At 40.8% G+C, this 121896-nt stretch overlaps 5 protein-coding genes and 1 non-coding gene across 17 annotated transcripts in view; 4 read left to right on the forward strand and 2 right to left on the reverse strand.

The window, feature by feature from the left end:
* tbc1d1 (TBC1 (tre-2/USP6, BUB2, cdc16) domain family, member 1) overlaps positions 1–1718 on the forward strand; it is a 58073-nt gene extending 56355 nt beyond the window's left edge. For all 6 annotated transcript variants that reach the window (XM_028593659.1, XM_028593667.1, XM_028593670.1 and 3 more), the window contains one exon: positions 1–1718. This exon is cut by the window's left edge and continues 124 nt beyond it. In XM_028593659.1, coding sequence (XP_028449460.1) covers positions 1–77 — 77 coding nt within the window. In that variant the 3' untranslated portion in view covers positions 78–1718.
* Positions 1719–22179: 20461 nt separating this feature from the next.
* klf3 (Kruppel like factor 3 (basic)) lies at positions 22180–35960 on the forward strand. Of its 2 annotated transcripts, none has more exons than XM_028600368.1 (6): positions 22180–22554; positions 30115–30175; positions 30706–31234; positions 31756–31882; positions 34161–34327; positions 34431–35960. In XM_028600368.1, the coding sequence occupies exons 2-6, from the start codon at positions 30134–30136 to the stop codon at positions 34610–34612; spliced, it is 1047 nt and encodes a 348-aa protein (XP_028456169.1). In that variant the 5' UTR covers positions 22180–22554; positions 30115–30133; the 3' UTR covers positions 34613–35960. The 2 variants fall into 2 exon arrangements, with proteins under 2 accessions (XP_028456169.1, XP_028456177.1); XM_028600376.1 differs by lacking the exon at positions 22180–22554 and adding an exon at positions 22576–22708.
* Positions 35961–37587: 1627 nt separating this feature from the next.
* trnap-agg (transfer RNA proline (anticodon AGG)) lies at positions 37588–37659 on the reverse strand. The gene has a single exon. It is a non-coding gene; the product is annotated as a tRNA-Pro (tRNA).
* A 656-nt stretch (positions 37660–38315) lies between these two features.
* fam114a1 (family with sequence similarity 114 member A1) lies at positions 38316–60878 on the forward strand. Of its 3 annotated transcripts, none has more exons than XM_028600322.1 (14): positions 38316–38382; positions 39874–40203; positions 41307–41391; positions 41503–41732; positions 42613–42747; positions 42963–43115; positions 43191–43398; positions 44373–44458; positions 45673–45882; positions 46181–46320; positions 46394–46466; positions 47392–47445; positions 47689–47825; positions 60850–60878. In XM_028600322.1, the coding sequence occupies exons 2-13, from the start codon at positions 39880–39882 to the stop codon at positions 47812–47814; spliced, it is 1824 nt and encodes a 607-aa protein (XP_028456123.1). In that variant the 5' UTR covers positions 38316–38382; positions 39874–39879; the 3' UTR covers positions 47815–47825; positions 60850–60878. The 3 variants fall into 3 exon arrangements, with proteins under 3 accessions (XP_028456123.1, XP_028456140.1, XP_028456131.1); XM_028600339.1 differs by having other exon boundaries at positions 43191–43359; XM_028600330.1 differs by lacking the exon at positions 60850–60878 and having other exon boundaries at positions 47689–49967.
* LOC114570119 (uncharacterized) lies at positions 49968–59607 on the reverse strand. 2 transcript variants are annotated; one of them, XM_028600348.1, is made up of 10 exons: positions 59307–59607; positions 58107–58403; positions 56360–56656; positions 54836–54946; positions 54701–54754; positions 54398–54430; positions 54245–54283; positions 54116–54148; positions 53889–53936; positions 49968–50153 (listed from the first exon to the last, which is right to left on the reverse strand). In XM_028600348.1, the coding sequence occupies exons 1-10, from the start codon at positions 59392–59394 to the stop codon at positions 50089–50091; spliced, it is 1065 nt and encodes a 354-aa protein (XP_028456149.1). In that variant the 5' UTR covers positions 59395–59607; the 3' UTR covers positions 49968–50088. The 2 variants fall into 2 exon arrangements, with proteins under 2 accessions (XP_028456149.1, XP_028456156.1); XM_028600355.1 differs by having other exon boundaries at positions 58107–58275; positions 59307–59395.
* klhl5 (kelch-like family member 5) lies at positions 59606–120763 on the forward strand. Of its 3 annotated transcripts, none has more exons than XM_028600309.1 (13): positions 59606–59710; positions 99386–99574; positions 104567–104703; positions 105563–105759; positions 107268–107480; positions 112366–112552; positions 113662–113886; positions 114524–114599; positions 115661–115747; positions 116996–117070; positions 117452–117589; positions 118180–118351; positions 120320–120763. In XM_028600309.1, coding segments are annotated over exons 1-13 (1755 nt in total). In that variant the 5' UTR covers positions 59606–59708; the 3' UTR covers positions 120377–120763. The 3 variants fall into 3 exon arrangements, with proteins under 3 accessions (XP_028456110.1, XP_028456102.1, XP_028456096.1); XM_028600301.1 differs by lacking the exon at positions 59606–59710 and adding an exon at positions 81012–81142; XM_028600295.1 differs by lacking the exon at positions 59606–59710 and adding an exon at positions 93374–94314.
* The last annotated feature ends 1133 nt before the right edge of the window (positions 120764–121896 follow it).

Genomic DNA, 121896 nt, shown 5'->3' on the forward strand with positions numbered 1-121896 from the left:
CACGCCTCCAGGACCTCCTCACCAGCCTCGGCATACACGCCACCCCTGATGGACACGCCCTCCCTTCCACCCTCTGAAAGACACAGTCACAGCGACAGCAAAGATGGAAGACAGAGAGGGGCTGGCGAGCAGGACTATTGACTCCCTTCCCCACTCTTTGGTTCTTCCAGAGGGTTCATAACTGCACATACATTTTTCCAAATGGTAAGGTCACCTAGACGAGGAATCGTTTGTGGAAGGCCCAGGAAGAGAAGGTCGAGTGAGACGTTAAGATGACTCCCTACCTCGACTTTTTTCCTTTTCCGGCTCCAGAATGTTTTAATAAGAAGAGAAAATCCTAAGGTAGTTGGACCTAAAACAGAGAGGAGAAGAATGGAAATGTAACAAAAATGAGGATTAAAAAAAATAAAAAAGAAAGAAAAACAAAGGACGGCACCTTGAGTATTATCCCAAAAAGCAAGACTGCCCACTTCCTGCTCTTTAACAAATATAAAAAGAAAATGTGATTTGAACAACAATCCCCAAAGGTAGCACTGTCCCACTGGGCCCCTAATGTAAAAACAAAACAGTTACATTTGCCCCTGTTGTTGTTGTTGTTGTTGTTGTTGTTGTTGTATGTTTGTGTCTTTGAATGTCTGTGAGTGTCTTCACTCATGTGTTTTATGCTCTTGTGTTGGATGCAACAAGTCTAAAATAGCCAAAAATGTCATCAATATGAAACAAGTTTGAACAAAGAATCAGATCCTGAAACAACATGTTATGGATCACACTTACACATAACAAGTAAGTAATACAAAGATGAAATGTTTCCAAAGAAAAAATAGAAGTGCAAGAAGAAAGTGAGATGAAGGGACGGGTGTGTTTTTCTATTATATAAGCTAAATGATGTCAGACAGATCTTAGCTGGTGGTGCTCATATTCAGATGTCAAAGGGGAACTATTTTTGATATCTCCTCACTATTTCTAGGCTTCCATAGTTTTGTTTCCTGATCCTGTACACTTTAAACTTTAGTTGCTGTACCTCACAGGAAGAGTAACACAATAAATCCAGTCCATTTCACATCCTGTTTTTTCCCCTTTGAATACACGTCGATCCGTCTGTGTAGAAAGGGAAATGGATGCAGTTTAAGCAGAAAACTAGCTGTTGGGTGACCTCTAGCTCACCCAGTAAGAGCGTGCGCCCCGTGTAGGCTGAGGTCTTTGCAGCGGCTCGGGTTCGAATCCAACCTGCAGCCCTTTGCTGAGTATCCTCTCCTGTCTCTCTCCCACCTTTCCTGTCTATCCACTGTCACTCTGAAATAAAAGGGGGGGAAGCCCCCCAAAAATACTTTAAATAAAAGAAAACTTTAGCATTGCTTTTCTAGTGTGAAGTACAGAATGCTACAGATCAATTGATTTAAAGTACTTCAAAACACACTTCTCTCTGAAACTTCAAACAGGAAACCTCTGCTGTTGAGACAATCTGTCAGCTATGAGTCATGTACTGTATTCAACACTGAATTCCTTCAACCTGAGATGCAGCTTGGTGTGTTTGGATGCGAGTCTCTAAATGTGTGTCTGTGTGCTTGTGCACTTCACTGATGGCAACAAATCTGTTGATTTACACTGTAAAGATATTTTGCTTTTACTCCTGACTCTCCTTGCACATGTGTTTTGTTTTAATTGATTATTAATATTATTGTTATCCTGTACTTTAAAATACATTTCATATCCTTTCAGCACTTCTGTGTTCTGTCACACTGGTGTGTGTGTGTGTGTGTGTGTGTGTGTGTGTGTGTGTGTGTGTGTGTGTGTGTGTGTGTGTGTGTGTGTGTGTGTGTGTGTGTGTGTGTGTGTGTGTGTGTGTGTGTGTGTGTGGGGGCGTCATCACAGCATCATACAGTATGTTGGGCTCCACAACGGCGCTCCCATTCTTGTGTGTGTGTACCTGCATACAGTTTGGACCCATGTGTGTCAGGTTATTAAAGACAGTGTAGATTGAGCCACCACCTGTCTACAACACGCCAGTCACTTTGAATGCCACAGGTTTAATAGAAGGTTATGGGAATATACCATACACAGTATTTAACACACAGACATGTATTTGTTTCCAAAAACTCCTCCTGAAGGTGAGGAAAAGGCATGTTGGGGCAAGTTGGGACTCTGTTTGTATCCATGTATGTGGGTGTGTACACAACAGAAAAAGCAACAACATCAGAACCTCAGCCAAAGAAAATCAAAAAAATACACAATGAAAAAGAATTTGGCAATAAGAGATTTTTTTACTTCCACTGCTAAATGGCCAGGTTTTTCCAGCTGATCGTGTCTTTTGGTTTTGTTATTTGGCATTTCCTCGAAGTCCAGCTCAAAGTAACAGGAATGTGTGTGTTACACACACAGCTCCTCACATTCCTAAACCTCTGAGTGCATCCATTAGTTGACCAGCTGATCAGGGTGGAGCTGCCTATACATCAGCATGTTTCTGTGTGATCACATAATCATAACTAACCAAAGTAACTATGATGAAGGCCATTACATTATATTTTATACAGTTTACAGTGCTGTTAAATGATGGTAAATTAACCAGCTTGTATTTTTTTAAAAAAAACATTAAAGTGGTGACATTTACAAAGACAAAGTTTCCACACAGTTGCTGTAAGAGGTTATCTCTGAACAAGAGCAATGGGGTTAAAGCCCCTCCATTGGCTAATTTCCACCCTCCTTTGTCCCAATTTTATACTCCATACTTATCTTTATAGTTAAGTGTTTTTACAGTTTGTATACAGGCAATCAACATACGTAAAGCTTCGCAGATCAATATTTTTTTTTTTTGGTCTGGGCTCCTAAACTGTGATCTCATAGAGGATCCTAATGGCCTGAGGGTAGAAGCTCTTCCTGAGCCTCTCAATGCTGGCCTGGTGTATCCGGTGCCTTCTTCACAACCTCAATGGAGAGAAAAGGCTGCCAGGGTGGTTGGGATCTTTAATGATTCTCCTAAAGTTTTGTGGTGTAAATATCCTTTAGGCAGGGTAGGGCACCGCCCTAAGTTCAGCTGAAGAAACCACTCTTTGCAGGGCCTTGCAGTCCTGTTCGGTGCTGTTTCCGTACCGGGCAGTGAGGTTCCCCATTAGGACATTCTCGATGATGCAGGATTAGAAATTCCTCAGTATTTGAGGGGATACCTGGAATTTCCTAAGACGTCGTGAGTTGAAACCGTCTCTGCCTTGCTTCTCTCCCCAGTCAGTACAGTACAGACCCTCGGTGATGTGGACACCAAGGTACTTAAAGCTGTCCTCCCTCTTCACGAAGACCTGTTGATATTAAGAGGGGTGTAGTTCCTTCCCTGCTATCATATCTTTAGACCTGCTGACATTAATGAATAGGTTACTGTCCTGGCACCAGCAGGTCAGGTACTTCTTTCAGGTAGGCCTTTTCATTGTTGTCTGTGATCTGGCCCTCCACAGTTGTCATCAGCAAACTTGATTATGGTGTTAGAGTCGGTAGCGGCTACACAGTCGTGTGTGTACAGGGAGTACAGCTGCGGACTCAAAACAGAGCCCTGGGGTGCTCCGGTGTTAAGGGTGGAAGAGGTGTGTCTGTGGAATGATTTAACTGTAGTTTTGGGTACAGTTGATTCTGTTGTTTTACAAATTAAATCCACCATAGTTAATCCATTGATGTCATCGGTGACATCAACGGTGATACCCTGGAATGTGCTCCAGGCTGCATCATGTAGTGCAAACTGTATGGCGGCCTCTGATTGGCCTGACAATTTTCTGACCTCAAGTCACTTGGGGCATGCGTCGTTGTACAGTATGCATTGCATTGTGGGACAAAAGTGTCCATTTAACAGCATATTCAAAAACCAAGTGTTGCACATACGCTGTCTGCATATCTACTGTCACAATCAAATAAAGGCAAAAGTAATACAACATTTATGTTAGCTACTGACTCCCTGACAGCTCCAGAAATGTTTTACCATTTGACCTGCCCTGCTCTGCCCCATGGATGAGAGCTAAATGAAAGACTTTCCCTACAGGGATCAACAAAAGAAGTACATTGTTATTAACCATAAACCATAATTCAAGCTGTCAGTGAACTCTTGCACAGATCACTCTGCTTTAAAGACAACTAAAGTCTTGATCCAAACAAAACACTCCTGCTGAATGGAGATTTCCATGAAGCAGCAACAAAGGGAGTCAAGTTCTTTACATAACACCCAAAAGCCCAACACTACCTCTAATGAGAATAAACTGCATGACTGCTTAATACATGGCTACACCCTGCAGATCACGACCATCACCAGCTTCATGGAGGCTTGATGCAGCTAATCTGTGATGATCTCTTAGACGCTTATGTGGATTTCTTTTTTAAACTACATAACCCTCTTTGATCGAGCAGCCCTGCCCATCTCGTGTGTGCCTTTGTTAAAGACTCTGAACACCCACACGGGTGATTTAAGTTATTGTGGCTGATTAGACTCTGCTCTTGTTGAAGTAGGGTCGGAGCTTAGAAGGGTATTTATTAGGTCACACATATTTTTTTACCAATAAAAATAATGGTGTCATTTTCCCGCCCTAACAGGGGCAACAAAGCTAACAAGGTTAAGGGAGATGTCAATCAACCAGTCTATATGTGTGTGTGTGTGTGTGTGTGTGTGTGTGTGTGTGTGTGTGTGTGTGTGTGTGTGTGTGTGTGTGTGTGTGTGTGTGTGTGTGCATGTCTGCACCTGCTGTATTCAGAGCTCCTACTGTACAGGTTGAAAAGGGCACAAACATCTTGTCTATTCAGGAGCAATGGCTTCTTGCATGACTGGTTAAAACTCAGCATCTGTGGAAAGATTTTCTTAATTCTCTGGTTGAGTGAACCAAGAGGGAACAGGATCACCCGTAGTCTAGGGTGTACATGTGTAAACAGAGCGTATGTGTACAGTACAGTGTGTGGGTGTTTATGTGTCTCTCTCTGCCAGGCCAAGCAGACTGCCATGGTTAGGCCGCTGCCTGGAGTTTTGTTTTATTTGACTTGGCATCAGTTTACCCTTCAACACTTCACCTCAGGCCTGCCCTGCACCGAGCTGTACCACATGCTTGTAACCTAACCATGATCCAACACACAGTCAGACTGAGAGATGGAATAAATAAGTAATTTGAGGGCAGTATATGTGTGTGATATATCAGAGGTTATCGTGCACCATTGCACCGGGGACACTACAGCGAGCATAAACCTAGTTTTGTAAAGTGGAGGGGGAAAAAAACAAGATGGCTGCAGCTGATTTCTGTTGAAGTACTATTTTCAAATTGTGATGGGAACAACAGCAGCACTCATCCACAGACCTACTGATGCTACACCATCACAGCTCCGGCTTTTCTCAAATCACTCCCTACCTACCCACTTCCACTCCAATTGCGCATTCACGTGGAAGGGCCCCCATATTAATTAAGTGCCATCCAACCCTCCAACAGCAATCTACAGCGATGCTGACTTACTGACCCTGTGGGTTCGTCATGGAAAATAGACTAACTAAGACATTTAATATTGTAATACAGACATCATCAACTTAAAGCAACACTAACTTTTCCCGCTTCGGTCCCCCTACAGGTTGGAAGCAGAATTTTCCATTTCATAACATTGCCCAGTTCATTCGTACTACAGATCCGCTACCCGATCTGGCAAACTTGCATAATGTAATGTAATGGACAATTCCGCTTCCAACCTGTAGGGGGACCGAAGCAGGAAAAGTTACCGAGTGTTGCTTTAAAGCTTTAGTGCGTAACTTTTTTTACATTAATGAACGTCTGTCACAAGATAATTACCTCTTCTGAAGAGTCCGTCGTGTTTTTTTAATCCTCCGTGTCCTCCTTGGTTACTAGCAACTGTATGGAGGAGGGGTGGGGGCGGCGTGCGATTACAGAAGGCTTGTGTCATGTGGATGCAACAACAGTGGTGTTGTCATTACTTAGAATTCCTCATGGGGGCGACAGAAACTACGCACTATAGGTTCCATTGTATTTAGAATCACACCCTTCTCTAGTCTAGAAAACAGTGTTACAAAACCCAAGCAGCTTATAAACACAAAATAAAAAAAAGAAATGCCACCAAAGAAGCTTGGGAGTAAGTTTTATTTTTCTCCAGAGGCAAAAGTTGCCGCTTCCGAAAGATGCAGATATGAAATCATGGTTACGAAAAGTTACAACAGTTCCTGTTTCCGTTAGAGAGAGGGAAGTTCTCCCCGAAGCTTGCCCGCTTACCCTTTACCTTAATGAAGGGAGCTATGCTGCTAGCAGGATGTCTCTATCAGCTCACCTTTACACACCAATAAAAAAACTATTTGATGTGGTGTATATAAAGTAATTCAGGTGGGTGTAGTAATGAATGATGCTGTGTTTAAAGACACGTAAAAGCCTATTAAGCACTAAGAAGTAAGTGCACTGGTTAGTACAAAAGGTCGAACAGTGTCAGTAACAGCTCATAACTTACTTACATTACTGCTGCAGTAAATCTTGATGAGCAGCTACTTTACCTGAAGCACCTGGATAATTCAGAGTGATGGAGGCCATAAAGTAATGTCAGCTCCTGATTATACTGTACCTGCCCTTTTCACTGTACTTTCATTCTGACATCAGTCTTAGCTGTTGATTGTTTAAAATAAGAATGAATAAATGTATGTTTTGAGAACAGTAGTGATTGTACAGCAAAATGAAGAAAGATTTTTTTTAGGGTGTACTCAACCTATGGTTGGGCTTACCAATCTTGGGGAAAACCTTTACTGTACAGGTACTGCATTTCATATTAGAAACACTAGTAAACGGTAGAAGCTGCAGTCTACATTAAGTGTCTTTTGTATCTTTTTTATCCGTTGTATTGTTTTACAAGAACCAAACAAATCCACAAATGAAATAAGAAATGCTGAAAACAAGTAAAAGCCTGGAATTTAAAGTATCTGCAATGTTGTTATTAGCATTATAACTAAACTATTTCTGTTTGATGGACGATGTTAGAAACCTCCACCACCACAAACACCCATATATCAATATTTTCACTCAAGCAGTACAAAATCGTATTTGTTTTAACTGACACATTTTTAAATACTTAAAAATTGCGCAGCCCACCTAGACACCAGGCTAATATACGCTTGACATATGAAATACTTATTTTTTAAGCTTTGAATTTTTATCCTTTGTATTTCTTATTTTACACTCAAATTCTAATTAATATTCTGTATTGCACACCATTGTTCTTACTGTCAGTGTGTCACTGTGCATTTCATTGCATATGAGCCTGTGGCGAATGAAACCTTTGATTCTCAAACTCCTTTACTTTACATTTTTCCTTTGTTTTGTTACAGTAAGCATGCACAAGCCTCTCCTGTCACATTGGTTTTCCAGAAAAAAACACTTAAATTGTTTCCTTTTAAAGATCCAATCAGTTTCACACAAATTCTGTTCAAGATTTCAATTTTTTTGACCGACACACTCTGTGTGGGGTGTGTCAGTCAGCTACATTAGCTACTAGCTACTGATTGTAAAGAGAAACAACAGATATTTTTCAAAGAAATGTCCAAGTCTTGACAAGGAAATTGCACATATTTCCCATTGTTTCAACATACCAAGCAGACATTGCAGCTCCCCATGTCTAAACTGCTAGTTAAGTTGCCAAAGGATGTGTTCAGTGGTTGATAACACTAACTGTATTCTGACTAAATTTAACTTACAGTGTGTGCATGCATGCATGCAAGCGTGTGTGTGTGCGTGTGTGTGTGTGTGTGTGTGTGTGTGTGTGTGTGTGTGTGTGTGTGTGTGTGTGTGTGTGTGTGTGTATGTGTGTGCATTTGTATGACGTATGTGTTATTTGTTTGACACATCACAATTTATGGAAATTAAGGAAAACACTCCCTTCTGTTTCTTTCTCCTTCTTCTTATATGATCAACAGAAACAGCACTCCTGTCAATTCCTCATTTGGTGTTTGAAACCATAAAAAGTGACAAACTGCTGTGAAAATAAACACAGTTAAGCATTTTGTAAACATAAGAACAAAGGGTTTTTCTATTGATTTTCCCATTTGTTATTTGTCCTCCATGTCATGTTGGTTTGAAGTAAAACAGTCAGTGAGTGTTTAAAATGGTAAACAGTGTCATAAATCAAATATGTGACGATACAAGTTTGTTTGAGGTTACAGTAGGCAGCTGGCATTTTAAAAGAATGATTTATGACTGCTGATATCTGAGCTGAATAAGACAAATTCAAAGGTCAATAAAATATGATCATCTGTATTGGGCCAAACCCTCAATAATACAATACAGGTTAGTTATTATTGCCAATACATGATAGCATAGGAAATGCATCAAACGGCTGTTACTTTGATCACCATAGAAGATTGACTGTGAATCGCCACTAATCAACTGTATACCTGGACACGTGTTTGGGCAGCGGTTATGAAAAATTTGAAAGGTAAAAATGTAGTTTGACCAAATCATGACCAATTTGTTATTCCTAAGCTAGATCCGTTTCCTTCTGGCTGTCTTCTTAGGCAAATTATTCTGTGAGTTGATACTGTGTGTTTTGTTTTATGTTTTAGGTACATTGTTTGAAACACTGCATTGCTGCTATCTTGGCCAGGGCTCCCTTGAAAAGGAGATTTTGTCATCTCAATGGGACTTACCTGGTTAAATAAAGGTAATAAGCCTTTATTTAACCACGTAAGTAATACCAATATAATAATAATGTAATCACAAGCTCCACGTACATTAGTGTGTAATGGAACTAAATATATAGTTTAAATAAAAGATAGTATATAAATAAAGTACTGTACCCAAAAGGTACCCAGTATTTACCAAAAAGAATAATAAACAGAGGATGATTTATTCTCCTTTCCTCTAAAATGGCCCATAGTCATTCTTTAGTTTCCACATAGTCTTTTTATTACATTTAAGAATCAGTAGTAACCGGTAAGTATTCGGATCTAATTAAATAACAACAACAACAACAACAAACAATTACACTGTACATTTGCAGGCCGTATTTTAAAATGTCACCATATTTCCCAATCTAACTTGGTAAAGGTATGAAGTGGCGTAAAATTAAAATAGCCTACTCAAGTAAAGTACAAGTACCTCATTTAGTGAGTAGTAATTTAGGACATATGAGCACAGTGAGCTGCAGAGCCTCTAGCAGTGACCTCAGAGTGAAAGAGGCCCAGATTATGAAAGAGGCAGATTGTAGTCGTCCTGCTGAGTCACAAACTGCTAACATGGACCAGCAGGCTGAGCAAAGACAAGACGTCCTCACTGGAAAACTGGGAAGGATGATATTACAGGATTTGTGTGTGTGTGTGTGTGTGTGCAAGGGTGTTTCTGTTTGTTGTAGAAGGTCAGGCGCCGCAGTTTGGGTGTGACCACCGCTGTCCTGTCAGCACATCGAGTGTCCACAAAACCCCTCCCTTTACCCCCTGCTCTCTCTCTCATTCTTCCTCCCCTCTCTCACCCTCTTTCTTCCTCCCTTCCTCAGAGCGAGGGTGTAACCAAGACTCTACTTGTCAGTTACTCTGATCTGTAAAAGGAGAGGGGGGTCTTTGTATGTGTGTGTGTGTGTGTGTGTGTGTGTGTGTGTGTGTGTGTGTGTGTGTGTGTGTGTGTGTGTGTGTGTGTGTGTGTGTGTGTGTGTGTGTGTGTGTGTGTGTGTGTGTGTGTGTGTGTGTGTGTGTGTGTGTGTTGGGTGGGGGCCCTATGATTCGTCTCCCCACCCTGCAGGGAGTTGCTGCTTCCTCTCCAGGGTTCAGAAATAACCAACAGAAAGCTTTATTGTTCAAGAAAACCTGCCTGCTGTATCTGCCTGGTGCTCACACACACACACACACACACACACACACACACACACAAATGACACACACACAAATGACACACATTGATCCAGAGACACACAAGACACACACTGGCTATCTTTGCGCCCAAAGTCTCTTTCACTGTGTTGCCCCACCCTTCTTGTACAAGAATCAGTAATTGTGTAGTGGAAGGAATTGTCTGTTATAAAGCCGGGCATTATTCCATCTCAGCCCTGAATAACTCGGTGACTTTCCGCAGGCCTGCTCTGTCTGCTGCTATTACTGCAGGCGAATTTAATAGGATGTTATGTATGAGTTTGGTGCAAGCTTTATTTATAGTTTTCATAAGAATGTATTTGTCTTTAGGAAGATGCAGGTAAATATTAACATGAACACACTTAATTTGCTTTGCTTTCCATGGTTCCATAGTTTGCAGAATTCACCCACAGTTGACCCCGAATTTAAAAATTAATTTATTTAAGCTGCATTTGAGCTGGGTTTTCAGTGTTCTTAACACCGTCATCTTTAGCTTCCACCTGCTTTTAGTGGTGCACGTCACTGAATTTAAGGCTCAGTGATTGGATGTCTCTTTCCGAAATTGTATCTTGGAAGTTGTAGTTATTGTCTACCTTTGACTTTGTATCAAAGAACCAAGATATTTTCTAACACAGTTTAATCTTTTGCACTGATGATTTGAGAGTTTCAAGCTGATCATAGTTGTAGAAGTGCTCCAACCGTGAGTCATGTAACATTGTCTATGGGAAAAAATAAATGGGACTTACAGTACAGGCCAAAAGTTTGGACACACCTTCTCATTCAATGTGTTTCTTTATTTTCATGACTATTTACATTGTAGATTCTCACTGAAGGCATCAAAACTATGAATGAACACATATGGAATTATGTACTTAACAAAAAAGTGTGAAATAACTGAAAACATGTCTTATATTTTAGATTATTCAAAGTAGCCACCCTTTGCTTTTTTTGATAACTCTGCAAACCCTTGGTGTTCTCTCAATGAGCTTCATGAGGTAGTCACCTGAAATAGTTTTCACTTCACAGGTGTGACTTGTCAGGGTTAATTAGTGGAATTTTTTCCCTTATTAATAAAAAAGCAAAGGGTGGCTACTTTGAAGAATCTAAAATATAAGACATGTTTTCAGTTATTTCACACTTTTTTGTTAAGTACATAATTCCATATGTGTTCATTCATAGTTTTGATGCCTTCAGTGAGAATCTACAATGTAAATAGTCATGAAAATAAAAAGGAAACGCATTGAATGAGAAAGTGTGTCCAAACTTTTGGCCTGTACTGTATATATCTTTTATGCATACATGTAAAAATACATATTTCAGAGTTAGTACTTTAGAGTGGAAAATCTCCAATTAAACTAACGTCACCAATGCTATTTATCTAACCTAAGTCATTTAGTCTGAGATTATTATCATGAAGTTTTGTAATTTGAGGTTGTTATTTTTGTGAAATGTAATATAAAATCTTCCAAGTTCACATCATTGTTAAAGCATTATGATCAAGTTTCAGGTCAGATATTTTGACTATATTTTATATTACCTGTCCTATGTTCACTCTAAACAAGTCATTAGGAAGCTGCTGCTAGTTTTGTTGGTTATCTCTCCACACACAGAGGGGTCCTTGGAGAGATAGTCTCTTCACTCAGGGAACCAAGGTTACCGAGTGTTGTGTTACCGCTAACCAAACTAGCTACACAACAGTTACTTACAGCTGGCAGTTTTTTAGGTGGAAATATTTGAGTTAGACTGGACTGGTTGCACCTGTAGAGTCTGCTAACCTGTCCTGCTCTGTCTGGGAATGCAGTAAAATGAACAATATGCACTCAGACAACCTCTGAGCAGTCACAGATCGATCTCCTTCACCTTCTGCAAATATTCTTTTAAGTTAACTTGGCATAAATGGCCAGATGCCCAGGAGTCGTTGAGTTAATTTCTCTTCCAAAGAAGACTTTATTTTCTAATTGCAGATCATATTCCTCAAGGAGGTAGTTATCACATCTGTTGGCAAGATGTCTCACTTTAAACAGATTTGTGTTCAGTTTGGTGTTGGTGCTAGCTTTGGATCAAAGACCAATTTATTGAAGATGTTTTAGTGTTGATCTGGGATTTCTTCAATTACATGACTGTTTTTTCAGTCTCCATAACCAACAGAAATGAATATTTATAGTAAATAAAAATTCTGAAGGTAAATTCTGTGCACACACACACACACACACACACACACACACACACACACACACACACACACACACACACACAACCTGTTCTCCCTGATTCTCCCAGGACATCTGTGCTGGGAGAATGTGGAAGGCAGAGGAATTTCGAAGGAATTCCAGTGTTTGTTCTTACAGTGTTATGTGTGCGGTTACGCCATACTGCCTGTGGTGGATATAGAGACAAAGATTTGATTGTTCCCCAGGGAGCCAGACATTAATATGCTATAACATAGCTCAGAGTCAGAGTCACCTGTCTTTATTACACAAACACACACAGTATTCATTTAACGTGACTTTGGAACATAGAGATTGTTTTGAAGGCAGATCATAATCTCCCTCACATATATTTTATAGCCATTTTTATGGTAGCCAGAGTTCTGCCTAGCTATAGCTCAGCTCTCAGATATTTGGAAATCATCCAGAGATCATATTCTTCCATTCTCCAAAATTAATTATCTCTATTTACAGTATCACTCAATCTGTTAAATAGCATTTTTGACAGGATCAAGTGAAACACACAAGCTTGCAGTGTTTTGCTTCTGGCTTGAGCTTCTCCTTGTTTTCCTGCCTTTCATGTCCACCAGCAGCTGGCATCGATACAGACCTGTTGCGTTTATGATTCATCATAATTATCCTTATCAGACTGCAACTGAAAATTAATAAAACACGTAGAGACTGTTAAAGCACAAAGAGAAAGGTGTGTTTCCCGTGTGCAGTTTATAATTTTTTTTGTCATTGTGCAGTAGAAGATTATACATGATTTTCGAAGAATCTGAAGAAAAGTGATACTATGTTGTCCCTTTTTGTCATTCTGTCAAGGTTGCAATGGCAGTAACTCTTCAAAAACAAATACACTAGCTTTAACATGTGTGAGAGCCTGTGTTCATAACAATAAGCATTAAATGGTCTGCTATAGTGTGTTCCATTTCCCTTGGAACTCGGAAGCAAGTTCGAGAGAAGAGAGAAGGAACGAGGTCAAACCAGAGTTGAATGCGTTTCATTTACAAGTTGGATTTTTCATCGTGGGGTGAGCTCTGGGTCAGCCATTGTTAGTAATACCAGTTGATAACAATGCATTATGCTGTTTTTTTGTGCATACAAACAGTGTAACAACATGTCCACAGATAAAAGTTGGACAGGACTGAAGTGCTCATAACTATATTTTACTATAGCTTTCACAACTGTTGTTGATTTTGAGCTCAGGGTACTGCGAGGTTGTCTGAGTTCCGAGCTCAGAAATCTGAGGTCATGGGGCGTTTACTGACTTTGACCTCGGAAAATCCAACTTCCAAGTACAAATGGAACGCAAGTGGTGGACTGAAGTACAAATCAGTCCACCACTTTGGTCCAGACTGAAATATCTCTTATAACTTTTGGATGCGCTGTCACGAAATTTAACACAGACATTTGTGGTCCCCTGAGGATCCTAATGACTTTTGTGATCCCCGGACTCTACCTCTAGCGCCATCACGAGACATATAAAATAGTTTGTCAGAAATAAAAGAAGTAAAACTTGAAAAACAATGCAGGCCTTTCAGTTAGGTATGCACCGGATCCAGATTTTTGGGGTTCGGCCGAATACCGAATCCACTGGTTAAGATTCTGCCAAATCCGAAACCGAATACCGAATCCTACTCCCATCCTCCGTCCTTTAACACAGTAAACACATTAATTAAGTAAACAATGTCCACAGTCTCTAAAATAGTTAAATGTAACAACTTAATGTTGAATTCACACACTCTTTTCACATCGTAGGAAAGCACATCGCTATCGTCAGATGAGTGACAATTTAGTTTGAGACAAAAACATGTAGCTCGAAAGTACTGCCAAACAACAATTTTTCTGCTCATGAGTTCCATTTTCACTTTCTCACAGCCTACTGCATCGAATGAAAATTCAAATTGCAACTTGCAAATTCTAAGGTTTGGCAGAAACCGATTCCCGTCAAAAAGCCTAATATTTGGCCCCTCTCCCCCAACCCCCATCACTTGCGCCACCTGTTGCGATTGGCTGGAATAGTGTTTTGTGGCTCTTGCGCTACCTTTCTGTTTGTTTTCCATTTACACAGCCAGGGCTGTGTAAGAATCCCAGTTTTTTTTTTCAGTGCAGAGCTAGGTGACCGTGGGGAGATATTCTCTAAATTTGACAAAAAAGTGAAGCTTGGATACCAGCCCAACTTAGCCCCTGCCCACAACAGCGCTTGGGTTGAATTTGTTTACAACAAAGATGGCTGCCATCGCGTCTGTTATAGAAGATATCGACAGCGCATTAATTTTAAAAGAGGAACAGAGAACCTCTGTCTTTGCTCTGTCGAAGCCTGCCTTTGACTTGCAGCTTCTGTGACGTCTGTCTCCATTGCTCTGATTGGTTGTAGGTCTATTCACTTGAGTGCAGAGGCATTTTCTTTCCTGGTTCGGTTGAAACACGCCCCATAATCACAGCCCAATGGAGCAGTATCATACTCAGATTCTGACGTCAGGCTACAAAAAGTGTATTGGATTAACATCGCTTATTATACCTAAATTTAAACAATTTTTTTTGTATAAATTTGTTTATTGGAACACATCACATCAACTGACATAAATCTTGTACGTTTACATGTGTGACCATTATTTAAATTCAAACAATTAAACAGGAAAAAGATATTGTGTGTAAAATGTAATGTTTTTGATCAAACATCTGAGTAAAAGTCACACAACAAAATTTGCTTTCCTTTTGTACAGCGAACAACTAAAATTACACCAAAAGTGCTCCAACATAATGAACTTATATTAATTGAAATAAAGTTGGAATAAATTAACTGAGACCCATAATAAAATAGCTCCAAAAATCTCACACCTGGGATCTGTTGTGTGTATAATAGACACTGCCGCTTGTTATTTTACTTCTGAAATAATTAAAACTCAGTTCAGATGCAGCTTCTGCACTGACATGGAACATGATTAAGTGTCCACAAACAATCAAACAAAAAGGAGGTGTGCCTGTGGCGCCTGGAGGCCTCGCTGCATTTGGTCTGTTTGTAACCGTAGATCAGGGGAAAACCTTATGTTTCCCATCATGCCCTGAGAGTTAGTAAGTGGACGGCACTTTGTTTTGAGAGATTATTGTTGCCCATGTAGGGGAGATGCCACAGCTAGTTGGGAGCCAGACAATTTTAACCAACATGCAGTGTGTGGTGATCACCAGTGATTGACTCTGTGCAGACATTGTTCATCTCAAACAAGTATATTGACAACATTTGTATGATATTTAAAGATCTAGCAAATGATTGGTTTCCAGAACAGGGGAATAAATAAATGCACAAAATTAGAAGAGTTTTGCTGGTGAGCAGAATTTATTGCAATTGAATTGAATGCCTTTATTGTCATTGCATTTAAGTAAAATGAAATTGTAGAGCCACTCTAGTAAGGTGCATCATCCTTGTAACACATACATATATATACAACTCATCTCTCAACACATTCATTGCAAAACACACACACACACACACACACACACACACACACACACACACACACACACACACACACAAAGGTTGCAATGCAAAGGTTGTGAATCAAAATCAGAGTGCCAAGATTAAAAGAAAGAAACAAATCTTCCTTATACTGAAATTTTGCATTAGCTTCATCTGATTATTTACGTGTGCAGCAGCAGCTCCTGCAAAGAATGCAAGTATCATCATGTTTCACTATCATTTTTCATTTTACCTGAGAAATGTGGTTCCCGTTAAATCTTACCTGCCATCTGCCTTCCACAGAACTACATTTCCTGATCACCTGGTTTTTTATTGGTTATTGTTGGAGTATGGCCAACATTACCCTATTCTGGTTCTCATTTGACATAGTTGTATATTCAAGGAGTTGAAGGTGTATTGTCAGTGTCTATATTAATTATGACGGCTTATTTTATTTACAGTCCTTATTTTCTGTTGGTTTATGCTCAGTCAGAACCTACAGTTATGACTACAGTTATGAATGAGGGCAGAGGTTGCCTCTCTGTACAGAATCTCTGAACAACAGCTCAGTCGTTGTCTGGCGTTTGTGTCATTTTGTTTCACAAAATGAATTTTGTTTTAGGCTACATGTAAGCTACAGGAGTCTACACCAACAGCCACATTTTACACAAAAATATCCATTCTGGTAAAACAGCAGCAATAGACTTGTTTTCTTTTGTCATAATTTAAATTTTCTGAAAATAAAGTCAAATCTGTTATGTTCTTTTTATGGCAGCAACTATATACAAGAAAGCAGCAGATATTTAAAAAGCTGGAATTATATTATATTAGGCATTTGTTCCTGATTAAATGACTTAAACATTTAATCGGTTATAAAAATTGTTGCTCAATGGTCAACTATTATTTGATCTCTAGTTATTTTATGACGAGTCCTTAATGACATGTCAAATGAGTTGCAGATAACCCACTCTCCCTGTGCTCCCTTCAAGACCTGTAATGGTAAGACTTCATGTCTTACTACTGAAACGTTTAGTTTCTAGGGTACAGCTAATTACCAAAACAAAACGTTCCTCTCATCATTATGAATTTTGTCTGTATAGGTTTTGAAGTAAATTACATCTGAAATTGACACTCTTAACTTAATAGTAATAGAATCATTACAACAATAAGGTTTATTGCCAAGTAAGAAACACTTACCTTTGTGGTTGGTGCATACATAAACATATTAAATGGAAATAATAAATGTAAAAGACACGATAACGTAAGCAAATATTGTATAACAATATAACTGTTTAACAATAAGAAAAGAAGGCTGTGTGGTTTACTGCAGGTTGTGCACTAATGTGTAATAGCATTCTGAATGTTTTTTATATCTTCCTCTTGAGCAGTACATCACATATCCTGGAACAGAGGTATGTTTGCTTTTACAGAAAAGAACTGTATCTACATTTTTATCAGAAGACAACATGGTATCAAACATTCCACCTTAAAACAAACACACACAACCTCAAAGCTGAGGACAAAATTGTTTCTCTCTATAGTGCATTTTAATTTCCAAGAGCAGCTCTCCATTATCTGATCACATAACATAGGGTGTTATAAGGACATTTTCTAGGATGTATCATAAAAGCCATTCTTTACACAGTATATGACCTGGGCTCAGGGCAGCAGCTTTTATTAAGGACAATAAGGTCATGTTCTCAGTATATTTTCTAGCAATTTGGGGGGAGTTTAGCAACTAATATTACTGTTATATGGCCTTTGAAAAAATAAATAAAATAAGAACCTCAAGAAGCAACTGCATCATTTTATGTAGAAATAACCAACTATTTTGTTTAATATGATGTAGATGACCAATGGAGGCTTACCAGAATTTCAGCCATAATAATGGACAGCCCAAAATTGTTTGAATCTTATTAATAAAAAATAAAAAATGAAAAGATAATTTAAAAAAAGATGATTTTCGAAAGTTACTGAGATTGGAGGGTGCATTGATGGGGCTTGAAATTCTGGGTGTCTGTTTAGAGGTAGTCCAGACCTTCCTCCACCGATGCGCTGCGGAGGAGGGTCTGGCTAGTCCACACAGCATTCTGGGATAGGAGAAAAACGTGCTCTGGTTTATTGGCATTTCTTAAACCAATCACAATCGTCTTGGGCCAAGCTAAGCGACGTATGGAGCAACAGCGCCTCTCCAAATTAGCCTTGGGAAGGAACTTGTTTTGGTGGACAACAGAAAACTCAGATTGGACAGGTAGTCTAGCTAGCTGTCTGGATTTACCCTTCAGAGATCTGAGAAAAGGTTAATCATTAGTCCCCATCAAAAATTCCACCACAAAGGAAGCCCAAGACAACGGATATCCAGCCTAAATGAGTGAAATCCGACGATGTTAAAAGTTATTTTAATGAACCCTTAATGTCTAAATGCCATCAAATTAACTATAAAGTTTGCATGTGTGAAGTTGTTAGCACTTTACAGCTGATGAACTCTAACCGTTTTGTCTGCTGAGATCAATGTGCTAAAAGGTTAAAGCTTTTACAGATTTAGCTAGCTGGCTCATGCATATGCATACAACGTGTGTGTGTGTGTGTGTGTGTGTGTGTGTGTGTGTGTGTGTGTGTGTGTGTGTGTGTGTGTGTGTGTGTGTGTGTGTGCGCGCGCTTGCAGATACAACGTATGATATACACATGGGTACATATAACCCTGAAATAGTGTGAAAAGCACCATCAGTAACCCCTCATTATGCAAGTATGCAGTAACGCATGACAAGAGGCAAAAAGAAAATGAAAGAAAAGAAGAATGCGGCTGTAACAACTCATCAGCAGCAACAAACAGGCGTGGCAAAAAGCTACTCCAAACCAAGATGTGTCAACAGAAAATGTCCTAATATCTTCAGATAATCTACAGTCCTCACTGTGGACAGTTTCTTTGGAACAGAAAACCTGATATGTATTTACCTACATAGGAATTTGATGTTTTGGTTTTGATCACTGTGATGGAAAGACAAAGATCAAGAAAGAAAGATTAGAAATTGAGCATATGTACCAGCACACACCTGGTATGTGACCTGCGTGATGTAAATTCTTATTCCTGTCAAAGGTTCACAGTGTATTGCGGATCCAGAGAAACCCAGTTACAGTGACTTATCCGACCCGACCAGCCGTCTATCATGCTCCCATCCTGCTCTGAAAGACATTGACATGTCTCATGCTTCACCGACGGAGCTGGCTAAGCCTAAGTGGGTGTGTATTCAGACATGAAAAGCTTATACTTACAACTATAGAAACCAGCCATGAAATAACAGTTGTCATATCATCGCTGCCTTGTTTCAACAGCCAGCTCTGCAGCAGCACCCAGGACTGTCTCACTTCGCTTCACAAAGAGCATAGAGGACACCGCTATAATGAGAGAGTGTGTGTGTGCGTGCTTGCATGCGTGCGTGCGTGCATATATGCTACTAAAGCATCCAAAGCAATATAACAGTAACAGAAAACTAACAAACTGAATATTGTACTGGGCATCTGTGACATAAAAAGCTATTTTGGGATGAATAAGGTTAGAAGAACATTAAGTGATAGTTTAGTTTAGTAAGTAAGTAAGTGATAATGCAAAGTGAATTGAATGAACAAGGTGTACTGCATTGTGTTCTAAATCATACCTACAGCAGGAGTACTATGGCCCGTTGCAAAAGACATAACAGGAATAAGTGTTCACTGGAATTGTGTTTGAATGAAAGATCTTCATGGAGAGTAAGTGAACATGGAGTCGGTATGAAAAAACATGGACAGAGAAGATAGGTGAAGATTTTCAATATCAGGACAACTGAGTTTATCATCACCTTTATACCATGGCCCCTGACCTAGTATGGGCTGTGGGACCAAAGGCTGTGTGTGATATATATAATTATTTTTTTTTATATATATATATATATATATATATATATATATAAAGTTACTTTGTCATATTTAGCCATGGTTACGTCAGTTTCACCAGTGAGAATAACAACTGCATGGACTGATTTTTTAGCATGAGGGTGCAATTAAAGTCTTCATTATATTAAACTTAGCATCTTTTGATATTTATTCTAATGTGGAAACAGTGGCCCAATCCCAAAGTGAGCCCTGAAGACTAAGGACTAAAGACTCACAGACTTAAGTGATCTCAGGTACTAAGTGAGCGAGTGTCTGAGGCCACATGGGCTCAGATAGGTATAAATGGGATTGGGACAGCACTTCACGAGATCACGTTACCTTGGCGACGTTTAATAACAAAGATGTTGCTGACACTTGCCGGTTTGAGAATCTTCATTTTAAGTTTGTTGCTTTCCACACGGCCAAGGCCCAGGAGACGGCTGCCTGATTCCAAACTCTTGTTTTACAAGCTGGACAACAGGTTGGTCTGTTCCGTGGCCGTGTGTCGTGCTGTTGTTTACCTTTGTAATTTCCGGATTTCCATACGGTCTCCGCGGTAAACGTCACAGCGCTTTGAACTGTGGGTGATTCCCTTTGGTAAAGTCTGCATCGATGCAGACTCACGGAAAGGGCTCGGTAAGTGTGTACTCAAACCCTCACGCCCTTTGAAATTCGACATTGGGACAACCCTAAGCCCTTACGAATTTCGCGAGAACGCGCACCAAAGTCCGTGAGTCTGTGAGTCTGTGAGTGCGGACTTTGAGATTGGGCCAATGGCCCAATCCCAACGGACTTTGGACTCACGGACTTTGGTGCGCGTTTTCGCGAAATTCGTAAGGGCTTAGGGTTGTCCCAATGTCGAATTTCAAAGGGTGTGAGGGTTTGAGTACACACTTACCGAGCCCTTTCCGTGAGTCTGCATCGATGCAGACTTCACCAAAGCGAATTACCCACAGTTCAAAGCGTTGTGACGTTTACCGCGGAGACCGTATGGAAATCCGAAAATTACAAAGGTAAACAACTGCATGAAACACGGCCACGGAACAGACCAACCTGTTTTCCAACTTGTAAAACAAGAGCTTGAAATAATGTGGAATCAAGCAGCCGTCTCCTGTGCCTTGGCCGTGTGGAAAGCAACAAACTTAAAATGAAAATTCCCAAACCGACAAGTGTCAGCAACATCTTTTTTATTAAACGTCGCCAAGGTAACATGGGATCTCGTGTGAAGTGCTGTCCCAATCCCATTTTACCTATTTGAGCCCATGTGGCCTCACACACTCACTCACTTAGCACCTGAGATCAATTAAGTCTGTGAGTCTTTAGTCCTTAGTCTTCAGGGCTCACTTTGGGATTGGGCCAATGTTTGCATGCACACTTGCATAGTCTCACTGGAAAAGCCTCAACCATGACTATAAATTGTAGAGTTGAGGTATTGATTCTCAGTGGGTTCACGAGTTGTTGACAGAAACTGTTTGAGGTGTAGAAAAACTAAATTTGAATGCGCACCTGTCGTACCAGAAACTAGTATTACCTGTAGTGATGATTGAAAAATGTTGCACGTGAAATTAAGTAATCTCTGTTTTACGTTGTGCCCTATAATTATCTATCCCTCTGTCGTAAGAGCAGTTCCTTGTGGGAAGAGCTTGCTCATTGTCACGCCCAGCACTTCCTCCTCTTCCTCAGGGTTTTTACTTGTAAACGTGTGTATAGTACACTGGGGGTATTGCTATTTCTGAGTAAAAAAGATGCAAATATGTTTTTTCCATCACTAACAAGTCAATTTCTCAATGCGCCTTTCGGGTCAGGGTGACAGCTTTGTCATACTGAATATTTTAATTAGTGTTAAAAACACAGTATACCTACAATGTTTTATCAATAACAGGTCTCTACAATTGTAAAATATTAGTATTATAATGGCATAATAAGTTTCAAATCGTTGTTCTGTGGTGGAAGGTAACTAAGTACATTCACTCAAGTACTGTACTTAGGTACAATTTTACTTGAATATTTTCATTTTCTGCTACTTAATACAGTACTTCTACTTCACTACAATTCCGAAGCAAATTTTGTACTATACAATATACTATATTGGAATAATATATACTATATTGTATCCCACTACATTATTTTAGTTACTAGAATGTAGGCCTAATTTGCAGATTGAGATGAGTAATCCAAAATATAATAAAAAAAATGAATTGTGATGATGTTGCCTATTATTATAAAGGTTAAAGACAAGTTAAACTGTATTGATCACCGGGAGGAAATTCACACGCACCTGCAATATATAGGCTAAAGTAATTAAATTATAGGTCCACATTCACCTGCAACATTAAAGTGATAAACACATTAATGCATTAATAATTATAATCCAGTAATATAATGTACATTTTTCTGAAATGAGCCATTCTGCATAATGAGTACGCTACATAGCAGAATGATGCTAATACTTTTATACTTTTACTAAAGTAGCCTAACATTTTGACTGCAGGACCGACTTGTAACATAGTATTTTTGCACTGTGGTATTACTATGCTACTTTTAGTTAGGCGAAGTAAAAGATTTGACCATAGCCAACTTGTTCCACCAGTGTTGTCTCTAAACTTGAAAAATTGCAACACACACACACACACACACACACACACACACACACACACACACACACACACACACACACACACACACACACACACACACACACACACACACACACACACACACACACACACACAGAGACGAACTGGACTGCCCCGCCCTGGTCCCGCCCAGGTCCCGCCCAGCGGTCAGACCCCATGGAGAACACAGACAGACCGAGTCATGTGCCAGCAGCAACACTTTCTAAACGACAACCTGAGACACACACACACACACACACACACACACACACACACACACACACCCGAGACAGAGAGAGAGAGTTTCGTAACTTCGGGAACTTTTGTGGAGCCATCGATAAGTGGACTTGTGTTTTTCAGAGCCTGGTGTCAGAGACATAGCGGAGGGCTGATCGTTGCCTGCGTCACTTTTTCAACAGAGTTGCCTAATTGAGTTTCTCACTGAGAGGCAGCCTTTGCCGTCCAGCAAGGCATGTGAAACTATTGTCTCTCTTCCTGGAATAAACTTGTAGCCTACACTCCATCTGAGAAGTAAGTTTGACCTTCCTCTGTTATAGCCTACTGCGGGCAGTTTCATACGGCGACCCCGGCACACTGTTCTATGTGTAGCCTACTGGCCTGTTTTCTATGGGATGTACTACTCTACTGTGGTGAAGCCTGTCATTTGCTGGGTGGTCTTTTAAAGGTTAGATGTGTTGTATTAAAGCAGACTTTATTATGGGAAAAGAAAGAAGTCCATAAATTCAGAGCTGTGGGTCTTTTGTTAATGAGATCAAGCTAATCGTCTTTGTCTGGTTAATTTGCCTCATTAGTTAATTAACCTACTCAAAGTTCGTTTTTAGGACACTTTCTTGATTTTGTGTGTTAAATGTACATTTTCGCATAGGCTATTTCATGTTTTAAAACTGGTGAAAATGAGCGTTATTTAAAAAAATAAAAGTATTGGCATGGCGACTAATGATCTTAACAGTGGCTGATAACTGATGAAACCCGACAGTTTATGGCAGCAGAGAGTCTCTGCTATTTATAGCTTTTAGAGCCTTTTATAGAACGTAGCCTGTTGTGGTTTAACTAGCCTAATAATGAAATTAAACTAGTGGTCAAATACAGACTCTGTCAGTGTTTTCTCTCCATCTGTCCAGTTGGCTCCCCTCTTTTTCAGTGTTATTGACATATAACATCCTGTGACCATAGTGTGATTTTGATCTGTTTAAAAGGGTCTAGATTGAGAGATTTAGTAGGCTACAGATACAAAAAAATAGCAGTGTGATCAGTTAGGGCTCAGTTGATCTGTTTGTAGTTCTTCTTAATAAGATTATTAAGAGAAATAATACAGGTTATGAGAGTCCACAGTGACACATTTATGTGTCTTATTTTGTCCAAAAATCTAAAGATATTTAATTTAAAATAACGCAAAAAAACTCCACAAAAGCAGCTAAATGTAACTTTTGAGAAGCTGGAATCAGCGAGTATTTGCCATTTTTGCTTGATTGAACAACTGAAATAATTCCTTGATTGTCGCAACTGTTGCTGCTTCTCTGTCACTGGATCTATTGATTGATTGATATTTAACTTTGGCTGTAGATCATGTTGACCAGCCATCAGTAAAGACTGAACATGATGCTCAAGCATAAGCAAGCTCTGTGAGAGATGGCCCTCAGTGTTGCTGCGTGGTGTCCGAGCTGAGTGCAGTGTTACACACAGAGGAGCATATGTGGCAGGTGTGTGTGTGTGTGTGTGTGTGTGTGTGTGTGTGCGCGCGTGTGTGCGCGCGCGCATATGTGTGTGTGTGTGTGTGTTTAAACATTCAGTCACACCTGAGCTTCTTTGTCTTACCTCTGGTTTCACTACATCCTTTATAATACACCTCACATCTCTTTCTCTCTCTCTGTTTCTCTGTCTCTGTCTCTCTTTGTTTCCTGTGCTTTGTTTCAAGGCTGAGGCTTGCGTCACACATTCCACTTGGCATATGAAGCCCTTATCCTGTTTAGAGCCGAGAGAGAGAGAGAGAGAGGGAGAGGGAGAGAGGGAGAGAGGGATGTGGATGGTGGAATGAGGGCGACCTCTCTTTCTCTCTCTCTCTCTCTGCCTCTTTGTCTTACTTTACATTCTTCAATCTCTCTGGAAAAGTTTAAAGAAGAAGAAGATGACCTCTCTTTTTTATTCAATTCAAATTTATTTGTTTCTCATTAGAGAAATACACCACCCACCTCTTCACCTTTTTTCCTAAATCAACATGCTTCACATGCTTATCTGGTGGAACAAAATGCGCAAGAGTGCGTACATACATACACACACTGCTCAAAGGGCATGTCCGAGGGAACATTAGGGCTAAACATTAAACCCTTGGATGCTGAAGAGTTGGTAAATTCTGCATTAGAAGTTAAGGGAATAAGGACACCGTGGTCAACAGACAGCCATAAACGTAAAAAGCTGTAACTCGTTACACAACTTCACATGCGTGCCAGCACACACACGCACATACACAGTTATGTAAAAGGGCAGACACACACTTGTGCAGTGTGTCTGTTACTGCTCTTAAACCACTGGATTGAGCCACTGTGTGTGTAGCTCTTTCTTACCCCCTCCCCATGTTTGAGGTTCATTGAAGTTTTGTCATATTTTGGTCAAAACCCACTTCATTTTCTTCCTCGTTTCTGTCTATGCCTTGTTCTTTCCACTTCCATTTTGACATACTTTGGTCAGAGCGGCTGTTTTCATTGCCCTTTCTCTCCTTCTATTCCCCCCTCTCTCCTCTCATTCTTTGGGTAGGGAGGTGCAATGTAGGGGGGGTGTCAGACAGGAAACCGCAGGCCCCCTGCAGCAGCACCCCCCATTTGGCTTCACTCTCCTCTTCCTCCTCCTTCTCTTCTTTACACCCCTCGACCCATCACGCAGTGTGGAAATAATAACAGTCAGACTAAACTCTGAGGGCTTCCGCTTCTCCCTCTCCTTCTCTCTTTCTCTCTGGCAGCCTCTCTCGTCCTCTCTGTCCTCAGTTGTCTGGAAAGCCTCAAAACCTTGCTCTCTTTGACAAGTGCGGCTTGAGGTACGTGTGTGTGTGTGTGTGTGTGTGTGTCTTTGTCAGTGTTTGAGCCTTATGTCAACTCCGGTGTGTCTTTAAATGTGCATTTGCTTGTGTGTGGATGTGTGTGTGATGATGGATCCTGTTTCCTTTCCCCTGCTTACGGCCCCCTCTGACTTCCCCCGAGGTCTGCAGGCCTGCAGCCCCACAGTCTGCTGGAGAGCAGCAGAGAGTGGCTACGTGCCCATGCATGTGTGTAAGTGTGCATGTGTGTGTTTGTGGGGGTAAAAGGATGAGAGGAGTGGGCGGGCCAGCTTAGATGAGGGACTAGGAAGCCAAAATAAGAGGATATGTTACTTCAGTAGGGGCCCTTAAAGTGAGAAGAGTCAAAGTCAGAGCGTATGAGGCGTAATCAGGGGGGTCATGAGTAGGAAGTGAGGTAAGCGGTTGAAATTGAGCAGGGAAGTACAGTAGAGGGTGAAGGTTTAAAAGAAGGAGTAAATTCAAGTAAGTCGAGGGCAGCAGAAGGAGCGTGGAGCAAGAAGAAACTACATCGGAGGTGAGCTCTGAAAAAGGAAAAGTTAAACGCTGCAGTATTCGCTCGTCATCTTGCTGAGTCATGTAATTGGGATCTTAAGTTTAGAAAAATCAGTGCATTCCCCCGAGGGGTGTAATGCAAATAGGTAACTAGGTGTGAGGCAAGCTACAGTATGTACATGAAGTTCTACACTGCAACTGATGGAGTGTGTCAATGCTCAAGTGCGGTGTGAACCAGGCGATTTGTATTCAAAGTGACCGTGTAAGACAGGTGATGGTATAAGACAGCACAGGACTGACATGAGGTGAGACTGACAAGGTAAAAGAGGTGGTGAAGAAGTAGGGAACTGAAGGCTGTAAGTGCGTGTGTGTGTGTCTATTGCAGCGTGTTCTTGGACAAAGCTGTTGTCTGGAGGTTTCTGGTCTCTCTGGTGATCTCATCATCTCCAGCCTGTTGCCATTAGACGTGTGTGTGTGTGTGTGTGTGTGTGTGTGTGTGTGTGTGTGTGTGTGTGTGTGTGTGTGTGTGTGTGTGTGTGTGTGTGTGTGTGTGTGTGTGTGTGTGTGTGTGTGTGTGTGTGTGTGTGTGTGTGTGTGTGTGTGTGTGTGTGTGTGTGTGTGTGTGTGTGTGGATTTAGTCCTTTAGTGATTTAGTGTGTGTATTCTGTTGAGCTAGCAGAAACTTGGGGTGTATGTATGTGTGTGTGTGTGCTTGTGCGTGTGCTCGTGTGTGGTTGAGTCAGTAGTCAGGGACTCCAAGCCACAATATTTTCCCCTTCAGTCATGTTGTTTTATATCATTCATAGAGAGGGAGAGAAAAAAAAGAGTGCGGGTTGGTGTGGTACAGATAAATACACTAGTATAGACATGGGTGATTGCTGAGGAGCGAGTGAAGAAGAGGTGTAGAAGAAGATCTGGAGGGTGGAGAGAGAGAGGGGTGTAGGAAGTGTTTGCTGAGTGGCTTGGGGTTGAGTACACAGTAGCTCTACTGACCCAGAAGGACAATATTTGCAGACCACACTTGACATGCACAAACCCACACCCACATGTAGAACGCACTGGGAGAAAATACTCATCAACAACTCCTAGGTAGGGCTACTTAACCAAAAACTACTACTTTACTGCTACTTTACCAAAAAGTTGCAGCACACCTATGTGTGCCCTGTGTTTTTACATCTGAGGGAGCTACAGTACCTGGAAATGCTCTGATGAAGCAGAGGTGCTTGTTGACCATCAGATCAGTTTGACCCATTACAAAACTCAATCTGTTGGAGGATCAATGCAACTAGGGCTGCAACTAACGATTATTTTAATTGTCAATCAATCTGTAGATAATTTTCTCGATTAATCTATTATTAATTTGGTCTATGAAATGTCCAAAATAATAATAAGGAAATGACCATTACAATTTCTTGTAACGTCTTCAAATGTCTTGTTTTGACAAGACAAAAGAAGACAAAGAAAAGCAGCAAATCATCACAATGGAGACACTTAAACGAGGGAATGTTTGGCATTTTGGCTTGAAAAAGGACTTAAACAATATATCCAAATAGTTGTTGCTATGTCTTTTGTCTCCTGAGGCCTTTTGGTTTGTGGAGGTGTGCTGAGGCAGATGCTGCGCCGCTAAATTAAATTTCTTTCCTGTGATTGTCTAAACTTTATGTGTTTCATTGTATTTATTGTTATGATACACCTCGGGGAAAGTTTGTCTTTTTCACAAGGACGTCTCCCCTCTCACCATCCTGCTGTCACATGTTGATAACCTCTGTTCATTTCCCTGTGTGGTAAACTCTAACCACCTGGCATACACACCTCCACGCAGATTAAAACAAAATAACATGAATTATCTGCTGCTGCTGCTGCTGCTGCTATGTGACCAAGATCTCTGTAACTGTCACCCAATGACAAGCAGATTTAGCCCACTAATCTATAAGTATTTGTGTATCAGACTGCATGATTCAACTTCACCTTCTTGTGAAGCCTGTGAGAGGGATCACCTAGGTGAACAGGAAGAAGAATGGTATGTTCTTGTGTTCTTTAAAGGAATTAAATGTATGCCGAGTGCTGCAAGGGTTTGTTACAGTTTTGTCACAGATGAACTCTCTGAACTGATAAAGCTAGTTTGGGCATTTTCTTGAGCATGTGAACTTATAACTAACATATTTTCTATTATTATGACTGTGTTTTACTCTATTGTCATTCATTATCTGTTTATACTCCAGCATCCAGTTATTGTTGACCACAGGAAAAATTATAGTTGTTAATAAATACATTAATAAACGTACAACTAGCCTACATTACAATGTGTTATCAACTTTTTATTAAATATTTATTATATAATATATTTTCTAAATGCTAATTAGGGGGGCTTAAAGTAAAGTGTTACTTAACATCTTTGGGTTTTTGACGGTGGCTCAGACAAAACAAGTATCTGAAGATATCACCTTGGACTGTGGGATTTTGTGATTGACATTTCTTACTATTTTCTGACATTTATACTTAATTGAAAAATATATATTGACAGGTTAATCAATAATAATGGTTATTAGCAGCCAAACATAAAAATGTTGGGCCTGAAGCTGTGATTGGGCCTGTTTCCTGGTGCTGTCCATCCGTGACAGTGTGTCGCCTTGTTTGCTAATGTGATTAGTTGTGAGTCAGAGATGTGTTTCTTGCAGTATTTTATCAATTCCAGTACTTGCTGCATTGCTGTTTCAGTCGCAGAGAGGAAACATTTAGATATTAAAAAGGATAGACACAATTTTTGGGGCCTTCCACAATGGCCACTGATTTCTCTCTTTTTTGTCTTTTGGACATTTAAAATGTTTTGTGTCTGTAGGGAAAATACCTGTAAACTGTACTTACTGTTCACTGTACATTTACTCTTTTGTCCTTTTCCTGGTTTGTGATCTGTTTGTACTTCATATCGACTCTTATTGTCACCTCATCGTGTGTGAGTCACAACCACAAAAGAACAACTGCTTGACCTCCAGTTGAACTACACTACAATACAAACCCAGATTAGAAAACACACACATGCACACAGGCCCCACCTGCCTGCAGTCTCTTTGTTTTCTGTGGAGCCAGGCAAAGGGTGAGGCTTCAGTTGTCATGTTCACACCCTTCCTGACCCAGCAAGCGAGCATCCTGCTCTGCTATTGGTCTGCTCCGTGTGTGTGTGTGTGTGTGTGTGTGTGTGTGTGTGTGTGTGTGTGTGTGTGTCTGTGTGTGTGTGTGTCTGTGTGTGTGTGTGCGCTAGGTTGTGATGGCCTGTGTTCTTGCCCATTTGTTAATAATTAAAGGTTATCCAGCTTGTCTCCAGACTGTGGACTTTAATCAGGTCACACACACACAGACTCCCTCAGGGTACATTCTTTGACAGTTCATGTTGCCTTAATGCACCGGTGAACACACACACACACACACACACACCTATACAATCACGCTGATAAACACACTTATTTAGGAACAAACAGAGTCATTGCAGCTGCACCTGGCCATTCAAAGCCAAGGTAACAAGAAACACCTTTGAAACCTTACACGCGTTTGATCCAAACTGAAATGTCTAGTCTTTGACACTGGGCAGTTTTTAGCCACATCACACCTGGGATTGTCTCATAAAATGGCCCGCAGTAAAGTTGTCTGTAGCATTGTTTGACTGTCAACTGACGGACAAGTGAGCCAAATAACTTCTGATTTCAATTCTGAAAGTAGAGAGGAAGAGAATATGTGTAAGTTGACAGTGTTCCTATTTAACTACAGACCCTAGTCTAGCCTTTCCCTCTAATTTACACGATTTACGTTTCATGACTTTTCAAAGATGTGGGTGTGTGCTTACCCATTTCACTTTAAAAGTTGTCTAGCAGTTTTGCTGTTTGAGTACTTTATACTTCTTCCAGAGGGAAATATTGTACTCTTTACTGCACTACATGTATTTGACAGCCATACTTTTCATGAGTATTTTACATGAAAAAACATGAGATTATTTAATACATTAATAAAGATTAAACCAGTGCTTTCCAACCTTTTTGGCTTTTGACCCCTTACAAATAGCAGTCTAGTTGAGGCCCCTTAAAGATGTCTACGAGCTGTTGGTTGTTCCACCAAAGAGACACTTCCCCTCTACACTTCTCACATGGTTTCATTTAAACAAACAGGTCAAATATGGCCAATATTTCACAAAAAAAAGCAAAGGACCCCTAGATTGAGAATCACTAGACTCAGTCATAGGGGCTGATTTTCTGATTTTTTTTTTTTTTAAACTTTTAATACTTAACGTTTATTTAGGTGATCATACTTCTGTACTTTTACTTAAGTATAGCTTTAAATGTACTTGTAATAGAGTATTTCTACATTTATGTATTTGTTCTTTTTCTTAAGTAAAGGATCTAGGTACTTCCACCACTGGTTACAGATCATTACTGACTGTCATGCTAAATCATACCGAACATAAAAGTAAATTATATGATTTTAAATGAGTGTGTAAATGTGTGTACTGATGGCTACTGTATGTGTGTTTTATTTTGCAGGAGCCTGGCCTGTGCAGCCATGCTGATATATGACTACCCTCTAAAGACAGACATGGAGACGGTGAGGCGCGTGTGTGTGTTTGTGTGGATGTAGCTTTAAGTGTGTGTGTGTGTTTGTGTGCTCCCATCATGCCCAAACATGTTTTTGATGTCATACAGTAACTCTGATCTACACACACATTTTGCACCTACACACACTCTACCTTACATGTCTAGACAAACTGGTTCCCACATTCCAGCTCTTCCTGGACAAACAGGCTGCTGTACAGTGGACATTTGCGTACAATGGGTACAAACACAGCCAGGCAGCAGGCTAATAAACAAACACACACACACACACACACACACACACACACACACACACACACACACACACACACACACACACACACACACACACACACTGTACTCTGAGACAAACAGTTATCTGCTCTTAAACAGAGCTGGGTTTAAAGTTTTTGGCTGGCTGTGGTTGTTTGTGTGGCAGAAACATGTTTTCCGTGTTATTCAATGCAGAACGGAAATTTGTAACTGCTCTTTTGTCCCCCTTCCCTGCTTCCTTCTTCTGCATCCTCTCTTTCTCTCTCTCAGTCATTCTACTCTTCGTTAGTGAAAACCCCGGAGCAATACGGAGTGATCTTCTCCCATCCCGCCCACCTCTTCCACCCCACGCACATGCATGCCTTCACCCACTCCCACACCCCAAGCAACCCCACACACACACAGCTGGAGCCTGTGGACCTGTCAGTCAGCAAGCGTTCCTCCTCCACTTCTTCTTCCTCCTCCCCTCACTGCTCCTCCGCCTCCTCCCCGGCCTCCTCACGCAGCTCCCCGCCTTCCCCCTACAGTTCGGCTCCCCGCCCCTCCCCCCGCTGCTCCCCCCCACACTCCCAGCTGCGCTCCTCGCCGCCTACTTCCTCACTTTCCTACCCCACCATGGTGGCTCCTATGATCAGCCCAGGATCCGGAGTCATCCAGGGGTCAGGGGTCATGATGTCTCAAGTCATGGTGCCTCTGTCTGTCCTCTACCCCCCGTCTCTGCACCTGCATCAGTCCATTATGGTGAGCCCACCTGTCGCCAATGACGACGACCATCATCGAAGCAGGGAGCACAAGACAGGTAAAGTCTCATCATTGTTTATGTAATCCATTTGGGGGAGGGGGGGGCAACCTAACTATAAATATTATAATAATTATAGCAGTGGGTAAAATGGAATGACATGATGTACCGTGGCAAATAGAACTATAACTAATAATAATAGTATTTTTTTTTTCATTTCCTCTGTTTTTAGAATATAAATTTCAACAAAAGCCATGTTTTATCTGTTCTGTTTTCTGTAATCAGATGGAAGTCACTGAGCTTCACAAGATCACCATCTCTGAATCTCCTATATTCGATTCACACAAAATGACAAACTGCATACATAACTGACAGATAGAGTTTGTTTGCAATGCCCTTCTGTAGTAGCATAAAAACAAACATGCTGTTAGCATGGCTAACTAATTACATCTGAGACACAAATAAGCAATTTGAGAGATTTGAGATTTGAGAGAATGGTCTTGCAGATGTATAAAATGGTAACAGTATGTTTTATGTGAATAAATATTGACCATACTGATCAGCAATTTACATCTACCCAGTTCACTGTGGCGACGCCCCTGACCTGCACAAGTCAGTCAAAACAGAGCCTCGCTCTGAGATCGCTCATGACACGCATAGCAGCCACGAGATGAAATCATCAGTCATCAGGATACCACACGAATACGGGTGAGTGACACAACACACATTTTGAAAGAAGTACCAAAAGTTTCACAAGTTTCATTGTCTGCTGCAGCGCTTCCCCTTTAACTTTATATGGAAGTCATGTTCGGTCTTCAACCGATGTGATCTTTTTAGAAATTCAGGTGCAGTCCCAAGACTAGGACTAGGTATTGTTTACATTGCAAAAAGGATGAATTACATCAGGAAATATCTATGGACTAAGAATATGCCAAGCATTCAGGATACATGAGTGTATGATGGGACCTTTTGAGCACAGAATTTTGTGCAATAATTTAATTTGTGTTCAGTACATTTATTTCTTGTTTCCACATAAGCACTCAGTAATAACTTCTCTCTGCTTTGTGCGCTCTTGTTCGCACAAGACAGAATTTCAAGAGTAGGTCAATTCTAATTGGCTGCTTTGTCTCTAGTCCGTGCTCAAAATGTCCTATTTCGGGCTCAGGACTGAGACACAAATATAAGGCCATACAGTTCCTGTCAACTCTCTGCTGTCCTCTGTTTGAATGCAAAAATGTCCGAAAATACAGTCTCTTGAAGCTCTGTTTCCTCTTTTTGTTGTGGCAGTGGGAATGTAGGCAAGTCAGTTAAGAGAAACTTGGAGATGAGTTTCTAATTTACAGAGATAACACACGACCAGTAACACAACAACTGTCATGAACGACAGGTGAACACACTGTACACTGACTGTACTGTACGTTGGGTGTGTTAGGTTCCTAATTCCACTGTGGCGTCTTTTATTTTCTCATTTCCAGCTCGTCCATCAGCTCCACCTCTTATTGCAGCTCCTTTTCCTTTACTGCCTTCTAGTCAGCCACACAAGTTCTTATCAGCCATCTTGATCTTGTCACCTTCCACATCTCTTCCCCTCCTCCCATCTCTCCTTTCTTTCTCCTCCCCTCCCCTCCGTCCTTCCTCGCTTGGTACTTCCTGTACTTTTTAGCGCTCATTGTCCGGCATCTCCCACTCCTTCTTTCCCTCCTCATTCCTTCCTGTTCTTCCTCTCCTTCCTGTTTCCTCCTCTTCCTCCTCACCTCCCGTCATCATCAGTTTTGGTTCTTGTTCCACTTTGGAAGTGGTTCTTCTACAAAATAACGACTTTTCCTCAAAGAAATATTTGCATGTCTTTTATGCATGTAATAGTTGGAGAATGCTGCCCAGTTAGTTTTGCTTGTTTGTGTGTGTGTGTGTGTGTGTGTGCATGCGCGTGCGTGCGTGCGTGTGTGTGCGTGTGTGAATGGAGTCCTTTACTGTAGTTTTTAGGGCGGTTGCCATCACAGGCTGTTGTTGCCCTCGACGACCGTTAAATAATTGGACCCTTCAGGAAAAAAAATTGGTCTTTATCTGTCATCACCTCTGCTCTCAAACAACACATGAACAATGTACAGTATGTGTACGTAAAATGTAAAAAGTTTGCTCAATGTGTATAATAAGTAATAATTGTGTGTGTGTGTGTGTGTGTGTGTGTGTGTGTGTGTGTGTGTGTGTGTGTGTGTGTGTGTGTGTGTGTGTGTGTGTGTGTGTGTGTCGCGGGGATTTTCTGCACATTCCTTTACGCAGAACTGATCTGTGAGGGATTCATATTTCAACACTCGACACCTGCTCTCAACTGCCACTTACACACACACACACACACACACACACACACACACACACACACACACACACACACACACACACACACACACACACACACACACTTTAATGATAGTGTGGAAAGACAACTTATTTTCTTTTTTGACTGTAAAACACTTGAAAAAGTTGCTTTTCTACTATATTCTCCTCTATTCTTTTGTATTCTATTCTGTTACTGTTTGATGGACTTTAAAGTTGTACTTGTGCACAGAAAAGCTTTCACAAAACAAAAACACACTCACTGGTGCGGGGTATTAGAAACTTCATATTTTGGGCTTGCTGAAGTTGGGTATAAGATGATTTCTTATTTTTAGCTGTATGTTGGCATTTGCATCAAATTCCATGGAATTAATCATTAAATGGTTAAATGAAAACATGCAAGAGTTGACAGGACATAGCAAAGGTATAGTAGACTGGAAAAAAGGCGGGAGGTGTTTTTTAACTTCCTGACTGGTAGTAGTTGTTATTGCATCGGAGAGTCACTGCAACCAAATTAAACTTGCATTACATTACATTTCAACATTATCAAGGAAGTGGCTGTTACATGGCACCGACCCCCTCTCCTGGTCGAATCAGATGAAGACCGATGAAGCAAGGAACTCAAATACTCTACTCTCTGTGTCTCTCTTAGGTGTAACAACCCGTCCGTAATAGTTCATTCGGGCGCAAAGCATCCTCTCCCTGCCGAGTCTCCTGACACGCTGAAAAAGCGGCGAATCCACCGCTGCGACTTCAATGGCTGTAACAAAGTGTACACCAAGAGCTCCCATCTCAAAGCACACCGCAGGACACACACCGGTAAGAGTCTTGATTCACACACAAGCTGTACTTAATACATGTATATCATCATTTTCAAGCCTTTTTCACTGATCGTCTTCTTTTTCTCTCTCCCTATGTGCAGGTGAGAAACCCTACAAGTGCATGTGGGAAGGCTGCACGTGGAAGTTCGCCCGTTCAGATGAGCTGACGAGACACTTCCGCAAGCACACAGGAGTCAAACCGTTCCAGTGCCCTGACTGTGAACGCAGCTTCTCCCGTTCTGACCACCTGGCTTTGCACAAGAAACGCCACCTCCTGGTATGAAACCCTCTGAAACCAGGCACCTTAAAAGAAACTTGGTGGTGGTTTCAACGTTGGACTGTACCACTATGACCTGATAGGGGATTTTAAAGAGTTGGCCTTAAACATTGGACTCCAACAGAGAGTGGGGAAATGTTCCTCAGGGTGCAAGTTTAGACTCTTTCTCCACATTAGCTTGAAAGTGAGCCGGTGTCAACCTACTCATCATCTAACCGTCGCACCATCCTGTTTGCAGATTTATCATCAGCTCATTTTGACATTATGTTGTACTAGACCTCTGATCAGCTGTGGAAGGTCCAGACACTTTAAAAAAAAGAGAGAGATGGCAGTGTCTCAGCTGGCCTGAGAGCAGTGCCCTCTTTTGGCCGAAGAACCAAACTGCATCGACACCAGCTCTGTTATAGCCACATGCAGCATGCTCAAGCTTCTTTTAGCAACTTTTTGTAACATCAGCTCTCATTTCTCGGCATTCATTCAAGTTAAAGTTGTGAACTTAAACAAACACACACACACACGTTATTTGCTAGCTAGGCCAATATAATGTGAAACTTTCCAGAATGTATCATATTACACCTACTGTGCATCGTGTCATACACACTAGCTTTCTTTCATCAGCGCAGCTACCTGAGATATAACGCTAATGCTAATTCCTCCTTGATGGACCACCACCTTATAAAAACACCACACACCTCATCTGCCTCTACAAGCTGCATCATGAAGTGATTAAAAAACAACAACCCGGTAGCTATTGCTAGCTTTTTCTTGTACATACATGCACATGTTTAACGGCACAGACAGCAAGAAAATATGCACTTAATAAAAGCAGACTCGGTCTGGTGTGCTTTTGGTATTTGGGTTGGAAAAAAAAAGTTGGGTCTTTGGGTCTCGTTCATTGTTGGAGTGAAGTGTTTTTTTATGTTTTCATTCAGAAATGTGAAAGTTTCTGCAGGGGCATTATTGTGTTAGTAAGGAAAAGACACCACTCGGTTCGTTTAAGGGTAGAAGCAATGAAATGTCTTATATCATGTTTATGTATCCATATGAACTATTATTTGGTTTGTGATGTGACACAATGGTAGCCTTTTTTTATTGTATGACACGTTTATATGAGAAAAATACAAAGTGTAAAGCAGGGAAAATGACTCTTTAATATTTGTTGTTCAGGAGCAGATGAGTTTTATTTCAGCCAGCCACACAGGATTTGTAATTTTAAAGAAAATAACATTTAATTCAACAGTTTTCATAATAGAAGGTCAAGGTCATAAGATATACAAGCTTCTGGAGAAAAAAAATTATTTTGTTTATAGCATCTTTGTACATGTCTCCAATGTGCACTATATATATATACATAGATATATATATATATATATCTATATATATATATATATATATATATATATTTATATATATATCTATATCTATATCATTCCCACAGCCAAACATGTTCTAATCACATCAGTTTTCTATTCATACATCTGCTGGTCAGTTTGATCAGAAACATTTAACAGGTGTCTTAGTTTGTCATTTTCTAAAGATGTAATGCCAGCAGAAGGTGTGATCGTTCCTTTTATTTACTTGCACACACACACACACACACACACACACAAACACACCCCGAATGTAGCGGCTCAACTGATCTGCATTTTGCAACCTGGATATGTTTTGCGATTTTTTGCTTGTACATGTTTTTGTATTTCTGCAAATATAAGTTGTATATATATATATATATATATATATATATATATATATATATATATATATATATATTGATTATTAGACTGAAAGGGCAATTAAAGGTTTTTATTAAGCATGATTTTGATACTCTCATAATAATGGATATTATACATTTCTATAATGTTCTGTCTATAATAAACCCTATTTCTTTTCAATCTAAATGTTGGCAATTCAAAGGGAAAAATTTAAACTGTGAATATATAACTGTACAGGTCTATCTGCAATTTTGCATTTATTTTTAAGACTATTAAGAATATTCATACCACTCAATAAACCTATTGATAATATTTGCTGGAGTGCTGTGTCTTAAATTTTGTATGTGTGTTTGCTGAAACTGTTAACGTAGGTGTTAGTAGATTAGTTCATCAACAGAAGTTTATTTTAATAATCATGTAGGTGATTTATCAGGCAAAAATGCCAAAGATTTCCTGGTATAGCTTTTCAGATTTGAATACTTCCTTATTTTCTCACTTTCATATCATTATAAGTTAAATGTCTTTGGGCTTTGCACTGACTACTAGTTTATGTAAACTTCAGTTATTTTAACCCTTGACTTTAAAAAAGTTGCTTTGATGTCCTTCGAGGACAAAAGTGTCCCGAGCAAGGCAAAAGAGTTGCGATGCAAATCACCTCTTATTTGAGTCTTTGCCCTATAAGAGCTAATAAAATCTAATAATATAATGTCAATAATATATGGTATTGTGATTAAAGATTCAGATTAGATTCAAGATATTCAACATGATTGATTGGACTGTGTCTTAGTGAGCTCACTTAAACAAAGAGAGAAAAAGACACAAATAGTGAAACCACTCACATAAGCACATACTAAATTGAACTTAGTATAAAACATATAAGGGTAATATCCATAACCATAAAATAACAAAATAATCACAAAATCATTAGACATAGATCAAATAAAATCCAATACATAAAAACACACCATAAATAAAACACCAGCACCAGTAGGGAATTTAACAGCAACATTAAACAAATGTTTGATAAAGTGCTTCAAGTACAATAAAAACATCTGCCCTATTAATTATTTAACCTGCTGACAGGCCTGCAGTATAATGTGTGTTGTTTTAAGGAGGCAGACAGCTTCAGGATATGTGCTGTTCCGGAACCTGGAGGTTCTGATCCATTGTCCTAGAAGTTTACACACTTTACATCTTTTAAAGACACACACACTCCGTTTGTAAAAAAAAAATACCCATGAACATTAGTCTATGTTTCAAGAAAAAAGTGGGCTCGTCCGGGATTTGAACCCGGGACCTCTCGCACCCTAAGCGAGAATCATACCCCTAGACCAACGAGCCGCCGTGAAGAAGCGGCAGAACACAGGCTAATAGAACTTTAACACTACGTGAGACCTGTGTTTTCAGTTGTTTCAATAATTATATACAATAAGACTTATTATTAAGTTCCTGACCCGAAATGCAGTGACACGAAATGCAGTGACACAGATTAAAATAAAATGTTTTTCCTATTAAAATAGAATTATCCAGGCGAAGCGAGATGATTCACGCCTGTCCACATCCCTCTTCGCTTAAAACGTTTCCTAGGATGGCGAAGAAATGTCCCTTCGCAAGCCGTTAGCGTGAACAGCACGTTACCAAAGCAGCAGCAACCAGGATGATTTTCCGTTGTTGTAGTAAATACATTGTCAAATAGGAAACATATTTCATTAAAGGCCCTAAAGACCATTTTCAACCCTGTTTCAGTTTGCGAAACCTAAGACACCGCACGTAACAGCAACAACTGTTATCAAGTGGCTGTTTCTGTGGAGCATTGTCTTAAATTAGCTTGTGTATGCACTGGCTTAGCCTACTTGTAAGTTGAATTGTATGTAGTTGTTAACTATTTGTAAACACATGGTTTCCTGTTGTGGCTGTGAGAAATGGGAGTTCCAAACCTGTAGACATACAATAGTTGGACCTGAGGCAGTGAACTGTCTTGTCTGCTGATACTCTTCGGTGCAGTCATCTACTGGCCTGCCGACGTGGCGGGGCGGAAAAGGAGCCGCTGGTGGCACTATACGGGTGAGCTGCACTGTCACTTTCACAAAAACAGAACTGTCTTTGATCATTATAACTTCCCTTTGCCCAAAAGAACCATAAGAAACGAACGGGCAACAAACCTGGCAAATATGTTTTGTTTTACTGTTGAAAATGTGTTTGTATTACTCGTTAAGAAGACAATAAACATGCGAATAATAGCCTAATTGTCATATTCGCTTTCAAATAGAACAGTGGTCTTTGTTAAGTGTCTGCTTGACATTGTTCTGTATGTTGTCATTGCGTAACAATGAGTTCAAATAGTGTCAAAGAGAAGCAGAACAGGCTTTGACATATCAATGTGAAAGTATTGTTTTGATATAGGCTAAGTCTGAGTAGCTTAATTAGTTATAAGCTATAATTTGATCTCTACAGACTGTCTGTACAGTTGGATAGGACTACATTTAAATTCCTATTACTCCAGATCAAAAGAAAATAGTGTTAGGCTACAGTATACTTATTGTTACTATTTTCCAGGCGGCCTAGTCTTTTTTTTTTTTTAATGGACAAATGTATATTGGTTGTGTGATCCGGTTTATTTACCATCTTGCACATACAGCTTGTGAGAGATAATATTATATTAAATGACATTTTAGTGCCTAGGAAACAAACTTCCCAGTGTTTGAAAACATGGGAATGACAGTAATCATATGAATGCACGTAGAGTAAGTGACCACTAGATGGTAATGTTGAACCACTGCGAAAATCTATGATTTGCTAAATCCATAGCTAAATCACAGTCATTCTTTTGCTAAATGTTTCCATGTTCTACTCCTAATGTTGCAATTATGGTCAATGCTGTTAAAATTACAAGATATGTTTGCATACACGTTGAATTGATTTAATGATCTGCTTGTTTTGAGCATTTGAACTTTGTGCTAATATATGAGGTGTTTTAGGATGTGGTTTAGTGTTTTGCCGTTTGTATGTAAGGATGACATTTGTGTTTAAAAGTCAAGAATTTGGTTAATCAGTCTGGCTCTTTGCAATTGAAATTAGAGCTAATGATTAGACAAGTATTCAATTGGTCAATACACAGAAATATTTTTTGTTAATAAATTAACCATTAAAATCAATTATCAAGAAAAAAAAGTCAAACATTCTCTAGGTTCTGGCTTCTCCAATGTGAGAATCTGCTAGTTTTCTCAGGCACTTGGAGACATGTTGGGCTTAAGGAAATTGTGACAATATTGGCGGGTTAATTTATAGTGAAAATAAGTATCATTTGCGGTACTAATTTAAATTCTGTTGTTAAAATTGATCAAAGCCATCATATAATAATGCAAGGTGCTCTTTAATCATCATTACACCACCAGCACGGACAGAGATTACATATCCAAAATCTAAACATCTTCTACGTATATGTTTTTATATGTAAGCTGTGTTTGGTTGCAGGATACAAAAAAATAATAAAGAATCACAGGTCAGCACTTTGTCAACTAAAACCACCAAAATTAAAGATTTCTTCTCTTTCAGATCACCATGTCCCAGACTGATGCAGACCCCTCTGCTGACATCACTCCTTCACCCACCCAGCCCCCTCACACAGACCCTGGCCTCTGTCAGGATGTCCCAGCAGCCTTTGCACTGCCATCAGGCCCTCTGCAGCCTCCTTTGATCCCTGAGAGTTTCAACCTCCCACAATCCACCACTGAGGAGATGACCACAGAGGACACCACCACCATGACTAGCGCTTCAGCATGTCCGACTGACCAACCAAAGCCTGCCCCTGAGGGTCAGGTGATCATATGTGACCAACCAGTAAGCCTGGAGCCAAACGAAGAGGCTGCAGAGGAGGATTTGGAGGTTTGTCGTGTTAGTTTCTTGACATACAGTGCTACATGTGCAAGTCTGGATTTTTAAGGCCAATACTGATTTCAATGTTTAAGAGTTTAGAAATCTGATGATTATATAATGTTTGATATCATTTTTTGCACATTAACACATAACATAAACAAAAGCAATTTGACAAGGCTCCCTTAAATTAGCTTTTCTTTTTTTTTTAAGTATTGTATCAATACCATGTGTTGAGCAGGATAATTGTTAATAATTATTAATAATAATAATTACATTATTCAAACAAAAATGCTATAAATCTTCTCTGTAATGTTCTTTGGTCAGCACCTGTTTTTTCAAATATGCTCTCTAGATACATTCACTTTTCAGTTGTGGCGATTGGGTGCTTTTCTTTGTCTCATGTGATAGTAAGAGTTAAAGGTCCAATGTGTAGGAATTTCTCCCATCTAGCGTTGAGATCATATTTCTCAATCAACTCTCTCGCACCACGCAGTTCAAAGTACGTATTACAGCTATGGTAGCCTTCACGCTTCAAAAAGCCAGTCTCTTGCTCTTTTTAATATCCTTTTTCTTTTTCTGGACGAAGAAGAAGACTCCTGTTCCTGAAATTTGGATTTTGAATACGTGTGGTCCTCCATGTTTCCTTCTTCAAACTTGCCGGGGCCGGGAAGCGACGATACCCATTAGCAGCATTAGCAGCACCTCTCAGTTTATTATGTGACAGTGAAAACGCAAAAGGCGGAGCAGTATGTTCTGTATGTCCCTTACCAGCTAACGTATTTCAAGATGGTGCATGAATATGGAGCGTCTACCCCAATTCATGCGAATGCAAATGTAGCATTTCAAGCCAAAAGGAATACTTGGAATTGATGGTGGTGGTAAATATGAATGAAAAAGGACAAGTTTGTGAACGGGAAACACAGATTTTGATGATGAACAACTAAACATGTTACACACCGGACCTTTAAGTATCTTTAGATTTTGGACTGTGGATCAAAATAAACAAGATGTCAGCTGGAGCATTGGGGAACTGCGTTTGTCATTTGTCTGTATTTTCTGACAAAAAGGAAGTTTTCTAACTATTTCTGTAATGTATTTGATTGTGTGTACAGCGGTCACTTCAGGAGAAAGAAAAAGGTTGGGGAGGTTGGAGTTCATGGGGAAAATCTCTTCTGAGCAGTGCCACTTCCACAGTGGGTATGTCTGCTGTTGTTATTTCCTCATTCTTCTTTTTTCTAGTTTTTACCACTTTATACACTCTTCCCCCCCCTGATTTCCTAAATCTTTACCTTATGTGTCTGTGTGCAGGTCAGAGCCTGACCTCAGTTAAAACAAAGGCAGGAGAAGCTCTGCGTCTCCACAGGACCTCAGTAGGAGAGGAGGCACAAGAAGACGAGGAGGGAGCAGAGGAGGAGAAGAAAGAGGGAGGAGGTGAAAGTGGAGAGACTGAGCTGTCCAGCTCCGGGGAGCATAGTGTTAGTGCTGCAGCCTCTGGCAGGGGAGTCTTCTCTACGATCACACACGCTGTGCAGAACACAGTGAGTGAACACACACACACACACACACACACACACACACACACACACACACACACACACAAGCTACAAAATCGTGACAGTTGAGATAAGCTCACTGATTTCCAATGCCAACCTGCTTGGTTTAATAAATTGTTAGTTGATGCAGATTGGCGTTGTGACAGTTGTGTTACATACATATCTATGACTTACTTATTCAAATGTTTAGCAAGTAAAAAAATTGACTTACTAAGATATATGCCACCTCTTTTCTTGGCCTTCTTCTGCCCTTATAATGCATGTGGGTTAATCGCTATGCAGCAAGCTACACACGCTTACTGTACAATAAAGGTGGCGTTGGTCTGAAAAGAAATTGTAAAAATATTGGATATTGTAGTGGAGTATTGGATAAAACACATAAAGTCCAAAACTGTTCTTGTTTATTATTATTTATATTTTGATTTACCCTCAGTACCTTTTTATTTCTATCATTCCTAATTACTTTAAAATATAATGGTAAATCTGTGCTTTCATAGTTTGAATGGGTAGCAGAGATAAGATATATGTCGGTTATGTTTTAAAATTTATTTTTCTTTCAATTTTACCGGCAAGAATGGGCCTCCATGGTTTACATGGGGAGTAGATAAAATATGCTCGTTTGCAATGGTACTGTGCCAACAGGGGTTGCTACTACCAACCCAACATACTTACTATGGTTAGTAAAGGTCAGATAGTCAGTCAACATTTTGAGAGCATCTCATAAATATAAGTATGTCATTGTTTCATGAGATAATTTTGCCTCAGTATCTAATCATTTTAACCTAGTAAGTCAAAATGTATCTTTTTTTTTTTATCATTTCCAATTTCTGTTTCTTCCTCTGTTTGTCTCCTGGTGTCTCTCTAGGGTAAGTCAGTGATCAGTGGAGGTTTGGATGCCTTGGAGTTTATTGGAAAGAAGACCATGACTGTTCTTGCTGAGAGTGACCCGGGTTTCAAAAAGACCAAGACCCTGATGCAGAAGACTGTATCACTGAGTCAGGCATGAAGACACATTCTCAAAGCTCACATACAGACACTCACAGAAAACCAATATGTCTCCTCCTATCAGATTAATAATGTAGAACTTGTGTATGTGTGTCTACGTGGATGGAATGATTTGGTGATTTTTATTTCCTTAAAATAAGAGCTCTCAGCTCTGCATCTGTGTTAAATTAAGGTTTCACTGTGATTTTTTTTTTCTTTTTCTTTCTTCAGATGTTAAAGGAAGCCAAAGAGAAAGAGCGGGCCCGTCTGGGCAACCATCCAATCAGTGCACCCACAGCTCACTACGGTATTCTGTTTGACGACTACCAGGGCTTGTCACACCTTGAGGCCCTGGAGATCCTGTCCAATGAGAGTGAGGCCAAGGTAAGGCCCAAGTGTAAGGAATATAGAGTACTATTTTAGTCTTTTTAGAGTCATATACTCTATATATGTTCCTAGGTCCAAGCCTTCCTCTCCTCCCTGGTGGAAGAGGAGCAGGAGGAGGTGAAGAAGGAGCTGATTTTCATTAAGAATATCTTCATCAAGCAAGAGGAAGGCGAGGAAGAGGAAAAAGACAAAGAGAAGGAGGAGGAGGAAGAAGGAGGAGGAGGACAGACGAAGGATAACGGTGATCTTAGTTCCCAATTACACTGTTCTACCTCCCTGTGTGAGTGACCCTAACCAGCCGCCGGACCTGCTGGAGTTATTGGCGGTCCCTGAGCACTGACCCAGGATCAGTTGGCCTTATTTGCATTTCAAGTTTGAACTCTGGCAGAGGGACATAAGTCCTGACATTAGATCAGAGCGTCAGAAACAGAACTGATATTTCACTTTGGTTGAATTTTCCATGTTGGGGCTTTTCATTAGCGCTAATGTATGTAATATTATTGTTACGGACCATTTTCCAAAGAGTATGAAGAGTTTTTTTTTTTATATATTTTCTACATTCCAGGCTGCAGGTCCTTGTCAAATCTAACATATTCAACATACACAAATTAGTTTTGCTATTGGCAAAAGCCTGGAAAATCTTGAAACCTTATGGGAAATGGTGTTGAATTGTTATTCCTGATCTATTGTGGTTGTCTCTGTTTTAAAGAAGAAAATGTTCTGCCAAAGTGAAATTCAGTGTCGAGACAATATGTAAACTTATTCTGTGTGACAGGTGCCCTCTGATCCAGTGTTGGTGTTCAGGGGCCACTGACACATTCACATCACATCACAGATTCAAACCAAAACCAACAAACTATCAGACCTCAATAAATCTGCATGTGTGCATAAAACAAGATTTAGAAGTGCATCAAATCTCTGTTGTGCTGAAGGCAAACAACAATATTATCTTTATGATCACAGCATGGGGGAAATAATTGCCCATGGTGGTACAAATATGCTCTCAATTTACACTTAATGCATTTATGGCTTTAACATAGTGTGTGTGTGTGTGTGTGTGTGTGTGTGTGTGTGTGTGTGTGTGTGTTGTGTTGTGTTGTGTTGTGTTGTGGTGTGTGTGTGTGTGTGTGTGTGTGTGTGTGTGTGTGTGTGTGTGTGTGTGTGTGTGTGTGTGTGTGTGTGTGTGTGTGTGTGTGTGTGTGTGTGTGTGTGTGTGTGTGTGTGTGTGTGTGTGTGTGTGTGTGTGTGTGCCAGCGGCCGATGGCGAGGAGTTTGTGAGCGTTCTCACTGAGCTGCTGTTTGAGCTTCATATTGCTGCAACGCCAGACAAACTCAACAAGGTGAGTCACATGCACACAGCAGTGAAACTCAGAGGTTTAACAGGCTTTAACATTGTCAGTTTCTTCACCAGGTTCAGGTACATCTTCCTAAATTATTCACATTCTCATATATAAAGATTTATTGTTCGCTCTAATCATTTCTCTTCTGCATACTGGCCATGAAGGTAATCCCTTCATAGTGTGGCTATGAATGAATAGTGTGACCAAAATCCATCCTAGTCCTAATTCAGGTGAAGTTAAAATGAGGCTTCAGCAGTTTGAGTTAGACAAATCAGGTGGGTATGTGGAGTTTTATTGTAAACAAACAAAACACATTGTATGTGTCCTTAAGGCCTCACAAATATGTTGAGTACATTTCCTTCCTCATAAATCTTGAAAATGCTTTTTTTATATATTTTAAATTGCTATGCTTTCTTTTGTTTATGTGTATTGACCATTGATATTAAGCATCATATACACAAAAAAATCTAAAACATACACACAATCCTAATGACCACCACAATGAGCTCACAAAATAAAAACAGAAAAAAGTAATGAAAAAGAAGAAGACATTCTTAATTGATTCCCTAGGGGTAATTAAAAAAGTTTACTCTGTTTTACACATTACACACACATTACTCAAGCGCTGCCACAGCGCTGTTGAGATAGGTCTGGCAATGCGAGACTACACACATGCTCAAACAGGACCTCTACACATGCATTAATGGAAAGATGTCAGAGTGAGAGGGATGCTGATGGACAGGCACCCTGACCAGTTGGGGGTAAGGTGCTTTGCTCAAGGCAGTGATGGAGTACTCGAGTCCTGGACTCCGACTCAAGTCGCCATTCTCTGGACTTGTGACTCAATTTGGACTTGCACACTGATGACTTAGACTTAGACTCGAGGATTAATGAAATCAGACTTGATTAAAAAATGTAATTCCAACCTGAACTTGAAATCACTGTAAGAATTTTCCACACGTTTCTCCCCTTATTATTAGATATTTGTTAAACACACACACACACACACACACAGTTATTTTTAATATCCACTCTCTCCTGCTGCAGTCTTAGACTTAATATCAAAGTTATCACATTTGAAGTCCTGCATATTCAAATTCCCATATATAAAACCTACATTAGCATATAATCGTGTATACGCATCTGATTAGCATACATCAGGATGGCGATCTCTCACCATGCAGAGCTGATGGGTGGTAATTATGCATCTCCAGGCTCGGATGAGGGCCCATGATTGGGTGAGCGCGGTGGAACAGCCTGTCACTACGGAGACGGTTGACAGGGAAACGCAGGACCAGCCGGCAGGAGAGGCCTCACCTGGAGAGAAGGAAATGGAGGAGAAGAAGAAAAATGGAGAGCAGGGGGAGGAGGTGAAGGGAGAAGAGGAAGAAAAGGAGAAAGAGAACGACCCCAGATCTGTAGAGGTGAGGTCACGTTAACAATGTTATGACACAAACCAGCAACAGTAGACTTTTCTGTTCTTCTCTTTTAATTTAACCATCCTCTCCACATGCTGTCACAGGCTGCTTTGATGCATTGTGTGTGTGTGTGTGTGTGTGTGTGTGTGTGTGTGTGTGTGTGTGTGTGTGTGTGTGTGTGTGTGTGTGTGTGTGTGTGTGTGTGTGTGTGTGTGTGTGTGTGTGTGTGTGTGTGTGTGTGTGTGTGTGTGTGTGTGTGTGTGTGTGTGTGTGTGTGTGTGTGTGCTCATCTCCCTCTCTCCAGGCTGTGTACCTGTCATCAGTCGGCAGTCTGGCAGAAGTGACCGCTCGCAGTATTGAGCAGCTCCACAAGGTGGCAGAGCTCATCCTCCACGGCCAGGACCTGGAGAAACCAGCGAGAGACCAGGCACACATCCTCGCCAGGTGTGTATAACAATAGATACATTAAGACAAGCAGGTGTGTGTGTGTTTTCTAAAATTTACATTTTTATTCCAGGTTGACATGTGCCATGTGTAAGGAGGTGGAGTGTTTGGTCAAGAAGTTCTCTGATACACTGCTTCTTGTTGGGGTAGGTGAGAGGGAGTGTGTGTGTGTCTGTGTCTTTGTATTTTTTCTTATTGTCAACAATTACTATTAAAAGTCCAAAATCCAACAATGTAATAATCCTTCTCTCAAGACTTTCCGACTTCCCCACCCTGTCTTAGTCCTCATCCCTGTAGCCCGTTGGGTCCTACTGAAGATGTAAAATGGCTCCCAAATAAAAAAGTTTAATTTACTGTAGCTGCACTGCACTGCAGCTTTTAGAAAACGTCACCCAATCAGGAGTAAATAGCGTAAAGGAGTAAAATAATTTGTTGTGGCTAATTTAAGCCACTGATTAATAGTGTATTTACAGATTTACAGTATGTGGGAAAGATAAACAACAGTGCACAAGTTCAGGGTGATGACGCTAATGAAATGCATCCTTTAGAATCCGAGCATCTATCTGCGGTATACTGACAAAGATGCAGGCCTCTTGTGAAGTACGTATACAGTATAAAGGCTGTGTTTTTACACTGTAGAACGCAGTGGTAGTTCAAAAACAAAAAATCTTCCAGTAACTCAGCTGGTGTTGCCAAGTTGTTTTTCACATTTCATCCTGTTACTTGAACACATTGTTGGCTGGTGAAGTAGCGACAGCATACTCTTCCATGGTAATAAGGGAAAATGCCACTCTAAACGAAACAAAACGGTGTGTTTTTGGAATATAATGGAGGTCTAACGTAAGAAGAAGCTACTGTATATCACACTTGTCAGTAGTTTTTCCTGGAATTTGTCAACAATAAGGCAAATTTAAAATATCGCCAGTCTTATCCTTAAATGTTTTCCTTTGTAGTTTTTTATGTGTTCCTACAAAACCATTGATTTTCAATCAGTACACTGAGTATGATGACTGATATCACATCTTTGCTCGCTGCTGCTTCCTGTCTCTCATCTCTCTCTCTCTCTCACAGGGTCAGAGGAAAGCAGAGGAGTTGAATCCGCTGGTAGATAATGTGCTGTTAGAGGTGAGATGCACAGATTTGTATTCAGATGATCTTGAGTAGAGTGTTCAATATATTTAGGATGCTCATGCAAATTATGAAGTCATTACAACCTATCCATTCTATACTATAATCAATTAACAGTAGTAGTTTTTAATTTTCTGCATATACAACCGTTTTTAAAAAGGTTAAATCATTTTATTTCTGTATGGGAAATGATAATGATGATGATGATGTTTATGATGTTCATGGGTCTCCTGTCTGCAGGGCTCTAACTGTACAAACTACATTGAGAATGCATTGCAATTGCTGCTGCCCGTCCTGCAGATCTCCCACATCCAGAGCCAGCACTGTCGATCTACCACAGAACCAGCAGTACAGACACAGCACTAACACACACACACTCACACGCTACATGCTCACCTGCTTGTCTTAATGTATCTATTGTTGTACAGAAAATTATAGAGAATGGATTATTCCAGATTAAATGCTTAAATCTATATTCGACGCCATAGAAACAGGCAGAAGATGTTTTATACATACATAATATAATCTTAACGTTTAAATGACCCACATGCAGGTTGTATGTGTGAATCTTCCACATTGTATCTCTGAATGTTATTTTGACTGAGTTAATGTTTTGCTTTGAGGAACCAAATGTTATTCAGAGATAATTCAAGCTCAGCTGTGACTCATTCTATCTGACAAAACCAAGATGTCTCTGTATCGTCTCCAAAAATTGAACCAAAAATGACGTGACTCTCTATTAATGTATATTAAGCTTTCTTTGCACTCTTAAGGTCCTTTGTTATTTCAATGGAAAGTGCATTAACTAACGCTAGTGACATTTTTTATGTTAAATTATGTGACGTAATACTACCTTTATATTTAATGCTTATCTAGTTTGATTTGACAGAAAAATCAGATTTTCATACTTTGAATTGCAAAATATTCAGTTATACTTCTCCCTTATTGTGTATATTGAAGATATAATGTAGGTGAATCATCTCTAATTATGTTTTGTGCTGCTACATTTAAAAAGTATATTTCAGCATTTTGGGAAATTTGCTTATTCACTTTTGTGCTGAGAGTTATTTGACAATATTGAGACCACTCTCCATCTGATGATCAATATGAACTTACAGCCAGCAGCTTGTTAGCTTTGCTTAGCACACAGACTAGTAACATGTTACATGTTACTAGGTAGTCTGGCTCTGTACAAAGGTAGCAAAATTATCGTCATATATTGATTATAGCCGCTTCAAACGTGTACATTGATTAGTGAGCTTTAAAGGTACTGTTACCTTTGGGCACAGTCAGGCTAGCAGTTTTCTCTGTTTCCAGTTCTAATGCTAAGCTAACTGGCTGCTGGCTTGTCAGCTACATGTTTACCGTACAGACATGAGGGTGGTATCGATCTTACTCTTGGCAAGAATAAAAATGAGAGTATTTTCAAAAATGTCAACAAAATGACATGGCATGCCCTCTGTTGGAGTCCGAACACCTTGAAGAAGTCTTGCCCTCCAGAATAAAGTAATTAATTAATACTGTTTTTGCCAGGTTCTAGATAACCTTTTGCTCCCCAAAGGAATAGTGTATCTCAACCATTTTCCACACAATCATTTTTTTCCGGGGGCATGAACCCCCCCCATTTGATAATAAAATGCCTAAAAATCTGTACATCTGGAAAAAACTTGATAGTTGCCAAGGAAAAGAATCATCCTGTGGAGCCTACATGCTTTTTTTTTTATATATAATTGTTCGCTAACTTTCTACATCATTCTGAAACCAGAACACAACAAATGTTGAGGATGACTCATTTTCACTCCTGCCCCAGTTAAGTTGCATAACACATTTTTTGTTACACTATGCTGGAGTAGTTCACATAATTAATGTTTAGCTGAAAAATCTGCTACATTTGAATCCATCCCATAATAATTTTGCTGCTCTTATTGCAAATTAAGAATCCCCAACAATGCCAAGTAAATCTTCAATACTCTGAATTGACTATTAGGCCAACGAAAAAACATTTACTAAATTATATTTATTTAAAATAAATGATTTAGGGCTTTTGAAAATAATTTGGTGGCTGGAGACACCCCCCATCCCCACCCCCACCCCGGCTCCGTCCCTGTCTCCAACCACCTGTGGATTTTCTGCAGCAATCCTAAGGTGCTTGAGCATCTGTTTTTTAATATCCAGTGTTCAATGGCCTCTTAGCTTCTAGCCAGTAGATCTCTGGGAGAGACAAAGTACTCCCTTCCCCTCCTTTACTTCTGCTTCTTCCCTTTTAGAGATGCACTGATCCATGCAACAAAAAGAAATGAGGAAAGAAAATATCTGTCATAATGTTTTGGCTGCTTTCAGCTATATCCAGATGGGGTAAGGCCGTTTATCAACCTTGCTTCTGCCTTAGGATATACAGTTATTTGTAATGATAAATCTTTGGGAGGCAAGTCATTGATTTAGGTTTGGACAGTTTACTAATAAAATGCCCTAAGACTGTTTGAGGATGAGATGTTGAAAATACACAAGTTTTAACCATCTTCATGTGTCACAGATGTTTTTATTTTCACCATAAAGGTGGCTGGTAATTGAAGCGGTCATTTTGATTTTTATCGAGTGCTCTTTTAAGTCCATTTGTTTGCTCCTCTGGCTGCTCCTCTGTCACCAGGCTTGTTCCTCTGTGAGGGAGGAAGTGGAGGGATGGATGCGATGATGCAGATGATTTGCTAAAGATAGACGAGACAAAAATACAATAAACAGACTGGAGTTAGATGACAGTGAAAAGAGGGTAGGTTGATCTTAACTCAGCATGAGGCATATTTGATGTACAGCAAATTAATTTAAGCTGCTAATTATATTAAAAACACTGAATACTAAATTACAGTAAATCTTGGATCTGATACAGCATAATCTTGTTAAAAGTATCAGTAGTGGAAATTAACTAAGTATAGGCTACTCAAGTACTGTAGCCTACTTGTAATTTCGTTTTCTGCTACTTTATACTTCTACTCCCCTACATTTATTTATTTAGTTTTAGTTACAGTAGGTTACTGGTTACTTAGCAGATTCAGATTTATTAAATACAATCAAACTCTAATAACTGACTTCAGAGAGGTAGGTGAGAACTTTCAGCTTTTTGAGTTATTCAGCTCAAGACTTTGAATTTGAGGAGCCCAGTTGGGGCAGAGAGTGGACTGGTTATTTTATGCACTGATAATGAACGAGCAGAACATTTGAACCTGTAGCAGAATGAGGATGACTTTCCAGAGCTCAAATCTGGCAGACTGAGTTCAGACAGGTGAGTACAACAACAAATGTATTATTATAACTTTACAGAGGAGGACGTCAACAGGTCGTGAGCTTAGAATTATATGGTGCTATCTTCACTTTTGGCCGAAATTGAGTTTTTGACATAATCTGATCCCTTAGGTGTTTATTAATGCCTGTGTGGTGTTATTTTTGTAAAAAAAAAATGTTCTTAGTTAGTTATTAATATAATAAAAAGGTTCCATCTCACAACATAGCTGGGATGTAAAAACTTTGATGCTCAATATCTCAGAACTACCCTAAATGGAGATAGAACCTTATAATTCTAAGCCGTGCTGCACTGCATTGCCTAGCAACCTGCTAGCAATGTAGCGTTGTGTGCGTGTAGTTAATAAAAACTGTGCAGTTCTCTTTTTGCTTTGATATGTGTGTTTGTGGCTGCAGCCGCTGTGGAGTTTATATTGGAGTATACATTGATACATCTCTGTATTTGGTGATGTTTTTATCCACGGTTGATTATATAAGAAGTGTCAGGCTATTTCATTCATGTGGCTTAGTCATGCTTGTTGCACCCGCCGTGGTGTCCATAGCTCTTATAATTTATTGTCGGTCATTTGTGTTTCTTGTCTGGTTGATTCTAGTAAGGCATTGCAGGAGAAGTTGATTGTATATTTATAATTGATAATCGGTTATATGCACAGTATGCAAATGCCAATCTGTTGAAAAGGAAATGTGGTGTGATGTTGTTCCACTAGTGCATTTGTAATTTATTTTGTAGTCTAAAGGTGATGTTTACTTTAACAGTAGTATCATATAGCATCATTGAACACTGTTTCTTCTACCCTTTTTAAAGATTAGACTAATGCAGTAACTTTTACTCAGAGTACTTTTACTTTATCCATTTTTTTAAAGCATTTTATCTTTACTTGACTTGAGTAAAAAGTAATAGTACTTCTACTTAAGTATAATATTCTAGTACTCTTTCCATCCCTGCCAGCAGTACAGTATATATGTTAAAATTGTTCCCACCTTTACCTGCAGCAACATGAAACTGATCCTTACGCACAGTGATGCATCAATAATTATACTGTAATCCAAAAATGTAAATATGATCCTGAAATGGGCCAATCTGCATAATAAGTACTTTTGGTAGGCCTACTTTAAGTGTATTTTGATGTGAATGTTTAGTAGTTTTACTTGAGGTGTAATATTTTTTTTCTTTTTTCAACCTGGACCCCATTTCCCCATGCATTTGTGTCTAATAGACTGATAGACTGGCCGGCGCCGCGAACCGAGCTGCAATGCAACCTGATGGGGCAATTCTGCACACTTGATTTTTGTCCACTAAAAGTGATTGTTTTTGCCACTGACAAGCTCAGATTGGTATTAAAAGTGTCTGACAACATTATCAATCTGAGGAGGTGACTTCTTGTCCGAAGACAGCGATGTGGAGTACAAGGAGAAGGCTGTGGTAAACAGGTGGTGTTTAAGGAGTTTTTCAAACATGTCCAGGGATGTAGCATTGCGGATATCTGCAGGGAGGGTGTTCCAGAGGGATGTGGCTGCAACACTGAAGGCTCTGTCTCCGAAGGTACAGAGTCTGGTGAGAGTAATGGAGAGCAGGCCAGCGTCTGAGGACCACAGGCTTTGGGCTGGTTCGTATGGCTGGAGGAGGTCGTAGAGGTACAGTGGGGCCAGGGCATGGAGGGATTTGTAGGTGAGGAGGATTTTATATTTGATGTGGGACTTGGGAGCCAGTGAAGGTGGATGAGGGTTGGGATGATGTGCTGCCAGGTCTTGGTGTGGGTAAGGACCCTGGCGGCAGAGTTTTGGACATACTTGAGGCTGTCCAGGGTTATGCTGGGGACCCTAGACAGGGCTCCATTGCAGTAGTCCAAACGGGAGGTTATGAAAGCATGAATGATGGTTTCTACCGCAGAGTCAGAGAGTGATGGCCAGAGTCTGGAGATGTTTTTGAGGTGAAAAAACGTGGATTTGGAAATTGATTTGATGTGAGTCTGGAAAGAGAGGGTGGAGTCCAGGATTACACCAAGATTGCAGACCTCAGAGGATGGGCAGATGGCACACCCATCAACATCCAAGATGAGTGGATGGTTTGGTGCTGATTTAGAGATGTGTTTCATCGGCATATGAGTGGAAACTGAGATCATGTTGATAATCTGACCAAGGGGAAGCATGCACATGGTAAATAGGATGGGTCCAAGCACAGAGCCTTGAGGCATACCTTGGTTGACCGGAGCTGGGTGGGAGCTCAGATCTAAAAGATTTTCAATAAAAACAATGGTTCGTATTTGCTCATGTCTCACAGCCCTGTTGATTAGAGGGGGGAAATCCTCTCACGTGGTGACACAGCATTGTGTCAGAGGTATAATCCCTTGTCACATCAAAACCACAGATATCAGGGCATATCAGCCTCGCAGCCCTCCTGCAGCTGCTTCACCCTCCTCCGTCTGCTTCTCTCTCTCTCTCTCTCTTTCTCTCTTTCTCTCTTTCTCTCTCTCTCTCTCTCTCTCTCTCTCTCTCTCTCTCTCTCTCTCTCTCTCTCTCTCTCCCCCCTGGTCCACTTTTCGTCTGTATATACTCTGGCTCAAATGAATACAGGCGGCCAGCGAATGACCTCATCCACATTGTTGAAATCATTGAACTATTGAGCCATGGCACTGAAAATCTTTTAGATAACAGGAGCCTTTAATTTCTGTAGCCTATTCCAAAACAGCAAACTCCTGGAACGTCTTTTTCCCGGCTCCTTGTACTCCACAACGCTGTCTTCGGACAAGAAGTCACCTCCTGAGATTGATAATGTTGTCAGACACTTTTAATAACAATCTAAACCTGTCAATGGTAAAAACTTACCACTGAGAGGACAAATAACGAGGGTGCACAATTGCACAATTAGGTTGCATTGCAGGTCGGTTTGCTCTGGCCAGTTACTGCGTTCTCGCTCAGTATTGGACCAATTTCAAAGATTTTTGGTCACATCAGTCTATTAGACACAAATGCATGGGTAAATAGGGTTCAAATCCAGGTTGAAAAACAACAAAATTAATTTCTACTATTGCTACTTTTACTTAAGTAAAATATAGTAAGTACTTTCTCATAATGGTCCTCAATGGAAAGAAATGAGAAACAAAAATAAATACTAAAAGTAGCCTTTTTTCAGTTTGCAGGTTTACCTGTATAGCAGTGGTCGACATTTCCATCCAGCAGAGTTTCTATTTCATCTGAAAAGAGAATTTACACACAAAGTCACAGATTTTCTCTGAATGAAGTGTGTGTGTGTGTGTGTGTGTGTGTGTGTGTGTGTGTGTGTGTGTGTGTGTGTGTGTGTGTGTGTGTGTGTGTGTGTGTGTGTGTGTGTGTGTGTGTGTGTGTGTGTGTGTGTGTGTTTACAATTTCCTACCTTGAGCGTCAACTTCTGGAATGGGTGTCAGTCCTGTCCATTAAAAAAGAAAAGTATTCTTAAAAGGACTGAAACAACACATTACTCAAATTATTTTTTATCCAAACCGGTATGCATTTAAGAACTGACCTGATTTAGGTCGGGACCCATAAGAGTGAAGGATTATCCCTGTTGAACAATGAGAGGTCATTAGTATTTAAATTAAATTAAAAGCATCCTTAAAATAAGGATTCAAACCTTTTGTAGAGTTTATGGACTGTTTAATTTACCAAAATCATTTACCTTTGGGAATAATGATCTCGGTGTGCTCACCATCTAGTTGAAAGGCCATTAGAAACATATTTAGTATTACTAATTTCATAGAGAGGTGTATTGACTATTTATTTTATTTTTTCTGATTTGCTTAATTTGATGTGTGTGAATGGATTGGATTGTTAATGTGTATTCGTGTTTGAGGAACAACTCCAAATTTTTAATTGAATATTACAACATTTCCTGTTAACTGTTGGATAAACTTTTGACCACAGGCACTAAGATTGAGTAGAAAGTTGTATTTAAGAAAAACAAAAAAAAATCCACATTCACCGTTCAACTGCTGTCCAGTGATGTCGTAACCAACAGTGTGCACCTTAGGATTTTCTGAGAAAAATAAGAAATATTTTCGGGTCAACTTCAAAAAATGTGTGTGTGTGTGTGTGTGTGTGTGTGTGTGTGTCTTACTGCATGAGCGTCTCTTCCAGTAGATTTGTCCAAACACAGTTGTGAAAATAGTCAGCATCACTACACACAGCAGAGCCAGCCAGAGCACCCTGAACACACACTGCCACTCATCTGGAGGACAGAGAGGGAAGCCAACAGGGGGCAAATTAAGGGAAACCGAAAAGGTCCAGGCCTGCAACAACTATTTTCTTTATTGATTAATCAACTATTTCTTTGATTAAACAATTACTATTTTAGTCTGCAATGTCAATGATGAATATGTCCAGCACAATTATCCAGAGTTCAAAGTTTAATAATTAGTTTTGTTGGTTCCTAACCCTTTAAAACACCTAAGTCACACAATAACACACTACAACAAACTAACCGATCAAGGCAGAGGTAGACAGAGAAATCTTGTGTTCTGCAAGGTAACATTTTGTCAATAGAGTCTGGTGGCTTTGAGCATTGATAACGACATCAGTTCCCTCTGTGTAAACTTAAACAGGGCTGTCTAAAGGCAAGCTAAAGGGGTAACACTATTTTAAATATAACGTACACTTAAACGATATAGATTTTTTTTACGTGGTCCTTTTTTTTTAGGCGTAAAAAATATGTTTTGCTGCTGCCCCTGTCCACAGCAGAACATGACTAACCTTCTGCCTGCTTCCGTGCCGACCGCCATTCTGTAGGTAATATACGGACTATGGATAAGTACCTCATACAACCACACTTTAAAAAAATCTGAACTATCCTTTTAAGACTTACAGTGCCTTTTCCACAACCCTGTTAGTACATACAGTAGCATCCCTTTTTTCCCAGATTGTCAGTGTTGCTTTGTGCCTTGCTTACCTGCCATCTGAACTGGAACCATTAATCCTAAAATCTGCCTGCATGTAAGCTTACTATATGTGCCTTCATTTTATCAATAAATCCCTGAACTGTTCCTGTCTGCCCGATTGTTTGCATTTGGGTGCTTTCTCTGGTTGCCTTGTACTCTCCTGAGTGACAGATGTAATTGATGTGCAAGAGAGAAAATAAACAGAAGAAATAAATCTATTTAGAGGAATATGACAGAAACAGAAATTAAGAAATAATAGCAGAAGATACAACAACAAATACAAGCAGAAAGGAAACAGGGAGAGCATGGAAAAGTTTTGTGGAAAAATTTAAGTGAGATGGATATCCAGCACACAACACACACATGGAAAATATGACTTAGTCATAGCTTTAAGCTTGGGGGAGTGTTGGAGAGATGAAAAGAAAGAGAGCAAGCCAGAATCAATACAGCCTTGGAGATACAGTAGATTAAGATGTACTGTAACTCTCGGATCATACAGTACAGAGAGAGGAAGGGAAACAAAGTCACAGAGCTGAGATTGAAGTCAAGAGAAGAAGGAAATTTGCTCTATTGAAAAAAATGACTCCACTGTGGACTGAGAGAAAAGATGGGTAGAATGACTTTGAATCAATTTAATCTAAAATGAAAACTGATTGTAAAGCCCCACTGACCACACAGAGAACGAGCGTTCTCATCCTGACACCAACCTTTCTGTGTCCGTTTCCATGGCAGCTTTTTCTTAGCTGTTTCAGTCAAAAGTGTTTGATTGGCGAGCCAAAGGAGACAGCGGCTTTGATTGGCAGATTCTGAGGTGGGCAGGACAGGCAGACAGCAGTAAAAGGCCTTCCTCTGTCCTTCGTCATCCTCCTCTTCCTCCTCCTTCTCCTCCTCAGGTGAGTGGAGGTGTAAGGAGCTGTGATTACTGCTGCCGTACAAGGTGAGACTCAGGGTCTCTGCATCTCTAAGTTGAAGCTCCACCGACACCTCGAAATGTACTTTTAGAACTGTGAATGGATAAATAGATGAATGCATAGATTACAGCCATGCTAGGTACATTTGCTTTAGAAAACTGTGCAATGTAGTTGAAGGTCCAAAGCCCAGAAATCTAGCAACCCTTGACTGTAGATTATTATCAATTATCATGATAATTGATGTCGCGGTTTTAAGCAGTCATAGAGGCACTGTGAACCTGTACTTAGGCACAGTAGTGCTGAAACAGCCTGGTCTCACAGAATTCCGTAAAATTATCATGTTAACACCGCATTACGTGGTGGTGGCACGGAATGAGTGAGAATTCAGTGTGGCCACTATGGAAAACAATGCCAATGTAAAGTCAATGAGAAGATGACGTAGCATTAGGAGCGACTACGGTAGCGAGTAGTATGAAAGCCCGAAAATCTGCATAGTGAGGTTGGTTGGGGTGGTGGATGGGTCAAACACAGGACTTTCACCCAGGAGACCGGGGATCGTGTCCCGCGTGTCACGTTTCCTAAACCCAACCGTAATCGTCCCGTTATTGTTTTCCTAAACCCAACCGTTAATTTTTTCCTGAACCCAACCATCCCGTTCTTCTTTTCCTAAACCCATGGGCCGTGTTCATATCATCAATTCTTCCGTGGGTCTATCACAGAATCTTTTGTGATTCCGTGAAACTGCCACAAATTTTGAGTTAAGGGGCAGTGTTCATTTCACGAACTTCTGTGAGATCAGGTTGGCTGAAAGCTAAATGCTAACGTCAGCATGCTAACATGCTCACAGTGACAATAAGGTAGGTTATTAACCATGTTCACCATCTTAGTTTAGTGTGTTAACATGCTAACATTAGCTAAAAACACTGAGGCTGGGGTTCCGTAGCTTTTTTCGAGTTCAAATCCAGTATTGAATCCATTTCTTATTACTGTGGGTTTATCTTTTAACATTTGCAAATAACTAAACAAAAATAACTACAACTTAAAGATGTCTAAATACCTTTTGTTAGCTGACAAAACAAAAAACACAGTTTTCAGTGGCATCCTGATTAATGTTCACAACCTACAACCTGAAATTGAGATTAAGTAGCATAATATATGAAATGTTAGGGTAAAATTTATCTGACGTTAAATTAACAGATGTAGCCTACTGTAACCCTAACCAACTTCTTACTCCAAATAATAAAGACCCTGATTCAGAACTGTAAGATTATCAGATTAAAATGTTGTTATGAATCAAAGTTTAACTGGGAAATTATTAAATCGATGTGAGGCTATGAGCTAGACATATTTAACTAAAAACAGAAATATCAACCTCATAGTTAAGCTAAAGGAAAAGTGACAGGATCACCAAAGTCAGTAGGATTCATAGTCTGGGGACCATAAATGTCTGTATAAAATTTAATTGCAATCCATTCAGTCATTGAAATATTTTAGTCTGGACAAAAGTACAAACAATAAAAGCTTATCTTTAAAAACTGTATACCTGAAGATGAGGTGTTGCTTTGTAATTCTGCTATGTTCACATCTGTTTTACACATGAACCAGCTCTTTTCTGGGTCTTCGCCTCCTCTGCTGGAGTTTAACTCAGGATCTGTCGTGTTGCTTTGATGCTCTTCCATGCAGTCCTGCTCCCACTTTTCACTTTCTGGAGTCTGTGAAGGGTCACACATATTCTTTCTCCTAATTTCAGCATCCCCAATCTTCCCATTTTCCCCCTCCTTAATCGGATTATCTTGCTCACAGGGTCGGTAGGACAGGCAAAGGAAGTTCACTTTTGATACTGAAAAACAGAAAATTCAGAACGATTTCTCAGCGGGAGAAGGCTTATGCCCCACTTCCACTGCATGGCACAGCATGGCACTTTTTCTGATTAGTGTCTGGTACTTTTTTTGGTACCAGCTTGGTCAAGGTTCCAAACGAGTTACGGATTAAGAGATCCATCAAGTGCCGCGTTGAAGATTATGTTGCGGCGGTTTCACACAGCGTCACTATGGCGTTCAGCTGTGAGAGTCCCACCTACATTGAGGGGGTACTATCTACACCCTTGGTACCAAAAGTGAGCCGAGTCGAGCCCAACCATGCAGTCGAAATGATGCATTAAATTAGAAAAAATGCTTCTCTCAATTCAGAAATCAGAGCAAGATCTCAAAGTGTAAGCTATTGCCTCCAGTTTATATCTGACACACAAAGACAGACACGAGAGGAGGCACAGACAAAAAGCAAAACCATTGAAGGCAAACACGTGCACAAGTACAAAGGCTAAAGCAAGCTGCTTTCCAAAAGAAAAGAAGCTTTTCAAGGCAACAGAATACTGAAACATTTTCAAAGCGGCTGTCAGTCAGTGTTGTATGGAGCTATATTTGGGAGTGATATTTAGCTCAGAAAGAAAGAAAAAAAGACGACCACATTAAGAGGAAGAAACAGGACAACATGACTCAACAAAAAGTTTACTTCTTTTTAAAAGGTAGGCATTTGACATAAAGTTTGAACAAAATGTCAAGGAAAACTGAGCTAAAGCAAACATGTCTTCCTTTTTAATGTTTAAAATGGTTGTGAACTAATACGGAAGCATTTGTAAAAACACATGCAAGCATACAGGCACACACAGGCACGCACGCACGCACACAGACAGGATAAGGGTAGAGTGATAAACCTCGATCTGAAGTTGTTTTAGATGACCCACCTCTGTACAATGTGAAGAATTCTGGGAGGCAGATGATGAAGGCGAGGATCACGAGGATGAGGAGTTTAGTCAGTGCTGCTCTTGTCATGGTTGCACCATAAGATCTGCCACACACACACACACTTCTTCACGCCAACACAGGCATGACTTGTAGCTTGTGGTATCTGCTTCCCTTTCTAGAATTTAGAACAAACACGTTCATTCACACCCTGCATCAGAGAAGCCTTTGGTAGAGTCTAAGAAGCCTGATTTGATATTACTTATAATTCTAGCAGAGGCAGGCGACAATGCAACAAGACACATGTACACAATACTTCACTTCCTATTACACTTCCTGTCATTTTCTCAGAAAGAGTGAGACATGGAGAGCTGCAGAAACAACAAAGAGTTTCTATCAGAAGAATGTAAGTAGAAATGTTGTGTGGATGATAGAAAAATTACCAGTCATGTTTTGTATAAGTGTGTTGTATATCTTTAAAGAGATATTAGCTTATGGTTTAAACATGTTTGTGTAAAGCAGAGAAAGAGATGTTTCTTTATACCTCTACATGAAAAAACCAGGGAGACCAGAATCATTTATGGTAGACTGTACACACTGTTTCAGTTGCTGACGGTAAAAGGAGGAGGGGAACATCCTTCAATATAACACTTTACTCGTCTTCGGAAGCCCATCACCATTATGTGTTTTTTTTATAATAAGACATATACTTGTGAGACACTTCTGCATTATTGTGACTACAAGTTATGAATTGTCTGATAATTATGACTTTGTATATCATACTTATGACAGAACCTATCTCAGAATGTTGAGGTTTCTTATGATTAGAGATACAAATAATATGAGACACAATATCATTTTAAGTCATAATCATCTCTTATAATTGAGTCTTTGTATTACATAATTATTAGGAACTATCTCATTAGTTTGCGAAGTTTTCTCACAATTATGAGATAAGTTTCTCATAACTATGATATAATAAAGTCATAATTATAGGAACATAAGTCTCATCATTAAGATATAATAAGTATCTAATACTAAGTCATAATTTATCATACAATTTTCTTAATTATGACTTTGTATCTCATAATTATAATATCTCATAATAAGTATGAGATTCAAAATCATAGATACCAGATAAGTAATAGGTATGAAAAATAATTTCATAATTATGACATGCTAAGTCTTAATTATAAGATACTAAATCATAATTATTAGAAGGTCTCTGATAATTGCTTCTATCAGGATTATTTTTGGTTTATTATTTTAAGTTTCAGAAATGAGCTTCCACAGACCTGAGTCCAGCTGCTACTCCTTTAATTAACATTACCACACAGTAAAGAGCTGATAGCTGTTTCTGGAGAGGAAATTACCTTTCTGTTCATCTTTTTTCAATTCACTCTATTCCAAAAAAATATGTATTTTTTCTTTTGTACCATGTGACTTGATCTCTGTTGGGTGTTAAGTGTAGCTTAGATTTTTCATTCGGGTTTCTGTGAGCCACTCATCTCGGCAGACCAAGGACAGCCACGCACGCATGCACAAACACACACACACACACACACATACACACAGAGTCTCAGACAAACACAAAGAGCCTCAGACACACACACACTTACTGAAACACACAAACACATTGATGAACATGGCTGGCAGGTGGAGCCTTATCTCCACTCTGCAGCGGCTTGCCTCTGTCAGGCCTCAGTCAGCAGCTTAGAACAGGATGGAGCAGCCAAAACTACAAAAAAAACACTTTTTGTCCTTTCATGTTCAGTCAAAGCTGCTTGACACTTGAAGAATTGTCAAATATTTTGAGCGGCTGAAATGTATTTACCGCCATGCAAACTGTGATTGTTGAGAGGTGTGGCATAATACTTCTGTCAGTGTCTAACTCTGCTGAAGGTCCTTGAGCAAGACACTACCTCCCTCCTAATGAAGCTCAGTTGAAGCTGTTCTGTATTCTGATCCTGCATTCAAGCCAAAAAAATCTTATCTTGGAAATAGTCATGAAAACATTTGGAAATTACAGATTTGTAAAATAAAACAAAACATTTGGGAATTTTGCTCTGCAACTTGACTGGCTATAGAGCTGACATGGTAAGTCGATCAATTGATTAGTCGATAGACAGAATATTAATCTGCAATTATTTTGGTATTTGATTAATCATAATTTTTTAAAGCAAAAATGCCAAACATTATATGGTTTCAGCTCCTCCAATTTGAGGGTTTACTGCTTGTCTCTGTCTTATATTACTGTAAATTGAAAAGCTTTGGATTCAGTGGCAGTTCTACATTGAATTACACCCTGAGCAAGACCCCCCTCATTTCTTTGAAGACATTTGGCAGAGCAGCATGGTCCTTTTTTACCAAGTTGGATTGCTTTCATGAACTTCTACTATCTAGCCTACTTTTAGTTCTCAACAGAGTCTGTTTCAGCCCCCTCTCCCCTTTCCCCTTCTCACACAGCTTCTGTGCTTTGTGGCGCAGAGGGATTTTTTTTTTTAACTCTAAGTGCTCGTGCAGCCCCCCAAGTGTCATGAAAAAATGCCGCCCCGCTTCGCCCGTGCCAAAAAACGCTACTATTTGGACTGTTGGTTGGACTAAACAAGGCCTTTGAAGACATTGCCTGATAGTAAATGAACTATTGCTTAATCGAGAAAGTAATCATTCAATAAGAAAAGATGAAGACCAGTGGTTGATTGTTTCATGCAAACAAACTAGAAAGACACCGCAGGCTTTAGAACATAGACACCCATTTGTCAGTTTTGACAGTGTCTCCCCCATGTTCTTTAAAGATGAATTTGACCTTTTATTCAAGCTGACGTAATCCACATTTTTGAATGTCACTTTATGTTTGATGAAACCTTCAGTTGATAAAAAAAAAAAGCTTTGTAAAGCTATTTTTGTTATCTCACAGCTCCACACAGATAGAAGTTGAAAGTTAAAAGATAACAGAGAACGCCTGATCAAAAAAAAAAACATTTTTCAGGGGACCAGCTGGAAACTACTACTGTGATTCTGCTGTGTTCACTGACGACTCAAAATAAGCAGGAAAATAAGACAGCCATCTACTGTAAGTAATACACTGACAATGGATAAGTACACTCCCACAGTTAAATCTTTTGATTTGACCACATTGGCTTTTTCTCTGGCACCATCCTCAGGACAAATGTTTATTTTTAGCTCCTCTTCAAGAATGACTATAAAGCAAAGCTGACATTATGTTGTTCATTCGGTGCAATACCTTTATGAGCTGTAATGTATTCAGCGGCTTCCAGAGATCACTGCCCAGAACTTGGGACTTGTTTATAGAAAATATCCACTTTGGTGTTTTGGCATACCTTCAGACCATTATAATATTTGACTCAATCAAAAAAATGATTTGTTTACTGCCGCCTGTCACATAGAGCTAACAGTATGCATTCATCACTTTTAATGCTGCTGTCAGAAGCTCTAATGATGAACACAACAGTGCAGTACAAATGCTGACTGTGTGTGTGTCTGTGTGTGTGTGTGTGTGTGTGTGTGAGATCCAGAAGACAGGTTTCCTTCTGAGCACTTACATTTCTTTCAAGACCCAGTCATTTGCTAAATATAATGAACATTAACTATCACCACAAGCATTACCTTGGACTGAAATCACTTGAGAGATACTGTATGTGGGCTATTTTTGGAGCTCTAAATTACTGCAGAATCTGATGTAGAGAGTTTAGAGATTGAATGTAACAGCATGATGAGATTAGGGATTTACAAGAGAGGATATTTAACAACAGGCTGTGCTCCGCATGCAGGCTCAGCGCAGGTTGTGGTTATTTCCCTGGATCTGCTTTAAATGGATACAATGGTGTCCAATGGTGATAGGCTAAAGATCAATAGCTGCAGTGATTTGAAATTATCTTCCATCCTTTACACAGTTTTGTGTTTGTGTTGAGAGAAAAGAGGTGAAGCAGGTTTGTTTGGATTTTGAAAGCAGTTTGTTATTATGTGATCTACATTAAATGTCGTTATAACTGGTTTGTCTCCTGAGAACTCAAACCAAACTTCAGTTTAAAGGTTATCCCCTGTTTCTTTCTTTGTTTCTTTGTTTGTTGTTGGGGTTTTTTGTCTAAAATGCACAAAGATGCTTCACAGAAAGAATTAGTCTCATTTTTGCCCACAGCTGTGAAACAGTTGAATAAGTTGTGATACTTGGATGTTTTTTGATATATAGTTTGAATTTAAATTAAAATTTATTTAAAAGTATTTACATATTTTTCAAGGTTATCTTTTATATGTATTGTTACATCTGAATTTTACATGTGTGGCCAGTCACATTTTTTATCACTTGTGGTCAGCCTTTTATTTATTAAATGATTGATTGCATTCATTAAATTGTTTTAATATTGTGGTTTGGCATCTCCTGGGCTACACTAATGTCCTCCCTGAATATGTGTTAGTTTGTGTGTTAGTACTGTTGTTTTGGCATGTTTTTCATACATTGTCTGCGTTGACCCATCTGACTTGTGTCTCTTTTGTTATTTGTCATTGTGCGTGGGTGAACAAACTCGTTTACCCCCTGGGAAATAATAAAGGTGTCTAATGGAATCTAAACTTGCTCAGCTCACAGACTTTGCATCAGTCATACAGCAGAATAAAATTCAACATACTAATGAGACAAGAAAAATACCACTCCAGATCTCCTCCTGCTGACATTTTCATATATTAACTGTGATAAATTTTTATCTTTGCCTCTGCAGACTATCTCACCTATGGCCCAATACTTTGGTTTACAACTAAATACTTGAAAAACTAATGGTATTCCCATCAGCCACCACTATACTTTGATTTGAATGCAAATTAGCAAATATTGGCATGCTAACATGCTAAACTAAGACAGTGAACATGATAACCTTTTTTCTGCTAATATAAACATAGCATTGTCATTATGAGCATGTTAGCATGCTGACATTCACATTTAGCTCAAAGCACAGCTGTACAGAAGTACTATACAGCCTCACAGAGCCACTAACATGTTTGTAGACCGCTAAAAGCCCCAACATGATCATGATAACTCCAAGATGAGTCAACAACTTTATTTGTATATGAGCATGGAAGTTCATTCTTGCTATATAAGAACAGTATATGCAACTGAATAATACAATAAAAGCTCAAAGATTCACTTATGATTTTATACCTCATCTCACCTCACTCAACCTCTTCAGCAAATAGAGCTGGCTTATATGTTGTTATGTCATCTGTGAATGGCCTCCTTGATCTTTCTCTGTACGTCCACTGTTTGATGCTGTGACAGCTCATGTCGCCTGTTTTCTGTGTTCATTTAGTCTCTCTTTCGGGGTCCTTGCAATTTCACTTTCCTACTGTTGTGGCATGTCACACTCCAGTTTTCCACTTCAAGCTCTTTCAGGACTTCCTATTCATGTTGGCATAGAATTTGAAACAAACACAAAATACAAAAATATTAGGCTATTTGTAATGCCTAATTACACATCACTACAGCAGTTCGAATCCCAGTTAGAATCAATAATAGATCACACAAAGTGGTGAATCCACAAAACAATAAGAAGCACTCAACTGCAAACATAGTCAATTTAATACCTATTCCCCGTCAGCCACAATCTGTCCCAACACCAACAATAGCCCTACTGAATGTCAGGTCTTTAGCAGGAAAATCATTTTTAATCAATTTTATTATCAAACACAATCTTGATTTTATGTTTTTAACTGAAACCTGGTTAGACCAGAATAACAGTGCTGCTGTTCTTATCGAGTCAGCTCCCCCCAAATTCAGTTTTATGACCGAGAATAGAGCAAATAAGAAAGGAGGTGGAGTCACCATTTTGTTTAATGACTCATTCCAATGTACACAATTATCTTATGGAAATTTTGCTTCTTTTGAATATGTGACTCTTCAGCTAAGGTCCTCCTCTCGAGTTATATTTCTAAATATCTACAGACCACCTAGATACTGTGCAGCGTTTTTCGATGACTTTACTGAACTCCTGTCTATGATCTGTATTGACTTTGATTGTGTAACACACAACACACACAATAAGGGACACATTCTGGACTTGATTATCTCTAAAGGTCTGAACATTTCCAAGGTTGTGGTGACAGATGTTGCTCTCTCTGATCATTCCTGTATTTTCTTTAATAGCTCTATCTCTGTGCAAAAAAGTGTTCAAACAAAGATAATAAGAAAACGATACATCACTGAAAACACCAGTGAATCATTCATTCAGCTTTTTTCCTCCACACCCGCCATTTCTGGGGCTTCAGTCACTGAGCTTGTAGATAATTTAAATTGTAAAGTTACAAATGTTATTGATGCTATTACTCCCACTAGGGTCAAAGCTGTCTATAGTAATACAAGATCTCCATGGAGAAATGTCACACTTGTTGCCATGTCAATAAGAGCGAAAAACTAATCTCCAGGTCCATTATGACACCTATAAAGAGAGACTTCGCATTTATAATTTGGAACTTAGGAATACAAGGCGGTCCTTCTTCTCTGACATTATTGCTAAAAACAATAATAATTCACGTGCTTTGTTTGCTACTGTTGGTAGGTTTACTAACCCACCCGTACCAGTAGCATCTGAACTTTTATCCACCAAGGCCTGCAATGACTTTGCCATCTTCTTCAGTGAAAAAATTCAGAAAATTAGACAAACAGTCAGTGCCTCCATATCAGGTACAGGGTATGCGTTGTCACAGTGTTCAGGCAAAACAAATTCACCGATTCACCAAAATAACCTGAAGGACATTATATAACATCTGAAAACCTCCTCCTGTTGCCTTGATATTTTACCAACCGGCCTTTTCAAAAATGTTTCAAATTGTTTGGCTTCAGATCTTTTACAGATTGTAAACACGTCTCTTCACTCTTCTCACAGGCCCTGAAAACTGCAGTCATCAAGCCACTGTTAAAAAAGAACAATCTAGATACGTCATTAATGGACAACTATAGGGCAATATCAAACCTTACATTTATAAGTAAAATCATTGAAATAGCGTTTTTTCAACAACTGAACCTTTTTTTGTCCCTAAACAATATTTTTGAGGCCTTCCAGTCGGGTTTTTGACCATACCACAGCACTGAGACAGCTCTTGTTAAAGTCTTTAATGACATCCACTTAAACATAGATAATGGAAAAACTACAGTCTTAGTATTACTAGATCTCAGTGCTGCATTTGACATGGTTGACCACGACATATTACTAGACCAATTGGAAAACTGGGCTGGCCTTTCTGGCTCAGTACTAAAGTGGTTTGAATCCTATTTAAAGAATAGGAACTACTATGTGTCTATAGGTAATTATGCATCTGAGTACACAAATATGACGTGTGGAGTTCCCAAAGGCTCCGTCCTGGGGCCTCTTCTGTTTAATATCTACATGCTTCCACTGGCTCAAATTATGGAAAACAACAACATAAGTTATCATAATTATGCGGACGACACACAAATTTACATAACCTTGTTGCCCGGGGACTACAGTCCAATACAAAAACTGGCTAGGTGCATTGAACAAACTAACTACTGGACGTGCCAGAACTCTCTGAAATTAAATGAAGAGCAAAAAAGGAACGATTAAAAGCCAGAGCTCAGCTTCAAACGATAACGTTAAAAACAACAGACAAAGCCAGAAATCTTGGTATAATTATGGACTCTGACCTGAATTTTATCAGCCACGTTAAGACAATAACAAAGTCTGCCTATTATCACCTTAAAAATATATCAATGGTTAAAGGACTTATGTGTCAGCAGGATTTGGAAAAACATATTTTAAATAGACTTGACTACTGTAACGGTGTCTTTACAGGTCTCCCTAAAAGATCAATCAGACAGCTGCAGCTGATTCAAAACGCCGCAGCTTGAGTCCTCACTAACACCAAGAAGGTGAATCACATCACTCCAGTTCTTATGTCTTTACACTGGCTTCCTGTGCCTCAAATAATAGATTTCAAAATACTTCTGCTGGTTTATAAATCACTAAACGGTTTAGGCCCAAAATACATTTCAGATCTGCTTGTAAACTATGAACCACCCAGACGTCTCAGATCATCTGGGACAGGTTGGCTTGCTGTCCCCAGAATCAGAACCAAAAAGGGGGAAGCAGCATTCAATTTTTATGCTCCACATGTCTGGAACAAACTTCCAGATAACTGTAGGTCCGCAACAATTCTCAGCTCCTTTAAATCAAGGCTGAAGACCTATCTTTTTGAGGTTGCCTTTTTTTTATTCATTCTACTGCACTACGAATTATATTCCTATGTTCTATCTGTTTTTAATTTTGTATTCATTTTTAACTGCTTTTTAATGTTTTATGTAAAGCACTTTGAATTGCACTGTTGCTGAGATGTGCTATATAAATAAAATTGCCTTGCCTTGCCTTACAGCAGTGGTTAAAAACTGAATTGTTTATATATAAAGATTTTTTCAACTTTCTTAGTTTGGTTGGCCAATCACCAAGGTGGCCAGGCCTCCAACTGAATGAAAATATTGCTACGTTAACTTCAGGGGCCTATACCATGAAGCTGGTTTAGGTGGCTAGCCAGCTATGTTTCAGTTTAGTTTCCACCAACCCTGGGTTTTAGGTACTATGAAAGTAATGTGATCATGAATGCATGATCACAAGCTTGGATTCCAAATGGCCTGGCTCAGTGCACGACTCACAAATTTTCCATGAGTCTATGTTGTGTCAGCGCTTTGAGGAAGGCAAGTTAAATTTGGTACAGTACATGTTAAAGTGTTTTTTACAAACATGTTTGTTTTTCTCCATTTTCTGTTCTATGACAGGGCTTTTTGATGGCCTGTTGGTAGGAGACAGGGGTTATGCATGCCAGAGGTTTTTGCTAACCCCCTATCCTGACCCTCAGACAGGGCCACAAAACCACTTCAATGTGGCCCTCAGTAAAACCAGGGTCAAGATCGAGATGACCTTCGGCATCCTCAAGGCACGTTTCAACTGCCTTAGGCGCTTAAGAGTGTCACCAGAGCGGGCATCACAGATAGTGGCTGCATGTGCCATTCTGCACAATATAGCCACTATCAGAAAGGAGCGAGTACCACCACAAAACCAGCTTCTCCCAGATGAAATTGACCCCATCACACTTGACCACCCAGCTGGCGCAGCTGTCAGAGATGCAATCACAACACAATATTTGACTTAATAAAAACACATTCACACTGCAGATAGGTCTCAAACTGTTTTATTGGTCATGTGGCTATAGGGAGGAAAAAGAGAGCAAGAGAAAGTTATATTAATAAATATTCATAGTGTTCACACTAAAGGGTTACTTGATTAAATAAGTTAACATACTGAGATCTGTTTTTTTTTCCAGCTGATTGATCTCCAATTAAATTTTTTTTATTTGGAGCCTCCTCAGCTCACTGTCCAGCTCCTTTAGTGAACAGTCTAGTTCGAGACTCCTTTTGTAAAGGAACCAGACTGAGACATGACTTTTAACAAACATAGATCATTTTTGTCAAGGGTATAAAGTATTACCTTGTTCACATTCCTTCTGTAGCCCATTGAGGTAGAGGCCTCAGTTTCTGGGTCAGGTTGTGAAAAATCCTGTGTGTGCCATAATCAAAAGCCCATGCAGGGCATTCACTTCAGCAACTGTCTCAGAACACACAGACAGAGTGTCTTCATTTGCTTCACCCTAATAAGTAAAAGTAGGCCAATGTAAACCATAACTGTTATAAAGAAGGTTATGTTCATGGTGTTCTGTCCACTGCATACTGACCTCTATGTGGGAGACTGTGTGCATGTGTGCTGGCTTCAACAGGGACACTGTAGTTCCCTCTACTGCAGAACATAGAGTCAGCCATATTTAACCCTTTTTTTAAATTACTAGTAATGCATTGAACACACATACCCAGTGTCACTTGCTTTGAGGAGCCAGCACCAGGGTCAGATTGCACAGCACCTGAAACCCCATCCATAATTGGCCGCCCCTTATTATTACTCAAAGCCAACTCCTCCGCCACAGTGTATTCTGCAGGAGGTGGCCCTCCCCCAGTTTTCCAGATTTTCTGTTTGCTGCAAAGAAGTGTTTGTGATAAAATGTTCACAAAAATAATAAAAGGTTGTGGTACTCACCACTTTGAATTATATTTTTATATTTTGTCTTGATCTGCTGCCAAGAACGTTTGGAGTTGGGGTTGCATCTAAAAATCAATTAATATTAATCTTTCTTAGGATGTCAAAGCCAATACATTCACATTTTACACACATACACATACATATATATATATATATATATGAATACACACATTTTAATTTTATTTAATACATTTTTAATATGATTAGCCTATATTCATAATTTTACATTAATGGCCTATAGAATGTATTTCTATTAACTTACGCATTAACACAATCAGCAATCTTCCTCCAAGATTGTTCTCTTGCTTTGGCAGCAGAGACGGTATTACTGCGTGCTTGAAAAACATTTTTATATTATATATATATATATAATGTCTTGCTCCTCCGCGGAAAAATATATTGCTCTCGCTCTATCCATATCGAACGTGATTGGTTGTTCGGTGCCGACGTCACTCTTTTATGTGCACGCGCGCGCGGAGCAATCAGAGTTTTAAGGATCAAAGCCTGAGTTGACAGAGAAAGTTGATGAGCTGCGTCATGGTACCAATTAAGCCTGATTGCATCAGTTTGGTTTTGTCAACTCTAAACCAATCCTGCAACCCTGAGTTTGTTCAACTACCATCATGGTACAGGTATCAGGATGTGTAAATAAGCAATTGTTTGCTAAGAAGTTAACCATATCAACATGTCAATGTTGTGCTCATGATATGTATGCGCTGCCCTTAGGTGGCCAAAAAAAATTGTTATCGCAGGTTTAATTTTCTCCTTTCTGAGTCTTTTGTATTTAAAATATGCATGTTTAAACTGAGCTAATGGTGTGCTCATTAACAGTGTATTGACTGTGTTGAAGGTATTTTGAAATGATGGCAAACAAAATAGAGGAGACAAATGGGAAAGAAATAGTAGGAAATTAGGTATGAGTAGTGAGTATGTTTTTTCAATTTAAAACGAAGAGGAGGAAGGGAAGATGGGAGAGCATGGTGATTTAGTGCTGTGTCAGAAGTAAGGTGTCATCTGGCTCTCCAGAGACAAAGCCACTGTGAAGCTTTATGACTCTTTATGGCGAAATTACGATTTTTCGCAGAGAGATTATGATTATGAGCGAACCTTTAAAGGTGATGAAGGTTTCCAGACTCATCCCCCCCTTGTGGCTATATAATATGCCTGTCTGCCTGTCTGTATGAATCATGGTGCTTTATATTAGTTGTATGTGCACTGAATGCAGTATGTCCTTGAGTCTTTGTCTTGTCCCTTCTTTAGTGTTTTGTTTACTAAAAGAAATATGGAGAGACATCTCATGCTGTCTGTCAGAGTTTGAAGTTTGTGTGTGTGTGTGTGTGTGTGTGTGTGTGTGTGTGTGTGTGTGTGTGTGTGTGTGTGTGTGTGTGTGTGTGTGTGTGTGTGTGTGTGTGTGTGTGTGTGTGTGTGTGTGTGTGTGTGCGTGTGCGTGTGCGTGTGCGTGTGCGTGTTGGGATAGGCAGTACTTCAAAAGATAGCACACACTAAAGTGAGCTAAAGTGGGGTAAATTTACAGGAAGTGCAGAGCCATCATGGTGCTGCATCTCTTTTGTATCCCTTCATGTTTCACATTCTCCCTCCCTCTCTTCTCTCCTCTGTAACCTTCTCTGGTGAGAAAATGCAATGTCAATAAAAGCTTTTTAACATGAGGAAAAATCAATGTGATCCAATTGCACCTTTTTTCAAGCCTGCTGAACAAATGCTTCTGCACACAGGGTGGTTGCTCGGTAGAAATGTTGTTTTCTAGCTTAGAATTTCAGTAGTTTACATTCTATATATTGAAATTGAAGTGAAAATCCTGTTTATGTTGATATAACTTAACATGAACACTTTACACTTGTTGTGGTGTACTTGGTGCTTTATTGGTCGCAACTCGCACCATCAACTTTTATTGTCCTGAAAGGGAAAGCAGGCTTGCAGGCAGGGATGCAATACAAATGCATCATAAAAACAATAAAAACACAATAAAAACATACAAACATAACAGCTCAATAAAATGCATGATAAATATATGTATTATATATCCACATCAGTTAGTAAGATCAGACATTCAATCTTTCATTGAAATAATCAATCCAAAATTATTTGGAGTGATCCCTCAAGAATTAAAGTTATTTCCTTTTTTTTTATAAGAACTGAGAAATAAATGCAGCCCCTTTATTCTATACACATACAAGTCAGAACCATTCAAAGTATTTATTAGAAGGATAAACTCACTCAACATTCAGTGCTATATTTGTTGTTTCTGTATTTATTCAGAATTAAATTAAAGATTTGCTTTTTGATTAGTTACTAATATTTCTGCATTATGGCTCAAATGTCTGTTTATAATGTGAAAGTTTTCACTCATAATGACAAACCCACAGATAATTACTGTATCAACCCAACTTTGCAGTTCTCATCAGCTCTACAGAGCATTTTAGTGTCTTTCAGCTCATTGTTTTGGTTGCACATTGCTGTATATCACTTGCCTAATGCCTACTAATTGGAACATCTGGCTCAGAGATTCCCCTCAGAAGCAGCTTGAGATCAAGCTTTAGATTTTTACATTTGTCGGTTCGACACAAACATGACTTTAAACGTACATTATTTAATTTTCTGTCACTAGGGGTCTCTCAATCAAATGACAAAAGACACAGTTTGGTGATGCCGTAAAGTAGCTTGGGATCAGTGGAGTTGTTGTTATTATTGCAGGTAGCTTCTCCAGTTTAGGATTCCTTCAGTGTTCATCATTCTTAACGTTTTTACCGGGAGCCAAATTATCCGCAGAGGTCTCCAAAACAAATGAACCAAATGTAAATTTATGACAGACAACCTGGCAGACAACAACAGCGCTGATGGATGCACCATTGAAAGCAGCTAAATGTTACAGACTTTAACTTGAATAAAATTACAGGTTACTTTGGGATAATGTAAGTTCACAACTCAACAAAATATGTCTAGTAGTTTTTAGACATTTTAATGCAGAAATGTTACATAATATACCTTTAACTAAACGTTGATGTTGCTACTTGTTTGCTGGATGGATAAACAGGCAACTGTTTGGTATCACGTTCACCATAGTCTTTATCAAGAACGTTTCATTTACGGGATTGTTCCGGTGCCGCCATAAGTTCCGCCGAATGTCCCTCATATTCGTCCAGATGTCCCTGATCTTCCCCTTTCCTTGTGTTGGTACTCTAAACTCCGGTTGATTCAGGAACATCCGTCCGAGCTAGAACAGAAAATCTAATTATATTTATCTTTTTTTGAAGTAAAATTCTCATCACACACTCTACAGCCATTTTAATTCCAGAGCTCGCCTCCCTATGTACATGTTCCACCAAAACAAGTTCCTTCCTGAGGCTATTTTGCAGAGGCACCATACCTGCGCCGCCCATGACAATGGTGATTGGTTTAAAGAAATGCTAATTAACCAGAGCACGTTTTTCTCCTATCCCAGAATGTTGTGTGGACTAGCCAGACCTTCCTTTGCAGCGCTGTGGAGGAAGGTCTGGCAATGCGACACTACGTTCACCACAACAACTTTATAAGGTGATCAGCTCCTAGTATTCATCCTGTTGTGTGCTCTGTGTTTGTGTTAATAGTTTATTTTCATCAATTAACACAATGCAGTGAATGAACAGAAGATAAATCTAAATCAAATCAATATTTGATGTGACCACCCTTTGCCTTCAAGACAGCATCAATTATTTTAGGTACACTTGGAACTCGGCTGGTACGTTATCCCAAACATCTTGGAGAACTAACCACAGATCTTCTGTGGATGTAGGATGTAGGTCTCTTCATGTTATCCCAGACAGACTCGGTGATTCTGAGATCAGGGCTCTGTGGGGGCCATGCCATCACTTCCAGGAATTCTTGTTCTTCTTCACACTGAAGATAGTTCTTAATGACCTTGGCTGTATGTTTGAGGTCATTGTCCTGCTGCAGAATAAATTTGGGGCCAATCATACGCCTCCCTGATGGTACTGCATGATGGATAAGTATCTGCCTGTATTTCTCAGCATTGAGGACACCATTAATCCTGACCAAATCTCCAACTCCATTTGAAGAAATGCACCCCCAAACTTGCAAGGAACCTCCACCATGCTTCACTGTTGCCTGCAGACACTTATTATTGTACCGCTCTACAGCCCTTCGGCGAACAACCTGCCTTATGCTACAGCCAAATATTTCAAATTTTGACTCATGAGTCCAGAGCACCTGCTGCCATTTTTCTGCACCCCAGTTCCTATGTTTTATGTATTGTTGAGTTGCTTGGCCTTGTTTCTATGTCGGAGGTATGGCTTTTTGGCTGCAACTCTTCCATGAAGACCACTTCTGGCCAGACTTCTCTGGACAGTAGATGGGTGTACCTGGGTCCCACTGGTTTCTGCCAGTTCTGAGCTGATGACACTGCTGGACATCTTCCGATTTTGAAGGGAAGTAAGCTTGATGTGTTTTTCATCTGCTGCACTAAGTTTCCTTGGCCGACCACTGCGTCTATGATCCTCAACGTTCCCTGACTTTTTGCAAGTATACCTATAAGAATTGATGCTGGTTTGAAGGCAAAGGGTAGTAACACCAAATATTGATGTGATTTATATGTTTTTTTGGTCGCTCACTTTGCATTTTGTAAATTGATAAAAATAAACAATCATTATTTATATTTTTGAAAGCATTCTTAGTTTACAGCATTTTTCAGTACCTGCCTAAGACTTTTGCACAGTACTGTATATATATATATATATATATATATATATATACATGGGTGGCAGTGAAGGTCAGGGGCCTCGACGGACCAGACCCGGGCGGCAGACGCTGGCTCTGGGGACGTGGAACGTCACCTCTCTGTGGGGGAAGGAGCCGGAACTGGTGCGGGAGGTGGAGCGCTACCGGTTAGATCTGGTGGGGCTTACCTCTACGCACAGTCTCGGTTCTGGAACCATACTCCTGGATAGGGGTTGGACTCTTTTCTTCTCCGGAGTTGCCCAGGGTGTGAGGCGCCGGGCGGGTGTGGGGATACTCACAAGCCCCCGGCTGAGCGCCGCTGTGTTGGAGTTTACCCCGGTGGACGAAAGGGTCGCCTCCCTACGCCTGCGGGTTGTGGGGGGGAAAACTCTGACTGTTGTTTGGGCATATGCACCAAACAGGAGTTCGGAGTATTCGGCCTTCTTGGAGACCTTGACTGGAGTCCTGCATGGGGCTCCAGTGGGGGACTCCATTGTTCTGCTGGGGGACTTCAACGCACACGTGGGCAATGATGGAGACACCTGAGAGGCGTGATTGGGAGGAACGGCCTCCCTGATCTAAACCAGAGTGGTTGTTTGTTGTTGGACTTCTGTGCTAGTCATGGATTGTCTATACTTGAACACCATGTTCGAACATAGGGATGCTCATAAGTGTACCTGGTACCAGAGCACCCTAGGCCGAAGGTCAATGATCGATTTCATAATCGTTTCATCTGATCTGAGGCCGTATGTTTTGGACACTCGGGTGAAGAGAGGGCAGAGCTGTCAACCGATCACCATCTGGTGGTGAGTTGGGTCAGGGGTGGGGGAAGACTCTGGACAGACCTGGTAAGCCCAAGCGTGTAGTGCGGGTAAATTGGGAACGTCTGGAGGAGGCCCCTGTCCGACAGACTTTCAACTCACACCTCCGGGCGGAGCTTTTCGTGCATCCCTGTGGAGGCTGGGGGCATTGAACCCGAGTGGACAATGTTCAAAGTTTCCATTGCTGAAGCTGCGGCGAGGAGCTGTGGTCTTAGGGTCTTAGGTGCCTCAAGGGGCGGTAACCCACGAACACCGTGGTGGACACCGGTGGTCAGGGAAGCCGTCCGACTGAAGAAGGAGTCTTTCCGGGATATGTTATCCCGGAGGACTCGGAGGCAGTTGCAGGGTACCGAAGGGCCCGAAGGGCTGCAGCCTCTGCCGTGAAAGAGGCAAAGCAGCGGGTGTGGGAGAAGTTTGGAGAAGATATGGAGAAGGACTTTCGGTCGGCACCAAAGTGCTTCTGGAAAACTGTTCGCCACCTCAGGAGGGGGAAGGGGAACCATCCAAGCTGTGTACAGTAAGGATGGGACACTGTTGACCTCAACTGAGGAGGTAATAGGGCGGTGGAAGGAGCACTTTGAGGAACTCCTGAATCCGACTAATACGCCCTCTATGTTAGAGGCAGAGCTGGAGGATAACGGGGATTGTCGCCGATTTCCCAGGCGGAAGTCACTGATGTAGTCAAACAACTACACAGTGGCAAAGCCCCGGGATTGATGAGATCCGTCCAGAAATGCTCAAGGCTCTGGGTGTGGAGGGGCTGTCCTGGTTGACACGCCTCTTCAACATTGCGTGGAAGTCTGGGACGGTGCCAAAGGAGTGGCAGACTGGGGTGGTGGTTCCCCCTTTTTAAAAGGGGGACCAGAGGGTGTGCCAATTATAGGGGTATCACACTTCTCAGCCTCCCTGGTAAAGTCTACTCCAAGGTGCTGGAAAGGAGGGTTCGGCCGATAGTCGAACCTCGGGTTGAGGAGGAACAATGCGGATTCCGTCCTGGTCGTGGAACAACGGACCAGCTCTTCACTCGCAAGGATCCTGGAGGGAGCCTGGGAGTATGCCCAACCGGTCTACATGTGTTTTGTGGATTTGGAGAAGGCGTATGACCGGGTCCCCGGGAGATACTGTGGGAGGTGCTGCGGGAGTATGGGGTGAGGGGGTCTCTACTCAGGGCCATCCAATCTCTGTATGACCAAAGTGAGAGCTGTGTCCGGGTTCTCGGTAGTAAGTCGGACTCGTTTCAGGTGAGGGTTGGCCTCCGCCAGGGCTGCGCTTTGTCACCAATCCTGTTTGTAATATTTATGGACAGGATATCGAGGCGTAGTCGGGGTGGGGAGGGGTTGCAGTTTGGTGGGCTGGGGATCTCATCGCTGCTCTTTGCAGATGATGTGGTCCTGATGGCATCATCGGCCTGCGACCTTCAGCACTCACTGGATCGGTTCGCAACCGAGTGTGAAGCGGTTGGGATGAGGATCAGCACCTCTAAATCGGAGGCCATGGTTCTCAGCAGGAAACCGATGGAATGCCTTCTCCAGGTAGGGAATGAGTCCTTACCCCAAGTGAAGGAGTTCAAGTACCTTGGGGTTTTGTTCGCGAGTGAGGGACAATGGAGCGGGAGATTGGTCGGAGAATCGGCGCAGCGGGTGCGGTATTGCATTCAATCTATCGCACCGTTGTGGACGAAAAGAGAGCTGAGCCAGAAGGCAAAGCTCTCGATCTACCGGTCAGTTTTCGTTCCTACCCTCACCTATGGTCATGAAGGCTGGGTCATGACCGAAAGAACGAGATCCAGGGTACAAGCGGCGAAATGGGTTTCCTCAGGAGGGTGGCTGGCGTCTCCCTTAGAGATAGGGTGAGAAGCTCAGTCATCCGTGAGGAGCTCGGAGTAGAGCCGCTGCTCCTTTGCGTCGAAAGGAGCCAGTTGAGGTGGTTCGGGCATCTGGTAAGGATGCCCCCTGGGCGCCTCCCTAGGGAGGTGTTCCAGGCACGTCCAGCTGGGAGGAGGCCTCGGGGAAGACCCAGGACTAGGTGGAGGGATTATATCTCCAACCTGGCCTGGGAACGCCTCGGGATCCCCCAGTCGGAGCTGGTTAATGTGGCTCGGGAAAGGGAAGTTTGGGGTCCCCTGCTGGAGCTGCTCCCCCCGCGACCCGACACCGGATAAGCGGACGAAGATGGATGGATATATATATATATATATATATATACCGCCCTTTCCACTCATTCCCTGCCACAATGTTGCTTATGCTTTTGTTTTCCTGCCATCAGAACCTGAACCTAAATCTAAAGTTACCAGTTCACTTCCTGGATTTTTACCTGTTGCTTATTCCTAACCTGCTCATCAGAACTGGACCTGACCTCTTGGATTTGTAAGCCTGTTCCTGACCTTTAACTTCATCCTACCTGCTTGCTTGCTGTGTGTTTGTCAGCATTTGAGTCCTCCTCCCTCAGTTGCTGGAATTCACCAGCTGTGACGCAGATTCAGAGAATTAAGATTATGAGATTAAAGATATACGACCACTTGTTGACTGATATTTCACACTTAAGTCACATATTAACACCTGAGCCAGTTCCATAAATAGCATCATGGAGTGATTTGAGTTGAAATTTCACTGCAGTCTGAAATGAGTCACTGTTTGGATGAAGAGGGTACAGATGATCTAATGTACGTCACTCTCAGTGGTCTGCCTTGCTGGTGGTTTTGTTTGGAGGTTTGAATGCATTATTTGTGCTATGATGACCCTGCTATTTGTAGAGCTTGTTAAGCATACACTGTAAAAGCTTGATAAAGATGAACACATTTTTCTCTCTTTCTCTACCTCGTTTGTAAATCATGCGGTATTTCTAGAGCTGAATATTCTTGTTACGTCTTGTAGAGCAGCTTGTACAATGAGAATAAAATGAGACTTCTATCTGATGTTGTAATGGAAAGCGGCACATATACACAAAACACACACACACACACACACACACACACACACACACACACACAAACAAAGTTTCTCATGCATGAGAGCAAATGTTATTTTAGGAATTTTATTTTTGGATAATGTTATTCATGAGTTTGCTAGAAAAGGAGCAGCAAGCAGGTGTTTTTGGAGAAAGCCAAAAAAGTTGGTAGATTTGACATTTCGGTGACATTGGCTTTTTCTTGCATTTTCTATGAAACTCTGTTTTGTGCTTTAGATGAAAGAAATGTCCTATCGTTCAGAGGATGCAGGTTTATTCTATATTGTTTATTGTATTTGTTTTTGGCGTGGATAATTATAACCATACATCAGCAAGAACATTCAAGCCATTACAGGTTGATTAACATTTTATCACCCATCTCCAGACTCTCTTCACACACACACACACACACACACACACACACACACACACACACACACACACACACACACACACACACACACACACAGTGATTTCATTCATTCTCTCACTCTCTCAATAAACCAGATGCAAGCTCCCTCATGTTAAAATATGAAGTACCAAGGGCCAGTTATGAGATTATAAGCTGCAGCGTTAGCGTCCTCTAAATGCCCCCATCCTCCAGTAATTTCTGACAATGTCTCCTATCTGTTCCTCCTTGTCATCGGTAACACAACCTCTAAATCTTATAATAAACCTGTTTCATCCTGCCATGTTCCCTTTCTCCTGCACTTATCCACAGACTTCCTTTTGGATGTTTTAAGCCAAACAGTCCACAGTTTTAGGGGTTTAAATGGAAGTAACCTAAGCATGAGAATAACTTCAAACCACCCTTAAATACTCTCTAAAGGAAAATTTGAATTGTTATAATTGTGACTATTCTGACTATGGGTCATACTAAACGTGTACATTGTGGCAAATAATGAAAGCTTCCAAGAGCTTCCCAAATAAACTTAAATTTTACATGTCTGGTACATTGTCTTGCAGGACGGTCCTCTGCTGCTTTTCTTTGTCTTTAATCCTCAATTCGATTTGTTTGTTTCCTCAAATGTATACTCTGATTTGAATAGTCAGCTATCAAAGTGGAATGACTCATTCTTGTAATATTACACCGAATAACCAGCTATTGCACTTTTTTTATGTCCTTAGAGGACAATAATAGAAACAAACCTGATCTCAGTTGCTACTTCTTAGCATGCACAGATGCTACATCAATAGCGTCCCACACCCTCACACATGTAAACATATCAGTGTGTTCAGATAAATATGCAGCTGTTTGGTTTGTGGCTAGTTGCCCCTGTATATCTATATACAGCAAGCTGCAATAATAGTTCATCCAGGGGGCTCATTTCTGTGTTTTTGTATGTATTTTCAGTCGGTTTCAGAGACGAGTGTTTGAAATTTTGATTTATGTAACATTGAGATTTATCTGGAAAGCTTTAGAACATACATTGTTTTGCTGGAGTCTGTGTTTTCCAAGTCCTTACAATGGAGGTGGAGAGTGGAAAATGAGCATGACCCAGTAGTCAAGATGGACACAATTATATGAATAAGACCACGTTTGGAAAATACAAGACTTTTTTTGTAATTTAATTTGTTTGTGCTACTCCTTTCCTCTCAGTTTGGTGATCATCTACTTCTATTCCAGTGATTTCCTGCATTTACTCATTTGTGGTCTACTGGTAATCTTTCTCTCTGTATGAAGGATGTCATTGCAAAAATGTCTGAAAGCATTTAAGAGGCAGTTTTGCCTTTTCAATAATGCATTTTCAGATGTGTATTTGGTCACTGGTTATACAGGTGTGATAATACTGCCAGCAGCAAAAGGAATAATCAAAAGAAACACTGATGCTGAATGTGTGAAGGAGAGGGTCGCCTCTTGCTGGCTGCTCCTATTCTCGTCCTTCCTGTCTCTTTTCTTTCTTCTTTAGAACGGCCAAAATAAAACACTGAGGCATCACTTTCCGACACTCATACCAAGTGAAGAATTGATCAACAATTGATCTAGTGTCGACTGGCTGACTAATTACTTTAAGATTGTGACTGGTGGGCCGTGATTGGTTTAATAATTGGACTGACATTCAGGCATTGGAGCAGCCAGAATTGTACTTATTGATCGCTATTATATTATTCATTGATTACATTTTAATTCTCCTCTTTTACCTGTCTCATTCAATTTCTCTCTGTATATGCCCGTTCTGTTCCCTCTGTGTCCTTCTTTTGTCTCATAGGTTTATGGATCAATGATCGGTGGGAGAAGGGGGTAAGGTGACCTTCCTTGGACCAACCAATCTAAGAGCTTGCTGGATAGAGCGCTGCCTCGAATAACAGTAGAAGCTTTGTGTGTGTGTGTGTGCGTGTGTGCGTGCGTGCGTGTTCATCACCTTCTCTTCAGGCTTCACGCACCTTCTACCTGTCATTAGTCAGCAGTCTGGCAGAAGTGACTGCTAGGTTAAGGTGTGGGCTGAGGACCTGTATCCATTAAGGTTAATGATAGTGCATGCCTCCAAGAAATGTAAATAAATAAATAGAAAACCCACAAAAGTGACTTAAACCTATCCTGTGTTGCAAGAATATGGAGAGGTGTTTAAGATGACAAAATGATGGTGACAGAGAGCTCAACGCAACCTTGATGTGCATTAATTAATATTCTTATATTAACTAGCTTAGTCTTGCATTGCCAGATCTATAATCACAGGCTGTGGAGTAAGGTCTGGGATAGGAGGTTGTTTGTAAATGGTTTAAAAGAAATGCAATTGTCTTGGTTGGGCGCTATGCTCCGGACGCAGTAATGGTGGCTCTGCAAAATACTCTCGGGAAGGAACATTTTGGTGGAACATTTTCACCCCGCAAAAGAAAACACAACATAAAATATTAACTGTTGACACAATACAGTAACGTTTGCTATTTAAATTAGCTGGATATATGGTTAAAGGTCCTATGGCATGAAAATTTCACTTTATGATTTTTTTTAACATTAACCCAATGGCTAGAAATATCGATAGGTGTAAACCTAGCCCTGGGTATCCTTATGAGGTCATAAGGAGCAAGGTTACCTCCCCTTTCTCTGCTTTGCTCGCCCAGAGAATTTGGTCCACCTATGAGAGAGAAATCATGGCTTTCAAATAGAGGGTTACAATTTTTCGGGAGTCAGTTTCACTGTAGGTAACGTGTTCGGGATGGATCAAGCATAGAAATCAACAGGAGCGGGATGGAGCCAGAGATTAAATTAAGAAATGACGCTGCAATGCGGTGAGTGCGCCCAAAGATTGGGAGGCTTTTCGTTTTAGAAAAGAGAACCACTTACAACGTTTGTTGATTGGGAATACCGTGACCCACGGGAGTCTCGAAAATTCACTACCTAACCCTAAACCACCCGGCAGTGAGAGACCAACGGCTATGCAGCGCTGCATTCACACAACATCAGCGTAGCAGAGGAGCTGCTCTCGCTCCCTCGGCCATCGCTGCAGCAGTGCACACACACACACACACACAGAGTCTGATAACTTTAGACAACATAGGGAACGAAACGGGAGCGGGCTGGGATTCGGGAGTCTTTCTCTCGGGATTTTGCAGGACAGGATTTCTTTTGGGGGGCAGTTCCGTGATCGGGATGTGACGGGAGTATTTCCGTGGGCTCGGGATGGGATGGGAGCGACAATTGATTCCCATGTCACCCTCTACTTTCAAACGATCAAAGTGGCAGTTGGTCAAGGCCACAACCCCACCCTCCACCTTGCCTCCCCCTCTCTCCTCCTCAATAGCTATAGATACAGAAATGGCACATACTAAGGAAAGCTCATTGTGGGACTGGCTCTAGTGGCTGTAATTCTGCACCAAGGCTGAATTTCAGGAACTTCAGAGACTTCAGATACAGTATTAGGGGACAACTAAGGCCTATATAAAAGCATCCAAAGAGCACCATGTCATGGGACCTTTAAACTTAATTTGCTCTTACCAGTGTATCGCTGTGTGTATTTTGTCCAAAGCAATCCTCTCCAATCAGTACCAAAACGTCCAAGTTAGATAGTAAATGCCGTAAACATGTTTTTGTAAATCTTTACAATCATTACCCTAAAGAGCCAAGCAGGCTGTGACTGGGTTAGCTCAGTGGTTAGAGCAGGTGCACATTTACATAGAGGAGGTTTATGCCTCGACGCAGAGGTCCAGGGTTCGAGTTCAACCTGTGACGATGTCTTCTCCCTTTCTCATTTAGCTGTCTTGTCCATTTAAGGCAGAAGTGCTCAAAAAAGTAATCTAAAAAAAAGAACCAAGCAGGCCTGCTTTATTGCACAATCCAAATTTTTGCCATTTTCAGCATGTGCCTTGTTAGCTTGAAGTTGAAGGGATTTTAAGAACGGCAACACACAGATGTCAATGTTGTCCAGTCTCTCCAGGATTTCGCAGCCTTTTTTTTTAGATTGTTGCAGCCCAAAATGCCTTTTATTTGTGCCAGCTTTTGTAAAAAAATTTGCTAAAAGTCACAAAGTCTTTTGTATATTTGTTGCAATTAAGTTGTGATTTCACTTATTGGACTTTAACTTATCATTGCACTTACAATAAGTAGCTGTCCTCAATTTAGGTAATCATGTACGTCTCATCTCCGGGTTTTCCTGTCTCCACCTAGGTGTTTCTGTGTGTGCGTGCGTCAGTCGCGGGGGGAACTGAGCAGCAGCCCCACACGCTGCAGAGAACCAACAGTAAAAACAGCAGCAGCTTTCAGCCACTCAGAGTGAAAAATCGTTACAGCAGTCTTTGATGTTAAAATGTATACAGGACGGTCTGAAATGTTTTGCACGGTCCTACGCTGTACGTTTTGTTGGTAAATGTGAGATGTTAGAGTTACACACGTCTCGTCTTCATATCAGAGACAAGGAAATTAATTTGGTGATGTACGTGTGTTATGTCAATCTGTTCTCACGTCTGCTTGGTCAGTGGCTCGCAGCGTCACATACTGACGCAAAGTCTGGCACGTGGGACTGCTGTGATTGGTTGAAGTTGCGGGAAACTCCGGTTATTGGTCACATTTGTGGTAAGGTTGTGGTGATTGGTCAAAATTGTGAGTCGCACTGAATTCATGGTCATTGGTTGAATTTGTGTGAACTGTTGGAATCGCGATATTGCGAATTCCCTGAGGGCTGTTTATAGCCACTTCTGCTGCCTCCAACTGGCAAAACAATTCAACAAATGCTGCTTTAAGTTGCTGTATAAAACGACTTGCTGAACAAAATATTTTTGAACATTGCAAAGTCTCTGACCTCTAATTCAAGTTGTCAATCATATTATACATATTTCACTTATTTGGAAAAACTCTGACATGTAAGGAAAAGAAATATCCACGTGATCTTTCAACCCGAACACAAACGCCACAGAGATGTGGCCAAAGCACAGATGTGTATCATTAAATTTAATTTGTAAAATCTTGTTCAATTCTACTTTAATTGATGCCTCAGTTTTCTATAGTTAAGCTTTTAGATCCGTGTATCATCTCAAATAATTACAGTATTGAGGGACTGATGGTACCAACATGGAGCGATGGGCTGTGATTGGCCTGTGGCCGCAGGGCAGAGTAAATTATTAAGACCTCTTTATTTGGCCGGAAATGTTCCCTCTCTCTTTTTCCATCACTCTCTCCCTCGTGTTTTCTACTTCCTCTCCTCTCTCAACACTCAGCCAAATTAGGAAGAGAGTGAACAGGATAAGAAGGCACTGCAGCGATGGGGTAAAATGCAGAAACGGAAAATAACAGAAAAATGTGGTTTGTGGAGATGGACAGAAATGGAGAAAGAATGTCAGTAGGAAAATAGGAAAAAGAGCAATGGAGCAGAGAGAGAGAGAGGGAGGAGTGACAGAGCGAGAGTACTGACGAATTGCACAGCAAGCACTTTGCTCCCTTCCACCTGCCACCTGCCCTGCAGAGAGACCTGAGTACATCATGCAAGAGCACACGCACTTGCTTTATACCTAAGAATAGATAATATTTTCTGTGTGTGTGTGTGTGTGTGCGTGTGTATGTGCAGATGTATGTGCTTGCAAACTAAAGAGAGACCAGTTGAGTGTCATTAGAGAGCTGTTAAACTGCCAAATGGGTGAGGGCGGAGAGGAAGGAAGAGAGGAAGAGAGACAGTTACTGACAGAGAAAGAAAAAAATGAGTTGTTTTCATGTCCATCAATAATTCAGGATGTGTATTATCTCCTGTTGTGTGCAGCTGCAAACTTCATGCCTCAGCGATTTCAGCAGCAGCAAACAACCCGAGCTGTGCGCGCACACACACACAAACACACAAACAGAAGGATTAGTGATCGTTTGTGTCATTTTGCACACAGAGGTGTAATTTATGTAAATATGGGAATCTTGCTGTGAGAAATTCTGACTTCTAAAAAATAAGTGGGTGGGTTATTAGTGTACTTTTTTTCTTGTTTGCTCTTTCGAATCTACCAGCACCTACTTAGCATAACTCTACACTGCTCTTCCATCTATCTATAAATTGCAGGAACGTCCGTCCGTCCGTCCGTCCATCCGTCCGTCCGTCCATCCGTCCGTTCGTCCATCTGTCTGTCAACCCCACGTGGTTAAACTAGCAGCGTTAGCTTGGGAGCTACGTGGCTAGCTTGTTTCCGTGTGTGTGTTAGTAAAAGGAACAGAATAAAGGAGGAAAACACTCTGATCTTAGTTATCGATAATGGCTAGCTCCCTCAGCCACCCAGGTCTGGACCCCACGTGTAGTTAGGACAGACTGAGACCTTGGATTTACCAAGCAAAACTTTGGTCATTATAACCACTCCAGTGGCTAACAGCTGATTCACCGCAATTATCTCGCAGACAGTAACTAAACTCCGTGAAAGGAGTGATTTAGCAGGTAGCGATTACAGTTATACCCAGCTACTTAACACAACATAATCAACGGTATCGTGATCTATTGATACATTCACAGAAAACAGATTAATAATCATATATGGACCATTACTAGGGTGACCATACGTCCCGGTTTGACCGGGACAGTCCCGATTTTGAAGTTAATGTCCCGAGTCCCGACAAAAGCCTGTCGGTACGCTAAAATGTCCCGGTTTTAGGAGGAGCGGCGTCAGACAATTTTGCTGGGGCTTGAGCCCCGAATGTTTTGAGTGTAGTCCCAAATGTAACTTTTTCCAGATTATTTTTCCGAGGCGAATAGAACGGGCAGCTACATGCAGGGTCCGACCATGTTGTGTTTGTTGCTATCACCTAGCAACCGTCTCTACGTGGAGGAAAAGCTGTGAAAGCCGGGTGAAGTTTTTGGAGGAATCCTAGCCAAATCAGTGTAATACATTGATGCCATCAACACAAAGTTAAGGAGTGCAATACTAATGATTTAGTTTGAAGTTCCTGTGACTTGATGTTTACAGTCTATTGTTCAGACTCAACCACACGGAGCTCTGAAGAAGACCTGTGCGTCTCTTAGTGTCCACTCTCTCTGTAAAATGCAGCGCAGCCTCAAGTTATAACGGATGCGCTCTGCTGTCGACATGCTGCGGTAGATGTGTTGCGTTTGTGCTCCGTGTATTTCTGCAGTAGATTCGGTTTTCCACCTCCGATGTAGAGCAGCGTACGGCCACTTCCCTAGCTAAACTCTTTGTCTCATTCAGACACCCAAACAGGGCTCTGTGTCTGTCAGAAGGTCTGAGAGCTACAGCAATCACGTAAAACCAGACTATGGTGCAGGTAGATTTCTGAAATAGTGACTTTATTCGTGTAATAGCCTATTATAACTTTATTTTTCTCCAAATCACGACTCCTCCAAATCACAGAGAACACAGATATACTGTATTTTCAATGTGCATAAAGTTTTGGACATTGCTCAAACACATCTGAAATATTACAGTCCAGGGGTTTATTAATAGGCCTACATTAACAACAAAAGAGCAAAACAGGAGGGAGGAGTAAATGATGCCTAGGCTACATTTGTGCTATCTCAACATAAATCTCATTCTGAACTGAAAAAGGCTGTTGCTGCAATTTTGTTAATTTTATCGAAAAAAAAAAAAACAAAAACATTTATTATTAGATGAGGAGCCTATGATCAAAATAATGAAGTTACTGTCTATGTCTGACCCCGCCTGGCACATGTTCACGTTAAAAAGCGTGTGCGCGTGCACAAGCACTACGGTCAGACGCAAAGTGTCCCGGTTTCAGCTCCCGGAAATCTGGTCACCCTAACCATTACATGATTACAATCAGATCACATTAATGGCACAAGCGGTAGCGAACCCTTTGCTCATTAATAAACAAACCAAAACGCACTAGTTCTAACGTCTGCCCAGAACTGTGTACAACCGTACTGTGCGTTGTTTGTCAGTTAATCTCTCGCCAGAGTTTAACGATCCGTTTCGTCCAGAGCAGGGGACGATACGTGATCTAGGTCGACAAGCAAGAAACAGAACGCCGTCCTTTTCTTGAATCCAGGCTGATTAAACCCGCTGCAGATGAGGGAATACTCGGCCAGTATTTCCTCGGATCCCCTTTGTATATCAGACCGATATAAAGCTGTCCCAGCTCCAAACTCGACCAGCGAGGCGATGCTGGCTAGCTAGTCCGGACTAGAGTGCCTCCTGTAGTGACCTGAGTCACCGTGGAAAAAAGCCAAGAAACACAAAAGCCGACAGCTTTTATTCTTCCTCCGCCTCCTGGTGGCGGGGTGGTGCATTCAAAGGCCCGACGGCCAATGGGAAAACTGCAACTTTGTCACAGGTGTGAAGCAGTTCTTTGTCTCACCACCAGTCTGCCTTGTCCCACACGTGTTGAAGGTAGATTCTCCATTTTGGCGACTCTGCCTGTAAGAGTTTGGTGAAACTGGCTTTGGGATTCACATGTAGGCCAAGATCCTTTGTCTTGCCTTCCCTGTGTCCCTTCAGTCAACTCAATCTGAGCCAAATCACTGTTTAACCAGCTTCTTGATCCCCAACACATGAGTCCATGACGCTAACGTCTGATTACTCCACATTTTCATTTTGATATTTTGTGATTACATTCTCAATCTGCAACATTCTCTGTCAGGTAAATCAGTAAGTTAGTAGTAGGGTATACAGGGGAGTTGCATATGAAGTGGTTTGGGGTCCTTCTGCAAGTAATTTTGGGGTAGAATTTGGTTTTGATGAATTCTACAAGCAGCATTACCACAGGCCAAGTAATCATCCAGTTCCAAACAGGCACATTTTCAACGGGCACGGCACTAGTAAAATATAATTGCACCATCTCTTTGTGCTGATGGCAGCTATCTTAATCTTCTGACTTTCTCTTCTCCTGGAGATTACTTTGGTCTTTAAAGCTGCTCTAATTAATATTTTCATATTAACAATGGACCAAATGACTATGTCTGCACATGTGTGCTATCTAGAGTGTCTACCAGCCCAGAAACTGTGAAATAAGACAACCCAGTCAGTTTTTGTGGTCTTCCTAGAAGGTCAATACAGGTATATTCAGTATGAGAAAAATAACGTTTTTATTTTTACATTAAACCATGTAAACATGTTCTAGTAGAAGCCCAAAATACAAGCATGAACCTGTAAATGAGCATAATATGTCTCATTTAAGGCTGAGCTTAATCAAGTCAAGTCGATGTGTTTAAAGAGCATTTAAACGCAAAAAAAAAAAACATGCTGACCAAAGTGCTGAAAAATCATTTAACATTTAATCAGGCTGTGTTGATTTACTGATTAAAATAAAACTGAGTGAGTAATGTCAAAGGTCACATGGCACTTTATGAGGTTTTTTAATATTAATATGCGTTCCCCCAGCCTGCCTATGGTCCCCCAGTGGCTAGAAATGGCGATAGGCTTAAACTGAGACCTGGGTATCCTGCTCTGCCTTTGAGAAAATGAAAGCTCAGATGGGCCGATCTGGAATCTTGCTCATTATGAGGTCATAAGGAGCAAGGTTACCTCCCCTTTCTCTGCTTTGCCCGCCCAAAGAAGTTGGCTCACCCATGAGAAAGAGAGAGACATCATGGCTTGCAAACAAGCAAAGTGGCAGTTGGTCCAGGCCACACCCACCCTCCACCTCCCCCCTCTCCTCCTCAATAGCTACAGACACAGAATACAGATACAGAAATGGGACATACTAAGGAAAGCTCATTGTGGGACTGGTTCTAGTGGCTGTAATTCTGCACCATTCGGGAAAGAGACTTCAGATACAGTATTAGGGGACCACTAAGGTCTATATAAAAGCATAAAAAAGCAGCATGTCATAGGACCTTTAAGTATGATGTGAAGTTGTGATGATGAGATTTAAAAATGGCAATAGATGGAGAAGACTTGACAGTGAAGGACAAGCTGTTCCACAGTCTGAGAGCAGCAATGCAAAGGGCTTGATAATCTTTGCACTTTGACTGGGCCCCTGGAATGGCAAAGAGGAACTGATCAGAAGTTATGAGATATAAGCTTTTGCAAATCAATGCAATGCTTTGAAAACAAATAAATAAATAGAGCTGAGTTCTCACTCAGACCACTTTAACTTGAATGTATCACTAGGAGTAGGATTAGACTGGGTGAGAGCCAGAAGCCATTGCCTTTCAGCTACAACTGCTCCCATCATCATCATCATCATCATCATCATCCTCCTCTTCATGCTCTGGGGCTGCTAAACAGATGCACAGCTTGAATAATGTGGTTAAATTTGGCAGTTTGCATCATCCATTCTCCCTCCCTTGTTTTTACTCTTAAGGCAATTAGAGGAACCAGAACTATAAGCCAGACCATAGCCATTATGCATTTTGTGTGTGTGTGTGTGTGTGTGTGTGTGTGTGTGTGTGTGTAGGTGTGTGCTTTCTCTGCCTTGTAGGGAAATTACATCTTTTTCTCTCTACGTTTGTGTTGAATAAAACATGGCAGTAAAAGTGTGTCAAAGTCTCAGAGAGACTGTGCAGAGAGAGTCAGATGGAAGGTTGGAAGGTTTCTGCTCCAATATATGATCAGATAGATTCCCTCTGTCAGGGAAAAGCGTAGATGTAATTGTGGGCAGTTTGGGTGTTTTTATCCTTGGCCGCTCTGTTCCCATCTCTCGGATCACATAGGCTTTCGTTTTTCTTCTCTCTGCCTCAATGTCTGTCTTTCTTGCTTTCCCTCCCACTCATTACAGTCTGCTGTACCTGCGCTCAAAAACCTCCTACTAGTTGCACACACAAGACACCTAATTAATGCAGGGCTTTCTCACACAGTACATCCATCTCTTGAAGGGGGGAGAATAGCAAAATAAATGAAAGAACAAGAGTAATGGATGGGAGAGAAGTGGAGGAGGAAATTAATAAATGGACAGAGGAGGTTATTACAGGATGTGATCAAAAGGGGAACAGAAAAGAAAAGCCGGCATTAAAGAAATGGACTTGTCGCTCCACTGTTCAGTGGGCTGAGGCACCGTTCGCTCTGATTGTGGCGAGATTGAATCCTTGTGAACTTTAACGCGTAGTTTTCTGTCTGATGCCACTCAAATGTGATGAAAAAAGGGAGGGTGGGGGAGGAGCAGCAATATGAAGAATCTTAAAATTTGCTGATGACTGATGTTGAGTTTCTTTCATTGTTTCATCTATTCTATTAGTTACTTCTCAGGAAACTGGGACAACATAGTCCGTCTGGATCTAAAACACACCCTGAATGCAGATAGAGCCTGATGCGCAGTCTAAAACTAAAATTGGTCCTCACAAAGATAGGCAGGCACACACACACACTTATAAACACATGCTAATACCTTGGGTCTCCTTCCACCCTGCAAGTCTTCCTGCACATATATTCAATAACATTGAATATTGTGCCTCCAGATCAATTTAATTGCAATCACACACACACACACACACACTCCCTCCTCATTCATATGTTGGGAAGATCCGAAGTGTTGATGTGGAGAGGTAATTATTTGCTTGGCCAGTCTGAGCCTGCTCTGAGTCTCAAGGACAGACTCGCCTGCTACAGTACAAACCAACACTGTGATTATACAACGGAAACAGGCAGTGAGCGTGTGCAAGCGTGTGTGCATGTGTTTTTGTCTGTGTGTCATGAAGGGGCTGTGACTTGAATCAAAGTGTGTCCTTGTATTTTTGTGTGTATGCATGAAGAATGTATAGTGGATATATGAGTGTGTGTGTGTGTGTGTGTGATGTGTGCATGACTGTGAGCCTATATAGAGCAATGGCTCGTTCCTGCAGGTCTCCACCTCAGGGAATCACAGCCACAGTCTCACCGTTACGTGAACACACAAACACGTTCCCTTGTGTGTCACAGTATAATAGCAGGGATGGGGAGCAGGAAATTGAGGTTGGGAAGGAGATTGGTGAGAAAAGGGGAGAGTGCGGGTGGGGAGGAACAGAAGGAAGAGAAAAAACTGAGAGAGAGGAGGGAGAGAGTTTGAAAGAAGGCCATTGGAGGATGAACATCAGTCATGAGCGATAAGCTGATCATCACAGACAGGCCAAACAGATAATGTTTCACTTTCTGGCCCCATAAAATCTTTTTTACGACAACTCTCCCCAGATGACTGCTACCAGTTTTTATTTGGCTCTGTATTTGTGAGAGTTTGTGTGTGTGTATGTAGTTGAATGCGTATAGAGTACAAAGCGTGCTTAAATGGGATTGCATGCCGCCTTTTGCGTATGTTTTGTGCATGCATGCTGGTATGTGTGAATGCACATAAACTGGATGATTATTGAGTGTGTGTGAATGGGATTTCATTGTGTCATTTTCTTGAATGTGTGTTTGTGTTTATGTGCGTGTGTATTTGTGTGTGTGTGTGTGTGTGTGTGTGTGTGTCTAGAGTGCCGTAGAGCCGTAAAGCTGTGCCGGAGAGTTTTGAGTGATAGCTTTGGACTACCACAGCCAGGAGACCAATAACAGTAGGCGGCTCAAGGAGGCTCCTGCCAAGTGACCAATGATTAGATCCAACCGAGGGAGAACAGAGCTGAATGGCCGGTCATTCCTCAGCTTCATTCCCCCTCAGAGCCCCATTCCCACCCTCCCCCAGTAACAGGACAGCATTTACACCATGAGTGTTGCAGAAATGCATTGGTTTACTCTCTGGGTCCTTAGTTTCTTTTAGAGTTGTTTTCACTCTCCATGTAAAGTTTGTTCTGTTGGTGTTATCGCAAAAAAATCATCCAAAACAGCTAGATGTGTAATGGGTAAAATCTTGTTCCTCTGCTCTGACCCTTTGTTATTTATTTGCCTTAATGATACTGCAGCTTGTTTTTGGCCTCCTTGCAGACTCAGCTTGTGTGTGTGTGTGTGTGTGTGTATTGACTTTTTGTGTTGATCAGATAGAGCAGCGGGGTGGTCCTACACTTAGTTGTCAGTACATCCCGAAACTGAAGCAAAGCCCTGTGTTTCTCAGAATCTGGCAAACAAAAGCGGTAAAAGTTAAATTGGCCGTATTCATCTGCTCCGTTCAGAAATTTTTTCATCGTATAAAATGAGTCCCCCAGTCTGGCTGTTAGTCTGCGGGCCAATTTATGAGTAACACATCTCCTGTCTGTGTAATTCACAAACTGACCTCGGCTGTCTGACTTATTGATTTTTGCTAGAGTGGGGCTCCTAAAGCATCCCTCCCCTCCTGCTGGTGACTCCATCCAGAACACACTGTGTTCCGGCTCCTTGGCACCGGCACATCCTGTGGTTGTCCCAGGGTTACTGGGGAAGGTGAGGAAGGCTCTGGCTGGCTGGTCTGCTGCTGGTCTGCTTGGTGCCATGGCTTCTGAATGGGGATGGCTCCCACAGGACCCGCTCTCACAGGACCCGCTCCCACTGATCATTACTGTCTATGAATAGCTGCTGCATTGCAGATGGAGGGAAGAGAGGGGGGAGAAGGAAAGGTTGACAGGAGGGAAGTGTTGTCATGGGTGGAGAAGAGCAAATGGTTTGTGGAGAAGCAGGGAGTGGGGAATAAGGAGGTGTTTTGTGCGCATGTGGTGAGGACAATTTCATTTTCAAGGACACTCAGGTCCCCAACTGTGGTGATTCGAAGCAATACCGGCAATTTTCTGTTTTCAATATCTGCTTAAACATTTGGTATGTTTAAGCATTGCAGCCAGGTTTCTAAACAAAGTGGGATTTTTAGGAGGCAAAAGGACAGAGACGGAGACTCACAGAGAAAAAGTTGTTGGGAGGAGTGAGTGAAGACAGCCAGACAGGGCAGAAATGAAGATGATAAAGAGGATGTGTCTACCGCCTCATTACATTTCAGAGTCTTTAATTAACATGTAATGATTGCTGCAGCCTCACAAACCTGCATGTTCACTCACTGGCATATGCACACAGTCACAAAGACATGTTTTTGACGATGCGTTTATTAAGAGTAAGAAAATATTTTAAAAATGTCTTGTTTTGTCTGGCCAACAATTGAAACCCAAAGACAAATATAAACATACTATAGAAAATCAAAAAAGCTTTACATTGGAGAAGCTGGATCCAGAGAACGTTTGGAGAGTTTGCTTGAAAAATAATCAATATAACAATAAATTAACAAAAGTGTTGGCAATAAAGCAGAGACAATTCATCAATTAGTCAATTGACAGAAAATCAATCTGTAATTATTTTAATAATTGAGCAACAGTTTATCATTTTTCAAGCAAAAATGCAAACATTCATTGGTTCCATTATCGAATTTTGAGATTTGATTGGCTGCTGTTCTTTGTTTTATAGTAAACTAAATATAAGTTTCAAGATGGACTTTAGAAAATTGTGACAGGCATTTGACACTATTTTAAAGACTTCTCGTTTCAGCTCCAAACTAGTCTTGCATTGCAAGACTTGTCTCCACACCGCTGCGGAGTAAGGTCTGGCTGGCCCCTCCTTGATAGGAGTAAAAAAACGGTCTTGGTTTATTTGCATTTCTTTAAACCAATCACAATGGCCTTGGGCGACAGATCTGCAAAATGGTTTTGGTGGAATATTTGTAGGCCTACCACGCAAAAGGAAATGCCAATTACAATATTAAATAAAGTTAACTGTTAACACAATACAGTTAGCTATTGAAATTTACTGTATACATAAATGTAATTTGGTTTTATCAGTTTATTGCCGTATGTATTCTTTCCATAGCAGATCCCCGCCAATCGGTACCAAAACGTCCCAGTTAGATAAATGCCGTAAACATAGGCTATTCTTTGTAGGTAAATCTTTACAATCATTCCCCGAAATAAACAAGCAGGCCTTATGTTGCACAATCCAAATTTTCTTCAAAACTTGCCATTAACAGCGTGTAGGTTGCTAGCTCGAGCTTGCGGGTTCCCGAAACGCACGAGTTTTGCAAGGCGATCAGGACATCCGGCAGAACATCTGGCGCAGCCGGATTATCCATTAAATTAGGCCTAACTGTCGTCGTTCCAAACTAGTTACTAGACACACCCAAAGAGAAATATCTTCCCCCAGACTAGCCTGTATGTTGCCAAAGAGATTGACTGGGTTTCATCTAGGCTATATTGATTGATTGTCTGGGCTATTGAATAATGATGATGATGATGATGATAATAGACTAATAACAATAATGATCATTCCTTTCTGCTACAAAATCACTGTGGCCTGCACTGGCAGAAATGTGACATTAACGAGTCCTTGGAGCAAATATTTGTGGTTTGATTTGTTCATGAAAATGCTTTGGCACTCACGTTGAAACTCTGTGTAGACCTCCCTCTTTCACTCTCTCTCTATCCCTCTCTCTCCCTCTGTCTGTGCATATACTCTGCTATATTCCGCTCACTACATAGTCGCGGTTAACGTGCGTGCGGTTGCCAGGAGAGACGCGCGTACAGTTGGCTACGGCGTACAGCTGTAACGGCAGAGCGGTAATAAGGGCTCTCCCCCCGCCATTTCCTCTTGTCAATCCCTGGAATGTCGAGTAGCGGCTCGGGCTCTTCCTCGCGGAAGGAGTTCGATGTGAAGCAGATCCTCAGGATCCGATGGAGGTGGTTCGGTCACCCCGCTGTCCCTCCGCCTCAATCCCCGACGCTCGGAGACTACTTCGCTGGGAGGAGAGCGGGCGGCATCTCCACAGACGGACCTTCAGTAAGCGGCTGTAGCACCTCGAACCCCAGCGCCGGGGGGGGTCACAGCGGGCTGGTCGCGAGCGGCAGCGCTGGTTCTAACCTGTGTAACAGCAGCAACAGAAAGTTTGCTGATCCGGCGGGGAGTCGGGGCGGTGGAGCAACGGGCAGCTCCTGTCCCCGCTCCTTCAGCCAGCCAGAGTGCAGAAGCCCCGCCGCGGCGTTGTCGTGGGTTTCCCCGCCGCTTCATCGTCGCTCCCGTCCGGCGACGAGCATGGAGACCCCTGGCGATGCCCCGGTGCCCCGGCTGGAACCCGAGCCACTCGCTCACGTCGGGGTTGAGGAGGAGGCGGTGGCGGTGGCACCGGCAGCGTCTGGCACCGAAGACAACAACAACCACCCGGAAACCGACTCCAGCTCCTGCAGGTAGGAGGGGACGGTTAGAGTGGTCTTTTTCGGGACCATTGCTATAGCTAAATTGTAAGCCTATAGAATTAAGTCAGTGAAATGATCAAAACACACTCCTAAAAAGTTAGGGTACCGGTAACCGGTTTAGTTAGCCTGGCTTTTACAGTTACAGAAAGCCAATGTGTTAATTTGATAATCATTCTATTCTTCTTTATCATATTTAATCACGGTTTTATAGTTCTGGCATTACGTTTTTGTCACTACAGTCATATGCATCATTACTGGCAGGTGGAAATTATGAATATCCTCCTGAATATACTGTAGAAAACGTAAATGGGGGATTCATTAAGCAAGAGGCGGGTCAGACAGTATGAAGCAGAGGGCCACTCATCATATCATAGGCTAACAGATATTGACAGAAAGAGAAAATGATGGCTGAGTAGGCTACCTTTGGGACAGCATGTGGTCCACTGATTTGATTTCTCCCCTTAACCTCCTAATGAGGCTCCACCAACCAGGCTCTGTTAGAAGACAAACACAAATGCACACTCTTGTGAATATGGGATTTTCAAAGTAAAATTAACAATATGACTCCAGGGCTGAGCTCCGCATGTAGCAACATACTGCACTTGACATTTATATTGTTTTGTCTTCAGTGACTGATTCTCTTTTAGCTTGTAGGATACTCACAATCCTCAGTGCTGTGCATGTTTGTGTGCACATGCATGGTGGAGTGTATTGCATTGGTGTCATCCAGCTGTGGTGTGAAAGGGCATTTACATTACATTACATTACATGTCATTTAGCTGACGCTTTCATCCAAAGCGAATTACAATTAAAATAATGATCATTCCTCTCTGCTACAAAATTTAATAGTTGCCGTGGAGACAGCAAAACAAAACAAATAACTCCTCTCTCAGATTTATGTTTTATTATAATGCGGCAGTAAATGTAATGAAGTAAAGGTATGACTACAGACAGTGACTGTGTGTGTGTGTGTGTGTGTGTGTGTGTGTGTGTGTGTGTGTGTGTGTGTTTACTGTACTGGCATAATGATGCATCTGAAAGCCTCCTATTATACTCTTGTGTTCCCAAGACACACATCAGAAAATATCAATTATTCATAGGACACACAGTACAGTAAACACACACACATACACACACACACACACACACACACACACACACACACACACACACACACGCACACACACACACTTTAAAACAGTGGGAGCAAAAGCTGATGTATTTTTTTTATTGAGTAATGTTTGATGGCTTTCATTCTACACTACATTTGCATTCACTGCAAATGTCTATGATTGCGTATGAGAGAGAAAGATAGGGAGAAATATGTTGTTTTTTATATGTTGTTATGCAAGGCTTGCTGCCATCTTCAGTGATGTGAGTCTGTCAGTGCTTGCAAAGAAAATGACCTCTGCTTAATAGTAATGCACACATACACATACAAGCTGCATTAGCATAAATAAAGACAACATTATAATGTGAACCTAAGCAGAATTTGAGTATGTATTGTGCATACATATTGCCATATCCCTGCACATGTTAGGTTGCCATACCAACACAGAGGTTAGTTTCTGCAGCATACATATGCAGCTCTATATGATTTCTGCATGCATTCATCCCCTCCCTCTGAGAGCTCGTGTGTACAGCATGATACCCCAAGAACAGAATCCAGTGGCAGAATCCCAAGCGGGATCATGGCAAGGGACGCGTTCTGAATCCCAGAGCGGCTGAAAGCTCGGCTGAAAGCTCGGCTCGACTCCGCTGATCTCCTCCTCTCCCTTTTTACTTTTTCAACCCACCCAGCTTCCCCCCTTTAATCCTGTTGTGCCTCCCTTACTCACTCTCTCTCTCTCCCTCTGTCCTGTGTTTATCTCTGCCTACCCTTGTCCATTTATTTGCCCTCTCTTTTTTCCCCATGTGTTGGGAAACACAAGCTTTTGTATGTGTGTCACAGAGGGGTTAACATGTGACCAGGCAGGCTACGTGGCTGTATGATCACGTATTATATCAGCTTACAGAACCAAGTTTCATTTGCATTAACTGTTAGCCTACAGGCTAATCAGGCTAGATAGTTAATCACGAGAGTGTGCACGCAAATGTGTGTGTAAGAGAGAGAGAGAGAGAGAGACAGCGAGGCAGGGAGAGAGATACTGAATGACCGTGGTGTGAGTGTCCTTGCCTGGTGCAGGGGTTTAAAAAATCTGGCAGCATGGTGTTGTTTCGCCCCAGACACACACACGCTCTCTTTCTCTGTCTCTCTCTGTTTCTTTTTCCCTCTCTGTTTCTCTCTCTGTCAATGTTGAGTGCCTGCCAGGCTCAATTAAGGGGACTGGAAGGCAGCCCCCCCCCACACACACACACACACACACACACACTTCAAAGCCATGTCCTCTGGCAGTATTTAGCCACGCCATTTGTCTACACACACACACACACACACACAAGGACAAGAAAACTAGCCAAAAAGCCTCCTTGGAGGATTGGGATAGGGAAGAGAGAAAACTGAGGCAAAGATATATGGTGGAAAGTGAGTGATGGATGAGATTGGCTGAAGATATAAAATTCAGGACGGTAGAAAGATATAGAGGAGTAAAAGACAGAGGCAGAGGAAAGATGACTGCTGCTGAAGCAGCACACACACAAACCCAAATGTGTGCATGAATACACACACTGTAAGAAAGAGCGTTTTCTTAGAACTCTTCTTACACTTCAGGTCATGTCACACTTGCTTTTAAATGCTTTAAATCTGTAATAGCTGATTTTATTTTTGGTTACTTGGGAGCAGCAGAAAGAGGCTGTAAACACAACACAGCCAGCAGACACCGAGAAACATAAGCATTCATCTGGAGTCGTGTTTCTGCAGTCCAATTTTCACTCTCTTCTAGCTCTGTTTTTGGTCTTCACCAAGTGCTGGGTTAGCTGCTAAATGCTCCACTATGTTTACCAGCTAGTTGCTAACTTTGTGACGTTTGGTGCCTGGCAGGTAGTGTACAGTGGGTTTATCAATGCTTTTTTGCATTTAAACAGAACCAAAACAGTGAAGTTGCAGGCTGATAATCACAACAATGACACTCAAATGCTCCATAGAGCTGAGGGGAACAGCTGAGTTTTGTGATAATTCTCTGTGGGTTTATATAGTCATTAACCTCCGTCCATTAAGACTCCGCTAGATGGATTGCTTCACATTTGTTCGGCATATCCATCCGGGAACTTTCCATTGGAGAACTTTGGGGAAGGGGCGAAAATACTGGTTAGCTGATTGGATAAACCATCTGTCTATCACCTATGTTGGTGATAGACGGGCCAAATCAACCAATCAGATCAACAAAGCGTATGAAAATACAACCACAAGCCCCTGCTGCTGCAGGCAAAGCATAGCTCGTTAGCTCAGCAAGCAAAGTAAAGGATATTTGCCGTTTGTGTAACGAGAATTTACGAATAAAAGTCACCATTTCAGGTTCCCGGTCCATATTCTAAAAGAAGGATCCAAGAGAAAAAAGCATTAGCGAGCAGCTAACAGAATTAGGGCTACCGCTGTCTGAAAATACTGGTTAGCTGATTGGATAAACCATCTGTCTATCACCACCTAAACCCGCCTCAAAACCAATGCTGATTGGCCCGGTCGTTTGGCGAACGGCTCCAAATTCTCTCTATCTCAAGATGCCAGACTGATCTGTGAATGGAAAACTGGAGCTTGCGAAATCAGGACGGTCTCACGAGGCTATATAGTCATGTGATCCATCATTGATAATTAATAGTTGCTTTAAAATCTGTAATCGGATAAGGACAAACTCAGTAGAAAACCCCTTTGACTGGAAAACCCAAAGTTAACAGAGAAAGGACTGGTTCTAGAGAAACAGAATGGCAATATTTGTTGATGAAATGGCAAACTAGACACATTAGAGATACTTATCATAATGATTTCTGCTATCAAATTTACAATCCTGTTTTAGATAATTTAGTACATTTAAAATCATGTTGTGTACACAAGCCACATTATTCCCTGCCTTCCCAGAATTTCTGTCTTTCTCTCTGTTTATTGCTGAGAAAATATGCGTGTGGAAAACGGGTGTCAAAATTAATCATTGCATCGATGCATTGCAATGCAGACCTAGGCGATTCTGCATCGATGCAGTGACAGACCATAATCAATTATTGCCTACTGATTACTGTTACTTGTTGATTTCCCAGTCACTCCTGTCTGTTATGTTCAGACTCCGCTACATTCAGGAAGTGTAATCTTAATCGAATTGAATTGTGAGACCAGTGACACACACACACACACACACACACACACACACACACACACATCCACATATCTAAAAAAGTGGGATTTTTCATTGAAATTATATCATCCTTGGAGTATCATTTCATTTCTTATTTCTTTGTGCTGTAGGGCTAGTCCTGCCACTTCTGCTGTTAAATTAAAAATGGAAGTACAGCCCTGGCTCTCATAAATTAAATGCTAGTTTGGGAGCCATGATGGCTGATAATTCACAGGGTAGCTACTTTGGTGCTTGTCTTAGATGAACACACATGCACACACTAACACACACACTTACACCTTGTCAGTTTAGACTGGAAGAATAAGACATAACAGCCCTGGGCTGCAACACTTCCACCAGTGAATAACTAATAACAAATGTAAACCCGACTTCATTTCTCGTTGTTGGTATAGATGCAAGGAAACTGATTGCCATTAGGGAGCAGAGTAAATGACTACACACTCTTACAGCTATTTAATTGGCAGCTTCTCTTTTAAGTAGGCTAAATTTATCTGGCCATTTACTCCTAGTAATTGGACCATTAAAGATCTTTTGTCTGCTTCAGGCGACATACAGTACCCCTGTCGAGAAGTGAAGGAGAGAGCGAAAACGTGTGAGGTAATGGCACAAAGAAAAAGATGGCACATGGATGACACAGAGCAGCTGGTGTAGCTCTCTCCACACATCTGTCTCTTTGTCTTGAACAAAAGAGAATTAGCACCAACACATGCACTCAAAGTTTCTGTCTCCTTTTCTTTGTGTCTGTTTGTCCGTTTGTGTGAATGCCTATCTTTGCACAGGACGTCTAACAGCAGCGCCACACTGTCCTCATGTGTGTCGATGGAGCCATGTGCATGTCCAGAGGAGTGTATGTTCACCGCTCTGTCCCACGCCGACGTCACCTTCCGTAAGATGGAGGGCTACCTGAGGTCCCGACAGCTGTGTGATGTCATACTGGTGGCTGGAGACAGGCGGATACCTGCACACAGGTAGGAGCAAAGAGACAACACATATTACACAAACATGCAGCTGGTGACGTTGAATAGGTGTACATCATTAGGGTTGCAACTAATGGTTATTATCGATTAGTTTTGGATTAATTGATTAATTGTTTGTTTGACCAAATGTTGCAGGTTGCCCAAAACTTGCTGGGCACTCTGTGAAGCATGGATACTATAAATATTACATTCACCCATACTTGCATATGCATACTCAGACTGTTGGTTAGACAAAATTAGCAACATAAAGACACACCTTGAGATATGAGAAATTGTGATGTGGATTTCTCACTATGACATTTCATAGACAAAACAATCAATCAATTAATCGGAAAAGTAATTTATCAATAATAAAAATAAGTTAGTTGCAACCCTTAATCCTACATGTACATCAAACGTTTTACTATGCACACACATGCACAAGCATTATGATTAATACCCAGACGAGAGTCTTACACACACACACACACACACACACACACACACACACACACACACACACACACACACACACACACAAAACCACAGTCATGCTCATAAAAGTCCCTTTTATTTTTGTAGTTTTTCTGTACCACACAGTCAAGTGAGCCTCTGAATCATGCATCAAACACACACACACATTCACACACACGTGCCTGTCACGCACCTCATATCCCCCCACTATGCTGCTTTGTTGCTGTTGCTCTCTGGGCATGTGGCCACGGATGCAGCAGCAGGGTCCATCTGCACAAGGATGAGACAGAAGAGTGGCCCTCCACCAGCAAAAAGCCTCTTTTTCTCTCACTGAATTCCTCCTCTGCCTTATTTGATTTAGTTCTTCAGGCACAGATGGTGACAAAAAACAGACCCTGCTGTATGAGAATCCTAATGGTGTATGTGAAAGAGTGTGTTGGCATCTGAAGTTGTGTGTATGTGTTGAGTGTGTGTGTACAAGCAAAGAGGTAGGAGTAAGATGTTTGAAAGTGGGTGTTTTGTTTGCAATTGATTTATTGTATGTGTAGGATAAAAATGTTTTTCTGGGAACAAAACATACACTCTCTCTCTCTCCCTCTCTCTCTCTGTTTTACAAGTACACACAAACAAATGCACCGTATGCTGAATAGGCCACTTGTACTGTGTATAGCTGCATACATGTTTCTTGTGGAGTTTGTTGCAAGCAGTGCACTTTGAGCAAAACTCAAGCTCTATATGTACTTTAAAAAAGTAGAGCATAATTATACTGTGTGTCTCTGGGGCAGTGCTCTATACAAATACATTATCTTGCAAAGCTATTTTTGTACCCCCAAGTGGACACCTCTGTAAGAGTGCTACCTCAACTGATTTGAGTTAATATACCTTTAGTTCAGAAACTTCTGTGTGCCGTTGTTGTAGATCAATAGCTATGCATCTGGGGTCCATTATGTGCATACGATGGCTGTTGATGGTTCGTGCTCACAGTGATAATGCTAACATGTTGATGTTTAGCAAATATAATGTTTACCATCCTCACTATCTAAGTTTAGCATGTAAGCATGCTAACATTTGCTAATTAGCACTAAACCCAAAGTACAGCTGAGGTAGACAGGAATATCATTAGTTTAGCAGGTGTTTGGTCATAAACCAAAGTCAATTTAATTCTTTAGCTTAATATTACAAATCACAAATTAAGGGTACAATATGTACAGCACACGAGAGCCGCCCCTCCCCCCTTAGAACTAATGTAATGGGAAAAAATGCTAGAAACCGAAGCAAAGTATTGGACAAACATTTTGATTTTGAAGTGATGACGCTACTAGGAATTACTAAATTACCACAGTTTATCCTGAGGGGGCATGGTAATCCATCCAATAGTTGTTCTAAGTTTTCCCTTATCCATTCCACTGGATAAGGGAAAACTTTGACTTGCTGGTGGCAGTATAGCAAAAGTCAGGGTTTCACCAAAGTCATTAGGAAACATCCTCTGGGGACCATGAATGTCTGTACTTAATTAAATGGCAATAGTTATTAAAAGATATTTCAATCTGGACAAAAGTGGTGGCTTCTACTTTACCTTTATTTTTGTAGAGAAAAGTCATAATAGTTAAGTAAGTCTCTCCTACCAGCCCTCCTGTTGTTTTCCTCTCTCTATTTTTCCACCACTGTGTCCTGCACCAAGCAGCACAGTGTTCAGTTTCCACCTCGCCATCCTTTCCTGAGTCCAACTCGTCTGTTTCCTGCTTTCTTTACTTTGGCATTTTGTCTTCTCTGTGCTCTTTCCATTACAGAGTGACACACTGCCTGCCATGTCTCTGTCTTCTGCGAGGTGCATTTGTGTGTCAATAACCCAGTACTGTACAGTAGCCTGTGTCGTTCACTGCAAGTCAGGAAGAGACCCACATGAAAAATTAAGGAGTAAAAATACTGTGTGTGTCAGAAAGCGAGAGAGCTAAGAAAGAGATACCAGACTGGAATACTGGCAGAGCAACTTCCTGCTGACTATAGTGTATTTTGACATCTTTGTCTGTAAAAGACCCACACACACAACTCTTCTCTGCTTCAGGCTATCTGTCAGGGTCCCAGTGTCACACTCAGTAATGAGATTATACACATGTGCAAACACACACACACACACACACACACACACACATCCAAGCCTGTTGACCATGAAGGCCAAAAAACATTTTAACATGTGAAATTCTGTTCACATAGCTGTCAAACAGAGCTCTAATGTGAACTTTATCATGATCAGTTACCATCAGCCATATTTAGATCAGTAATTAATAATGAACCCTGCAGTGATCTGGAGGACTACTTTATAGGTCAGTCATTTAGCATCCATTACACAGTTGCCACCTCATTCACAAAGACATCTCCAATAGCAAAGAATAAAAAATAATACTCATAAAATATTAAATAACAACCCATGTTTTAAACTTCACAGGGACATGAAAGGGTAATGGATTGTTGCGGTCGGGAATTAATTCACTTTTTTTGCAAACAACCTTAGGATAATTCCTTTCTGTCTTTTCTCTGGTTTGCTCTGCATAATGCCATATCTCTTTTATAGTGCAAGCCAGGACTTTATCTGGCTGGGGTTGTGTCTTCTTTTATATTGTTTTCTGGGGGCGCTTCTGTGAATTCTGTGTAAAACAATAGTCATTTATTTTTCGTAAGTCAAGAGTTGAAAAATTTAGAAAATTGAAATAATCTTTTTTTTTTTACATGGGATAGTCAGGCAACAAAAATATCTATGGAAGGTTACAGCATTGACATTGATTTTACATGGGATAGTCAGGCAATAAGGAAATAATTTAAGTGAAATTACAGTACAATACTGACATTCAGGCAGCATGGCATTATGTTAATGTTTTGTATTCTTTTGGTGCCTATAGTAAAATGTATGTCTTATTTTTAATAGAATCTTACTATGTTAAGAAAATAATTATTGTCTTATGTAAGAAAAGCTCCAGGCCCTTATGACATCTGTGTGTGTACATTCTTCTTCCAACATTTTTTCCAGATGTTCCAGTTTAGTTTCACATCATTTAGAGATTTGCTAATGTGTAACTGGTTTCAAAGATAAATAATCCTAAAAAAATAAACAATACAGTCTCCTGTATGTCACAAAATATACAGACACAGATATTAAAAACTTGGTTCTTAATGCTACTGAGTGAAAAACGTGCTCCACTGCAGTTTGACTTGTAAGCATTTAAACATCTGAGCTCTTTATTCTCAGTATGCTCACTATTTACAAACATCTGTAGATGCCTTAGGCTCATGCCAGGCTGTTGTTTGCACAGTTGTGTTCCACCTCTAATAACATCTCTTCAGAGAGAGCAGTATACAATGATAGTGCCATTCGGAGAGGATTGAGTTCAAGTGATTTAATATTAAATGCACTCAATAAATGATAAAAAAATGTGTAGAGCACATAAGTGCAGGACTTCTTTCCATCTACAACAGTAATAATCATTTACAAACAGATTGTATTAAGCATTCACGTAAGAGAGATAGAAGACAGTAACAATACATGCTTTACCTTGTTGTTCAACAGCCTTTATGTTAATCAGTCGGTTTTAAATTGCCATCACATTGACGTAAAGGGGTCTGGAAGTCTCAATCAAGCAATATAGAATAACAGTCAGATAATAAAAATATGTATAAAAATGTTGTATGAATGAGTGGAAAATGTTCATATGTCCCCTCAAAGCATGGCGTGAAGCCTTAAAAATAACACACACCTACGTTATTCTGGGCTCTGTTTGGTTTAACTTGGTTGTTGTAGTTCTTATTTTACTTCTGCTATATTTTCCACCTCACAACACTCACGCACCACCTCATAAGAATACTGTCCTGAAGGCTCCCCCCACCCCTGTTGCTAGTGCAGACTTTCCACCCTTGCCACTTTCCACTCTTGGTCATAGAAGGAAATGCATATCTGTTGTGCCCTTAAGTTATGCAAATGTAGATTTTCCATAAACTAGGTACACTCGTCAATTCAGCTTCTGCTTATCAACAGATCTGCGAAGGGACACTTTAGACACCGTAGTTTCCATCACCATACTTTATTCTTTATCTGTGTGACGATTTGCAGACCACTTTTAAATCTAACACCTACAGGTCAGTAGGAAGAAGAGAACTACTTCACGAGAAGTGACATAAATAGTTTAATAAAGAATGGAAAAAGAGCTTGAGAAAGAAGTTCAAACCCTGCTTTCTTTCTCCCGTCTACACAGCTAAACTGTCACTGCATGAAGTAGCCGTGAATGTTGATTGTCGGTTTCGTAAAGAGTTTGTTGGATGCAGCCCCCCAAATTCTGACAGTGGAGAGGTGTGGGGGAAGGGGGTTTCAGTCACTGTTTGACAAACCCTTCATGCCGAAGCCTTTAATGTGACTCGCTTGTGTATATACTTTGATATATTTACAGGATGATAATGCTGTGCGTTGTTTGGCTGCGTCATCATTTCCAGGCCTCCTGTCCGTCCTCTCTGACTGATGTCTGACACTCTCTCCACTCACAGACTTGTCCTCTCATCCGTGTCGGACTACTTTGCGGCCATGTTCACCAGTGATGTGAGGGAGGCCAAGCAGGACGAGGTGAAGATGGAAGGAGTGGACCCTGATGCATTGTGGGTACTTGTGCAGTATGCATACACAGGTAGGTAGATCGCCTATATTAGAAAAAGATCAGTACATACTGTCAGGCAAAAATCACATACCATGATGTTTTAGGAAATTACTTCAGAGACTTTTTAAAAATGAGACTATTTATTATGTATCAATTTTAAAAATGTTGCACCTTCAGCAAGAACATATGGGCTTGGGGCTGAGTGCCACAGATGGGGTAGGAAGGTTGAAACGTTTTGAGGTCAGCCTGAGCCTCGCTCCCTATGCTTCACTCCCGCTTTGTGAGCTCCGTGATGCAGATAAGCCACACCCACCCCAGCCCGGCGGCCAATAAACTAACTGCTGTATTATGACGTGAGACTTTGTTATTGTTAGGAAAAAGGAAATTAACGATCCAGATTCCAATATGAGCACCATGTACTGTAGCATTCATGCACGTTAGCATCAGCTGAAGTGATGGCTACTCTGTGTTAACACCACTGCATCAACTAAGACACACCGTTTGTAATATCTTTTGGATGGCCAGGATAATCCAATTGGTAACAGACTTTTCAAAACCACTCCAACTATTGTTTTGCATGTGTAAATTTTTGTAATTTCTCCAACAGAAATTGTAAAACATTGGGAAGGCCTGGATGGCTGTAATATACGTATTGTACCTTTTTAGTAGGTTTTGGTTTGGTATTTACAGTAAGGTAAAAAAAATCCTTAGATGCCACAATGTTTTCCATGCTAAATAAATGGATTCATTTTGGTCGCATTGATGGCGGTGTTACTCTCGATTTCCAAACCTTTTGAATAATAATCTTAGACACTTTAAAATATGCAGTCCTTCTATTTTGCCATCCGACTGTCATCCATCTTCTCCATCTCCCCTCTTTGTCTTCCAGGCCGTCTCGAGTTGAGGGAGGACACCATCGAGTCTGTGCTGTCAGCCTCCTGCCTGCTGCAGTTGTCATCGGTGGTTCAGGCCTGCTGTTCGTTCCTCATGAAGCAGCTGCACCCTTCCAACTGTCTGGGTATCCGCTCCTACGCCGACGCTCAGGGCTGCAATGACCTGCAGAGGGCCGCTCACGCCTACACCATGGTTGGTGCACGCCCAGTTCATCGCTATACCCCCAGCGATTGTAGAGCCACCACGGGAACATTTATGAAACAACTGCTTTAGAAAATATGGGTCTGAAAATGATGATATAGATTCAGGTAGACCACAGGTGATGTTTAGGTTTTAACTTTAACAATGAACAAGCTTCTTTCACCTCTCCTTTTTACAACTATCCCTCTCTACCTCTCTACAGTTTTCTACAGTCAGACTTTGGTCATTTTCCATCCTTGACGTTATTCTTGGTAACAAATTGGTTCCTCATTCACAACGCGCCACACACACATCATCACAATGGCTGTTTTCAGCACAAGGTTGCTATGGTGACTGTGAAATAGCTCCTCCATCGACTTATTATTTTTCTTTTCTTTTTCTCTCCTGTCTTAACGTGCCTTTTCTTCCATCCTGTGTCCCTCTGTGTCTGTCTCTGTCAGCGTCACTGTTTCTCTCCTTTGTCCTTTCTATCTAAGTGGATTATTGTTAGACTTAAATCTGTTGTAATTATGTTGTAGAGGTGGCTTTATCTGGGTGTGACTGTCTGCCTGCATCTGTAATTCACTCACACACTTATTCACACACATACACCGCTCACAGGATTATTACAGCCAATGTGTAAGAGCTATACAGTAGACTATGTAGAGAGAAAATCGTTTTCAGTTCTTTTATTTATGTGGGAATCAGGTCATATTTAGACATTTGTATAACCTTTTCTAATTCCCACAGATTATACTTGCCTCAAAATAAATAAATGGACAAATTAAAAAACACAAATGAGAATAGCTATGGCAAACCGTCACAACAACAACAACAACCATTGTCTTTACTTTTATTATTGTTGTAGTTCATTATTTGCACACAATTACAAAGCATAATGTGGACTAACACTGAGGACATGTTTGTATTCTGGCCTCTATGTAAACTCGCTACTAGAACTGAAACTGTTGATTAATCAATCCGTTGCAGAAAATTAACATGCAACCTATTTTGATAATCAATTAATTGTTAGACATTCTCTGGTTCCAGCTTCCTTATTGCGAGGATAGTCTTTTGCTATAGTATTTAGTAACTATATCTCTTTAAAGTTGTGATGGACATTTGTGACTATTATGTTACATTATATAGACCAAACAATGAATTGGTTAATTTAGAAAATAATCAGAAGATTAGTAAATAATGAAAATGATTGTTAGTTGCAGCTACTCTATACGCCTCAAGCTACCTCCCCATTTTATAGCACTGTATTATTTCAACCTTTTCTCATTTATTCTCCATCTTTTCGTCCATCCTTCTCTGACCTTTCTCAAGCCCTCATTTCCTTCCTTTTCTTTTCTTCCCTTGATCCCCTTTCTCTCTCCACTCATATCTTCCTATGGTTTTTTTCTCCTCTCATTCCTTTTTTTTCATCTGCAATTAATTATTTTTTTTTTTTTTTTTTAGACTAATCTGACTCTTTCCTTCTCTACTCATAACCATTTCTTCTCCCTGTCCATCAGGAACACTTTTTGGAGGTGGTGGGAGGCCAGGAGTTCCTGTTGCTTCCTGTGGAGGAGATGGAGAGGCTGATCACGTCTGATGACGTCAACGTGCCAGATGAAGAAACTGTGGTAACCTCTTTGCTAACGTGGGTCCTTCATGACACAGACACGCGACAACATCACCTACCCTTGCTGCTGGCTCACATACGACTGCCACTGCTGCAGACACAGGTGAGAACTGCAAAGTACATAACGTACTGTTGTACTGTGGTTAGTTAAAGTGTCTAGAATCGGTACTTTTATAATAAAAGTTACAATGTAAAAACAATATGAAAAGGGTCGCTCGTAATGATTAGAATTATCAACCCAAATCTTGCAGCTTTACGGAATTAATAGCAAGTTTCAGCTCAATGTTTAGCTGTCCGGCCTGCATTTTACTATTTTGATACACAATTAGCGCTCTCATAGCATCGTTTTCAGATGCTGCAGGCAGCTGTTTTCAGTGAAAAAGCTCTGAAAACCCACTGTACACTCCCTGCTCTGCACCAAACAGCAGAGAGACACAGTTAGTGACTAGCCAGTGAACATAGTGTGCTAACATAGTGTGGAGCATTTATCAGCTAAAGAGACAGATATTTCCCTCAGAATCTGAGTGACCAAACAAAGTTGAAATAGAGAGAATATTGAATTTAAATTCATCAGGTGGCCACAAACATGACTCCAAATGAAGAAAGATGTTTCTCCCAGATGAATTATATTTACTAACAAGAGCACATTAGCTCACGCTAACACTTTACCACATAAATATTGTAGGAGCTTTGCCAAAGTTGTTCATGTCTTAAAGGTCCTATGACATGGTGCCCTTTGGATGCTTTTATATAGGCCTTAGTGGTCCCCTAATACTGTATCTGAAGTATCGTTCCCAAAATTCAGCCTTGGTGCAGAATTACAGCCACTAGAGCCAGTCCCACAATGACCTTTCCTTAGTATGTGCCATTTCTGTGTCTGTAGCTATTGAGGAGAGAGGGGGGGCAAGGTGGAGGGTGGGGGTGTGGCCTTGACCAACTGCCACTTTGCTCGTTTGCCATGATGTCTCTCTCTCATGGGTGGGCCAAATTCTCTGGGTGGGCAAAGCAGAGAAAGGGGAGGTAACCTTTCTTCTTATGACCTCATAATGAGCAAGATTCCAGATCGGCCCATCTGAGCTTTCATTTTCTCAAAGGCAGAGCAGGATACCCAGGGCTCGGTTTACACCTATCGCCATTTCTAGCCACTGCAGAACGCATATTAATGTTAAAAAACCTCATAAAGTGACATTTTCATGCCATGGAACCTTTAATATCTGTTACATCAATGTATGAGGCATCAGGCTTCCTCCTGATGATCTGCTAGACTTTTCCATGGCCAAATTTGTCTCGTGCTCTGTCCCTCCTCCGTCTTCTCTACCTCCTTCTAGCTCCAGTCCGTCTCTCTGTCTCTATCCTCTTTAGGCAATTAGAGGGACTATAATCATTACGCTAACTGTAGATCACAACTGTTACTCTGTCACGTGTATGCTTGTTACACTGTGCTTGTTGTGTTTGTGTCTGTGTTTATTTGAGTGTGTGCATGTACTGTATCTCCTCCTCTCTCCTCTTTCTAGTTTGTTCAGCAGAGGATCTTGACTGGTAATGTGGTGCTGAGAAGTTTAAATGCTAGGCAGAACCACAGTTACTGCCTAGGGCATTGGATGGACACACACACACACACACACACACACACACACACACACAGACACACACACACACGTTTTAAACCTTAATAGTGTGATATCTCTCTTAACTGCAGCTAAATTATCTGTTCTCATCATCTACCCCATCAGTCATTTCCTTTACTATATATAAAGAAGCTATAGAGATAAAAAAAAAAAAACATTGTGCCCCCCCTCCTCTTTCCATCTTCTCTGCCTGCGACTATACATCTCCCATGTTTGCACTTTTGTGGTATAAAATATAAACACCTCAGATGTATGACTTTGCCCTGGTCAGCTGAAATCACAAGTAGCTGTAACATGTAATCAGGCAAGAAGATGGATGGTAAAGCAGTAGAATATCACTACAGCAGCGAGAGCAGAAGCAAGACAGACATAGAGCTGAGCTAAACCTTTAACAGTATATTACTCCCCCTCACCACCACCACCACCATGCTAAATGGATAAATTAATGAATTCAGCAACCTCATGAGCTGTGACATGCCAGTAATACTACGTATAAACCTCACACAGACATCTGATCGATATTCATCAACCAATTAGTCTGCTCTTATCTAGGCCGCTGTGTGATTACTCATCAAGAGGATGTCAATGCACCAAATGAATACCTTTAATCTCTTCTCCCCATTAACACTGTTGCACACATAGACACACACTTGGTCTAATCTTCGCAGAGAAACATCTGTGGGCAGTAAATCGGACATTGTGCACCAAACAGAATGACAGGACAGTAAGTGTGTGTGGATGTCTTTAACAACAATGAACATTGATACATCTGCTGATTACTTCCTCAATTAACAATTTGGTTTTAAAAATAGCAGAAAATAATAAAAAGAAACATACCCAGCACATCGGGCAGGTGTATGGAAGTGTGTGTGTTTGTCATGAGTTGACAAAGTCCATGCTGAAACAGAAAGGGGAGGACTACTTTCTCACTTCCCACTGTGAGGTAAAGAGAGGACAGAGAGGAGAATGTGGGATGTCTGCAGGATTCAGTCTTATCTTGCCCTCCACATTCAATCCTTCACAGTATGATGGATAAATAGCACAGGAGAGGACATGCACGGTTTTTTATCTCTGTCCTTTATCACGCACACATACACACACCCACTCTCATGTCTGCCGAAATAGGGTTCACCCTAATTTGTCCCTCTGTGATTGTGTGCAATGGAAGTGTGTGTTCACCCTGTCGTGTAAGCTGCTTATCCATTTACCATGCTTGCTTTACGCTCTCCGCGGCTGGCTAGAAAAATTATTTATTTTATATTGAGTGACCAAATTGAATTATTTGGGCCGAATCTTTCTTTTTGTGGTGGTAGACAGCACAGAGGAAAAAGGATTTTTTCCTTTTATTTTATCAAATGCTCTTTATTATACTTGTTTTCTGTGATTGAATCTTAGCAGCCATTTTTGAACATCTCCACCAACACACACAGGGCTCCAGACTAACTTTTTGCCTTGGTTGCACAGGTGCACCCAAATTTTTCCTCACGTTGCTATTAACGCTGAATGGCGATACACGATATATAGCTCTGTATTTTTTTACAAAGTGGGCTAAATGTTCAGTTTTAAGTCAAAGCCACTTTTCACAAGCTTTTATTAAAACAGATTGTGATTAAAATAAAATGCAAAGACAATGTTTCCTTTACCAGTTTGAAAATATACAGCTGAAACACATGTAAATGAAAAAAAAAAAACTGAAATAAAGAGCCTAGGATATATTAAAAAAAAAAAAAAAAAAAATATATATATATATATATATATATATATATATATATATATATATATATATCTGAGCTCATTCACTTGTTTTCAACAACAACAGACTGATTAAAAGAGAAAGAGGACGCCCGGATAGCTCAGTTGGTAAATATAGAGGTTCCGACCTGCGGCCCTTTCCTGCATGTCGTTCCCCCCCTCTCTCTCCCCTTTCATGTATTCAGCTTTCTTATCAAAATAAAGGCCAAAATCTTAACAAAAAAAAAAAAAAACAGACAGAAAGACATAGGGAGACAGAGGGACAGAGGGGGAGTGCGATGGACTGAAGTGTATGCTAGGCCTACTCACAGAGTGATGGCTGACTCATTATGAATGGGTCCAGTATGGGTCGAATGCGCTTTGGCGGGTCAGCGGCATGACACCCGTCTTGTGTAGGCTATGAAATGTCTGTATCGTCACTGCGCTGCATTTTTATGAACTATGATATTCTGGCCATGGGTCACATCTCTCGCCCAGGTCCAGCAGACTCCGTCTTACACGCCATTACTCAACGAACTGAAGTTAGTTGCATTTAATAACTTCTAATGTGTTTTTCGCCGTGGCGGCCGCAATAACAGAGAGTTACCAGCGGAAACACTAGTACCAATACAGGTTTCCCTCTCATACTTAACAATATACAGCTGTGTTAATAACAATTAAAACTGTAGACAAATGTCAGCAGTTTGGACTGGCGGCGCTGTGTCTCTCCATGTTGCAGGTGAGCCGTGTGTGAGTGAATGGGGGCGGGGCTGCACGGAGGAGAGATCCAAACACAGGCACGGCTTTACAGAAGGAATGGGTCATGTAACGCAACATTAAACATATCGATATGAACGACATCGCTTCGTTCGTGGAGAGGCAGCGGATGCGAGGACGTTAGGTGCACCGGTGCGACCTAGGAAAAATCTTAGTCGCACCCTTACAAATTTTGGTCGCATTTGCGACCAAATTGGTCGCACTCTAGAGCCCTGACATATATGTGCAGGTAAAATCTGGCTCCTCTTGAACCTCTACATCTTTCCATCTGTTAACACACACACATACGCAAGCACACACAAACACACATCTATCTAAATGTAAATCATGTAATTCTTGCCTTCAGGGGAAAACTTGTTTCACATCACCCTGCCTCTCTCACAGGTAGTGATTTCCTGTGGAAGTATTTTAAGCTACAGACTGGTGAATTGAAGTGCTTCATGCTGCAGCCCCTGGCTCTTTATGTGTGTGATCATAGATGAGGTTAGAGGGTACGGACTAGAGAGCTGATGAGATGCTGGGGACAGATTAGTCCTCTAGTGTGTCAGATGATCTGTGTGTGTGTGTGTGTGTATGTGTGTGGCTGCACACTAATGGCTGCTGGTTTGATCTAATCTCTCAATCAATGAGAGAACAGCTTTCTTTCGACCCTCAGACCTCCACAATCAGTGATAACATTGTGACCCACACATGTAGTGTACAGCTACCATGCATTCGTTTGTTGATAGCTGTTATCACATGTCCCTGTTTGTGTGTTCGTGTGTTCGTGTGTGTGTGTGTGTGTGTGTGTGTGTGTGTGTGTGTGTGTGTGTGTGTGTGTGTGTGTGTGTGTGTTTTATTATGTGTGTGTAGTTCTTGGCGGACTTGGAGTCCAACCCTCTGCTCCGGGACAGTATGGAGTGCCAGCGGCTGCTGATGGAAGGGATGAAGTATCAACTCTTGCCTCAGCGCCAGCCCCAGCTTCAGAGTCCCCGCACCCGGCCCCGCAAGGCAACTGTTGGGGCAATGTTCGCCGTAGGGGGCATGGACGCTACGAAAGGTAGAACAGGCACTTGCACGTAAACACAGACCAGACATTATATATATATATATATATATATATATATATATATATATATATATATACTGTGTATATTATTCTAGTTAGTGTTTGTATTTTTCAAATGTTTTCATTGGAAGCATTTGTTTCCAATTTTTTCATATTCAAAAATATTGACATTTATATTCAATTTTGACACTATTTTCCAAGAGTGATGTCAGAAAAAAGGAGGGAATGCCCGTCGAACCACCCATTCACCTGCCAACCCAGAACTACTTGAAATTTTTGAGTTTGTGTAAAATGTGTGTGTTGTTCAAGAAAATAAATAAATTGTGAACATATTTTTAAAGATTTCTTCAGTTTATCATTAAAAAAAAAAACTAATTCTCTCTAGTGTCATTTCCGATCCACAGCTTCACTGAGGGACTTCAGCTTTTTCCAGAATTTAAGCATACTTTTGAGTATGTTTTTTGCTGCTATTAGCCCACAGGAGACAAAGTGTTGTTGAGAAGAAGTCAATTTACTAAATGCCTCCTATATTCTAAGTATGATCAGTTTTGAATCTGGATTTTCAGTATATAAGAGGAGATGCTGAATATTTCATTGAGGTATTTTTTGGGCTTTTCTGCCTTTAATGGATAGGACAGCTAGGTAAGAGAAAGGGGGAAGACATGCAGGAAATCATCACAGGTCAGACTTGAACCCTAGACCTCTGCATCAAGGCATAAGCCTCTCAGTATATGTGCACCTGCTCTATCCACTGCGCTAAACCGGCCACAGGGTATGTTAAATTTAAGAAAACAAAATTCACAGACATTTCCTCTTAATTCTGGCTTGATGGAATAACTATCCTTTGTCTTGTAATCATGAGAAGACATGAGAAAATGTTAATAATAGAGAGCTCATTTATCTATGTGTGCTTGCAGGCTGTGTCTTTACACACAAATACACTAAGTCTACTGTTGGGGAGTAAATAAAAGTGGTATAGTCCTACCTTGAGCTGACATCTCGAGAGTGGGTATCGTGGTCAGGTTCGTCAGAAGTGCAAAATTAGAGCACATCAAGGGCTGCAGTTTTATTTTACATGTTTTTTCTGTTGTTCCCTGCAGGTGCTACCAGTATCGAGCAGTACTGTCTGCGTCGGGACACATGGAGGCAGGTAGCCACCATGAGTGGACGGAGACTACAGTTTGGTGTAGCTGTCCTTGATGGCCGTCTCTATGTGGTTGGCGGCCGAGATGGACTCAAGACCCTAAACACTGTGGAGTGTTACAACCCGCACAGCAAGTCCTGGAGCGTCATGCCTCCCATGTCCACCCACAGGCATGGCTTAGGTGAGCCCCATGTTTGAATAGAAATGTGATATATAAGTACATTTCAAGCCGAAAAGGGCTTGAAAAGGTCAATTGGGCGAGCCTTTTAAAGAGGAAGGATTATGTTGTTGTTATTTGAATTTTGAGTATGGTGATCCTTGATCTTTGCTGAAAAGGTTGTCATTTCACTTCTAACAATGTGAGGTGAAAGGTCAGTTTCAGTTACACAACAGCACCTCAACAGTAAGTGATTTAGTGCCATGCTCAAGAGCACTTCAACAGACTGAACCTGTGTATTTTGTTTGAAGGACAGTCTACCCACTCACTGTGCAAGCCTATTATTACAATGATAACATTTGATAAGGCGTGCTGTGCTGTTGCTTTATTGTTTTTAAAAAATGTGTGCATGTGTGTGAAGGGAGATGGGGATTCAAACACACATCTGGCACCACAGATGCTCTGGCAGATAAATCCCTTGAGTATGGAGGTGTCAACATGCTGCTAACTCTGCACGCCTGATGTCCTGGGTGTTGTTGCACACACAATGAAAAACTCACACTCTCGCCCTAAATGTGTGTGGTTTTATGAGCTTGTCCAAGGTGATAGTGTTTTGGTAAGTTGCCATGATTAATCATGCACATGTGGATGTGTATCACAGGCGTAGCTGTCCTAGAGGGGCCCATGTACGCAGTAGGAGGACATGACGGCTGGAGCTACCTCAGCACAGTGGAAAGGTAAGACACTTCACACAGCTGTTTTATTCTGCTCTGCTTAAAGGATCAGTTCATTAATATATATATATATATATATATATATACAGTACAGGCCAAAAGTTTGGACACACTTTCTCAATCAATGCGTTTCCTTTTTATTTTCATGACTATTTGCATTGTAGATTCTCACTGAAGGCATCAAAACTATGAATGAACACATATGGAATTATGTACTTAACCAAAAAGTGTGAAATAACTGAAAACATGTCTTATATTTTAGATTGTTCAAAGTAGCCACCGTTTGCTTTTTTTATTAATAAGGGAAAAATTCCACAAATTAACCCTGACAAAGCACACCTATGTAGTGAAAACCATTTCAGGTGACTACCCCATGAAGCTCATTGAGAGAACACCAAGGGTTTACAGAGTTATCAAAAAAAGCAAAGTGTGGCTACTTTGAAGAATCTAAAATATAAGATATGTTTTCAGTTATTTCACACTTTTTTGTTAAGTACATAATTCCACATGTGTTCATTAATAGTTTTGATGCCTTTAGTGAGAATCTACAATGTAAATAGTCATGAAAATAAAGAAACTCATTGAATGAGAAGGTGTGTCCTTTTATATATATATATATATATATATATATATATATATATATATATATATATATATATATATATATATATATATATATATATATATATATATATATATATTAATGAACTAATATATATAATATATTCTTTACATATTGTGGTATCTAGCCATGCAGATCATTTTAGTTTTATTTAACCAGGTTTTGAGATATTCCCATCTCCATCCTAATACAATGAGATGACAGTTTCATGACATGGGGACTATTTCTTCAGTTGAAAATAGTTAAAATAAAATCTGTTGACAGCAGTTTCTGTGGATGATCTAGAGTAACATGGATCTGTTTTTGGAAACCGTGTTGCTGCTGAAAGATGCAGTAATGGGAAATCACAATTTCTTAACTGCACCGTATATTTCATTAGTTGTTGGAACAGCCATATTTATTATGTACAGGACTGAGAAGATGTTTACATAATTCTTATTAGATGGGACCCCCAAGCTCGCCAGTGGAGCTTTGTTGCAAGTATGGCTACACCAAGAAGCACAGTGGGAGTAGCTGTACTCAATGGCAAGTAAGTAAATCAACTCACATATTGCTTCACACATCTACATTTATCCAAGTTAAAGAGTCAATACTAGCACATGCACTGTAACACTGAACATGCTTTTAGTTGTTTGTTTGGGACATCTGTTTGTTGTCATCTTGCTCTTGTTGTTATGGGCGCTGTATGCACTTATTGCAAAACGCTTTGGACGAAAGTGTCAGCCAAATTGATGTAATTTAATTAATTGTTGACATTTTTAGTAGAAATTACACATACATTGCCTACTGTACTTGTTCCATAGACAGAGTGTCATTTATATTGTATAACTGTACCCGTACTCTGCACCACCCCACCTCATTATAGTACATAGTCACTGTATGCCATACTGTATTATACAATTAATAAGCAAAATCTCTCGCTCATGGTTTGGAGAGAAGAGACCAATGGAGAACATTTTTTAATGGCTTGAAACCAAACCATTTTGGCCATGCAGAAAGCAGCTGAACAAATATTACTTTGTCATGTGAGAGCATTCTTAGAGCATCACACAACAAACACACTCTGCTTGTTTGGAATTGAATCTCCTTAATACTTGCCCCAGAGTTCTACTGCAGCAAACAGTAGAAGTTGCAATATTGCACCCATGTTTTTATTATTCAGCGCCTCGTAGAGATGCTACATAGAAAGGCGCGCGTGTGTGTGTGTGTGTGTGTGTGTGTGTGTGTGTGTGTGTGTGTGTGTGTGTGTGTGTGTGTGTGTGTGTGTGTGTGTGTGTGTGTGTGTGTGTGTGTGTGTGTGTGTGTGTGTGTGTGTGTGTGTGTGTGTGTGTGTGTGGAGTTGGGAGGAAGAGAGTTGGGAGGAAAGAAGTGCATCAGAACCAGTGAAGCAACTAATGAGCTCCATCAGGCAAAGAGCCCAGAGAATACACAACACATAGATGCAGTTACAAATGCTGATAGCCTCGCACACACACACACACACACACACACACACACACACACACACACACACACACACACACACTGATTGCTCGGGGTTGTGATGCCGACCAAGAGTGTTGGCATATTGATTTTGCTCACCTCACTTTGTCCCCAAATCCCGCAAAAACACACACACACACACACACACACACACACAAATACACCCTTGTACCATCTGTGTCAGCATCACTAAGTTGAAAAGAGACTTCCAGAGTCCAGAAATGTGTGCAGTGTTTTGTGTGTCAGGTGTTTTGTGTGTGTCCAAAGGGGTAACACCATCTTCTGTCTTCCCCAGGCTATATGCAGTAGGAGGACGTGACGGCTCATCCTGCCTGCGTTCAGTGGAGTGTTTCGACCCCCACACCAACAGGTCAGAGACATGGGACTTCATTTGACCAGAATTAATTACCTACTTCTGCTTTATTTCCTGTCTGCTGCACTTTCTAGTAAAGCGCCTCTGTGCTTTTAAGGTTATTATCCACAGATCAAAGGAGATAGCTAACTCTCTAAGGATGTTAGAGTAGACCAAATATAAACAACTTCTGTTTATGAAGTACTGCACATTCATTATGGTCTTCACTAGAAGGGCTGAGACAAAGTTCTTATTGGTCCCCTGAAAATAATCTCCTATTTATATAAACAGCACATTTTGGAGGATTTGGGTTGGCACATTTTTCTGTATTCCTCACTGCTGGAGGAAAGTCTCTTTTTTTCTCTTTTTCTTCCTGATGTTTACAACCTCCATCTACAGGTGGAATGGTTGTGCTCCCATGGCTAAAAGGCGTGGAGGTGTGGGTGTGGCCACATGGCATGGCTTCCTGTACGCCATCGGAGGTCATGATGCTCCGGCCTCATCCCTTGCATCTCGGCTAAGTGACTGTGTGGAGAGGTGAGTCTATATACTGGAATTATAATTCCTGTTTTAAATTGTTGACCAATTTGTTGCTGCATTTAAACGGTTTACACTTGAATTGTAAGATTTTTTTTACTAAGTTGCTGGTGCATGATTTATTATTTTAACCATATATAACAATTCAGGATATTTATATCAATTTATTTATTTGTTACATTTTGTTTTACAAAGTGAGCAAAGCAATGTTGCCTTACACATACTATAGAAGAATATCCCAGTCACTTCCACAGCAGTATCGATATCTGGACTGAAAAAGTCGGATCGATGCATCCCTAATTTTAATATAGCTCTCTGTACAGGCACAATGGTACCATACCTAGCAACCCCACAGTAATGACAAGACTGCAGGAAATTAAACAAATGTGATACAATATTGTTGCCTAATGAGCTTTAGTGGTGCTGGTAGTGTGTTTTTAATGAGCCTGCCTCGTTGTCCACCCCCGTGCCACGCCTCCTGACTCCACCTCTCTACTGAATTCTCATGTTGAACTGTCTCTAATAAAGTAGACTGATGTTAATGTAATTTTTCACTTTGTATGTTGTGTGTGTGATTGGTGTCTGTTCAGGTATGACCCTCAGACAGATGTGTGGACGGCAGTTGCCCCCATGAGCATCAGCCGAGATGCCGTTGGTGTTTGTCTCCTTGGTGACCGCCTCTATGCTGTGGGTGGTTATAACGGGCAGGTGTATCTCAATGCTGTGGAAGCCTATGACCCTCAGACAAACGAGTGGACACAGGTACGCACACAAATGCAACACACACACACATGCAGTTTATGTTTGGAAGGAAAGAGTCTGTACAATTTAATAAGCTCCATTATCGTATAGTACACACATAGCAGCAGCAGATTTATATGTATCCACTTGCTCGTATTTACATAGACATTGACTGTTGTTCATTAAAAACAAGTAATAAATCATGATGCACACCAATAAAGTTGTTATATAAACACACACAGTCACAGTTTGACCTTCTTCAAGCTCCTCTCCCACGTATCTTGGCGTGTTTTTCTTTGTTATGTAAATGTATGTTTTCCTCGTTCTAATATTGTCCTTGCCACCGCAGCAGTAAGGAAAAGAGGGGACTATTTTTAACGAGCTCACTCAGCACAAGTCTGTCACACTTCAGTTTATACTTCATCCCCTCCAGAGGATTTCCTACCAAAGCTGCTGGAAATCTGCAATTTTGGTGACACGCACCATGCTGAGAAGAAGAGGGGTGCAGATGGGCGGATAAAGAATACAAAGAACGTTCAAATTGACACAGAGGAATGAGGACAAACTGAAATGTGATGGGACATGTTGAGACCGTTAAATGTGTCCTCTGTTCATTGTCAGAAACTGAGACAAACAGACCAGTGGATACGTTGTCTGTCCTGTCCTCGTAGCACCACTTCCACTGCTTGCTTTAGCACAAATCTGTCAATCTTTTTACTTCCAAGACAAATAATGTGGGTGGTAAGTTCATGTTTTTGAAATAAGGTGACAGACAGCTTTGACTATTAGCATATAAGCAGTGGCTACAAAAACTAACAGGACTAGACAACCACAACAGACACAAAGCTCCCCTTAGAGCCAAAGGATTATCGTCACTCCCCACTCCCTGCTGTGTTTCCTTGCAGGGAGTGATGAGGTCAGAGCATGACTGTAGATGCCAAATATAGGTGTTGTACATATCCTACATCACATTATAATCAATTTCCTTGAGTTGGCTCATTCTTGACCTTGGAAACAACAGATGGAAAACATTCTTACCTCAAGTTGTTGTGGAGCTTCCCATTATATCTCATGATCTTCATCAGCTGAAGGAGTTGGTGAGTGGTCATGAAAATGTTCAAATTTCAATTTTATCTGAGCACTTTAAACCTGCAATAACTACACTGTTAGCCCCTTGGCGGTAACGCAAACAAGCTGGGGACACAACACCGACATATTATCACCTTTTCAGTTCATATGGTGAACTTGTTAGTAAACAGCTGCCTATTCAAACAACATCAGCATTCATTTGGAGTTGTGTTTCTGGCCATCTGATGAATGTAAGTCAAATATTACTACTCTTATACTCTCTTTTAGCTTTGTTTTTGCTCTCCACCAGCTCTTGAGGGAAATATCAGGTTCTGCTAAATGCTCAACTATGTCTAACTGTGTCTGTCTGTTGTTTGGTGCAGAGCAGGTAGTGTACAGCGGATTTTATTTTAGCTTTTTTCACTGAGAACAGCTGCCTGCTGCATCTGAAAACTACGCTATTAGAGCAGTGAGTGAACCAAAACAAGTTGCGGGGTGGAAAACTATGTGCTGAAACTCGCTTTAAAGCTACGTAAAGCCGAAGGAAGCTGCAGAGTCTGGTGATAATTCTCTGTTGATCACTTCGAGCAACCTTTTAAACATTATACACGGTAATTTGAGCCATTGTTATTATAAAATATTGATTATAGCCCCTTTAAGGACTTTTCATCCATGTTGGCTTAAAGTTAGTTTTCAAGGTTGGTGAATGTATTGACTGCATCCAATAGGTTTACAAAAGATGCTGTAATCTAATAGAATTTCGTCAACCCCAAAAAGAAGCATGCCAACTTTTTACCTCAACTTAAAACATGAAAATGACATGATTTAAGGGGACTACACATATCTATAGTTCTCCACAAATCCATTGCTGCACCTTTTTAATATCCAGCTGTTGATTGTGATTATTTTTCTTAATTCCAGGTAGCACCTCTGTGTCTGGGAAGGGCAGGAGCATGTGTGGTGGCTGTCAGACTGTGAAAACTCAAACACCAACATCAGATATGGCAGACTGTGCATGATGTGGCTCAGATGCTCTGTGTTACCGCTGACATGGTCACTGAAGTTACACCAAGAAACCCATCTGCCTGCCAGCATGTGACCAACAATGGGAAGTGAGAGACTGATTACTAAACACACTTTGGGTTTTACAATTTGGCAAAGTCAGATTTAACTCTCCTGAATGACATGACCATTATTCATCTTAATGTTTATGGTTAGGTTAGGGTTAAATCATGTGTCAGGTTTCTGATAAAATTTTCATATATGAACATCCTGATAACTTCTCCCTCAGTAGTGAAACAATACTGACATAATGAAGAAGAATCTGTAGTGTTTATCTCTGCATGATAGAACACCTTTATCTCAGCTTTTTTTTTCTTGCCTATTATTTTGTTCCTGTAGACAAGGTGGGACAGACACACACACACACACACACACACACACACACACACACACACATACCTACATGGTTGCTTTCAGCTTCTATTTCTGCTTTCAGAAAGGAGAGAGAGACAGAGAGAGAGATTGTAAAGACTGTTGAGGTGCCTCATCATTTTAAGTTCTCAGTGCTCCAAACAATATCTGATAGCGTGTATTGATGCTATTTTAATATATGCCCTATTATTTTATGCTGCAGTTGGCAAGTTGTTCTCCTCTTTCTTTCCCTTTCTCGCCCGCTGACAGATGAAAGAAAGACTTTTGACAGCACAACCTTCTGAACAGCCATACTGTAAGAAACTGTGCCGCCCTTTATTCTTTTCAGTCAACAACACATCATCATGCTTTTATCTAATGTTTCTGTGTATGTCTTCCATATTGCATCAGCTCACATCTGATGCATACAGTATACTGTTATGTGTAATTTATTGTAGCAATTCAAGCTACAGTGACAAATTATCCAACAGTTTGCCTTTTTTATTTTTTTATCTTTTTCATTTTGCAATTCTTCAAATAAGTGTAGTTATTAAAGCACTTCTATTAGGTTTATAACCAGAGTAATAATAAGTACAGTAACTGTGGCTCTTTGTTGATCCCTGTAGGGAAATTTTGTTTCCCAATTTCCCACAGAGCACATGGTCAGCTATTTACAGGCTTGGTTTTATACAGGGTCAGTTGAGCTTTTCTGTCCTACCTCCCTTTTCTCCACTGTAGATGTTGCCTCAGTGTGTGTGTGTGTGTGTGTGTGTGTGTGTGTGTGTGTGTGTGTGTGTGTGTGTGTGTGTACATGTGTTGAGAGATTGCAAGTAGTATATTTTTATCTCAAATGAAAATCTTCCCCCTTCCCCTCTCCACATCTTCAATTCCCTGCTGCTTTCTCTTCATCCCCATTTTCCCATTTCATCACTACACAGGCACACGCACCACTATGTTTTAGTGCAGAATTGGATATTCAGACAAAAAAACAACATATAATGAGACCATGAATTTAATAACGTTGATTCAGCCAGTGCCAACGTTTTGTTTGATGTTGAGTTCAAAGCGTTATTAGATTTGATGCC

This window comes from Perca flavescens, chromosome 2 (genome assembly GCF_004354835.1).
Source record: "Perca flavescens isolate YP-PL-M2 chromosome 2, PFLA_1.0, whole genome shotgun sequence".
In the NCBI taxonomy this organism is placed as follows: Eukaryota; Metazoa; Chordata; class Actinopteri; order Perciformes; family Percidae; genus Perca; species Perca flavescens.

Bases quoted from the DNA above. Each gene is read 5' to 3' on its own strand.
- klhl5 (XM_028600295.1), top strand. From the start codon at position 93,737: ATGTCGAGTAGCGGCTCGGGCTCTTCCTCGCGGAAGGAGTTCGATGTG. The intron at 99,575-104,566 runs GTAGGAGCAAAG...CTCCACTCACAG, and splicing joins AGGCGGATACCTGCACACAG to ACTTGTCCTCTCATCCGTGT. The intron at 104,704-105,562 runs GTAGGTAGATCG...TTTGTCTTCCAG, and splicing joins TGTGCAGTATGCATACACAG to GCCGTCTCGAGTTGAGGGAG.
- LOC114570119 (XM_028600348.1), bottom strand. From the start codon at position 59,394: ATGACAAGAGCAGCACTGACTAAACTCCTCATCCTCGTGATCCTCGCC. The intron at 56,657-58,106 runs GTATACAGTTTT...ATCCATTCACAG, and splicing joins AAGCAACACCTCATCTTCAG to TTCTAAAAGTACATTTCGAG. The intron at 54,431-54,700 runs GTGAATGTGGAT...CCTTTCAACTAG, and splicing joins CACTGGACAGCAGTTGAACG to ATGGTGAGCACACCGAGATC.
- fam114a1 (XM_028600322.1), top strand. From the start codon at position 39,880: ATGTCCCAGACTGATGCAGACCCCTCTGCTGACATCACTCCTTCACCC. The intron at 41,392-41,502 runs GTATGTCTGCTG...GTCTGTGTGCAG, and splicing joins CAGTGCCACTTCCACAGTGG to GTCAGAGCCTGACCTCAGTT. The intron at 43,399-44,372 runs GTGAGTGACCCT...TGTGTGTGCCAG, and splicing joins ACACTGTTCTACCTCCCTGT to CGGCCGATGGCGAGGAGTTT.
- klf3 (XM_028600368.1), top strand. From the start codon at position 30,134: ATGCTGATATATGACTACCCTCTAAAGACAGACATGGAGACG. The intron at 30,176-30,705 runs GTGAGGCGCGTG...TCTCTCTCTCAG, and splicing joins TAAAGACAGACATGGAGACG to TCATTCTACTCTTCGTTAGT. The intron at 31,235-31,755 runs GTAAAGTCTCAT...ACATCTACCCAG, and splicing joins AAGCAGGGAGCACAAGACAG to TTCACTGTGGCGACGCCCCT.